At 42.7% G+C, this 126,171-nt stretch overlaps 4 protein-coding genes across 5 annotated transcripts in view; 1 reads left to right on the forward strand and 3 right to left on the reverse strand.

Annotated features, from left to right (window-relative positions):
- Positions 1-39,374: 39,374 nt before the first annotated feature.
- nacc1b (nucleus accumbens associated 1, BEN and BTB (POZ) domain containing b) lies at positions 39,375-57,756 on the reverse strand (the record flags this gene model as incomplete). The annotated part of the gene is made up of 8 exons (XM_080759785.1): positions 57,611-57,756; positions 54,748-54,990; positions 53,155-53,388; positions 50,157-50,586; positions 47,287-47,457; positions 46,044-46,224; positions 41,591-41,688; positions 39,375-39,715 (listed from the first exon to the last, which is right to left on the reverse strand). The coding sequence occupies exons 1-8, from the start codon at positions 57,734-57,736 to the stop codon at positions 39,375-39,377; spliced, it is 1,824 nt and encodes a 607-aa protein (XP_080615911.1). The 5' UTR covers positions 57,737-57,756.
- Positions 57,757-65,444: 7,688 nt separating this feature from the next.
- trmt1 (tRNA methyltransferase 1) lies at positions 65,445-80,762 on the forward strand. 2 transcript variants are annotated; one of them, XM_080759312.1, is made up of 16 exons: positions 65,445-65,577; positions 66,014-66,393; positions 67,624-67,828; positions 68,648-68,835; positions 69,751-69,866; positions 73,018-73,130; positions 73,432-73,580; positions 74,034-74,117; positions 74,590-74,659; positions 75,024-75,158; positions 75,821-75,906; positions 77,030-77,138; positions 77,397-77,473; positions 78,207-78,326; positions 78,993-79,107; positions 80,444-80,762. In XM_080759312.1, the coding sequence occupies exons 2-16, from the start codon at positions 66,026-66,028 to the stop codon at positions 80,522-80,524; spliced, it is 2,016 nt and encodes a 671-aa protein (XP_080615438.1). In that variant the 5' UTR covers positions 65,445-65,577; positions 66,014-66,025; the 3' UTR covers positions 80,525-80,762. The 2 variants fall into 2 exon arrangements, with proteins under 2 accessions (XP_080615438.1, XP_080615439.1); XM_080759313.1 differs by lacking the exons at positions 65,445-65,577; positions 66,014-66,393 and having other exon boundaries at positions 67,679-67,823.
- Positions 80,763-81,440: 678 nt separating this feature from the next.
- On the reverse strand, positions 81,441-105,452 carry man2b1 (mannosidase, alpha, class 2B, member 1). The gene is made up of 23 exons (XM_080759421.1): positions 105,338-105,452; positions 103,504-103,606; positions 102,116-102,289; positions 100,778-100,971; positions 100,202-100,334; positions 98,864-99,009; positions 97,953-98,152; positions 97,595-97,715; positions 96,329-96,407; positions 95,998-96,107; positions 94,768-94,875; positions 94,539-94,655; positions 93,193-93,384; positions 92,718-92,815; positions 92,477-92,597; positions 91,703-91,821; positions 89,531-89,632; positions 88,390-88,477; positions 87,326-87,406; positions 85,369-85,593; positions 84,526-84,675; positions 83,200-83,302; positions 81,441-82,317 (listed from the first exon to the last, which is right to left on the reverse strand). The coding sequence occupies exons 1-23, from the start codon at positions 105,446-105,448 to the stop codon at positions 82,214-82,216; spliced, it is 2,979 nt and encodes a 992-aa protein (XP_080615547.1). The 5' UTR covers positions 105,449-105,452; the 3' UTR covers positions 81,441-82,213.
- A 10,772-nt stretch (positions 105,453-116,224) lies between these two features.
- The window catches only part of LOC308311266 (E3 ubiquitin/ISG15 ligase TRIM25-like), a 14,032-nt gene continuing 4,085 nt past the window's right edge, over positions 116,225-126,171 (reverse strand). The window contains exons 3-8 of the mRNA XM_080757913.1: positions 125,195-125,275; positions 124,482-124,634; positions 122,894-123,056; positions 122,039-122,077; positions 120,669-120,749; positions 116,225-118,689 (exon numbers count right to left, since the gene is read on the reverse strand). Coding sequence (XP_080614039.1) covers positions 118,133-118,689; positions 120,669-120,749; positions 122,039-122,077; positions 122,894-123,056; positions 124,482-124,634; positions 125,195-125,275 — 1,074 coding nt within the window. The 3' untranslated portion in view covers positions 116,225-118,132. The remainder of the gene's footprint in view (positions 118,690-120,668; positions 120,750-122,038; positions 122,078-122,893; positions 123,057-124,481; positions 124,635-125,194; positions 125,276-126,171) is intronic.

Genomic DNA, 126,171 nt, shown 5'->3' on the forward strand with positions numbered 1-126,171 from the left:
GCGCTTGGCCCGATGCCTCTGCTACAGTCAGTTGGCCGGTTCAAGTCCCATGTCATGACATCAAGGTGCTGGAGGACCATCGGGAGTTCCTCCTACAGCTCAATGCTGCAGTAATTTGAACTTTTCAAGGCTAGAATAAAAAATAAAAACTCAAAAGCACCCGGAGACATCTGCTGAATGCCCAAAGGTGCCGTGGTGTAATGGTGTGGAGCGCTTGGCCCGTTGCCTCTGCTACAGTCAGTTGGCCGGTTCAAGTCCCATGTCATGACATCAAGGTGCTGGAGGACCATCGGGAGACGGTGCTCTCTCCCCCTGTTTCCTGAGATGTATCGGTTGGGGCTTATATCTGAAAGAACCCTGTCCAGCTAATCTTTTACCATGAAAATGTCCAATTTAACATACTCTTACCACCTCTCAGTGTGCCATTTTCCAACTGGCCTGGAAGCCAGACATAAAAGAGGGACTTTCCAACCAAGTTTTGGGCCACCTCAATTTCCCAAATTTGCAATTTCCGCAATTTGCAATTTCCAATTTCCGCAATTTGCAATTGCCTCAATTTCCGCAATTTCCAATTTCCCAAATTTGCAATTTCCGCAATTTCCGCAATTTTCAATTTCCGCAATTTGCAATTTGCAATTTCCTCAATTTCCGCAATTTCCCAAATTTGCAATTTCCGCAATTTGCTGTTTTTCATTGTGAAATTCATATAGTCACAGACTATTCTGTCAGATGATGGGCCAAAATGCATTGCTATTTCTTTTTAAAAGTTTGACCTAATTCTTATCTGTAAAACTTTAGGTGGACAGGGTTCTTTCAAACATAACCCCCAAATGCTACTTTTCAGGAAACAGGGGGAGAGAGCACCGTCTCCCAATGGTCCTCCAGCACCTTGATGTCATGACATGGGACTTGAACCGGCCAACTGACTGTAGCAGAGGCAACGGGCCAAGCACTCCACACCATTACGCCAGAGCACCTTTGGGCATTCAGCAGATGTCTCCGGGTGCTTTTGAGTTTTTATTTTTTATTCTAGCCTTGAAAAGTTCAAATTACTGCAGCATTGAGCTGTAGGAGGAACAGGCCTTGAACATGGAATGTCTGTACTGAAACCCTGATGATTAGACCACTGCACCATCAGTCAGACACTCTCAGGCAAAGTCTCCTGGTAATTTTGAAGTGATCTTTTGTTCGTTAGCCTTCAGTTAGTAAAGTTTAAATAACACAGCATCATATTAATCAGATCTTTCTTAGCGCTGTTGAGGTTTTTTTTTGTATGATAGTGTAACAGCCGGGAAGCGAACCCTGGTCTCCCACGTGGAAAGCCAACATCTTAACCACTACGACAATTTGAGTTATCCTCATTTCTCATCATTTTGGACCATGGGCTATAGCCCATATCGTACGGCATACTATAGCACGCCGCTTTTCATCGTTTTTGAGGATTTGAAAATAATGAAAATATGAAAAAAACGATGGGTTATAGCCCATGTCTCATTTAACCAGCCTTTTAGAATTTAGATGGACAGTGAAAATGTTCTTCAGGAGACTAGAACCCTGACTAGAACGATATGGGCTATAGCCCATGGTCCAAAATGATGAGAAACGAGGATAAGTTTTTTTTTTTCAAAATTTTAAAAAACATGGGCTATAACCCATCGTTTTTTTTCATTTTTTTCAAATCCTCCAAAATGATGAAAAACGGCGTGCTATAGTATGCCGTACGATATGGGCTATAGCCCATGGTCCAAAATGATGAGAAACGAGGCTAACTTTTTTTTTCAAAATTTCAAAAAACATGGGCTATAACCCATCGTTTTTTCATTTTTTTCAAATCCTCCAAAATGATGAAAAACGGCGTGCTATAGTATGCCGTACGATATGGGCTATAGCCCATGGTCCAAAATGATGAGAAACGAGGCTAACTCTTTTTTTTCAAAATTTCAAAAAACATGGGCTAGAACCCATCGTTTTTTTATTTTTTCATTTTTTTCAAATCCTCCAAAATTAAAAAAACGGCATGCTATAGTATGCCGTACGATATGGGCTATAGCCCATGGTCCAAAATGATGAGAAACGAGGCTAACTTTTTTTTTCAAAATTTCAAAAAACATGGGCTATAACCCATCGTTTTTTTATTTTTTCATTTTTTTCAAATCCTCCAAAATGATGAAAAACGGCGTGCTATAGTATGCCGTACGATATGGGCTATAGCCCATGGTCCAAAATGATGAGAAACGAGGCTAACTTTTTTTTTCAAAATTTCAAAAAACATGGGCTATAACCCATCGTTTTTTTTTATTTTTTCATTTTTTTCAAATCCTCCAAAATGATGAAAAACGGCGTGCTATAGTATGCCGTACGATATGGGCTATAGCCCATGGTCCAAAATGATGAGAAACGAGGCTAACTTTTTTTTCCAAAATTTCAAAGAACATGGGCTATAACCCATCGTTTTTTCATTTTTTTCAAATCCTCCAAAATGATGAAAAACGGCGTGCTATAGTATGCCGTACGATATGGGCTATAGCCCATTGTCCAAAATGATGAGAAACGAGGCTAACTTTTTTTTCCAAAATTTCAAAAAACATGGGCTATAACCCATCGTTTTTTTATTTTTTTATTTTTTCCAAATCCTCCAAAATGATGAAAAACGGCGTGCTATAGTATGCCGTACGATATGGGCTATAGCCCATGGTCCAAAATGATGAGAAACGAGGCTAACTTTTTTTTCCAAAATTTCAAAAAACATGGGCAATAACCCATCGTTTTTTTTTATTTTTTCATTTTTTTCAAATCCTCCAAAATGATGAAAAACGGCGTGCTATAGTATGCCGTACGATATGGGCTATAGCCCATGGTCCAAAATGATGAGAAACGAGGCTAACTTTTTTTTCCAAAATTTAAAAAAACATGGGCTATAACCCATCGTTTTTTTATTTTATCTTTCTTAGCGCTGTTGAGGTTTTTTTTTGTATGATAGTGTAACAGCCGGGAATCGAACCCTGGTCTCCCACGTGGAAAGCCAACATCTTAACCACTACGACAATTTGAGTTATCCTCATTTCTCATCATTTTGGACCATGGGCTATAGCCCATATCGTACGGCATACTATAGCACGCCGCTTTTCATCGTTTTTGAGGATTTGAAAATAATGAAAATATGAAAAAAACGATGGGTTATAGCCCATGTCTCATTTAACCAGCCTTTTAGAATTTAGATGGACAGTGAAAATGTTCTTCAGGAGACTAGAACCCTGACTAGAACGATATGGGCTATAGCCCATGGTCCAAAATGATGAGAAACGAGGATAAGTTTTTTTTTTTCAAAATTTTAAAAAACATGGGCTATAACCCATCGTTTTTTTTCTTTTTTTTCAAATCCTCCAAAATGATGAAAAACGGCGTGCTATAGTATGCCGTACGATATGGGCTATAGCCCATGGTCCAAAATGATGAGAAACGAGGCTAACTTTTTTTTTCAAAATTTCAAAAAACATGGGCTATAACCCATCGTTTTTTCATTTTTTTCAAATCCTCCAAAATGATGAAAAACGGCGTGCTATAGTATGCCGTACGATATGGGCTATAGCCCATGGTCCAAAATGATGAGAAACGAGGCTAACTCTTTTTTTCAAAATTTCAAAAAACATGGGCTAGAACCCATCGTTTTTTTATTTTTTCATTTTTTTCAAATCCTCCAAAATTAAAAAAACGGCATGCTATAGTATGCCGTACGATATGGGCTATAGCCCATGGTCCAAAATGATGAGAAACGAGGCTAACTTTTTTTTTCAAAATTTCAAAAAACATGGGCTATAACCCATCGTTTTTTTATTTTTTCATTTTTTTCAAATCCTCCAAAATGATGAAAAACGGCGTGCTATAGTATGCCGTACGATATGGGCTATAGCCCATGGTCCAAAATGATGAGAAACGAGGCTAACTTTTTTTTTCAAAATTTCAAAAAACATGGGCTATAACCCATCGTTTTTTTTTATTTTTTCATTTTTTTCAAATCCTCCAAAATGATGAAAAACGGCGTGCTATAGTATGCCGTACGATATGGGCTATAGCCCATGGTCCAAAATGATGAGAAACGAGGCTAACTTTTTTTTCCAAAATTTCAAAAAACATGGGCAATAACCCATCGTTTTTTTTTATTTTTTCATTTTTTTCAAATCCTCCAAAATGATGAAAAACGGCGTGCTATAGTATGCCGTACGATATGGGCTATAGCCCATGGTCCAAAATGATGAGAAACGAGGCTAACTTTTTTTTCCAAAATTTAAAAAAACATGGGCTATAACCCATCGTTTTTTTATTTTTTCATTTTTTTCAAATCCTCCAAAATGATGAAAAACGGCGTGCTATAGTATGCCGTACGATATGGGCTATAGCCCATGGTCCAAAATGATGAGAAACGAGGCTAACTTTTTTTTTCAAAATTTCAAAAAACATGGGCTATAACCCATCGTTTTTTTTTATTTTTTCATTTTTTTCAAATCCTCCAAAATGATGAAAAACTGCGTGCTATAGTATGCCGTACGATATGGGCTATAGCCCATGGTCCAAAATGATGAGAAACGAGGCTAACTTTTTTTTCCAAAATTTCAAAAAACATGGGCAATAACCCATCGTTTTTTTTTATTTTTTCATTTTTTTCAAATCCTCCAAAATGATGAAAAACGGCGTGCTATAGTATGCCGTACGATATGGGCTATAGCCCATGGTCCAAAATGATGAGAAACGAGGCTAACTTTTTTTTCCAAAATTTAAAAAAACATGGGCTATAACCCATCGTTTTTTTATTTTTTCATTTTTTTTAAATCCTCCAAAATGATGAAAAACGGCGTGCTATAGTATGCCGTACGATATGGGCTATAGCCCATGGTCCAAAATGATGAGAAACGAGGCTAACTTTTTTTTTCAAAATTTCAAAAAACATGGGCTATAACCCATCGTTTTTTAATTTTTTAATTTTTTTCAAATCCTCCAAATGATGAAAAACGGCGTGCTATAGTATGCCGTACGATATGGGCTAAAGCCCATGGTCCAAAATGATGAGAAACGAGGCTAACTTTCTTTTTCAAAATTTCAAAAAACATGGGCTATAACCCATCGTTTTTTTATTTTTTCATTTTTTTCAAATCCTCCAAAATGATGAAAAACGGCGTGCTATAGTATGCCGTACGATATGGGCTATAGCCCATGGTCCAAAATGATGAGAAACGAGGCTAACTTTTTTTTTCAAAATTTCAAAAAACATGGGCTATAACCCATCGTTTTTTAATTTTTAATTTTTTTTCAAATCCTCCAAAATTATGAAAAACGGCGTGCTATAGTATGCCGTACGATATGGGCTATAGCCCATGGTCCAAAATGATGAGAAACGAGGCTAACTTTTTTTTCCAAAATTTCAAAAAACATGGGCTATAACCCATCGGTTTTTTATTTTTTCATTTTTTTCAAATCCTCCAAAATGATGAAAAATGGCGTGCTATAGTATGCCGTACGATATGGGCTATAGCCCATGGTCCAAAATGATGAGAAACGAGGCTAACTTTTTTTTTCAAAATTTCAAAAAACATGGGCTATAACCCATCGTTTTTTTATTTTTTCATTTTGTTCAAATCCTCCAAAATGATGAAAAACGGCGTGCTATAGTATGCCGTACGATATGGGCTATAGCCCATGGTCCAAAATGATGAGAAACGAGGCTAACTTTTTTTTTCAAAATTTCAAAAAACATGGGCTATAACCCATCGTTTTTTTTTATTTTTTCATTTTTTTCAAATCCTCCAAAATGATGAAAAACGGCGTGCTATAGTATGCCGTACGATATGGGCTATAGCCCATGGTCCAAAATGATGAGAAACGAGGCTAACATTTTTTTCCAAAATTTCAAAAAACATGGGCAATAACCCATCGTTTTTTTTTATTTTTTCATTTTTTTCAAATCCTCCAAAATGATGAAAAACGGCGTGCTATAGTATGCCGTACGATATGGGCTATAGCCCATGGTCCAAAATGATGAGAAACGAGGCTAACTTTTTTTTCCAAAATTTAAAAAAACATGGGCTATAACCCATCGTTTTATTATTTTTTCATTTTTTTTAAATCCTCCAAAATGATGAAAAACGGCGTGCTATAGTATGCCGTACGATATGGGCTATAGCCCATGGTCCAAAATGATGAGAAACGAGGCTAACTTTTTTTTTCAAAATTTCAAAAAACATGGGCTATAACCCATCGTTTTTTTATTTTTTTATTTTTTTCAAATCCTCCAAATGATGAAAAACGGCGTGCTATAGTATGCCGTACGATATGGGCTAAAGCCCATGGTCCAAAATGATGAGAAACGAGGCTAACTTTTTTTTTCAAAATTTCAAAAAACATGGGCTATAACCCATCGTTTTTTTATTTTTTCATTTTTTTCAAATCCTCCAAAATGATGAAAAACGGCGTGCTATAGTATGCCGTACGATATGGGCTATAGCCCATGGTCCAAAATGATGAGAAACGAGGCTAACTTTTTTTTTCAAAATTTCAAAAAACATGGGCTATAACCCATCGTTTTTTAATTTTAAATTTTTTTTCAAATCCTCCAAAATTAGGAAAAACGGCGTGCTATAGTATGCCGTACGATATGGGCTATAGCCCATGGTCCAAAATGATGAGAAACGAGGCTAACTTTTTTTTCCAAAATTTCAAAAAACATGGGCTATAACCCATCGGTTTTTTATTTTTTCATTTTTTTCAAATCCTCCAAAATGATGAAAAATGGCGTGCTATAGTATGCCGTACGATATGGGCTATAGCCCATGGTCCAAAATGATGAGAAACGAGGCTAACTTTTTTTTTCAAAATTTCAAAAAACATGGGCTATAACCCATCGTTTTTTTATTTTTTCATTTTGTTCAAATCCTCCAAAATGATGAAAAACGGCGTGCTATAGTATGCCGTACGATATGGGCTATAGCCCATGGTCCAAAATGATGAGAAACGAGGCTAACGTTTTTTTTCAAAATTTCAAAAAACATGGGCTATAACCCATCGTTTTTTAATTTTTTAATTTTTTTCAAATCCTCCAAAATGATGAAAAACGGCGTGCTATAGTATGCCGTACGATATGGGCTATAGCCCATGGTCCAAAATGATGAGAAACGAGGCTAACTTTTTTTTTCAAATTTTCAAAAAACATGGGCTATAACCCATCGTTTTTTCATTTTTTTCAAATCCTCCAAAATGATGAAAAACGGCGTGCTATAGTATGCCGTACGATATGGGCTATAGCCCATTGTCCAAAATGATGAGAAACGAGGCTAACTTTTTTTTTCAAAATTTCAAAAAACATGGGCTATAACCCATCGTTTTATAATTTTTAAAAAAAATTCAAATCCTCCAAAATGATGAAAAACGGCGTGCTATAGTATGCCGTACGATATGGGCTATAGCCCATGGTCCAAAATGATGAGAAACGAGGCTAACTTTTTTTTTCAAATTTTCAAAAAACATGGGCTATAACCCATCGTTTTTTCATTTTTTTCAAATCCTCCAAAATGATGAAAAACGGCGTGCTATAGTATGCCGTACGATATGGGCTATAGCCCATTGTCCAAAATGATGAGAAACGAGGCTAACTTTTTTTTTCAAAATTTCAAAAAACATGGGCTATAACCCATCGTTTTTTTATTTTTTCATTTTTTTCAAATCCTCAAAAATGATGAAAAACGGCGTGCTATAGTATGCCGTACGATATGGGCTATAGCCCATGGTCCAAAATGATGAGAAACGAGGCTAACTTTTTTTTTCAAAATTTCAAAAAACATGGGCTATAACCCATCGTTTTTTAATTTTTTCATTTTTTTCAAATCCTCCAAATGATGAAAAACGGCGTGCTATAGTATGCCGTACGATATGGGCTATAGCCCATGGTCCAAAATGATGAGAAACGAGGCTAACTTTTTTTTCCAAAATTTCAAAAAACATGGGCTATAACCCATCGTTTTTTCATTTTTTTCAAATCCTCCAAAATGATGAAAAACGGCGTGCTATAGTATGCCGTACGATATGGGCTATAGCCCATTATCCAAAATGATGAGAAACGAGGCTAACTTTTTTTTCCAAAATTTCAAAAAACATGGGCTATAACCCATCGTTTTTTAATTTTTTAATTTTTTTCAAATCCTCCAAAATGATGAAAAACGGCGTGCTATAGTATGCCGTACGATATGGGCTATAGCCCATGGTCCAAAATGATGAGAAACGAGGCTAACTTTTTTTTTCAAAATTTCAAAAAACATGGGCTATAACCCATCGTTTTTTTATTTTTTCATTTTTTTCAAATCCTCCAAAATGATGAAAAACGGCGTGCTATAGTATGCCGTACGATATGGGCTATAGCCCATGGTCCAAAATGATGAGAAACGAGGCTAACTTTTTTTTTTCAAAATTTCAAAAAACATGGGCTATAACCCATCGTTTTTTTAATTTTTTAATTTTTTTCAAATCCTCCAAATGATGAAAAACGGCGTGCTATAGTATGCCGTACGATATGGGCTATAGCCCATGGTCCAAAATGATGAGAAACGAGGCTAACTTTTTTTTTCAAAATTTCAAAAAACATGGGCTATAACCCATCGTTTTTTTATTTTTTCATTTTTTTCAAATCCTCCAAAATGATGAAAAACGGCGTGCTATAGTATGCCGTACGATATGGGCTATAGCCCATGGTCCAAAATGATGAGAAACGAGGCTAACTTTTTTTTTCAAAATTTCAAAAAACATGGGCTATAACCCATCGTTTTTTAATTTTTTAATTTTTTTCAAATCCTCCAAATGATGAAAAACGGCGTGCTATAGTATGCCGTACGATATGGGCTATAGCCCATGGTCCAAAATGATGAGAAACGAGGCTAACTTTTTTTTTCAAAATTTCAAAAAACATGGGCTATAACCCATCGTTTTTTTATTTTTTCATTTTTTTCAAATCCTCCAAAATGATGAAAAACGGCGTGCTATAGTATGCCGTACGATATGGGCTATAGCCCATGGTCCAAAATGATGAGAAACGAGGCTAACTTTTTTTTCCAAAATTTCAAAAAACATGGGCTATAACCCATCGTTTTTTTATTTTTTCATTTTTTTCAAATCCTCCAAATGATGAAAAACGGCGTGCTATAGTATGCCGTACGATATGGGCTATAGCCCATGGTCCAAAATGATGAGAAACGAGGCTAACTTTTTTTTTCAAAATTTCAAAAAACATGGGCTATAACCCATCGTTTTTTTATTTTTTCATTTTTTTCAAATCCTCCAAAATGATGAAAAACGGCGTGCTATAGTATGCCGTACGATATGGGCTATAGCCCATGGTCCAAAATGATGAGAAACGAGGCTAACTTTTTTTTCCAAAATTTCAAAAAACATGGGCTATAACCCATCGTTTTTTTATTTTTTCATTTTTTTCAAATCCTCCAAAATGATGAAAAACGGCGTGCTATAGTATGCTGTACGATATGGGCTATAGCCCATGGTCCAAAATGATGAGAAACGAGGCTAACTTTTTTTTTCAAAATTTCAAAAAACATGGGCTATAACCCATCGTTTTTTTATTTTTTTATTTTTTTCAAATCCTCCAAAATGATGAAAAACGGCGTGCTATAGTATGCCGTACGATATGGGCTATAGCCCATGGTCCAAAATGATGAGAAACGAGGCTAACTTTTTTTTTCAAAATTTCAAAAAACATGGGCTATAACCCATCGTTTTTTTATTTTTTTATTTTTTTCAAATCCTCCAAAATGATGAAAAACGGCGTGCTATAGTATGCCGTACGATATGGGCTATAGCCCATGGTCCAAAATGATGAGAAACGAGGCTAACATTTTTTTCCAAAATTTCAAAAAACATGGGCTATAACCCATCGTTTTTTTATTTTTTCATTTTTTTCAAATCCTCCAAAATGATGAAAAACGGCGTGCTATAGTATGCCGTACGATATGGGCTATAGCCCATGGTCCAAAATGATGAGAAACGAGGCTAACTTTTTTTTTCAAAATTTCAAAAAACATGGGCTATAACCCATCGTTTTTTTATTTCTTTCAAATCCTCCAAAATGATGAAAAACGGCGTGCTTTAGTATGCCGTACGATATGGGCTATCGCCCATGGTCCAAAATGATGAGAAACGAGGCTAACTCTTTTTTTCAAAATTTCAAAAAACATGGGCTATAACCCATCGTTTTTTTCATATTTTCATTATTTTCAAATCCTCAAAAATGATGAAAAACGGCGTGCTATAGTATGCCGTACGATATGGGCTATAGCCCATGGTCCAAAATGATGAGAAACGAGGATAACTCTAATTGTAGTAGTGGTTAAGATGTTGGCTTTCCACGTGGGAGACCAGGGTTCGATTCCCGGCTGTTACACTATCATACAAAAGAAGACCTCAACAGCGCTAAGAAAGATCTGATTAATATGATGCTGTGTTATTTAAACTTTACTAACTGAAGGCTAACGAACAAAAGATCACTTCAAAATTACCAGGAGACTTTGCCTGAGAGTGTCTGACTGATGGTGCAGTGGTCTAATCATCAGGGTTTCAGTACAGACATTCCATGTTCAAGGCCTGTTCCTCCTACAGCTCAATCCTGCAGTAATTTGAACTTTTCAAGGCTAGAATAAAAAATAGAAACTCAAAAGCACCCGGAGACATCGGCTGAATGCCCAAAGGTGCCGTGGCGTAATGGTGTGGAGCGCTTGTCCCGATGCCTCTGCTACAGTCAGTTGGCCGGTTCAAGTCCCATGTCATGACATCAAGGTGCTGGAGGACCATCGGGAGTTCCTCCTACAGCTCAATGCTGCAGTAATTTGAACTTTTCAAGGCTAGAATAAAAAATAAAAACTCAAAAGCACCCGGAGACATCTGCTGAATGCCCAAAGGTGCCGTGGTGTAATGGTGTGGAGCGCTTGGCCCGTTGCCTCTGCTACAGTCAGTTGGCCGGTTCAAGTCCCATGTCATGACATCAAGGTGCTGGAGGACCATCGGGAGACGGTGCTCTCTCCCCCTGTTTCCTGAGATGTATCGGTTGGGGCTTATATCTGAAAGAACCCTGTCCAGCTAATCTTTTACCATGAAAATGTCCAATTTAACATACTCTTACCACCTCTCAGTGTGCCATTTTCCAACTGGCCTGGAAGCCAGACATAAAAGAGGGACTTTCCAACCAAGTTTTGGGCCACCTCAATTTCCCAAATTTGCAATTTCCGCAATTTGCAATTTCCAATTTCCGCAATTTGCAATTGCCTCAATTTCCGCAATTTCCAATTTCCCAAATTTGCAATTTCCGCAATTTCCGCAATTTTCAATTTCCGCAATTTGCAATTTGCAATTTCCTCAATTTCCGCAATTTCCCAAATTTGCAATTTCCCAATTTGCAGTTTTTCATTGTGAAATTCATATAGTCACAGACTATTCTGTCAGATGATGGGCCAAAATGCATTGCTATTTCTTTTTAAAAGTTTGACCTAATTCTTATCTGTAAAACTTTAGGTGGACAGGGTTCTTTCACACATAACCCCCGCGGCGGTGGCTCAGGGGTAGAGTGCCTGGATGGGAACCGCAAGGTTGCCAGTTCGAACCCGGGCTCCCCCAGAGTTACTGTCGAAGTGTCCTTGAGCAAGACACTGAACCCCTAATTGCTCCCGATGTGCTAGTTGGTGCCTTGCATGGTTTCCGCTGCCATCGGTGTGTGAATGGGTGAATGTAATGCACAATCTATGTAAAGCGCCTTGGATAAAGGCGCTATATAAATGCACCATTTACCATTTACCACTCCACACCATTACGCCACGGCACCTTTGGGCATTCAGCAGATGTCTCCGGGTGCTTTTGAGTTTTTATTTTTTATTCTAGCCTTGAAAAGTTCAAATTACTGCAGCATTGAGCTGTAGGAGGAACTCCCGATGGTCCTCCAGCACCTTAATGTCATGACATGGGACTTGAACCAGCCAACTGACTGTAGCAGAGGCATCGGGCCAAGCGCTCCACACCATTACGCCACGGCACCTTTGGGCATTCAGCAGATGTCTCCGGGTGCTTTTGAGTTTTTATTTTTTATTCTAGCCTTGAAAAGTTCAAATTACTGCAGCATTGAGCTGTAGGAGGAACAGGCCTTGAACATGGAATGTCTGTACTGAAACCCTGATGATTAGACCACTGCACCATCAGTCAGACACTCTCAGGCAAAGTCCCCTGGTAATTTTGAAGTGATCTTTTGTTCGTTAGCCTTCAGTTAGTAAAGTTTAAATAACACAGCATCATATTAATCAGATCTTTCTTAGCGCTGTTGAGGTTTTTTTTTGTATGATAGTGTAACAGCCGGGAATCGAACCCTGGTCTCCCACGTGGAAAGCCAACATCTTAACCACTACGACAATTTGAGTTATCCTCATTTCTCATCATTTTGGACCATGGGCTATAGCCCATATCGTACGACATACTATAGCACGCCGCTTTTCATCGTTTTTGATAGCCCATGGTCCAAAATGATGAGAAACGAGGCTAACTTTTTTTTTCAAAATTTCAAAAAACATGGGCTATAACCCATCGTTTTTTCAAATCCTCCAAAATGATGAAAAACGGCGTGCTATAGTATGCCGTACGATATGGGCTATAGCCCATGGTCCAAAATGATGAGAAACGAGGCTAACTTTTTTTTTCAAAATTTCAAAAAACATGGGCTATAACCCATCGTTTTTTTATTTTTTCATTTTTTTCAAATCCTCCAAATGATGAAAAACAGCGTGCTATAGTATGCCGTACGATATGGGCTATAGCCCATGGTCCAAAATGATGAGAAACGAGGCTAACTTTTTTTTTCAAAATTTCAAAAAACATGGGCTATAACCCATCGTTTTTTTATTTTTTCATTTTTTTCAAATCCTCCAAAATGATGAAAAACGGCGTGCTATAGTATGCCGTACGATATGGGCTATATATAGCCCATGGTCCAAAATGATGAGAAACGAGGCTAACTTTTTTTTTTCCAAAATTTCAAAAAACATGGGCTATAACCCATCGTTTTTTTATTTTTTCATTTTTTTCAAATCCTCCAAAATGATGAAAAACGGCGTGCTATAGTATGCCGTACGATATGGGCTATAGCCCATGGTCCAAAATGATGAGAAACGAGGCTAATTTTTTTTTTCAAAATTTCAAAAAACATGGGCTATAACCCATCGTTTTTTTTTTTTTTTTTTTTTTTCAAATCCTCCAAAATAATGAAAAACGGCGTGCTATAGTATGCCGTACGATATGGGCTATAGCCCATGGTCCAAAATGATGAGAAACGAGGCTAACTTTTTTTTTCAAAATTTCAAAAAACATGGGCTATAACCAGTGTTGGGACGTAACGTAACGTAAATAACGCGTTACAGTAACGCCGTTACGTTCGGCAGTAACGGTTGCTGTAACGCGTTATTTTTTTAAATTCAGTAACTTGTTACAGTTACTACATGGTGCGTTATTCCGTTACTCTTCCGTTATTTTTCATGTAGTCTCGATCGGGGGAGAATGAGAAGAACTGTCATGCTTGCCTTGCGGGAGAGAAGGGGGAGGAGGAGGAGTGTGTGTGCGTTTGTGTGTGTGTGTGTGTGTGTGTGTGTGTGTGTGTGTCTGTGTGTCTGTGTGTGTGTACTACACGTGGTGATGCGCAAGTTTGTTTACTCTGACTAGTGTCATGGCGGCGCCCATATCGCAAATGGCTATATTCCTCCTTATTTCCTTCAGCTGCTCCAATCCAGCACAAAGTACAGTCAAAGTAAGTTGTTGAGTCCAAGCAAATTATGATGATCCCATTCCCACCGGCTATACCACCGTGTGTTTGTTTATGTCGGTCGCGCGTGTGTGTGTGTGTGTGTGTGTGTCGTGTGCGCCGTGTAGGCTATGCACATCATGTGAGCGAGCGAGCGAGAGAAAAAGGGAGAGAGAGAGAGAGAGACAGACAGTCAGACACTGAAAGAGGCTGCGCGTGTGCGTTCGTGTGTGTGTGTGTGCGTGTGTGTGTGTGTGTGTGTGTGAGACAGTGTGCGTATAGCTACTTTTGAGCGAGAGAGAGACGGACAGATACTGAAAGAGACTTTGCGCGTGTGTGTTTGATTATCAAATATTAATTCTGGTTTTGGTCTTACTTTGTTTATATATCCAGAATCAAATTAGTATTGCCACCACCACCAATAAGAGCAGCTATGAGCTATCTCAGCCTATCTGCACAGTATAGCCTACAACATTCACTGGAGCAGTGGAACTGGAACCCTCATGTTGTTGGTTGTAGCCTACTTGTATTTAGTTGTTTTGAAGGCATGAATGAATGGCCTGGAAGTGGGAGCCCGTTTTTCTTTTTGAGTGGTGCAACCACTCTATTATAGACAACTATGTGTGTCCCTGGTTGGCTGGCTGTGTCCCCGTGTCCCTGGGTCTGAGCACGGAAATAGCATATTTTCTCCACCAAGTGTTTTGGATGCGGGGCGGCTCGCCGGAACCGGCACCGGCGAGCCGAGCCGAAAAGTAACGAAAAAGTTACTTTTCGAAGTAACGCTTTACTTTTTGGTTTAAGTAACAGTAAAGTAACTAAGTTACTTTTGAAATGATGTAACTAGTAACTGTAACTAGTTACTTTTTAAAAGTAACGGTCCCAACACTGGCTATAACCCATCGTTTTTTTATTTTTTCATTTTTTTCAAATCCTCCAAAATGATGAAAAACGGCGTGCTATAGTATGCCGTACGATATGGGCTATAGCCCATGGTCCAAAATGATGAGAAACGAGGCTAACTTTTTTTTTCAAAATTTCAAAAAACATGGGCTATAACCCATCGTTTTTTTATTTTTTCATTTTTTTCAAATCCTCCAAAATGATGAAAAACGGCGTGCTATAGTATGCCGTACGATATGGGCTATAGCCCATGGTCCAAAATGATGAGAAACGAGGCTAACTTCTTTTTTCAAAATTTCAAAAAACATGGGCTATAACCCATCGTTTTTAAATTTTTAAATTTTTTTCAAATCCTCCAAATGATGAAAAACAGCGTGCTATAGTATGCCGTACGATATGGGCTATAGCCCATGGTCCAAAATGATGAGAAACGAGGCTAACTTTTTTTTTCAAAATTTCAAAAAACATGGGCTATAACCCATCGTTTTTTTATTTTTTCATTTTTTTCAAATCCTCCAAAATGATGAAAAACGGCGTGCTATAGTATGCCGTACGATATGGGCTATATATAGCCCATGGTCCAAAATGATGAGAAACGAGGCTAACTTTTTTTTTCAAAATTTCAAAAAACATGGGCTATAACCCATCGTTTTTTTATTTTTTCATTTTTTTCAAATCCTCCAAAATGATTAAAACGGCGTGCTATAGTATGCAGTACGATATGGGCTATATATAGCCCATGGTCCAAAATGATGAGAAACGAGGCAAACTTTTTTTTTCCAAAATTTCAAAAAACATGGGCTATAACCCATCGTTTTTTATTTTTTCATTTTTTTCAAATCCTCCAAAATGATGAAAAACGGCGTGCTATAGTATGCCATACGATATGGGCTATAGCCCATGGTCCAAAATGATGAGAAAAGAGGATAACTCTAATTGTAGTAGTGGTTAAGATGTTGGCTTTCCACGTGGGAGACCAGGGTTCGATTCCTGGCTGTTACACTATCATACAAAAGAAGACCTCAACAGCGCTAAGAAAGATCTGATTAATATGATGCTGTGTTATTTAAACTTTACTAACTGAAGGCTAACGAACAAAAGATCACTTCAAAATTACCAGGAGACTTTGCCTGAGAGTGTCTGACTGATGGTGCAGTGGTCAAATCATCAGGGTTTCAGTACAGACATTCCATGTTCAAGGCCTGTTCCTCCTACAGCTCAATGCTGCAGTAATTTGAACTTTTCAAGGCTAGAATAAAAAATAGAAACTCAAAAGCACCCGGAGACATCTGCTGAATGCCCAAAGGTGCCGTGGCGTAATGGTGTGGAGCGCTTGGCCCGATGCCTCTGCTACAGTCAGTTGGCCGGTTCAAGTCCCATGTCATGACATCAAGGTGCTGGAGGACCATCGGGAGTTCCTCCTACAGCTCAATGCTGCAGTAATTTGAACTTTTCAAGGCTAGAATAAAAAATAAAAACTCAAAAGCACCCGGAGACATCTGCTGAATGCCCAAAGGTGCCGTGGTGTAATGGTGTGGAGCGCTTGGCCCGTTGCCTCTGCTACAGTCAGTTGGCCGGTTCAAGTCCCATGTCATGACATCAAGGTGCTGGAGGACCATCGGGAGACGGTGCTCTCTCCCCCTGTTTCCTGAGATGTATCGGTTGGGGCTTATATCTGAAAGAACCCTGTCCAGCTAATCTTTTACCATGAAAATGTCCAATTTAACATACTCTTACCACCTCTCAGTGTGCCATTTTCCAACTGGCCTGGAAGCCAGACATAAAAGAGGGACTTTCCAACCAAGTTTTGGGCCACCTCAATTTCCCAAATTTGCAATTTCCGCAATTTGCAATTTCCAATTTCCGCAATTTGCAATTGCCTCAATTTCCGCAATTTCCAATTTCCCAAATTTGCAATTTCCGCAATTTCCGCAATTTTCAATTTCCGCAATTTTCAATTTGCAATTTCCTCAATTTCCGCAATTTCCCAAATTTGCAATTTCCGCAATTTGCAGTTTTTCATTGTGAAATTCATATAGTCACAGACTATTCTGTCAGATGATGGGCCAAAATGCATTGCTATTTCTTTTTAAAAGTTTGACCTAATTCTTATCTGTAAAACTTTAGGTGGACAGGGTTCTTTCAAACATAACCCCCAAATGCTACTTTTCAGGAAACAGGGGGAGAGAGCACCGTCTCCCAATGGTCCTCCAGCACCTTGATGTCATGACATGGGACTTGAACCGGCCAACTGACTGTAGCAGAGGCAACGGGCCAAGCACTCCACACCATTACGCCACAGCACCTTTGGGCATTCAGCAGATGTCTCCGGGTGCTTTTGAGTTTTTATTTTTTATTCTAGCCTTGAAAAGTTCAAATGACTGCAGCATTGAGCTGTAGGAGGAACAGGCCTTGAACATGGAATGTCTGTACTGAAACCCTGATGATTAGACCACTGCACCATCAGTCAGACACTCTCAGGCAAAGTCTCCTGGTAATTTTGAAGTGATCTTTTGTTCGTTAGCCTTCAGTTAGTAAAGTTTAAATAACACAGCATCATATTAATCAGATCTTTCTTAGCGCTGTTGAGGTTTTTTTTTGTATGATAGTGTAACAGCCGGGAATCGAACCCTGGTCTCCCACGTGGAAAGCCAACATCTTAACCACTACGACAATTTGAGTTATCCTCATTTCTCATCATTTTGGACCATGGGCTATAGCCCATATCGTACGGCATACTATAGCACGCCGCTTTTCATCGTTTTTGAGGATTTGAAAATAATGAAAATATGAAAAAAACGATGGGTTATAGCCCATGTCTCATTTAACCAGCCTTTTAGAATTTAGATGGACAGTGAAAATGTTCTTCAGGAGACTAGAACCCTGACTAGAACGATATGGGCTATAGCCCATGGTCCAAAATGATGAGAAACGAGGCTAACTTTTTTTTTTTCAAAATTTTAAAAAACATGGGCTATAACCCATCGTTTTTTTTCATTTTTTTCAAATCCTCCAAAATGATGAAAAACGGCGTGCTATAGTATGCCGTACGATATGGGCTATAGCCCATGGTCCAAAATGATGAGAAACGAGGCTAACTTTTTTTTTCAAAATTTCAAAAAACATGGGCTATAACCCATCGTTTTTTCATTTTTTTCAAATCCTCCAAAATGATGAAAAACGGCGTGCTATAGTATGCCGTACGATATGGGCTATAGCCCATGGTCCAAAATGATGAGAAACGAGGCTAACTCTTTTTTTCAAAATTTCAAAAAACATGGGCTAGAACCCATCGTTTTTTTTTTTTTTCATTTTTTTCAAATCCTCCAAAATGATGAAAAACGGCATGCTATAGTATGCCGTACGATATGGGCTATAGCCCATGGTCCAAAATGATGAGAAACGAGGCTAACTTTTTTTTTCAAAATTTCAAAAAACATGGGCTATAACCCATCGTTTTTTGTTTTTTTTTCATTTCGTTCAAATCCTCCAAAATGATGAAAAACGGCGTGCTATAGTATGCCGTACGATATGGGCTATAGCCCATGGTCCAAAATGATGAGAAACGAGGCTAACTTTTTTTTTCAAAATTTCAAAAAACATGGGCTATAACCCATCGTTTTTTAATTTTTTAATTTTTTTCAAATCCTCCAAAATGATGAAAAACGGCGTGCTATAGTATGCCGTACGATATGGGCTATAGCCCATGGTCCAAAATGATGAGAAACGAGGCTAACTTTTTTTTTCAAAATTTCAAAAAACATGGGCTATAACCCATCGTTTTTTTATTTTTTCATTTTTTTCAAATCCTCCAAAATGATGAAAAACGGCGTGCTATAGTATGCCGTACGATATGGGCTATAGCCCATGGTCCAAAATGATGAGAAACGAGGCTAACTCTTTTTTTCAAAATTTCAAAAAACATGGGCTAGAACCCATCGTTTTTTTTTTTTTTCATTTTTTTCAAATCCTCCAAAATGATGAAAAACGGCATGCTATAGTATGCCGTACGATATGGGCTATAGCCCATGGTCCAAAATGATGAGAAACGAGGCTAACTTTTTTTTTCAAAATTTCAAAAAACATGGGCTATAACCCATCGTTTTTTGTTTTTTTTCATTTCGTTCAAATCCTCCAAAATGATGAAAAACGGCGTGCTATAGTATGCCGTACGATATGGGCTATAGCCCATGGTCCAAAATGATGAGAAACGAGGCTAACTTTTTTTTTCAAAATTTCAAAAAACATGGGCTATAACCCATCGTTTTTTAATTTTTTAATTTTTTTCAAATCCTCCAAAATGATGAAAAACGGCGTGCTATAGTATGCCGTACGATATGGGCTATAGCCCATGGTCCAAAATGATGAGAAACGAGGCTAACTTTTTTTTTCAAAATTTCAAAAAACATGGGCTATAACCCATCGTTTTTTTATTTTTTCATTTTTTTCAAATCCTCCAAAATGATGAAAAACGGCGTGCTATAGTATGCCGTACGATATGGGCTATAGCCCATGGTCCAAAATGATGAGAAACGAGGCTAACTTTTTTTTTCAAAATTTCAAAAAACATGGGCTATAACCCATCGTTTTTTTATTTTTTCATTTTTTTCAAATCCTCCAAAATTATGAAAAACGGCGTGCTATAGTATGCCGTACGATATGGGCTATAGCCCATGGTCCAAAATGATGAGAAACGAGGCTAACTCTTTTTTTCAAAATTTCAAAAAACATGGGCTAGAACCCATCGTTTTTTTATTTTTTTATTTTTTTCAAATCCTCCAAATGATGAAAAACGGCGTGCTATAGTATGCCGTACGATATGGGCTATAGCCCATGGTCCAAAATGATGAGAAACGAGGCTAACTTCTTTTTCCAAAATTTCAAAAAACATGGGCTATAACCCATCGTTTTTTTATTTTTTCATTTTTTTCAAATCCTCCAAAATGATGAAAAACGGCGTGCTATAGTATGCCGTACGATATGGGCTATAGCCCATGGTCCAAAATGATGAGAAACGAGGCTAACTCTTTTTTTCAAAATTTCAAAAAACATGGGCTATAACCCATCGTTTTTTAATTTTTTCATTTTTTTCAAATCCTCCAAAATGATGAAAAACGGCGTGCTATAGTATGCCGTACGATATGGGCTATAGCCCATGGTCCAAAATGATGAGAAACGAGGCTAACTCTAATTGTAGTAGTGGTTAAGATGTTGGCTTTCCACGTGAGAGACCAGGGTTCGATTCCCGGCTGTTACACTATCATACAAAAGAAGACCTCAACAGCGCTAAGAAAGATCTGATTAATATGATGCTGTGTTATTTAAACTTTACTAACTGAAGGCTAACGAACAAAAGATCACTTCAAAATTACCAGGAGACTTTGCCTGAGAGTGTCTGACTGATGGTGCAGTGGTCTAATCATCAGGGTTTCAGTACAGACATTCCATGTTCAAGGCCTGTTCCTCCTACAGCTCAATGCTGCAGTAATTTGAACTTTTCAAGGCTAGAATAAAAAATAGAAACTCAAAAGCACACGGAGACATCTGCTGAATGCCCAAAGGTGCCGTGGCGTAATGGTGTGGAGCGCTTGGCCCGATGCCTCTGCTACAGTCAGTTGGCCGGTTCAAGTCCCATGTCATGACATCAAGGTGCTGGAGGACCATCGGGAGTTCCTCCTACAGCTCAATGCTGCAGTAATTTGAACTTTTCAAGGCTAGAATAAAAAATAAAAACTCAAAAGCACCCGGAGACATCTGCTGAATGCCCAAAGGTGCCGTGGCGTAATGGTGTGGAGCGCTTGGCCCGATGCCTCTGCTACAGTCAGTTGGCCGGTTCAAGTCCCATGTCATGACATCAAGGTGCTGGAGGACCATCGGGAGTTCCTCCTACAGCTCAATGCTGCAGTAATTTGAACTTTTCAAGGCTAGAATAAAAAATAAAAACTCAAAAGCACCCGGAGACATCTGCTGAATGCCCAAAGGTGCCGTGGTGTAATGGTGTGGAGTGCTTGGCCTGTTGCCTCTGCTACAGTCAGTTGGCCGGTTCAAGTCCCATGTCATGACATCAAGGTGCTGGAGGACCATCGGGAGACGGTGCTCTCTCCCCCTGTTTCCTGAGATATATCGGTTGGGGCTTATATCTGAAAGAACCCTGTCCAGCTAATCTTTTACCATGAAAATGTCCAATTTAACATACTCTTACCACCTCTCAGTGTGCCATTTTCCAACTGGCCTGGAAGCCAGACATAAAAGAGGGACTTTCCAACCAAGTTTTGGGCCACCTCAATTTCCCAAATTTGCAATTTCCGCAATTTGCAATTTCCAATTTCCGCAATTTGCAATTTCCTCAATTTCCGCAATTTCAAATTTCCCAAATTTGCAATTTCCGCAATTTTCAATTTCCGCAATTTTCAATTTGCAATTTCCGCAATTTGCAATTTCCGCAATTTCCGCAATTTCCCAAATTTGCAATTTCCGCAATTTGCAGTTTTTCATTGTGAAATTCATATAGTCACAGACTATTCTGTCAGATGATGGGCCAAAATGCATTGCTATTTCTTTTTAAAAGTTTGACCTAATTCTTATCTGTAAAACTTTAGGTGGACAGGGTTCTTTCAAACATAATGCTACTTTTCAGGAAACAGGGGGAGAGAGCACCGTCTCCCGATGGTCCTCCAGCACCTTGATGTCATGGCATGGGACTTGAACCGGCCAACTGACTGTAGCAGAGGCAACGGGCCAAGCGCTCCACACCATTACGCCACGGCACCTTTGGGCATTCAGCAGATGTCTCCGGGTGCTTTTGAGTTTTTATTTTTTATTCTAGCCTTGAAAAGTTCAAATTACTGCAGCATTGAGATGTAGGAGGAACTCCCGATGGTCCTCCAGCACCTTGATGTCATGACATGGGACTTGAACCGGCCAGATGACTGTAGCAGAGGCAACGGGCCAAGCGCTCCACACCATTACGCCACGGCACCTTTGGGCATTCAGCAGATGTCTCCGGGTGATTTTGAGTTTTTATTTTTTATTCTAGCCTTGAAAAGTTCAAATTAATGCAGCATTGAGCTGTAGGAGGAACTCCCGATGGTCCTCCAGCACCTTGATGTCATGACATGGGACTTGAACCGGCCAACTGACTGTAGCAGAGGCAACGGGCCAAGCGCTCCACACCATTACGCCACGGCACCTTTGGGCATTCAGCAGATGTCTCCGGGTGCTTTTGAGTTTTTATTTTTTATTCTAGCCTTGAAAAGTTCAAATTACTGCAGCATTGAGCTGTAGGAGGAACTCCCGATGGTCCTCCAGCACCTTGATGTCATGACATGGGACTTGAACCGGCCAACTGACTGTAGCAGAGGCAACGGGCCAAGCGCTCCACACCATTACGCCACGGCACCTTTGGGCATTCAGCAGATGTCTCCGGGTGCTTTTGAGTTTTTATTTTTTATTCTAGCCTTGAAAAGTTCAAATTAATGAAGCATTGAGCTGTAGGAGGAACTCCCGATGGTCCTCCAGCACCTTGATGTCATGACATGGGACTTGAACCGGCCAACTGACTGTAGCAGAGGCATCGGGCCAAGCGCTCCACACCATTACGCCACGGCACCTTTGGGCGTTCAGCAGATGTCTCCGGGTGCTTTTGAGTTTTTATTTTTTATTCTAGCCTTGAAAAGTTCAAATTACTGCAGCATTGAGCTGTAGGAGGAACAGGCCTTGAACATGGAATGTCTGTACTGAAACCCTGATGATTAGACCACTGCACCATCAGTCAGACACTCTCAGGCAAAGTCTCCTGGTAATTTTGAAGTGATCTTTTGTTCGTTAGCCTTCAGTTAGTAAAGTTTAAATAACACAGCATCATATTAATCAGATCTTTCTTAGCGCTGTTGAGGTCTTCTTTTGTATGATAGTGTAACAGCCGGGAATCGAACCCTGGTCTCCCACGTGGAAAGCCAACATCTTAACCACTACGACAATTTGAGTTATCCTCATTTCTCATCATTTTGGACCATGGGCTATAGCCCATATCGTACGGCATACTATAGCACGCCGCTTTTCATTGTTTTTGAGGATTTGAAAATAATGAAAATATGAAAAAAACGATGGGTTATAGCCCATGTCTCATTTAACCAGCCTTTTAGGATTTAGATGGACAGTGAAAATGTTCTTCAGGAGACTAGAACCCTGACTAGAACGATATGGGCTATAGCCCATGGTCCAAAATGATGAGAAACGAGGATAAGTTTTTTTTTTCAAAATTTCAAAAAACATGGGCTATAACCCATCGTTTTTTTTTTCATTTTTTCATTTTTTTCAAATCCTCAAAAATGATGAAAAACGGCATGCCATACGATAAGGGCTATATCCCATGGTCCAAAATGATGAGAAACGAGGATAACTTTTTTTTTCAAAATTTCAAAAAACATGGGCTATAACGCATCGTTTTTTTCATTTTTTTTCAAATCCTCAAAAATGATGAAAAACGGCGTGCTATAGTATGCCGTACGATATGGGCTATAGCCCATGGTCCAAAATGATGAGAAACGAGGATAACTTTTTTTTTCAAAATTTCAAAAAACATGGGCTATAACCCATCGTTTTTTTCATTTTTTTCAAATCCTCCAAAATGATGAAAAATGGCGTGCTATAGTATGCCGTACGATATGGGCTATAGCCCATGGTCCAAAATGATGAGAAACGAGGCTAACTTTTTTTTTCAAAATTTCAAAAAACATGGGCTATAACCCATCGTTTTTTTATTTTTTCATTTTTTTCAAATCCTCCGAAATGATGAAAAACGGTGTGCTATAGTATGCCGTACGATATGGGCTATAGCCCATGGTCCAAAATGATGAGAAACGAGGCTAACTTTTCTTTTTCAAAATTTCAAAAAACATGGGCTATAACCCATCGTTTTTGTCATTTCGTCATTTTTTTCAAATCTTTAAAAATGATGAAAAACGGCGTGCTATAGTATGCCGTACGATATGGGCTATAGCCCATGGTCCAAAATGATGAGAAACGAGGCTAACTTTTTTTTTTTTTAATTCAAAAAACATGGGCTATAACCCATCGTTTTTGTCAAATTGCGGAATTGCGGAAATTGCAGAAATTGCAGAAATGGTAATTGCGGAAATTGCTGAAATGGAAATTGCGGAAATTGCGGATTTTTTTTCTTCATTTTTCCATTTTTTTTTAATCTTCAAAAATGATGAAAAACTGCGCGCTATAGTATGCCGTACGATATGGGCTATAGCCCACGGTCCAAAATGATGAGAAACGAGGCTAACTTTTTTTTTTCAAAATTTAAAAATACATGGGCTATAACCCATCGTTTTTGTCATTTCGTAATTTTTTTCAAATCTTCAAAAATGATGAAAAACGGCGCGCTATAGTATGCCGTACGATATGGGCTATAGCCCACGGTCCAAAATGATGAGAAACGAGGCTAACTTTTTTTTTCAAAATTTAAAAATACATGGGCTATAACCCATCGTTTTTGTCATTTCGTAATTTTTTTCAAATCTTCAAAAATGATGAAAAACGGCGCGCTATAGTATGCCGTACGATATGGGCTATAGCCCACGGTCCAAAATGATGAGAAACGAGGCTAACTTTTTTTTTCAAAAATTCAAAAAACATGGGCTATAACCCATCGTTTTTGTCATTTCGTCATTTTTTTCAAATCTTCAAAAATGATGAAAAACGGCGCGCTATAGTATGCCGTACGATATGGGCTATAGCCCATTGTCCAAAATGATGAGAAACGAGGCTAACTTTTTTTTCAAATTTTCAAAAAACATGGGCTATAACCCATCGTTTTTGTCAAATTGCGGAATTGCGGAAATTGCGGAAATTGCAGAAATGGTAATTGCAGAAATTGCAGAAATTGCGAATTTTTTTTCTTCATTTTTTCATTTTTTTTAAATCTTCAAAAATGATGAAAAACTGCGCGCTATAGTATGCCGTACGATATGGGCTATAGCCCACGGTCCAAAATGATGAGAAACGAGGCTAACTTTTTTTTTCAAAATTTCAAAAAACATGGGCTATAACCCATCGTTTTTGTCATTTTGTCATTTTTTTCAAATCTTCAAAAATGATGAAAAACGGCGCGCTATAGTATGCCGTACGATATTGGCTATAGCCCATGGTCACACATTGACTTGAAGAAACTACTACAGAAAACTGGAAACACTGCATCCTATCTGTAGGAATGAACAATCGACAGCAGGGGAAAACAGAAACAGGACGGAAGACAATGAGGCACAAGTGTGGCCTACATGGGTCACATATAATTCGCCCAGCTGGTACCCACTTAAGGCCCAATCAGATCCCAGTTCAAACCCATATAGGCAAACACAGGTGGCGCACACATGGTTCTGAAATAAAATGGCCCATTTGGATACCACCTAAGACCCACTTAGAAACCCGCATAAGCCCATATGGGCTAACACGGGTGGGCCCTTTGTGAAAACTGGGTGCACAGCCCACTCGGAACCCATGCCCATAGCCCATGTCAAAACCCAAGTGGGGCCCAGATGGACATCTTAGCTGGGCTGGTCACCAACATAGCCACATTTTGCTGTGGGATGCCATCCCATTCCTCAACCAGGATTTGTTGCAAGTCAGTCAACATGGTTCTGTTTGTCAATCTAGCACACGTGCAGCACTCCCAAGCTAAGCCCACAAGGGTTTAATTGGGTTGAGGTCTCTCAGGTCTGGACTCACGGCAGACCATTCCATCCTCTCCACTCCCAAATTCTGAAGGTACGTGATGATTCTGGCTCTGTGGGGGGCGAGTGTTGTCATCCTGGAGGATGGCGTTGGGTCCCAGATTCTGAAGATGTGGGATTGCCACTGGTCCCAGAATCTCATCCCGATACCTCACTTAACTGCATTGAGATTGCCTTCAAGTTCTGCCTTGCCTGTGTGACTGCCCCATACCAAGATGATGTGGCTTCGTATGGATCTTCCAGACGCTATACCGAGTTCCATAACACTGAGTAAAATGTGTAAAAATGCCAATATGTGTTGTTTCTTACCATATTACTGTGTGAGATTGCAATCATGTGGGGCGGTGGTGGCTCAGGGGTAGAGTGGTTCGAACCCAGGCTCCCCAGAGTCAATGTCCTTGAGCAAGACACTGAACCTAGCCCTGGCTCCAGCCCCTGAATCGCTAGCCACATTAAAATGTATGTTAAACGAAATGAAAATTCAGGCTGAGTGTCAGGCTACACTGAACCCCAAATTGCTCCCAATGTGCTGGTTGGTGCCTTGCATGGTTTCCCCTGTCGTGTGTGTGTGTGTGTGTGTGTGTGTGTGAATGGGTGAATGTGTCTGTAAAGCCTTGGATAAAGGCGCTAAGTAAGTGCACCACTTACCATTTACCAATCATCCAATCCACTAAGCAACTCAAAACAAGGGTGTATAGCCCATGGTCCAAAATGATGAGAAACGAGGATAACTTTTTTTCCCAAAATTAAAAAAAAACATGGGCTAGCCTATAACCCATCGTTTTTTTCATTTTTTCATTTTTTTCAAATCCTCAAAAATGATGAAAAACGGCGTGCTATAATATGCCGTACGATATGGGCTATAGCCCATGGTCCAAAATGATGAGAAACAGACTGCCTGCCTGTCCAATTCTCCATGAGTAGCTGTCTGTCTGCCTGTCTATGAGTAGCTGTCTGCCTGCCTGCCAGCCAGCAAGTTGGTAACAGAAAATAAATTGTTATGGCTGAGTAAAATAAAATAAATTAAACACAATTTGCCTGAAAATAGATTACCCAGCTATGACCTTTTTCATGAAAAAAAAATGAGTAGTGATATGGCTGACTGAGTAAAATAAAACAATCTACCTGAAAATAGATAGCTATAAGTGGAGAGCAATTTCCGCAATTACCATTTCCGCAATTTCCATTTCCGCAATTTCCTCAATTTCCATTTCCGCAATTTCCATTTCCACCATTTCCGCAATTTCCGCAATTACCATTTCCGCAATTTCCGCAATTTACATTTCGGCAATTTCGGCAATTTACATTTCACCATTTCCGCAATTACAATTTCCGCAATTTCCTCAATTTCCATTTCCGCAATTTCCATTTCCACCATTTCACCATTTCCGCAATTTCCGCAATTACCATTTCCGCAATTTCCATTTCCGCATTTCCGCAATTTCCGCAATTTCCATTTCCACCATTCCGCAATTTCCGCAATTACAATTTCCGCAATTTCGATTTCCATTTCCAACTATTAATGGCAGCTGGGTTCATCACCCCCCCCAAGCTTTTATTTTCGTTCGAGTAATAGTACAACTACAGGGCCGAGGTGGCAGCCCTCGTAGACTGGTGCACTTCGAATAACCTTATCCTAAACCTGGCTAAAACCAAAGAAATTATCTTTAATTTCCGGAAAAAGGAGATTATGCCCCCATCCCTGCATGGTTATCGACGACCAGCTGTCGAAAGGGTCGATAGTTTTAAATTCCTTGGCACCCACTATATGCTGCTCCCTGAAATGGGAAGTTAACACTTCTTGAGTAAAGCCCACCAGAGGCTTCATTTCCTACGCCTCTTAACCCATTGACGCCTGGTGCAACGTATACGTTGTTCTACCCTTGATGCCGGCCGCGCTCTCTGTGTCTCATCAGCTATTGCTATATATTTTTAAAAAAAATCATCAGAATTTGAAGGTTTTCAGAAACCTTAGCCTATTGATAATGTATGAGGAATTCAATGAATGCATCCTGTGATATGGAAAAAGCAACCTTTTTTCTTTCATTTCCTTTTTTGTCTCTTGCCGTTTGTTTTTTCCTTTTTGTATTGCCCTTTTCTTTCCTGTTTGTTGGCTTTGTCTTTTTTTCTCAATAAAAATTAAGTGGGGGAGAAAAAAAAGAACAGTCTCTGTGGAACATGGTTCACCAACACTTGCTGCTTTGCACCTGCGCGATGACAAATAAAGCACTCTCAATTTTACACTCAGGAAAGACAGAAACAGAATGAAACGGTCACAAAAACAGTTTTTGTTACAAACCCTTTTATTAAGATATTCAGATTTTTTTTTTCAGTCTGTTTTCTTTTGTTTTTCTTTACAGTAGTTAATGTGCAATTATCTTTATTACCGGGTCACAGTTAGGATTTCACAAAGTTATTGGCACTTTGGAACACATGGGGGAACACTGGCATGTACATGGGCAGGGATGTGTGGAGGGACCGGGAGGGAGGGGAGGGAGGGCTTGGGGGGGGGGGGGCGGTCAAGCACTTGAACCCTCTAGTCTCAGAGAAGCCGCCCTGAGTTTTACAACAACTGCACTCGGCCCCGCTTTTTTTCCGTCCACACACAATGTCTTCGGCAGAAAATAACCGATCTACAAGCTCAAACACATCTAGAGCTTCTGAGATCAGCTATTTTGGGCGAACGTTCCCCCCAGAATAGGCATGCTGGGGTTCAAGTGGTTGGTGGGGGGGGTCAAGGGGGAAACACAGCAGGGTTTGGGAGGGGTGGATAGTTTCTTTGACATCAGTAGACACTACTGCATTGGGGCGGTGGAGGGGGAGGGGGGTTCTTTCCAAAAGCTGTGTTTCTGTTATTTTTTTTTTTAATTCTTTCCGTTTTTCTGGGATATGAAGAATAATAATCATAAGAATAATACCTCATGCTGCGAGTGCACATCTAACAATCAAACTTCGATAGTGCTTCTATGTAATAATGTACAGTTTATATATTTATATATTTATAGTGTGGGGGGGGGGGGGGGGACAATTGTTCTGCAGAGTATCTTTTTACCCTACGACACCAGAGACAAGAGAGAGAGAAAAAAATAAAGTATAGTCATTCACGGTTGCTATATGGTAAATATGTAAGCCCCGCCCCTCCTTATGTGATTTCTGAGGTAAAAGTGTCTTTGACATTGACTCTCGTCTTCCGTCCTTTTTGCTAAATACCCTGCAGTATACATACACTGTTTGGAGCGAAACTCTGCTGAGCTCGTCCATTTTTTGTTCCTGAAGAAAAAATGGTACCTGCTTAAAAAAACATCAGCCACACCAGCCTAAAAGCCCTTCTTAAACCAAACTAGCCACCGACGACAGCAGGTATGCGTGGGGTTAGGGTCTGCTATGGCTGACAGCTCCCGAGGTAACTGGTAACGTTTCCTAAACTGCATCAGTGACACACACACCGGGGTGCAAGCGCCGGCCACAGGGGGGGGCGAGTGAGTGGGCGCCAGGTCAGCCCTAGTGTGCGTTTATCTCAGAGGTTTTGCGTGTGTTCATGTTAATGTGGTGTAAGTAAGTGTGTGTGTGTGTGTTTGTTTTTTTTTTTTTTTTTTGTCTCTGGTGCGTGGGGCCCTTTGAAAAGAGCTGAGGAGTACTAGAAGTAAATGTTTCTGGATAGAAAGACTACGTACAAGGCTTGCTTGCCTTTCAGTGGCATGCACAGAACGCACAGAATTCCGGAGCGCGGGGAAAAAAAAAAACAAAAACACGTGGAGTTAAAAGTTTAGGCCGCAGCGCAGAAGTCAACGATGACCCCGGCAAGGTGACGGAGGAGGGCAAGGTGGAGGAGGGGGGGGGGGGTTTGTCTGAGATAAGACTAGAGAGGAGAGGAAAGCTGAGCTGATGCAGAGTGATAGCTTATACGATAAGATAAGACACGCTTTCTCCAGGCGACTGTGAATATTACACACAGTCCTCTGAGGCCTTGCATCCTCTGTTCTCGAGTACACAGTAAAATCCTCAGTGTTCATTTAATACAAAGAGTGTAAAAAAACCCATTAAACACGACCCTTTTTTCTTTTTTACATTCTCAAGCGTTAAATCAACACTATGGACTACTTGAAAAATGAGGATGGCTATCAGCGATTAACATCCATGTATTTAAACAGGGTTCCCGTTAATTTTCAACCATTGAAATCGGTTTTGATCTCTCCAGACTTTTGACTAATCTGGACTTGACTTTGTTCAGCACACAGCCCAACGATATTCTCTTCAATACGCGAGTCAACCGAGCAACCACCGGTTCCCAACCTTTTCTGAATCAGCAGGGCCCCCATTTGGAAAATCTACAAAAGTGTTGTGTGCATTTTTCAGGGAATGTTCATTTAAATGACTAATCATTCAATTGTGTTCCGACTTGGTATCACTATGAAAACAAAAAGGTTTTAAAGAAACTCTTGTCTTTCATTATGTTATTAATAAAGCCTTATTGTTTTGCCAATTATTTGGAAGCCCACGCCTACAGGTTGAGAATTGCGGTTCTCTACGGTAACAGATGTCAAATCACGTGTGGAACTGAACATTGCTTTTTGTATCAAAAAGGGTTGCCTGTCTCGGGAACCCCGTTTGAATGGACTTATCCTTCCCTTTACCCCCCTCCCTCCGATATGCCCCTCCCCCACCTTAAGACCAACCTCCCATGCAGAAGTGTTTGTACAGTCTCCACTCCCAGTTCCTGCCTGGGGGAGGGGGGGGGGGGGGGGGGGTAGGGTGAGGGGGAGGGGGCCACGGGCACATCAACAGTTTACAATAAAATAACTTTTTTTTCCTTTTTTTTTCAAATGCCAAAGTGTGTGAGCAAATAAAAACACAAAATAAAAGAGGAATAGTACAAAAAAATATTAAAAACAAAAACAAACAGAAATAATTAAAACTACAAAAAAGAACCCTCACATTTTGAACTCCGTTCCCCAAGACCCCCCCACACACACACACACACCCCCCCCCCCAATCCCACTGTTGACACCGGGCGTCCAAAAAAAATTCCGCAGACAGGAAGTGACCCAGGGAGTGTGCTCAGAAAGGTGCAGAGGCTCTGGCTCGTGGCGTCTCAGCGTGGGACTGGCGCGAGCACTCACCCAAAGGTGCTTTTTGTTTCGTTTAGAAAGATTATTCCACCCTCCCTCGTTGTCACTTCCCTGCCTGTGGGAATGGCCGCCGAAACGGTGGTCGACAGCGAGACCGGCAGACAGACAGACGGATGGATGGAAGAGGCAAAGCACAGAGAACCACCGCAGTGCCCTCTCTTAGTTTAGGAAGTTTCGGTCAGTATTTTCAATCAACTGACAGGCTTTTATTTGGCGTTTAGATCAGACAGCCTTTGCTGCTGGCAATGTATGGATTATTTAGTCTTCAGATGGGTAAAATCAGGAGCAGTGCCCTCTTTCGGCCTGATCCTAAGGTGCTTGGGTGAATACAGTGATCAGGACTCAGAATTTACAATCTTTTAGACCGTCTGAGATCACTGCTTCTTCTTGGTCTTTTTGTGCCCTCTGTTGGCCATGTGCAGTTACTGCAGCTGCAGAGTGGGTGCGCCCGCCGCCCTCCCCTTGCACAAGCTGCAGTAGCTTAATTTCGCCACCAGATGGCGACCCACCAGTCACGTCAGTGACCCATGCAGTCAAACCCTCCGGTAGCTTATTCTGTATGGAAAAGCTGGCGTGGAAAAAGCCAGGTCAAGTAAACTTCTAACTCTTTGTGTTGATTTCCAATGGAAGATGATGAGTAAAAGCCTAGGTAAAAAAAAAAAAAAGAAAAAAAGAAAAGTCTTCACAAGACAGCGTACAGTCACACTTTGCCTGGTAAGAATGTTTTGGACAGACATTCAGGCATATAATAATAATATAGCCTTAAATGAAGTGAGCCTGACAGTGTTCTTCCTCTTGCCTGGACATTCCATGTCATCTGTCTGAGTCCCCGTCCCGTCCCCCCCCCCCCCCCACACACACACACACACACCTTAACAGTACAGTAATCCACACTCTGGTCCAGCAACAGAACTGCTCCCCCACCCCCCCCCCATCCCCCAGCACCTTCATCCATACACAATCACAATGCAAAAATATGTGGTTCTCTTTCTCTTTCTCTAAACTAGTTTACAGCTCCTGGTTTCTCCATTTTCTGGTTTCTTCTACGTTTGTTTTTCTCTCTTTTTTTTTTTTGGTCCTTTTTTCTTTTTTTATACATAACTTGGCAACTCTTAATGTTAAACATGTTGAATTATTAGTAGCATCTCTTTTAAAAAATAACTTTCAACAACTACAGTACATTAGTTCAATTGTAGAAAAAAATAATACAAAATAAAACAAAAGCCCACCAGCAACAGAAAAAAAGGACATGATTAAGTAACAAAAACAAAGTCTGTAGATATGAGTTTTCTGAAATGTCTACAAAGCTCTTACTAGAAGCATCGTCTAGCTCGTATCGTTTAAAAAAAATAAAAAATAAAAACTCCTTCTCTGACTCTCCCGATCCTCCCACAGCCTTAAGTCATAAAACTTGCATACTCAAATTGTTGCACATCCTCTCTCACAGTTCAGTAGCACTGTGCTTTTCTGGTCTTTACCGTCACTCACAATTTAAAAGAGAGGAAAAAAGATGGGGGAAGAGGTCTTAAACACTATCAACAATTTCAGAAACATTTCACAAGTTTTCCTAAAATAGTAAAAAATAATAATAACAGAACTAAGCTCACAATCTGCCGTGATGCCAAAAAAAATGTGAGTTTGTATTTTCGCAAATTTGTCATGCGATGACACCGTCTGTAGGGCTAACTAAAGTGGTTAAAGAATGGTTTGTTGTTTGGCAGAGTAGCCTCCAGCGTTCCAACACTTATCCAGCCAACGAATGCACCCGGGGGAGAACAGACCGGCCTAGAGCAGAAAAGCTAGACTGGGGGGGACGTATAACCTTTCAAGTCTGAAACAAGCGTATACCGTTTCTGGACTCTAATCTTTTTTTCGGCTATAATAAAGCGATAAACATGTCAGCCCGGCTTTTGTTATTTAAAGAAATCAACAGAGCGGTTTTGGGAAGCCACGCGAAGAAGAAGAAGAAGCATGTGAGGATTCTACAGCATGGCTACAAAACTCCCTCCAGTTCGATACCTCCTTCCTCGGCACGCTTACATAAACAAACAAGCCTCATATTTATCTGGATGGCAGAGGTCCAGGGAGAGGTCCCCGCCTGTCCTGTCATTTATTTTCTCCACCCCCCCCCCCCCCCCCCACGCTGCCTCCTCCTCTCTGCCTCTTTGTCTGGATTGCGGCTTCGCTCATGTGACAACAGTGCCGCAATGCCTCATCTGTCCTGGGAGATTCTTAACAAGCAGGTCTCTCCTCTTTGGAAAGGAGAGGAGAACAGCCCCCTCCCGTCTCCCTCCCGTCTCCTCTCCTTCCCTCCATCCATCCATCGTCAACCCCCACCGCCCCACCCACCTAGCATAGAATTACAATTCCATATATATATAAATAAAAAGAGAATATAATTAGATTTTTTTTTTTTAAAGTTGGTTTCAACACGACAGCCTCCATCCACATTCAAGTTGTGATTGGCGGACAGTTACGATTTCTCATCAATCAGCGGCAGCAGGCCCGGGTTGGGGGGGTGGTATGGAAATAGATAGATCGGAACGTTATCATAATCAATCATAATCATCTATCAGCATTATTATCCTCATCTATGATCGTCTGTATCTGATTATTTAAAAAAAAAAGGTGCAGAACACACTGGCAGAGCATCGTCTCCCCATGGGGTGTGGACTGCACGCAATCCATCGCTTTCCCCCTCTCTCTCTCTCACACACACACACACACACACACACACACACACACACACACACACACACACACACACACACACACACACACACACACACTTGCATTCTCATGAGGCACAATCACAGATGTGCGTTGTGATATGCATGCATGCATGGTTGCATATTGACATACTAACACACACAGACACACACACACCATCTGTTGTTTAGCACAGTAACCACACTGTCATAAACACACACCAAAATGTAGGCGCACAATAACACTCTCACCCACACACACACACACACAGCCAGGACTTCACTTTCACAAGGTCGGGGAATGGGGCAGACGCTCCGCAGAGATTTGGGACCTAAAGGAAAAACGGAGGAGTCAATACCCGCCGCAAAACAGCGAGGCTGCCTAACAATGAGATCGAATGGCATTTTGATGGGGTTTGTTTAGTGAAGGCGTGACTGCGTGATGATGACTGTCTGGACACTGTCTACCTCTCAGCCAGCAAGCTCTGTGTGTGTGTGTGATAGAGAGACCCCCACCCACCCACACACACACACACAGAAGTGAGAAAGATAAATAGTTTTATTTCATTTTCTTTAAAGTACTTTCACCCTGGTGTCCTTATTCTGGGCACGTCATTATAGGTGGAAGTATTCCAAAGTGTTCCTAAAATAGCCCGTCATCATCGCGACACGTGGCCGTCGAAATTGTGGACCGGCTTCCCCCCGAATATCCAATTTATAAAATAGGGCTTTAGAGTGGTTAAAGTGAGGAGAATGAAAAGGGGGGGTGGGGGGGTTAGACAGAGTGAAACAAGAGAGACATGCAGGGGGAAGAGATTTCCATTCTTCCCGTGTCCCATTCAAGGGGTCTTTGGAGCGTGATGGTTGCCACAGTATACACACACACACGCGTTGTGCTCGTCTTAAACATTTGTGGACGACATGCGAGGGGAAGAAGACATGATTGAAGCACTTTTTTATGCTCTGTAACTACTAACTGTGACTCGTAGTCACTCGATTCTGCGGTATAAATGTACAGGCACACGTGTACAGTGCGTGTATACAGTACGACGTGTACAGTACGTGCCGTGCATGTTTGCGTATATGCTACCAAAATGGTAGCACTCTCTATAGCCCCGCCGTGGTTTAACTATACGCAATATGGCTGTCGATTGAAAGCGCATATGCATGCAGTTTTGATATGCCACAGATGTACGGGGCTGCATACAATGGATATGTGACTCTGCAGATGACTGTGTGTGTGGTGTGGTACGTCTCTCTCTCACTCTCTCTCTCTCTCTCTCTCAGAGGCAGACAAAACAAACAAACATCCACCCACATACCACCCACTCATACGCACACTGATTGAAATACACACACACACACACATGCATGTCGCATGCACACACTCACACGTGAACACACACACACACACACAGCCTAGCTGTGCAGAGATGAACACTCAAACACCCACACACAGCGACAGGCATGCGCAGTTGGCTTGTTGAAGCCAGACACACACACGTATACAGCACATACATCCAGACGCAGAGTCAGCCTGGCATAGACATGCGCATTACACACACACACACACACACACACACAGTCTCTCTCTCCCTCTTGTGCTCCCATCAAAAGCTCTTCATGTGAGGAAGCAAACACTAACACGCATGACTCCATAAATGGCAATGGAGGGAACATCGGAGGGTGGTGGGGGGGGCATTATACATACCACACGCACACATGTGCACGTTTATATATGCCTGCACACACACACACACACACACGCACCAATGAAGCAGAGACACACCAGCACGCATGCATGCATGCATTCACACCGAATCATCCAAGCATCCCGTCCACACCCCTACCCCTCCTCCCTCCCTAGCTCTCTCTCTCTCTCTCGCTTGTTCTTCCCTCCTCCCCGAGGAGACTGTAACTGTCCCCTCTCTCTCTCTCTCTCTCTCTCTCTCGTTCAGGCACAGACTCTAAGTTCTTTTCTCTTTTAAGGCGGCAGTTTTTAAACAACGCGTAAAAAAACAAACATTCCAACAATATGTGCAAATTTCTCCTAGCTTGCTTCGCCTCTGCCTCTTCCACTCTCTCCCTCGCTCTACTGCGTCCTTCTCTTCCTCTCTCTCTCTCTCTCTCTCTCTATGTCCTCAGTGACGAACCGTCGTCGTACCACATATAGGCAGCTAAAGCCAGCCGGGTTCTCAAAGTGGGGCCCGGGGACAACCCCCAGGGGTCTTTGAGGGGGTTCCAGAGGGGGTGTCCCCCCCCCCCGGCTATGGTTGGTCGGTGGTCTCTAAATGAATACCAAACTGGAGGTTCGTGAAATTAAAAAGTGTGAGCTAAGCCGACGCAGGGTGTGTGTGAGGAAAGGGGGGTCAACTAAGGAGAGAAACACATTCTCTAGTCTACTGCTTAATCTATACTGCAGGTGCTTTCTGGATCAGCACTCTTTGACCCTTTTGATATAATTAATAAAAATCCCCCCCCCCCCCCCCCCAAAAAGCCTTGATATATAAATACACGTGTAAAGAAAAAGGAGAAAAAAAAGCATTTACGTAAACAATTTTGCCTTCTCTTGAAACCATGACCCCAATAAGGCAACAATTTGAATAACACTGGTGTTAAAAAAAAAGAAAAAATAGAGAAAAGAACAAGCTAGAAAAAAAGAAAAAAAAAACTCAGATAATCGTCTCTAGAAAACATCTTGATGGCTTTCTCTTTTGGTTAATTGCCGGGGAGAGTTACAAACAATAATTCCACATCTGTGCTATGCTCGCTCCTGTGTTTAGCTTAAGAGATCCAGAGAGGGGTTTATGACTGTCCCCCCCCCCCCAAATCACCTGTGTGTGTGTGTGTGTGTGCAAACACATGTGTGTGACATTCTGTCCTAAACACACAGGCATCTGGCAATCCAAGCATCAATAAACCTACAGTGACACTGAGCAGAGACACACACACACACACACACACACACACACACACACACACACACACACACACTATTGGGGCAGGGGTGAGCTGCTATACTCTGGCCTCTTTTGGTTCAGAGCATCATGGATCAGGAGTTAAGCTATAGATATGGAGTCAGGAAATGGCTGGTTTTCTTTGAGTTCATCCATTTTATTAAATTAGACTTTATTGGATTTACTTATTTTTTTAAATTCTATGCTTGTATATATATATTTTGTATCATTCTTGTGTCTGTGTAATAAAGGGCAGATTTCTACTCATCATTTAAAATATTTAGATCTTTCGGTAAATAATGTATTCATTTTTAAGACCATAATGTGTGTGCTTTTTCTTCGGCATTGCAAAGGCTATTTAATCTCGGCCACAAATGATCGCTGTGAGCCGATCTATCAGCTCACAGCGTGTCGCGGATGCGGCGGGTTGTGTGAGCTTGTAGATCTGGTTATGTCCAGCAATGCGACGCCATCATAGAACCAAGCATGAACCATGCTTCAACCTCTCGTCACAGCCCCTCGCACATGCTGGACGACGTAAACAAAAACTATTCTAGTACACATTTCCAGACTTGTCGTCAGAGTTCAAGTTTCTCAGCTGGACTTTGGCCATTTTTAAAAAAAACAACGTATGACCATCACAGCCGTTTGTAACAGTCATATATTAAGACGGCGGGTCTTTGTTTAGTCGCATTAATTAGGGGGGGGGGGGGGACAGAACCACAAAATGTCTCTCTCTAGATCCCTTGTGCATGGCTTCCCCATAGCATCCACCCCACACATAAGCACTTAAAGATCCACAAAAACAGACATCGAAGGCCCCCTCTGCAACGACTCGTTAGTTCACAGTGTTTTCAGCTGCATTGTGGGGGGGGAAGGCGGCGGTGTCACCGGGGGGGTGTTTGTTCACACTCTCCAGCCATTTAGGGTGTGAGACAAAATCACTCCACCGACTGCACTGAACTGATACAATATCCATTTCTAATATGTTCTGGTCCCCTTTTCTGAAAGGCATGCCTTAGTTCGATATAGACCGAGCACTTCGCTAAGGTTCGTCACGGCCTGGTTACTGTAGTGTGGCCCCATTTGCTGCACATTTAGTCTGCTTGCGTGTGTGTGTGTGTGTGTGTGTGTGTGTGTGTGTGTGTGTGTCTGACTGCGTGTATACGTTGACGGATGAATAATCTGGCCAAGCGTGTGTGTGTGTGTGTGACAATAATACACCGTCTGGCCTAGCTCTCCCCATTCTCTTTTTCTTGCCGCAGCACACGTGATGACTTGTACACGCAAAGCCATTAGACCGTCGTCCATCCACACACGGATACACACACACGCATGCACTGCTGTGATCCATGCCTTGCACCAACAGGTGAATTAAGCACCTTTTTTTTATCCATGCCAGGCAAGCACACATCCAACATACAGATCCTTTTTGACGGTGCTTCTGCTTCTCCTGGATATGGCAAAGAATATATATTCTCAGGGATATAAATGCACACATACATGTGCGCAGCAAAAAAAAACGTTAATGTTTTTTTGTTTTTTTTGTTAATGCCAAACCAACAGGCAGAAACAGATTTGGAATTTTGTAACTCCTTCAGGTTATATATATATAAAAAAAAAGGGTGATGGATATCAATTGGATTTCAGCACGGTCTTTTCTTTTCTCCCCTCATTTCCCAACAACCTATTTCGCCCCGCTCTTCTCTTCTTTCTGAAACGAAGCGTGATTCGATTGTACTCATGCCGCATGTAATGATAACAGTGCATTTATCAGCAGACGCCACACATCCCCTTGCTACCTCTGACAATCATTGGTAACAGTCCCTCTCACGCGGAAGCCGTGGCAAATCAAACACACAACAAAACAAACTCATGGGGGGGGGGGGGGGAGAAGCATACAAAGAACACATACTGTCCTTTTTGAAAGACTCAAATGTGTTTGGGGGGGGGGGGGGGGGGGGGGATATAAATGGGGGAAAAAAAGGCGCTCAGCAGGGCAGGGAACAATCTATTTTCAACATCTAAATCACAGTGGCTGATACATCCACTCCGATGGCCCGCTTTTACCATCAAAAAACAGTGGTGGGTCACCTAGTCGGTTGCCACCCTGATGGGGGGGGTACAAAAAATGGGGAGTGGCGATTTAGAAACCGTGCAAATATACATCATTTATTATACATCAATATTACATAATTCCAACCCTTTTCCTCGACCCCCCCCCCCCCCCTCTCTCTCTGCTACCCCTCACCACGACGACGACAACAGCCTTCGACAGGGGGGGGGCTGACTGAATGACTTCCAGCGTCTTGGTTAAAACCCACTCCATACAATCTGACGTCTGTCGACTCTCATACGCTTGCGGTCCAGACACTTCAGCACGCATACATTCAATATCAAAACGACAGTGTTATCGGACTTTTTTTTGGGGGGGGGGGGGAGGGGGGGCAAAAACCCGTTTTCCCCAAAATGTTAATTAAAACCCCCCCTCCCGAACTTACCCCCACCCCCATCCCATCCCATCCCATCCCATCCCCCCAAGGGAATGTGTGTGACTCCAAATAGAAGGAGAAAAAAAAAGGGCCTCAAGCGATGTAAACACAAATAAACTTTGACACGAGGAGTCTTAAAAAAAAAAAAAAAAAAAAAAAAAAAAAAAAGGTGAGAGGAGAGGAGAGCAGGGCCAGACGACATCATCATCATCATCATGACCGTCGACCCCCCCCCCCCCCTCTTTTCCCTCGTCCTCTCTGTCCAGCCGTCTCTCTCTCCCGTGTCTTTCAGGTAGAGAGAGAGAGAGAGAGAGAAACAGACGGACGAACAAAGGAATAAAAAATAGGCAAATGAAACTAAAGCAAAAGGAGGAAAATAAAAGTTTAAGTGAAACAAAGCGGGGGGGGGGGGGGGGGGGGGGAACGTTCCCCCACACACATGATTGTTACGGGGGAGGAGGAGTGACGACCCAACGATGTGGACACGAGGCCACTCAACGTTCTCTCTATGTCCCCCTCGCCCACCCACCCACCCATCCCACCATCCATCCCTCCCTCCCTCCCTCCCTCACCCACCTCTGTCTGTCCGTCCTTCCTTCCATCCACCTGTCCATCCATCGTCCAACTCACTCAAAACAAAGTGCTGCCGTCTCCTCCCGCCACCTGGAGGCCGTCCTGTGGCGTGGCACCTCCCGCCGTCCCCACCTCGCTGTTAGCAGCGGCCGCCGCCGCAGCCGCGGCCGCCTCCAGGGTGGCGGGGTCGAAGGCGTGCTCCGCCACCCCCAGGGCGTCGGCCTCCATCTTCACGCTGTCGGCGAGGAAGGCGGAGTAGGCGTCGCCCTCGGCCATCAGCAGCTTCAGCTTGGGGATCCAGCTCTTGCGGACGACGCGCCGCGCGTTCGTGCACATGTCCGCCGCGATGGCGTTCATCTCGCTCTCCTTGAAGCTGGGCGCAAAGTTCTGGCAGTAGACTGGAGAGAGAGAGACGACGACGAGGGAGAGAGGAGGGAGAGAGAGAGAGAGGGAGAGAGAGAGAGACGACGAGGGAGAGAGAGAGAGAGAGAGAGGGAGAGATGTTGAGCACTTTGTGTGCTTGCAGAGCACAAACTCTCAGTAATGCATGTTTTTTTAATTCTAAATTTTTATCCCACGATTTTGTAACCCAGTTTTTCTTTTCACCCAGTGCCAATTATCTAATGTAATCCTGGGCGCTACACTTCCTCTGCCAACCTGGGGGGGGCAGCGGACTGACCTCATGCCTCCTTCTATGCATGAGGAGTCCAAGCTGCTTCTTTTCACCTGACAGAGGGGGATTTCCCCAGCCGGACGTAGCGCGTGGAAGGGACACGTTATTCCGACCAGTTCCTTTCCCCTCCATCAGGCGCCCCGGCTGGCCAGGGGGAGGTAGTTTTAGAGACCAGGATTACGGCATGTTTTTGTGAGGGTACCTACCCTATAGGGGACACGGGGAGAACATGCAAACTCCACACAGAAAGGCCCTATTGCCAACCCCCGCCTCGGGTATGGGCACTGATGACGCGGAGGCGGGAACACGCCGCCAGTGCCCACAGTGTCCCCAGCGGGAATCGAATCGAAGTAATGCATGTTTAGTAATAATAATCAAAATCTACAAAGTAACTAGTAGCTGAAGTTTTCAAATAAATGTAGTGCAGTACATATTTGTACCAGAGATGTAGTGAAGTATAGTATAGATTACTTCTACTGGAGGAGTAGAAGTTGGAAATTCGATAGAGACTCAAGTAAAGTTCAAAATACCTCAAAATTGTACTACTTACTTTACTTACAAAAATAGCAGATATGCAAGTTCACAACTATTTTGTCACTATTTTAACACTTTTGAAAAATCTTGAAAGCGTCTGAAAGAATGGGGGGACCGACCGTGGCCAAATACAAATCATTTCAGGGGGGTCTTCCTTTTGAGAACCACTGATTTAGAAAGCAATCGTAAAATCGGCCTTAATGGGTTAAGCGTCGTTTGCACTACTTGGACATAGTTGAGACGAATTTGGAGACTATGGGCTGTATTTTGCGTGTCTTAAGTACCAGGTCTTATTCCCTAACTTGAGTAAACTAAAGACCTGGAGGCGTGATCAATGCTCTTTGGCCACTCAGAATAGCCAAATGGCATTGATCACGCCTCCAGGTCTTTAATTTACTCAAGTTAGGGAATAAGACCTGGTACTTTAAGACACACAAAATACAGCCCTATGGCTTTTAGTCAGAGAAAATTGTCAGAATAATGTCAAATCTGGGAATACATTTCTTACCAAGATATTTCTTCACCAAAAAAAAAAAGGTGTCTACTAACATATCCCACATTGGTTTCTATTCAGCCACCCTAGGGGATTTTTTTTTTTTTTTTACAGCTGCTGAAAGTTAGGGTACCATTAAAAACCAATATAACTGTTATGTATGTATGTAATGTATGCATATCTTTTATTTTCTTTCATTTTCTCTGGAGTTGTTAACCCATCTAGACGTTCAAGCACCAAACTGAACGTGTCCATATTTGTATATTATCTTTGTATTAATGTTTTTTGTTCAATGTAGGTAATGGGTATATGTGTATAACTGTGTCCTTTGTTGCACAACGTGTCTGAGCTGAGCTGTCTGTTTTAGTTTGTTTTGCTTTTTCCTGTCTTTGTCAGTCATAAAAAAAAAAAAAAAAAAAATCAATATAAGGCAACATTCTCTAAATGTCATTATGCTTTAAGTATGGTAGCATGCGATGCGTCAAACTAGGGTTTCTTCATCATGATTCTGAATCCATTCCAAGCATTCGTTTTACACTCCTTGGGCTAAAAAAGTGGCCACGTGGGACTCACACTTCACTGAATGCAGCACTCTGTTGTCCAAGGGTTTGCGACTGGGGTCGTTGGTGGAAGAGCGGATCCCTGTTCCGCAGCTGTTGGCCAGAGTGCTCCTGAGAGAGAGAGAGAGAGAGAGAGAGAGAGAGAGAGAGACATAACACATATTTACAGTGTTTAATATACAGGACAGTCTACAGCCGTTGTGGGATTATCAGAGACCCTAAGCACTCCAGTCATGGACTTCTGATGCCAACGTCTAGCAGACGGTTTTGCGTCCGCAAGGCCTAATGCCTGACGGGTTTAGTTCCTAAAAAGCTACTTGCCCCAGGCAAGGTGGTTTATAAATGATTGATAGTAATACTACGGGCCTGATGTCTGCCTGACTGTCTGTCTGTCTGTCTGACACACACACACACACACACACACACACACACACACACACACACACACACACACACACCTCTCTTAGGTGTGCTAGGGTGAATGTACTACTGCTATCCATACATTCACCCTACTCGTTTATTAAATTATTTCCTTTGTTATTATTGCTGCCGCCATTGATCTACAATGTTAAGGAACCAAAATTATTGCCTTGCCTCTTCCTATTTAAAGGACAACTTTAGTTTTTTTCAACCGAGGTTCATATTCTAGGTTGTCATTAGATCAAGTAAAAGTTGGGTGGTGTTTTTTCTTCATGTACTGCTTTCTTTAGTTTTAGCGATTTCCGCGATTTTTGGACAGGGGGGCGGGGGCATTCGAACAGGGGGCTAAATATGTATTAGTTTACTAAATTTCACGGCGATTTCTTTATTATTATTTACGATAACCCTCCTACACCCTATGAAACTATATATGACCAATATCACGGGGTCTTTTCTTGTGAAAGGGGAGGTGACAAACTGACGCGTTGAACTGCGACAAGACAACATGGCAGCCTCCAGCAGCATTGAATAACAAGACAGAGCTACACCACACGTAAACAGTTTTTGTATATAATATTACCATCGACATGGCATGCGCTCCTAAAAGACAATATCGATACTAGTTCGGATGACGAATACATTCACTTATGACGGTCGTCTGTATTTGTTCGAGTGTTCAAGTCTTCTTTATCGAAGTGAGCACCACAAACCCTCAAATCTTTAGCGCGCAGCTGTACTTCTGAACATTCTACGTCCATTTGTAGATTTACGAGCCATAGTTTGAGAATTGGCAGAGATTTCAATGGAAGTCTGTGGAAGCTGAGCGTGTCAAACGGGCTCATTATATTACCACAATTTGGATAAGCGCAACGACGAACCATGACTTTATCTGGTGAAAAACATGAAACGCCAAAAAGTAACTGAACGCAGTATTACTAAACATCAAACAGTTCAAACTAATAAACTACCAATTGTTTTCCGTGTCTGTGTAATCTGTGTAGCTGTAGCATAATACTGTCTGGTCTGAACGAACGTGCTGCTGGAGGCTGCCATGTTGTCTTGTCGCAGTTCAACGCGTCAGTTTGTCACCTCCCCTTTCACAAGAAAAGACCCCGTGATATTGGTCATATATAGTTTCATAGGGTGTAGGAGGGTTATCGTAAATAATAATAAAGAAATCGCCGTGAAATTTAGTAAACTAATACATATTTAGCCCCCTGTTCGAATGCCCCCGCCCCCCTGTCCAAAAATCGCGGAAATCGCTAAAACTAAAGAAAGCAGTACATGAAGAAAAAACACCACCCAACTTTTACTTGATCTAATGACAACCTAGAATATGAACCTCGGTTGAAAAAAACTAAAGTTGTCCTTTAAGCTTTTTCCCCCCATTAATTGTGTTAAATCGTTTATCTTAGGATCAAAGGCTGGAATTAATTTGTATATCTTTCCAGTCATGTGTGTGCGGCTGACTAGCATGTACTGGTCCACTTTTACATCTCCTTAAGAGGGACATTGTGTGGGGGTTAGGGAAGGGGCGTCTTGTGACTCGAGGGTGATGGTCTTATACGTATGGCCCAACAATATGAATATTGTACACTCGAGACGAGACAACACTTAATTCCGACCTGGCAATAATGTGTGACATAAATTGAGATAATTACAGCTTGTGGCTATCACATAAGGCTCCCCTATTTGTGTAAATATTGTCTGATCTCTCTTCCAACTCAAGGGAGAACTAACTACGTACGGGACCACTGCCCTCAGTGCCCTGAGCCTGATACAAGTATACTCATACAATAAGCTTCTAACACACATATTTTATTTTATGTTTCTCTTGGTGTACAGTAGTTTGGTCAGTCGTGGGCTGTTTTTATAAATACGATTACAATACGATTGTAACCATCTTTAGGCCAGTCGTTACGTGTGGGGAGGGAGTGGAGCAGGTTAGTGACTTTAACCCATTCTGACCGGGAACCCATTTTCGTGTTAGCATCATGTTATGCTTTAGCTATTGAAAAATAGCAGATCTACAAGCTCATAGCGCGCCACCGAGTGGCGCGCTACGAGCTTGTAGGTCTGCTATTTTTGAAAAATAGAAGAACGACTGACATTTTTTAGAATCTGATCTCAGGTCAGAATGGGTTAATCAGACCAGTGTGTGTCCGGTGGAAACCTCGTATGAATCTGATCTCAGGTCAGAATGGGTTAAATATCTGGGAGCAACTATAGACAACAAACGGACCTATGCAGAAGACATTTATCAAAACGCAAGGCAGCGTCTCCATCTTCCCAGGAAAGTTTAAATGCTAGTAAACGCACCCCCGACCATGGTCTATAGGTCACTCACTGAGAGTGTTCTCACTGGTATGGGAATCTCTCGGTCAGATATGGAAACGAGCTCACCCAGGTAGTCAACGGGCTATAGTAAGATCATCGGAGACAAACTTCTGGACATATACTGGACAACCGCTCCATAACCAAAAGGGCAATTCAGATATTACAATGACTAGCCACCCTCTTCAACACTTCATTTGATCACTTTCCATCAGGCAGAAGGCTAAATGCTGCAGTCACATGGATGCCGAGATTCAGTCTACCATTCATTTCCAATGGAACCCAGCGACAAAGATACAACCAAACGTGTGTAGCTGCTACAGAAAAGTTGAGCTGATTTCAACTTCAGCTACAAATACTCTGTGTAGCTTTTGCATCTTTGTATCGTTTGCATCTGCCAGTGTGAACGCAACATAAGAGTGCCATTAGCACAAAAGGGGTTTACAACAAGGTTCACAACAAGACTTGGTTTGTGCCAATTCCCATTTTATGTTAAATTGTAATGGACAATAAAGTATTCATTGTCTTTACTTTCAATCTGGCATTTGGGGCAATAAAATTACTTTTTCGGGGACCAGCATAGGACCCAATAACATCTGCCATCTGTCCAGTACGCATGGATTAAAGCAAAATTAAATATCACAACTGAAAAATGTGTGAGCGTGAGTGCCCTAATATGCAATTTGTGAAACAGCGTGAAATGAGTCGCCACACACGCGCCATGTGTCCTACACTCTCAACACAATATGTGAAATAATGACGTTTTGGCAGAACCTTACAGCTAATCAGTTGAATAAATTGGAGATTGAGGCATTAACGATTGCGGTTATGAAATATCTGAGATCATTAGGGTTTTCTGGAAGACTGAAACGGCTAATAACCGAAAATAGGCTATCTACGAGCTTACTGCAACGTGCTGTAATCTTGTAGATGGCCTATTTTGGGCGCAGGAGGAATCCAAATGACTGAAGTCAGCCGTGGTGACTGAGAACTTTAACCCATTTAGGCCCTGGAAAAAAAACGTTCGCTCCGAAAGAATACATATTCAAAGATTTGTGCCGCATTTTTACGATAAAAATAAATAAATAGCAGACCTAGATCTGCTAATTTTCAATAGCTAAAGTATAACATAATGCTTAGTTAAAACACCAAAAGGGGTTCCCCGTCTAGAATGGGTTAAGGCTCATACATATAGTCTGGGTTTTCGGTGGTTAGGTGACCACCGAACTACAACATGACATCACGAGCCGCGGTGAAGAGCAGCAAACCACCTCCACCGCCCCCAGCCCTTCTCTCTGTTTTTACTCACCATACATACGCTCAACGTTATTTCAGCTCCGGTGGTCAGCTCACCACCGGAGCGGTGGTCACCTCACCACCGAAAATCCAGACTATGAATAGGCCTTTAACCCATTCTGAACGGGAACCCCTTTTGGTGTTATAGCATCATGTTATGCTTTAGCTATTGAAAAACAGCAGATCTAAAAGCTCATAGCGTGCCACCGAGTGGCGCGCTACGAGCTTGTAGGTCTGCTATTTTTGAAAAAAATCGAAGAGCGACTGACATTTTTTTAATCTGATCTCAGGTCAGAATGGGTTCATCAGACCAGTGTGTTGTCCAGTGGAAACCTCGTATGAATCTGATCTCAGGTCAGAATGGGTTAATCCATGATCACCCTCCCCGGTCCTCCTCCTCTCTCTCGGGTACTCACCTGTCGAAGAAGGCGGCCAGCAGGCGTCTGAGCAGCACCTTGTGGCGCGTGCCGGCGCTCACGTGGCAGTTCATGAGCTGCGCGCGGCTGATGAACACGCAGGTGCCCGTCACCAGCTCCAGCTTCTCCGCGGGGTCGCCCTCCTCGTACAGCTTGGGGTGGCAGCCAGACCCGAATAGTTCTGATGATCCTCATGGGGGCTATCCGCAGCCCCGCCTCCCCCCCCCCCCCCCCCCCCTAGCTAGCGGAAAGGCATTTACGTGGATTTCATGTGTCCCGACCTAGACCTAGAAATGCCTGTGATCATTTAATTATACTTCGTACTAGTCTATATATATGATATATAAATGCCGAGTGCACTTGCATGCCTATGCATGCATTCTAGAGGCAAGTCCCATAAGGAAACTGCCCCTGCAAGCGACACCTTTTTATTTATTTATTAGGATATTTCTATAGCATGCGCGATTGCGCTGCTCACTTGACAGCCTTCTCTAGGCTACTCGCAGTGCAACGCGTTGTGAGCTTGTAGATCGGCTCCCGTGGACTCGCGGTGCATGTTAAAAAACAAACTCACAATTATAATAAGAACATAGGCCTACACTTATCTGCATTCTGCACTGTACGAATCCAACGTTGTTTAGTGTTGTTTAGTGAGTCAGTTCTCTGACTGTCGGTGTGTGTGTGTGTGTGTGGGGCGGACAGCAGCATGCGGCCGCTGAACCGAGTCCAATCTGGGTGAAATTTACATTGGAAAATTAATATAACGGCAAGGACAGAACACGGCGACGGCCCGATAAAAGTGCCGTTGGAATAGTAGCTTCTTCGGCAGGTTTAAGCGGCGACAGGCTGGCATCACTGGAGAACTGTAGCTTCCTCTGTCTGGACGAAGCGACCCTTCTTAGCTGGTGGTGGTTTCATTGTGAATGAAGTAAGCATCACACTGACACAGTGACACTGTACTGTAGGCATATTTATACATACCTGGCTAGGTGAAAACAAAAGAAACCTGATTAGCATTTGAGTACTTGGTGGCCGCACCCAACCCATTTTAACACCTCTGAACAGCCAGTGGAGAGGTTCACATTTTCGGAATGTAACATAGTATGCAGTCTGTGACAGAGTCAGAAAATCTGTAATGTAACTAATGTTAATATAAAATGTCCACGAAAATGTTCATGGGGGCTAAAAGGGGCTATTTAATTCTTCATGGGGGCTATAGCCCCATAGCCCCCACAGACTCTACGTGGCTGGTGGCAGCGGTTGCCTATCTGGCTGATGAGCTCGGCGGGCAGCGACGCCAGCTCCTGCCGCGAGCCGCCGCCGCGGCCGCCCCTCCCCCGGCCCCCCCCGCCGCCGCCGCCGCCGCCCGACTCCGCCGCCAGGTCCGGCAGGGACTCCACGCGTTCCCCCGCCACTGGAAGGTGAGAGAGAGAGAGAGAGAGAGAGAGAGAGGATTGGCATTAACACGGAAAGGAAAGGTACTATGTTTACCCAGGGTATAACTGGACTAAGCTCAAGAACTTGTTTACATAGCCAGGCCCTGCTCATATAGAACATTTCATGGTAGAGAGGTTCAATGCCTTGTCCATAAAGGGCACTTCAGCGGTGGTCATTTTAACGTGCCGGTTCCGGGGATACGAACTATAGCGACCTTCACGATATCCAGACCGCTCCGCAAACCTTTCGGCCACCGCTGCCACACACACACACACACAGTGGGATGCGTTCTGAGGGGATACAATACCCCCTTGGTATGCTATGTAGGGGCTGCTGCGGGTAAGCTTGTGGATTCAAGTTCAATGCTATGTGCAGGGTTTCTGCAGGTTTAGGTAAGTAATATATTTAAGACTTTTTAATTCCGCTCAGAATGCAATTAAACCACTTGTTATTCTGTGGGGGGGAGGGGGGGTTAAAATAGCTGATCTGCGAGGCGTTATTTAGTGTAGAAATAATAAATTCACAAAAATAACATAGCTGTTGATTGTGGCTTTGAGCCTTACTCCTAAGGCCTTATTTTTTTAAATAAATGAATTTATGACCTTTTAATTAGTTTTTAAGGATCTGCCGTAGTGCCCAAATACAGGGTTGCCTTTCTTTTTCTTTTTACCTTTATTTACTCAGAGGAGGTTGGCTGAGCGCGAGTGCTCTTTTTGAGCAACGCCCTGCTCCACATTCACACAAACACACACATTGAAACCTGGGAACTACTGCCCAGTACAACCACAGTCACACTGAGCAGCTCCCCTTGAGCAGTTTGAGGGTTCAGAGTCTTGCTCCAGGGCACTTCAGCGGTGTTGGGGGGATCAAACCAGGAACGCATTCCTCGAGTCTAAACCTTTAGCATGGAAAAAAAGCTAAATAAAATCTCAAGACTGAATTTTTGTTGTAGTCCCAATTATGCGACTTGTGTAAACGGTTAACGGAGACCACGCCACACGAGTGCCGTTTCCTAAACAGTCGACAGAATAATGTGTACAATTATGATATTTGACCTGCTGTTCTACACACTGCATGCCAACAAGGTGAAAAAATAGGATTTGAGCTTTCATTAAATATCCGAGACCATTGGGTTTTATGGAAGACAACATAATGTGCTGTAGTGTAGATAGGCCACTTTTGCTGCGCAACATGCTAACATTGAAGACTACGGCCAAACGTTTTAGAGCAAGACCCAAAAAAGCCCAAATTTGTATAAAATAGCACATCTAGAAGCTCACAACGTGTCGCATACGATATCCCTAAGCCTAACATAAAATAACTAAAACTTTTAAGAAAACGTTGAAACATGGCCAAAAGTATTTTGGGGTCTCCAGCCCAAAAGGTTGAAGATGTCCAAATGACTGAAATAAAGTTGTGGCGACTGAGAACTAGTGAAAATTGCAGATCTACAAGCTCATAACATGGTCGCTTCGCATCACGTTGTGGGCTTGTGTGTTCTAATTTATGGAATTTTAGATTTTTCTTTCATTTCTTCATGACATGGGGGGGAAAAAACAATGGATTTTGTTATTAACTCATTGCTTTTTTGGGAATGTTTTGATATAATAATTCAAAACCAAATGTAGGAAACAGAAACTATGGGGAGACATAACAATGCGTTATGGCCCACAAATGGGTCCCCGAGTCCGACCCACTGTTTGGGGAAACAGTGCTGTACACACAGTGCTTACCCTATACTGTACGTTGACCATGCTGACAATCAGGGGTAGGCAACTCTGACGATGGAGAGGGCCACTATATTTCCACGCTCACTCCAGGGGGCCACGTTGCATATTAGTGTAGCAAAAATAGCCGATCTGCAAGCTCAAAACGCGTCGCACTGAGCTTGTAGATCGGCAATTTTTTTTTGCTATATTCATCATTATTTTTCATTTATTTGTTTTATTGGTTTAAAATTTAAAAATTTGTATTTGACTTTTCTATTGAAGTTGTCGCAGTCCCACCCCCTTTCATGACGACGACGTTCATTTGTCCCATAGACGTTTCAAAAAGTATTTATTCAAAGTCCTTTCAAGCCTCGCACAAAGCCAACTCTTGTTGTGACAAATCATGACAACAAACACAACGTTTTGGGCCGATCAAATAATTAGAAAGAAGGAGGGGAAAAAAAGGACAGGGTACAACACTTTTTTTTTTAAATTCTTTAATTACTTGATCGGTCCCAAAACATTGTGTTTATTGTCATGATTTGTCACAAGAGTTGGCTTTGTCGTCCGAGGCTTAAATGTCTTTAAATAAATACTTTTGCAATACTATATGTCTATGGGGGAAATGAACGGGGAGATCATCGCCATCATGAAAGGGGGACGGGACTGCGACGCTCTTATAGTACACACGGTGCTTAACCCATTCTGAACGGGAACCCATTTCTGTGTTAGCATCATGTTATGCTTTAGCTATTGAAAAATAGCAGATCTACAAGCTCGTAGCGCGAGTGGCGCGCTACGAGCTTGTAGGTCTGCTATTTTTGAAAAATCGAAGAGCGACTGACATTTTTTAGAATCTGATCTCGGGTCAGAATGGGTTAATCAGACCAGTGTATAGTGTCCAGTGGAAAACCTCGTATGAATCTGATCTCAGGTCAGAATGGGTTACAGTACACACGGTGCTTACCCGCCGCCCCTACGTTGAGCATGCTGTACATGGTGTACATGTTGCAGATCTGCCGGTACTGCTCCTCGGCGCTGTCGTCCGTCAGGTCGTCCTCCTCCTCGTCGTCGTGGTAGCTGATGGGCGAGTCGCTGGTGTACATGCTCAGCGTGCCGGGGCTCGTGCCCTCGGGCGTCCCGCCGTTGTGGCTGCCGCCGCTGTGGTGGTGGTGGTTGTTGTTGTTGTTGTTGTGGTTGTGGTTGCTGTTGGAGACGACGGCGGCCGGCCCCCGCCCCGAGGCGTCCTGCTGAGTGGCGGCGGCGGCGGAGGAGGAGGAGGAGTAGCGAGCGGCCTTCCTCATCGCGCCCCCGCCGGACCCGCCGTCGCGGTTGCCTCCGTCCCATAGCCGCTTGGCCATGGGCGTGCACACCACGGAGTACGGTGAGGCCTCCGGCTGTGGAGGTCAAGGAGACGTTAACCACATGGGCAGTGGGTTTTTTTTTTATACGTGTATTGATGATATTGAGAGGTGGCAGTGGCTCACAGGGGTAGAGAGTGGTAGAGTTAAGCCCGATTTAGACTGCAGTCACGTGAAGTCAAATCCGATTGAAATCCGATTTTTTTTTTTCTTCTTCTCAAAGCCGCCCTGCGTCGACATATCTGCTTTGGTTACCGTGGTAACCAACCTCAATCTGACATTGCAAATAGGACCGCGTGTAGCCATTCCCTACCATTCCGCGAGGACTTTCGTTTGTACGGAGGCATCCCCCGAAGTGACGGGAGCGTCAAAGTCCAATAACTTTTTCATATCGCGTCAAATAAGAACTGTGTTCCAAAAATGAACAAATGATCCCGGCGGTTTGACTCATAAAGACTGAGAAAACGCTAATGTTACAGCCGCCAAAGTATTAACATTTTCGCTAGAAACAGACTGTATCAAATATGACTGACTGTTGTAACGATACAGAGACACCTCCCCGACAATATCGCAGAGACAGTTTGTTTATTTTTGTACCGCACATGAGACCATTTTAAACTGAAACTTCCGAGACCCAGCCCAGGGGATGAGCGAGTGACGTCAGGACTTTGGTACAGATTTCACCGTCTCTCTGGCGTCCGCTCTAGTTCTGACATAATGAAGTGACATTATTCCTATAAAACGAACGTGTGTTGCACTATTGTTTTCTCTCTTTTATGTCCTCTCGCTTGTTTTCTTTCTTTTGCGCTCGTTTGGTTGTTTCGCTCTCTCTCTCTCGTTTGTTTACTTAAATGAAAATACTCGCGCTCTGTAATGACGTCACGTCAGTAGCGCTCGGGTCACGCCGCAATGACATTTTGGATAGTTTGATAGGCGACTTGAGTACTCAAATCAGATTTGAAGCCACCTCTGAATGTGACTCAAGTCACATTTGGGAAAAAAAAATCTGATTCCATGTGACCTGTCTGCATTTAGACTTATTTAAGCAAATCGGATTTCCATCTTCAACCGATACAGATCTGATTCAGGCTACATTCAGGCTAGATTTGGCTGCCAGTGTAAATCAGGCCTCAGTGTCGAAGTGTCCTTGAGCAAGACACTGAACCCCTAATTACTCCCGATGTGCAGTGTTTATTCAATCGATAAAAAAGATGCACATTTCAACGGACTTCTACTGCTACACTGTTCATATAACATTACAACAGCAGCACAAATGTATGATTAATAGTATATAGGTCACTAAGAAAGGTATAAAGAACAGCAATGTGGTCTTTATTGAAAAGTAAACCTCTGCACGGTGAAACAGAAATAATCACCTCCTTAAGGACGTTTATTTATCAGTTAATACCGCCCTCATTGACCCGCTTATCACAAAGCTACTTGGTAAAGAAATGAACGAAAAAGAGTATTGATTTAAAAAAAGGATTTACTTACCTGCCACTAAAGAAAATAGTAATTTGCTATATCTTTCCTTTGGATTACTCTGATCCAGGTGCGGTTTAGAAACAATAGACCACAGAATGCTGTTATTGACCAATCACAATTGAGCCATGTAATAATAAAATGCAGTAACATCTACATTTTGTGTAGACACGCCTGAAAATGTATTTGTTATGGCTTAAAGGTTTACCGGTATAACAAATGTGCAATAATTACACTTACGGAAATATTGACGGAAGCACTCACCTCCCACCAAAATGGATGTAGTGTTTTGGAAACACTGTATAATATACGTCCAGACAGTCATTGGGCAAATAAACAAATGTGAAGACTGTACAAATCTAGCCATTAGGCATATTATGCATTTTGCATTGCTGGGTGCAGTGTTGATTTTGACAGAATTTTTTGGTTTAGTTTTATTTAGTCTTTTGATTAGAATTCCATTTAGTTTTGGTAATATTGTAGTCATCTGAAATGTTTTTAGTCGACTACATTTTGTCTACTTTTGTACATCAAGGAACTGATGGCGTCTTAATTCCTGATTCTAAACTTGGCTCCTTGTGAGCTTGTAGATCCGCTATACTCAGAGTGCAACACCCGAGCGCAACCAAACATAAAATGATTTCTACTGGCTCTCTTATCCACTGGTCCCTCCCTAACATTTTAGCCTAGTTTGTATTTGTTGACGAAACTGTCAATATATTTAGCCTTAGTTTTAGTAGTTAGTATAGCTTAGTTTTTATTTAGTTCTCGGCAGTGTAAAAAGGTAATCTCCAAACTTTTTTTGTCATAGTTTTAGTCGAAGAAATCAACGCCTTTTTCTGTCTCACAAAAGCAAGAACTGCTCGTTCACACATAGACATCCCATTGAAACTCGAAGCTAGTCTTTTGGAGTGCTGCTTTTCGGTCTGCATTAGGCCTGACGCAATCATTACATAATCGCAATTACTTGAGATAATGGCAATTATTTTGCATAGTCGTCGGAATATTTTCCAGGCATCTGCATGAACTAATCCGTTGGAAATATTTCACACATTTTCAAAAAAATAGCAGAAATGGTAGATCCATAAGCTCAAAATGCATCACAACGAGGGACTGTTGTACCTGCTGTGGCTGTGGGGGAGTCTGTGGGGTCTGTGGAGTGGTCGCCGTCGCTTCCGTCTTCACCTTGGACACAAGGGGGAGGGGCGTCTGGCAGGAGGCCGGTCTACCCGAGCCCCCCACCCCGACTCCGGCCCCTCCTCCTCCTCCCACTGTTTGAGTGACGGGGCTTTGGGGCTCGGAGGGAGGGGTCTCCTCGGTGTGGAGGCCCTGGGAATCACAGCTCGGAGACGAGACCTGGAGATACGGATGAATCATGTTGTGAGCTGTTGGGCGCGCATACAAAGAATGTATGTGTGTGTATGATATCCTTGTTTCCCAAATAGTGGGTCGGGACCCATTTTTGGGTCGCAGAACAATTTTTATGGGTCACGAGTACAGACCCAATTTGCTTTTCCTACATAAAAGAATATTTTTAATATATATATATATATATACACACACACACACACACACACACACAGTATATATAATTTCAAAAGATTTTCCCCTCGTTTTCAGGGGGGAAACGACATTTTCCACAAGACTTGGATGAATTTAAAAACAAAACAAGAATTGAAGACATTGCATACATTGTTTTGGGTCTCACGGTAAAAATGTTGGGAGCCACTGTCCCAGAGCGCTTCAAATAGTATGGAACGTCATCATACTTTGATACATCTCCTGTACTAAATCCTCAAATAGGTTAGTGTATGACTTTTGTCTCCATCCATCCTTCCACCCATGCATCATTTCACCAGTATCAACCCACTTATCAATGGGTATCAATAACAACAGCATTTTTAACCCACTTGTTAGTCGTTACATAGGATAGTGCTTATTAAACCTCTTGCATTGCCATTTTACAAGCCATAGTGACTATGAGCATTCAAAGAAACTATCCCTAAACTGGCCAAAGTGACTATACTAACTCGCCAACCAAAGACATTTAGATATTTTTGGCTGGTCGGAGTGACTGAGTGTCTTCCAAGTTCCTACCGTGATCCGAATCAAGCTTGAGCGTCCTATGGGCTCTATGCACACAGAATAACTTTTCTTACTTCCTTCACAGGTGTTACCATTTAGTGTGCCGTCAGTGCATGGTTCTTACCCCTATAACTCTGGGAGTGTACAACTAGAAACTACAAATACCATTATGGGTCCATATTATGGTTCCCTTTGTACACTCTCAAGAGTTACACACTAGGACATGTAACGATTCACTCAACTCACGATACGATTCGTATCACGATATTAAAGAAATATATTTTTTTGAAAGAAAAATTACAGTTTTTTTAATTTTATATAATTTATCTTCCCCCCTGAGATTTTTTATTTAACCACATTGCAAAAGAAGTAGCATTCATTTTGACAGTGCCAGAAACATAATTGCCTTCCTTGATGAGCATCAACGACCATCATCACCTGGGCACAGCTCACACACACACACACACTACAGTGCTCTACTACTGAAAGTGACTATCATTTCTCTCCAAAAGCATTTGAATATGATGGAATATGACTAAAGCTCACATTTCACAGCACACTAAGTTCTTTCCAAAGTGGCTTGTGTACATGGAGCCCAATCGACCACCACCACGCGCCGTGCACACTTGCCTTGAGGAAGAACTCTGTGCCTTTCTCCATGATCTGCTGGATCTGGAGGAAGCCTGCGGTGTACATGAGCAGGAACTGGTCGCCCACGTTCATGCTGAGGCGGCCCGTGTAGCAGAAGGCCAGGATCTGCTGGAAGCTTTGTGGCTGCACCGCCGGCGGCAGCTCCACCACCGAACTCTTCCCTCCGGCATTGAACAAGTCCCGGAAATATGAGCTGCTGGCCGCTAGTACTGCACGGTGGGCCTGGGGGGGGGGGGGGGGGAGAGTTAGAGGGCTTGATTGAATGGCCAAAGATTAAACAACTTCATCTTCGGACTGCACATCTAGTCTTACATGGCCTTCGGTTTCACTGGGTCATGATCACGGGGCCCGAATTACAGGCTTAATTGAGCAGAGGAGGAGCAGTGCTTACTCGTTTCGTGGATACTTTCATAAAGAAGTGTTCATTGCACTAAAATTGAATGACGACCAAATACATCTCAATACATAACAAAGTTGTGTATCGATGTTTCTCTATTCAAAGATAGGAAGGAGCACTCGTTAAGTTGTCTTACTGCTCCCCGAGTGTTGTACTAAACAGCGCTCACTGCTCCTACCTAGGATGCGTGGGTTAAAACAGTTTGAGGGCCCGGGACGGAGGTGTCCGCGTTATTATTTAATTACGTCGGATGCCCAGAACGGAGATTAATCAAAAGACGGAACATTAATCATTCCATAACCGAGCGCACCGCTCCACAGGCTGGGAGCGCCTGTTGGGCAACATTCTATGTGATTTCCGGTCGGAACGTCATCCAAAGTGGCCCCCCCTCCATTTTAATGGGTGAGATCGAAAATCTTAAAACTCTTCATCTAAAAAAAAAAAATTGCCCAACGTTAAACACGTGTTAAAAAGGCGTTAAAGACGTTGTTGGCAGTCTAGGACATCATAAAAAAGAAGTTAAATAAGTCCTTGGCGATGGATGGCTACATTTAGCTACTTCTAGCTACTTCCAAGATGGCGTGGAGCAACCTTGAAATGGGCTCTGAAGCTACAAATCGCTGGGCACGCCGATTTACTTAACCCAACTACATCCGGGCATTCAAGGTGTTTTAAATGCAGAGGACAAATTCCAGTATGTGCAAATATACAGTGACAAAACATACCAAATTATTATGTTAAAGAGTGACAAAACATACCAAATCAAGTAGTAGGTTCTTATAACATTCCAAATAAACACCGATTTTAATGGTTATTGGCTGGTACCATTTATCATGTATGCTTATGCTGTAGAAAAAACGTATTTTCTTTTGGGTTTTTTAAAAAGCAATAAAAAACTAAACAATCTTAACAGTGATTGAAGTGATTTTCTTTGGTTAAAATAAGTACAATCTGATAGTACTGTGTACTAGAGTTTGATCAGACACAGAAAATGCTTTTTCAGGTCAGATACCAATTTTATCCAATTGGAATGAAGAACTCAATCAGGATACAACTGCAATTGTAAGTGATGACACCAAGAAATAAAATGAGCAGGCAAAATTGGGACTTGAACACTACAAATGAAGATGATACATGGGTACTCTCTCCTGATTGGCTGATATTTTGTCATCTATGATCTACCTGGATATGTATTTTTCAGGAGACCCCTGTTAATACTGAATAAACACTCGCTCTCAAATTATTTGGGAGGGGTCGCCAGATTAGTTTCTATTTTTTTTACTCTGTTAAATAGGTAGAATAATTTACTTACTGCTTTAGTTTTGATTCTATAGACTATGTATGCGAGAAGAGCTAATTCACTGCTGTGTCAAAAGCAAATACAGAGCATGGTGTTGCCGTGTGTGTGTGTCCAATCAAACTTTGCGTAAACGTTTAAGAAAATGTATGTATCAGTATAAAACCGTCCCAAGAAACTCATAATTTCCAGCCGTTTTGGAGTTATATTTGGTTGCACTTATTTTGCAACTGCAATGGTGGGAAATTAAAGGAGAATTCCATGCTAGAAGGCTTTCTTACCTTTATTTGTAGTTGTTAGGGTCCCCACCAAAGAGGTCCAGGTGTTATTTTGTGCAAAAGCGCATTATTGGCTATTTTCCCTACCATAAGGCCTCAATGAATTGCATCGAATTGCATTGAATTGAACGGGGCTATGGGGTGTTGTGCTAATTTGCTTATTTCCATCGCTCAAAAGTCTCACTGCGTTCGCAATAAGAAGGGTCGGCTTCAGGGAGAAGGCAGAAGTCGAAGCATCCTGGTTTCAGTTCTAACCGGACACCACACTGTGGCGGGTTCACCTAAGTAATCAGCAATAGAGCTTTGAGCTATTTTATAGGGACATAACATAACTAGAAATAAAGGTAAGAAAGCCTTCTAGCATGGAATTCTCCTTTGGAATTCTCAGTTTGACTGGTTTAAACGCGTAACCCGCATTTTAATCAACCCCCCTTTTTTTCTTTATTATTAAGGGTATTGTAGCCGCCAATTTGTATGGGTAGTGTGGGGTGGGTAATTTGTGGGAGGGAGAGGGGGGGCTGGGTTTGTGAGACATGGTAAAGTATTTCTTTTGCTCTAAAAGAATGTTTACTATTACTATAATGCTTACTACCCATCAACTACCAAAGTGTTGTGTTGTTGTGTGTTATGCATTAATATTAGAGAACAGCACTGGAAACCAATATGTCACAAACTATTACTTTTCACGATTAAAATAAACATAGCAAAAGTAGCAGATCTACAAGCTCAAAACTCATCGTGTCATGTTTCGAGCTTGCGGATCTGCTACTTCTGATGCTTTTGTGTGACACTGTAGTACGCTCAAGTAGGGCGTAAATTTCTGCCCGACGTCAGCCAACGATATGCATGTAAAGTATACATTATGGAGACCTTGAAGGCGTGGCCCTTGACGACCACTGACACGTCACAGTAGAGGCCTTGAAGCCGCTGCTCGTTCAGACATTCCAGGACGTTGTTGCCAAAGTTGGGGATCGCCATCTGCAGGGTCTGAGCCATTACGCTCCACCCAGCACCAACCAATCTGCACACACCGGGAGGAGACAAGAGAGCATGGAGTTAGTCAATATTGGGGAGAGGAGAGGTGTGATGACGGACGGCTGGAGAAAGAAAGGGAAGGTAGAATGGAGGGTGACCAGACATTTAGAGCAGGGGTCTTCTTCAATGTTTTTCAGGCCACGGAGGACCCCTTAGCTGAGAGATAGAGATGAAACGGGGACCCCAACTATAGCTGTATAAAACTGTGTTGCACATTACACTTTAATAGATTTCATAGATGGCTTCGTATAGCCTACTTGTTTAGTTGTTTGGCAGCTCTATCATTGTGCGTAGCGTTCAAAACGTGCACTTGGTCTCCTCTTGTTTTCTACTATTTTCGGATTTTGTTCCCCTCAGAATACGGAAGCTAGTGTTCAAGCGGTTCGTGTAAAATATAAAATATCCTATTACATCTGGCGACCCCACTCCTGTAGTAAATCGGAGAACTCCCCGTTGAAGACCCCTGCATTAGAGGCAAAGGCTGGATGGAAGTGTGGATGCATTGAGAGGCAAGGGTGAAACGATTAAGGGAGTTGGGTGAAGGAGGAGAGATGGAAGACTACGGTAAGTCAGTAGTAGCAGGTGAAGGAGGAGGGCTGGGTGGATGAGGGCGGAACAGGCAGGTTTCAAGGTTGGCGGGGGGGAGATTGAGGAAGATGAAAGGCGAAAGGCGAAAAGGAGGGACGGGAGTTGGCGGGAGAAGAGGGGGAGAGATGGATAGAGATGACAAAGAGGAATGGACAGAAGGATGAAAGGAGTGAGGTATACTGCGACAAACAGAAAGAGGGATTTTAGAGGTTGGTGTGAAACGGGAAAGGGCGAGGGAGATAAGTGAAATTTGAGAGAGCGAGAGCCAAGGGCAAAAAGAGAGGGCAAGTGAGATGTGTGATTAATTAATTAAGTAGTTAACTAACAGCTTAAATTGAATGATCTACGGACCAAATCAAGGACGATTTTTGGGCTGGTTATATAAGCCTCCTTTCAAGTGTATACCTCATTTTCATTAGGTCTAATTCACTGTTAATAGGCACTTTTGTGTCTTTTGTCCTACTTTGCTGTCTTTTTTCTCTCCTATCTGATTTGGTTTTTAAATACTTATATAACGCTCCTATTTTGTGTCTTCATCACCATTCACCAAAAAGAAATTGATCAAAAGGGGAGAAGCTGTCAAACTTGCCAAAGGGAAAATAAAAGAGAAGCTTTACATTTTTTCCCTCTCCTCTGGAATCAACACATCACATCAGCATGTGGTCTTTTATGTTTGTTTGTAGTCAGTTGCAAATATATAAACTGCATTCTATTCTATGTGGTCCAACACGCACAAAGGGAAACTAGCTTTGTTCTCCAAACAGCTACAGAGGCTACTGGCTAGTACAATTTTTTTTATAACAGAATAACAGTACCAAGCAATGTTTGGTTATCTGCCAAAAAAGCTGATGACAGACGCATACAGCAGCCAACTGCATACAAAGATTTAGCAGAATTTGGCTGGTAACTAGTGGTAATTTCCTAGACTGGCTGGAGTCCAAGGGGGGACACAGATAGGAAACAATATGACAGTAATTAGACTGGTGTGCTGAGTGAGGACTCTGGAGGCTGAATGAATGAGAGAATACTCCTAAACTCAACTTTGTAACCGATAAGAGCCTAGGTTCAGTCCTTCCATATAAACAACTACATTATTGCAGTCTTCCAACAGTCAGAAACCATGGTTTGAATACTACAATCCCATTGAGCCATCTTCGTTCAAATCAATGAAGGTTGCTTCATTATGACAACTCACCAATTTAATTTAATTTTACTGATGGTTAATATGCAGATACATTTACACCACTGAGCTGGGTAAAGCCTATATACTAGAGTTTCATTCCAACACATTTTATTACCTATAAATGAATTTAATTTCATATAAAAAAAAACAACCGTAACATTCCGAGTTCTGTACAGTTGTATTGACCCGATATATATTTTATACATCAGATCGATGTGAAACATTAACTTTAAAGTCCCCAACTGGCTTGTATAATATACTAAAATACACTGCCTCGCTCAATACACTGCATATTTGTGGTGTTGTTAAACTTTGCATTGTCCATGTCTTGTGTTTATATCCAATGTTGTAAACTTGTCAGAGCATTTGAATGGAGTATATTTCCAACTGTGGGGCAATAAAAAAAAGGAACTTCAGATTTGATTAGGAAAACATATGAACAAGGTTCAAGGTTTGCAATGCATTGCCTTTTTCTGCTGGTTCAATCAAATATAAAATGTTTTGGTATATCCAAGTTGTTCATTTGCAGCCAGTGTGCCGTGACAATTAATTTTAGAGTAAATACATTTCAATAAATGTAATTACTTAATTCTGATTCTGCCAAAGTGGTAGGATGACACAATTTCATAAGGTTTCACCATGTTGAGTTTAGCCCAACATTAATCTGCATATATTAGCACTACATAACTGTAAATGTAAAAGAAAAAAAATAAGCAACAACAAAAGATTCCCTACCATGGATAATCATGCCTCGCCTTAATATATCATAGCCTCTCCAAAAAGGTTTAGAATTAATGCTGTGAGCTGGGAGTGGCACTAGCATATCAGTTGAAGTGGTAGCTTTAGTTTTAAGGTTGCTGGTGCAAATCTCCCAGAGAGAGAGAGAGGCATTCAAAGTGGATGAGTAATAATGTTCTCTGCTCTCTCAACAGCTACCCTTGTGGTGCCCTTAATCTGAAAAAAACAGCAATTGCTGCAGTGGCTTGCTCAGCGGTAAACAATGCAAGACTGTGACTGTAACGCTAACTCTCCCAGTTGTGAATGCATATACATTAACTAGCAGCAGTGCATGGGGACAGCAAATCAAGTAGCCTAAACCTTCCCTCAAATAAACAACACATGAACAAATGAAAACTGGCAACATGCAGGCAAGAGTTTCAAGTTGACACTCATGATGACTGTGTGAATACTGAATACCTCAAAAGTTAAATCCAAGTCTACTCCGATTTCCCACTGGGATGTCACAAAATACCACAAGTACTATAAACACAGAGTACCATTTCCTATAGGTCATCGGGTTCAAAACAACTTCCAGGCAACAGAAAGGCAGTTAATTTCCCCCCACTTGACCTTTACCCCTTTGTCCCCGTGTGCCCCATTATGTTCTGACATGAAACAACAATGCCAGCCTATGTGTCAGGATGGATAACATTTCAGTGACATCTTGTTCTTCTAGTAGTCTGCCTGGAAGCCTATTGGTATAGAGAAGTTTGTGAAATGTTATCTTATTTGAATCCACACACACTCAATTTTAACAAAAACAGGACAGGTGTGTGTGTGTGTATATATATATATATATATATATATATATAAGCATTATCAATAGTATATCAGTGTCTCATAGATAGATAGATAGATAGATAGATAGATAGATAGATAGATAGATAGATAGATAGATAGATAGATAGATAGATAGATAGATAAATGAATGACACTGTCTGATCACTGTCTGATATTCAATTTCCTGGTTTATAGAGGTTAACGGTAGCCTCTGTTAGCAAGTAGCAGGCTAAAGCTAAGGCTAAAAAGGGACATTCGTGTAATACTAGCCTCAACATTGTATCCCATAGTATGCATACAACAATGCACACCTCCAAAGGCAACCACAACTTTATAAAACATAGTACGTCAAGTATTTTCGCGACCTATACTGTAGCGACACATTGCCCAATAAATATGTAGCTATAATTTAGCCTCCCTTGAGCACGATTAAAATCAAAACTTCAAACGGAATAGATTAACTATGCATTCATTAATCTCACATGGAAGTCTATAACGGAGCCGAGCCGACGTCTCGCCGGTAGCCAGCCTCCAGAGAGGTACAAGACAACCGCCGCCAGCGGGGGAACTAGTCTCGTCAGAGCGGACAGAGAGAGCTCGTGCCCCGCTGTGTGCCAGCCTCAATGCCCGCTAGGATTTGGAGTCCTGGACTGGCACGGGCCGGGGGGTATGTTGGTGGTGGTGGGGGGAAGACAAACAGCGACGATGATAGGTACTGTATGCCACTGGATTTCCATCCATCCACTGCCTTTGCAGGGACACCCGGACACGAAATCTGCCACAAAAATAGTCGAGCAGATAAAATATTCAGCAGTTCCCACTACCCCCACCCCCCCTCCTTTTTCCTCTGTGCCAGTGCGATGTGATGTCGGGTAGCTTGGGTTACCTCCTCCTCCCCCGGCCTAGCAAACAGCCACCGACACCCACCCACGGGACAGACACACACTGTACCCTAACCCAGTGTCGGTGTGTGTCCCCGACACACACTGTACCCTACAGACACCGACACGGGACACTGCCAGTCTGCCTCTGTGGACAGACAACACTGTCTGTATACCTAAACAGCCACCGACACGGGACAGACAAGTCACACACTTGACTAGACCCTAAACAGCCACCCACCGACGCGGGACAGACACACTGTACCCAAACACAGCCATCGACAAAGGATAGACACACACTGTACCCTAGCAGCTACCAACGCGTCCACACGGGACAGACAAACAGACACACTGTACCCAAACATTTGGCTTCGCCCATCGCCTGATGTCTCGCTTCCATCGCAGCGATTTAAATGTATATAATACACCCCCCCCGTCCCAAAACATCTATGCCACGGATACTAATGCACAATTGCTCATTCATATTTCCTCACAGGTTATTATTGTGTTCTTTCACTGGGGAGAAGGGGGGATCTAGCTCTAGCGTTAGTGGGCTGTAATCCTTCCTCGCTCACACCGACATCAACAGGTCATCCCGGGACACAAATGCTCTGCAACTGTGGGCGAGCCAGACGGATGGATCCAGCATGGCGAGGGAGAGAGAGAGGCACATCTCAACCCGTTTAACGACAGCACGCAATCAGATCATATCCAATATGTACAGTACAGTATGCTATGCATCCATCAAACCCAATGGAATTAACCAATCCGCATTTACTGATGTGTCCACGTTAAAGGGCATTTCAAGTAGCCTATTTAACAATGCAAAAAAAATAACGTTCACCTTCATTTTTTTTTAAGTTCAGGAATGCAGAGGAGTTAAAGAGCGTAAAAACTCAACAGTCACTCACCGAGAGAAAAAGCCAGCCCGCGGCGATGACGGCGTGAAGAGTCAGTGAAGTGGTTAAAGTTTTGTTGGTGCTGTCCCTACGAGCCCATCCCCCACAGCACACCTTCCCAAAAAAAACAATAGCTCACCCCCCCCCACCGACTCACTCCAAAAATGCACCCCGAACCGATCCCGATTCAACCCGTAACACCGACCCACTCACACCGGGGGCCAGCCGCGCCGACGTAGACGAAGCCGTCTCCCCCGGAACGCTTGTCCTCCGTGACCCCGCTAGACTGAAGTGAACCCGGGCAACAACTCAGCTCACCCCTCGCTGTATATTCCGTAGGAGAGAGTGCGTTTCAATGGAGGAGCAGCAGAGCGGACGCGTTCTCTTCTCTCTCTCTCGCTCCCTCCGCCTCGCTACAGGCAGCCATTCATTGTGATGTGTGTGTGTGTGTGTGTGTGTGTGTGACTGACTACACACACGCGCGCGCACGCACACGCACAACAGAGCACACACAGGAGAGAGACGACGAGGCGAGACACACGGAGCACAGAGTGATCGAGGGAGCGCAAAGCGGTTTTCCCCAAAGGGCTGCAGACTGATCACAGAACCACCGATCGTGGAGACAGAGAGACAGATAGATGGACAGACAGACAGACAGACAGCGTCCCCAGCCGACCCGTCTGTCAACCCACCCAGCCACCCACCCCTCCTTACACTTCACTCACCCGGGTGTTGTCGGTGTTTTCTGCCCGCCTGCCCGGTATTACCCGCGTGGACAGTGCGTTGAAGGCAGTCAGAACCGGGTTGTGTTGAAAGTGGGCTATTAGTGTGCGTCTAGACTTGGGCAGGTGAACCCTCAGGGGTCTATAGATAGCAGCGCGCATAGAATACTAAATAGGATGTGACTGCATTCAAGCACGATAGCAGGAGGGGGGGGGGGGGCTCTCTGTCATGCCAAATGCTATTAACTCTATAATTCTCCAATGTCAAACGTATGGTGTGATGATGTTCCGTCGTTGGCATCTTTGTTATAGCGCCCCCTACAGATTATCGAATGTATATGCATCTATTCTAGACATTCCTAGTGATAGACAATTGTCTGATAAGAATCATAAGATTACAATCATATCTTTAATGGATGTCTTAGATCCATTAAAGATATGATTGTAATCTTATCAGTTGTAAACCATGCACATTGCAATTAACACATGCAATTAATTGCAACACATGCAATTAAAAAGGCCTTTGATCATTAGAATACTATTGTACATAGATGTGCCATATATGGCCCATGTCCATATTGTCCATAGGCCAGCCAGCCAGGCAATAATATCTAAAATGCATCATGATAATTACCGTATACATAAGGAGATCAGATGAAAATAGATTATGTATAAATGTTAACATTGTTTTGGTTCTGGCACTAAAAGCGGGCCAGTGTGTGTGTGTGTGTGTGTGTGTGTGTGTGTGTGTGTGTGTGTGTGTGTGTGTGTGTGTGTGTGTGTGTGTGTAGTGTTGAATGAATGACCCCCTCTGTCCTGCGTGTCCTTACATTACACCAGTTGCATTACCTTACGCTGCGTCGCCCAGAGGGGCGTTCTCTTCAGAAACGGTTCCATACCAGTGTTGCCATGTCCTCTTATTATAAGCGACTTTCGGCTTGCTTTTCTGTAAAGTTGCTTGTAAATATTGTTTTTGTTGTTATCCACCATAACAAAATCAGCCAATCGGCCAAAATCAGCCAATCCTCCACAATGGGCATATAGCTTAAAGATGGACTGCCATGATTTTTTTCCCACCTTAAAAACATGATCATCACTCATCAGGTCAGGAGGAAGAATTCAAACAAGTGTACAGTATTTGTTAAAATGTCGCGCGTGTGTGTGTATCGCTCACCCCAGAGTTGTGGGTGACCAATCAGGATTGTAATTCTGCCCGTGCTAACCACGATACAATCCTCGGCCCCCGATATCACGTGACCAGACTTCAGGTTCTACTGAGAGATCCTCGGTCACAGAGGTACGTCTCTAAATGTTTTGATGAATTGAACAAGGTGGACCAAGGACAAATTAGGGGCCCTTTGAGGAAATTGTACTAGGTTTGACGCCCTGAAAAGGGCTTCTGGAGCGCTTCTTTGGCCATTGATTTAGTTAAATTTAGGTAAAAAAGATGATAAAAACACAGAAAAACAACCAAATGTCACGCACACGCGCTATGGGGACCCTGCAAAAATGACCGGCCCAGGGGCCCTCGTAGGGGACAGGGGTAATCCGTCCCTGAGGTGGACCCTCTTGTAAACAAGTGTAATGCTTAATTGGGGTGTCCACTCACAGTTAACAGTCTTTGTATTGAGTTTGTGCTTGAAATGTACTGTAATTCTGCAAACTGTTAATAAATATTTCAATCAATCAATCAATCAATCAATCAATCAATCAATCAAACAAACAAACAGAGACTTTTTTCAATAGCAAGCAGACATGGCAACACTGTTCCATACTGTTTTTATTTTGGGACCTCGACGGCTGCCGTAGTTGTGGACGGTCCAATCCAACCGTCATGTCTGCCTCCATGTGCTAACGTGCGACGACTTGGATCATGCACAGCATAGTAAACGTTCAAACCTTAACACCTTTCGCTTTAAGATAAGAAAAGAATAAACATCAAATACGCGTCTTGGAGAAAGCACCGAAGGTATTTATCTTATCTGATGTATAGCTAGTTAGCTAACTTTGTCACGATAAAGCTGAAGTAATTTGCATCTTGACTGTAGAGTAGGCTACCTTGTGACTAAAACCTAAAGCAACCGTTTGCTAAAAGCTAGAGATAACCTAACGGACCTCTTTAGTGAAAGTACAATATTCTATTTAATGTGTCACCATGATGATGGTGCTTATTTTGGGTCACATTTTGCTCAAGATGTAGTAGACATGGTTCATGTTGATGTTGCAGGGCTACTCAAGATGAAGCAACAGTTAAGTTTCCCATACAGATGTTTGACGCATCTGCAAGTCATGATCTCCTGGCTGCAATCACACGTACCTAATCAACCTATATAAACCCTTGAATCACCAAATGATGTGACTTGATTTAGTGATAATGGTTGATGAATGTTTCTGTTTGTTGATAGGGTCTATCCTTGATGCTGGTGCGGCCAGCCCAACTATTGCCCCATTTCATTGGCCATAATTTGAGACAGCACTGCAGACGCGCTACTATCTTCCAGGGACATAGGAGGGGACTGAGATCTATGGAGCCCCTACGCTCCATTCAGGACCCTCGGGTTCCAAACACCATGGCTGGGGAGGACACAAAGCCCCGTCCCTCCCCTGTCATATTGCCACCACACGGGGAAGGGCAGAGTCTGACAGACAATGACGGGGGGGAAGGACCCCAAACTGAACTGTTACCTGGAGAGATGGTGGTCAGAGAGGGCAAGGCAGAGATCTGGTTTCCCAGTGCCAACGAGGTCTTTTATAACCCAGTGCAGGAGTTTAACAGAGACTTGACGTAAGTAAAACACTGATTCAGTACTTGGCACTTGCCCAAGTGGGTTCAACTTGTCAGCTCACTCAATAGCCATAACCCATATCTGTTAATTATACTGTATACCAAGAACGGATAAGATAAACCAAATTATACCACAACCAGCCTGTTTACAGAAATCTGTTCATTAAGAACATGGATCCTCCAAAGCATCAAAAGAAAAAAAAATCCCAAAGTCTCTCTTTGAAGTAATTTGTTGAGATGATTGATTGATTGTTTGAATACTTTCTTAGACAGAAATGTAAAGCTAAACTAAACAAAGAGTGTAGTCAACACTTGGTCTAAAAGTCCTCGCGGTCTTGTTTCCATTCGAGCCCTATGTATTCAATTCAGAAACACGACATGAAAGATAACAACACAATTATATCATCATCACAAAATAAAACAACGCTGTATGTACAGAGTGGAAGAAAAACAAAAAAGGGGGCGTGGTCACCTGTCTAATGTCTAATCTGGTTGTAGCATAAATTGCACGCCATAGATGATGCCATGGTAATCTACATTATAGGTCCTTATGGCATATTTATGTTCTGGCCTCAGGGATGCCCACACCTTTTTGACTTGAGAGCTATACTTTCAAAATGAGCAGCTCAACAAGTTCTACCCACCAAAGAAATGAACCCATTGCTGAAAATAACGGTGCTGGCATTTGCATATAAGACAAATGCACTTGGAATGGGAAATGGAGAAAATACATAATTTTGTAATTCTACTGAAGTTTTTGTGTAACAACAATATTGGAAACAAAGTATTGCATTGTGGATTTGAGCTGACGGTCTGTATGTAAATTTTATATATATATATATATATATATATATATATACCTACCTACCGGTGTGTGTGTGTGTGTGTGTGTGTGTGTGTGTGTATGTATGTGTGTATATATATATATATATATATATATTAGGGGCATGTTATGTGGTCTACCTGCATAATATTATATTACATATATTACCTTTATAATCTACTGGTAGATCGTGATCTACCTTTTGGGCACCCCTGTCAGACCAAACTGGAGGATAACCTTGTGGAAGCCTGTCCTTTATGGAGGAGAGTTGTTACACATTAGCATAAAGACTTTACTTTAGCACGTACATTAATCACATAAAACCTAGTGAACTGTATGTGTGTTCCGCGGTTGGAGGCTCTGCCAGTGGTAGGTTATATCTGTGTCTTCTTCTATGCCCTCTCCAGGTGTGCCGTGGTCACGGAGTTTGCGAGGGAACAGATGGCTCGGAGAGGAGTGAAAGTGGTGGTGCCGGGCGAGAAAGAGAGGGTGGTGGTTTCTCTATCAAAAGAAAACCAGGAGGAAACGGAAGACGGGGAGACGGACAAGCAAACGGAAGAGCAAAATGGAGGACAGCCAGTTGTGACTGCACATGTGGGGGAGAAATGTGAGGTACAGGACTAGATGCAGAGTGTAGAATCGGCCCTAAAACGGCGTATATTCATTCCTTACTTGTGTATTGTGTTAACTATAGAACGCTCAAAGTAGTTTCTAGGGAAGGAGTCACCTCTACACTGCATACGAATTTGTCAACAGGATGGCATTCACAGCAGTACTAAACATTATGTAAACCTGAGTGAGTATATACGTAGTAAGAAATGGCCAGGTCCGTTGGCATGGCAACCCAGTATAGGTTGGCGTGACTAACTGTCTGTAATCGCAAATGGCAATATATGAAGCTCTCATTGATGGAATGTTTACCGTTTTTAGTGCTGCTGCTGTAAACGTTATACCACACATCACATACATGTGAATCTCATCCAAAAGAAAAAAATATATTTATATATTTTCTGTTTAAAAGATTTGATAGTTTCATAGTGATACTACAGTATATGACAAGAGCTAATTGCCAGTCATCACAGTAATTATCAGGTGAGTACACACAGTTAGAATTGAAATGCATGAATGTCCAGGGCTAGATGCAGATTACGAGACATTAGCTGGTACCACTTTTTCCTTTGACAGTTGCAATAAACAAAACAAAATCGATCATTGGTGCACTGCTTAGTAGTCGACATTTGTCAACAAAACATAATGCGTAGCAAGCATTTGTCACTTTTATTTATTATGTTGAGTTTTATTCCTATTTTGACAATTTAATCCTTTTTTAAATGCAATTCTCTCTCATATCCATGTCCTATTTCAGTCAGTTTGTACTGCTTGTGAAAGTGAAATATATTTGCTTTGTTATTCCCTCCACACCAAACGCAGAATGGCCTGTGTGTGTTGGAGGGGCTGGCAGCATCAGGCCTCCGCTCCGTGCGTTTTGCCCTGGAGGTTCCCGGCCTGCGCTGCATCACCGCCAACGACTTCTCAGCCAAGGCGGCGGCCCTCATCTCCAGGAACGCCCAGCACAACGGTGTCACGCACCTGCTCCAGGCCAGCTGCAAGGATGCCAGGTGCACTTAACTTCAACCGTGCAGTCACATAGACTCTTAATTAATTCATTTTTTTTTACCTGTATTGTATTCCTTTTTTGTACTTTATGGGGGTTTTCTTTTTTAAACTCAAGTGTAACACACTGTAAACAATGCATCTACAAATTGTACAACTGTGCAATGAGCAGCGTAATTGTCATGTCCATATCGAATAAATAAACATAAACCTGGTTGAAGGCTGCAGCGTACTTGCGGGAAACAAAGCTAGGCGAAGTTCGACATAAGAATAAAGAAAACAAGCAAATGTATTGGCTTGCCAAAGTTAATTTCGGCAGGTCTTGCTGCACTCCCAAGATTTCCTAACTAGCAGAACACCATATATCTACTGTGTGATTGGCCACACATTTAAGCCAGATGGTCACGATTTATATTATTTCTGCAGTCGGATCCAGGTGGCAAAATCACAGTTCCAGCACTGTATACAGTGGGCAGGGTCTAACTAACATTCAGACAATCGATTATAAAACAATCATAGCCTCGTGACCATAGCCTCGGTCCCAGGCTTACTTATCTGCGAAAAGAAAAGCCTGGTCACAACGTAAAAGGCAGAGAAGCCATCGGCGGACGTATCCTCCGGAAGATCCGTCAGATGCATTTCCCCCGGATACGACATTTATCCCGACCAATCGCAACACTTGTTTCATTCGCGGAGAATGTAAACTGATTTGCAAAAAGCATCAACGTCATTTCCTTGGGCAATACTTCTGCTGATGGTCTTTTCGGCGTAGGTCTTGCCCAGGCTGGAGTGACCATGCTTTGCTGCCACATTTCCTCTCCTCCTCCCCTCACTATTTATTCATGTCTGTCACACTCTTTTATCTCATCGCTTTCACGACGTGGTACAACATTGTGCTCTCCAACCCTTCCCTCAACCAGCATGCTGATGTACGAGAAGCGAGGAAAGAAGGAGCGCTACGACGTCATCGACCTGGACCCTTACGGCAGCCCCGCCTCCTTCCTGGATGCTGCCGTGCAGGCCGTCGGCGAGGGAGGTGTGTGCTGTACTCCCTCCCTTCCTTATTGAGCTTCTGTGTAGTATAGGTAGATTCTACCACGGCATCAATATCTGGTAGTGTAGAAAATCCATCATCATTGTTCAATATAATTGTTTAGAATAAACGATACTATAAGCGCTCCTATCCAGCAGAATAACAAACGCTCCAAGCAGAATAACAAACGCTCCAAACTGATATCTCAAGGTTGTTTATGTCCCCAAGACAACGTGAAAAACTGCAACACAAATCATAACAATATTCTTTTAAACACAATGAAATATGAATGTCCTTGTCAGTCAATCATGATGTCCGTATTATATATAAACAAACACAATATGTACACAAACAAACGATCGACAGAATTACAACACTCTTTACAAACAAAGAAAACAACATGTAACATACCGTGTGCGCCTTCTGCAGATTATTTTAGGAGAGCTACGTTATCTTCTCTTATATTCTTTATTTAAGGACACTCTTTATAGACGTGGGAAGAGCTCCTTGCACCACGGAAACTCAGCTTGTTCTGACTGAGTTCAGCTCACACAGGTGCAATCAATGCTGCCTCACTCTAATCACAAGGCTCCGCACCTGCATGCCCTTCTAGGTCATAATGAACGGCAATAAAGGACCAGGCACCACCCACAGCATGCAAATACAATATGTACCCAAATAAACATACATATAATGTTCACATATTATACATTTTCAGAAAGGTAAGCGATAAAATAGAATATTAAAAAATACCCATTGCTGGGACAGCTACAAATACATTAGTCTGACAGGAAATGGAGAGAGAGAGATGGGGAGTGACATGCAGCACAGGTTGTTGGGATTCAAGATTTGAACCCACAACGTGCTGTCGTGGGTTGTCGTGCCCAGAATGCTACGCCAGCTGCCCGGGGCCTTAATCAATGCAACGTAATTATGTATTGTTTATTTGAACCTCGAGGACCTTGCCCCTTGGCTGACACCCCACAAGCTATAACTTGTGATGCTTTTGTTTCTGTTGCAGGAGATCTCCGTTTCTTACAGGCCTCATTAATAATAGTGGCTTGGAAGAGATCATGTTTGCATTTATTTGGCCTTAGCTTCAGAATCTGGCTCTTGATCACAGGTCCTCTTAAGATGTCTGTACGGGATGATGATGATGATGAAAGCTTTCTGCCTTAAAGGAGAACTGACACGCCCCTCGGGAGCTAATAACTGCTATCAAACAATGCTATCATGATTCTGACGTCAGAGTGGCGAAAGCTTTCCCCAACGACTTCTATGCGGGCTCGCCGGGCTTGGTGGCCGTGGTAGCATAGCAACTTATGCTACTATTTTGGTGTCACATTTAGCTTGAATACTGGGTGAAAGTCTCATTCAAAAAATTAATTTTTCGCAACATTGTTCAGGTGAACTGTGTGTTTATGCTTGTTCATTGTAATAATCAATATCGCTATGATTATTTTATTTATCGCCGCGTCGCTCCGCATGACAACATACAGTCTAGCCCGTCTCAGATGCAGGCTGCACACACACGGACGGACGGACGTATAGTCTCTGGTCAGGTCCCCGCATTGAACTGGGCATGTGTGTACGCACACACACACACGGCTATAGTGCATGACAGCGGGGAAGAGAGCTACAGACGCCCGAGGCAGATTCCGTGCCATTGCGTGTGTGTGTGTGTGTGTGTGTGTGTGCGTACACACATGCCCAGTTCAATGCGGGGACCTGACCAGAGACTATACGTCCGTCCGTCCGTCCGTCCGTGTGTGTGCAGCCTGCATCTGAGACGGGCTAGACTGTATGTTGTCATGCGGAGCGACGCGGCGATAAATAAAATAATCATAGCGATATTGATTATTACAATGAACAAGCATAAACACACAGTTCACCTGAACAATGTTGCGAAAAATTAATTTTTTGAATGAGACTTTCACCCAGTATTCAAGCTAAATGTGACACCAAAATAGTAGCATAAGTTGCTATGCTGTGTGTGTACACACATGCCCAGTCCCCCGTAGAGGCTCATGATCTCGTCCGCAAGACTATGCCTCGGCATAGCGATATTTATTATTACAATGAATACAAACATAAACACACTATAGTTCACTTGAACAATGTTGTGGTAACCAACTACGGTATTACAGAGTGAGAGCGAGGGTGAAAAGAACAGTAGTCGCGCTGCTCTCACAGCGGCCAGACAACAGCAGACCGTCCGTAGTCGCGACTGTCGCGCTGCGGGGCTGAGAGGTCTCAGAGCGGGCAGACAGGGGTGTTGGCGACCGGGGGAACATGGGACTCCAGTCCAAAATTTGCGCTTGTGCTGCAGTTCCCCTAAAAAACCCCACGCCAACCTCAATTGCATTCAAACTAAGCATTTCTGGCGAAAAAATAAATTTTTTCAATTACATTTATAGCCAATATGACGCTAAATGTACCGTCAAAAACGCTAGCCTGACCTATAGCCACTTGTTGCTAGCGCCGTAGCCCCGTTTCAAACTGTTTCAAACTGTTTTCAGTCAGACCACGTGATGTGCTGTACCACCCATATTAATTTCGGGGCATGTCAGCGGACCTTTAAGTAATTGAGTAACGGTTTGCTTGTGAAAAGCAGTAGTGTGGAGGTTTCCATCTGTCACTGTGTTTCATTATGGTATGGCCCAAAACAATCAATCCGGTTAAAGTCATTACTCGTGCTGTAAACTCTCACACAAAACAAACACACAAAGCAAAGCACACCACACTACAGGATGTAACCTCTCTCTCTCTGTTGGTCTTATATCATGTCTTTAGATCCAAACGGCACCTGTTCTTTGATACCCGCATCCATGAAGTAGATTCAGCCATTGCTATTGGCCATTGCTCTCTCTAGTTCGTTTTTTTTAGTTCGGTACATCTTTCCCAACGAGTATTACTAATGATTTCTCCAAATTGATTCTGCGGTCATAAATTGCATTGCAGAGATCCTGAAGATCATAAATATATGATTATGCTTGTTATGCCACATCCTTAGGCAACTTGATCAATAATATTCTAGACATTTCCTGGAATGAGATTCCATTGCATCTCTCGCTCGCCTCCTAAAGCTTATACCTCTCTTCTTGTCTTCTCCCTGCCTCTCTCTCTCTCTCTCTCTCTCTGTTGTGTCTGTCAGGACTGTTGTGTGTGACCTGTACGGACATGGCAGTGATGGCTGGCAACAGTGGAGAGACCTGCTACAGTAAATATGGCTCAATATCCATCAAGGCCAAATACTGTCATGAGATGGTGAGGGAAGGATTCATATAGTATGTTTATATTTAGTTAAAATGTTTATTATATATGAAGGAATAGTCCCTCGAGATGCAGCATCTCATTTTCATGGAAGGGGGGGGGGGGGGGGGGCCCATGAACAAGATACATAAAAACATACAGTACACGGATAATATACAGATACATATATATATATATACACAGACAGCTTGCACGTTTGTATATACAAAACATGGCAGCGTTGTAGATCTGCTATTTTAGCCGTGGCACATTGCCGTACAACTAAATGTGAATGAGGTATTTTATTACCCCCCAGGCTCTTCGTATCATCCTCCACAGTCTGGACCAGAGGGCCGGCGTGTACCAACGCTACATCAAACCGCTCCTCTCCGTCAGCGTGGACTTTTACATCCGCGTCTTTGTGCGCGTCCACACGGGACAGGCCATGGTCAAGAACTCAGCCAGGTAGTGGCCCACGCGCAGTCGCGCACTGTACACAAACACAAACATTATACAGTATGCTCAGACAGTAAACATCCACAGTGTTAAGCCAAAATGGAATGAAATGGACCCTTATCGGCATACCCGTACAGCTCATAGAAGTGACAAAGTGTACATGTGCGTGCATGCAGAAGCACATACCGCTAATGTTATGTACACGCATGCTCGCACACACACACGTACTGTACATTTACGTTATAATAGTTGTCCTCGTTGGGCTTTCATAATTCAATTACTGGCACAGACGTGGATTAGAGGGTTCATCTCCATCAAAGCATTTCAAATCACCGTAGAGTTAGCTCTTGGAAGAAAAAAGGGAATTCACACACAATCAAATTGCATAATGACAGTGCTCAAATTGTATGTCACGTTGTGCGTCCTCACAACATTGGCATTGTGTGCTTGTGTGTATTGCAGCAAACAGGCTCTGGTATACAACTGTGTTGGCTGCGGGGCTTTCTACTTGCAAAGGATGGGCAAGAAAACGGCCCAAGGAAAGAAGTAAGCAACTCCACCATGACTCCTAATGATGAATAAATAAACTACGGCTGTGGTTCCCGACCTGTGGGGACCCGGGGGACCGCTGGTGGGCTCTGAAAATGCTGGACATTATGGTCCTAGAGATGCATGTGAATGTATCTCATCATTCGAGGCACTAAAGAGTCACTCCAGTTGACTCTTCAGTGGCGCTCGCATTTGGATTATGACCAGATTGTATTACCAAGGGAACCAATGGAGGGGTATGCGCATGCATGAAGCGAATGGGGGTAATTGAGTGTCAAAGTGTGTTTTAACGTTGTTTAATGCAATCGGATGGGACCTTTCTGTTTTGGATGTATGGGCTGTCAAGTAGTTTTTTGCCACTCTGTAGGCGTTCCATGGCGTTCTCATGCAAAAAAGCCATTTGATTGAAACGTATTGTATGCCTTTAACGCCTTTCCTGCGGTAAAAGTTGTATTTGCTTTGATTCCAGTACGAAATACTCGCCCGCTACTGGTCCTCCTGTCGGACCCAAGTGCCAACACTGTGGACTCACGCATCAGGTATGAGAGACACAAACTACTGTAGAAGCATTATACATCGATTAGAAATATATGCAATGCATGCATAATTGAATATATACACACGCTATAGAAAACACAATCAAGTTTTCACACAAACACATCGCCTGTCAGTGGAAACTGTTTTCAGGATTCAAATTCAAGCGTGTAGATCGGCTGTTTTTGACCGTAGTATGATCGAGTTAAGGCAGGTCATGAATTTAAACCCCAAAAAAAAAGGATATGGAGATATTACGCTTCTGCGACTCGGCAACAATGCGCTAATGAATACATTTCTGTCTCACGTTTGTCTTTCTGCGTGGCTCTTTCATGGGTCTGTCCTGTCCTGTCCTGTGGCCCATAATAGCTGGGTGGTCCCGTCTGGGCAGAGCCCCTCCACGACACGGCGTTCGTCCAGAAGGTCCTATCGGCCGTGTCGGGGAACCCGTCCCGCTTTGGAACCGCCAGGCGCATCGAAGGGATGCTCAGCATGGTGACCGAGGTGAGAGGGGGAGCGCACGGGGTGGCCCAAAAAGCATTATGTTATGCTTTAGCTATTGAAAAAGGGATGATATTTAATTGGTATTAGAACTCGCCCTCTGGTATACTGCACGGACCACCATAATACTACAAGTCCCACAATGCACTGCGAGTGCATTGTCACGTATCGAGGGCCCGCAAGCGCAAGCATGCGGACTCTTCTCTTCACTATTGATCAGCAGTGAAAGTATATCACTTGTGGTCAACTTTCAGCTACCCCTCTCCCCAAAAATGGCCTGTGTCAGTGTTGAAACACAGTCCGGCCCTCGACTTGTACCAATTTCTTCATTTTGGCCCACTGTGTATTCGAGTTTGACATCCCTGCTCTATAGCCTATCTATAAGCTCACAATGCGTCTCACTGCGAGCTTGTAGATCAGCTATTTTCAAATGGCCAAAATGGTACAAATAACTCAAGTTTTCGAATGATTGTAGTATTGGAGTAAAAGTTCCATATTTGCCTCTGAGATGTAGTGGAGTAGAAGTGTTGGGTAATACTCCAGTAGAGTACAAATATCTGAAAATTGTACTTCAGTACAGTGCTTAAGTAAATGTACTTTAGTTAGTTTACACCACTGGGTCCACGTCAGCAGGTTCTAACAAGCAGCGTGACATTTTGTTCCAGGAACTGGAGGACGTACCCTTGTATTACACTGTGGATAATCTGAGCAGCACCATACACTGCAACACCCCGCCTCTGCTGCAGTTCAGGTTGGAACACACACACACACACACACACACACACTCATTCGCACAAACAGAGACATTATTCTGCTATGATTAAGTAGCCATGATTCATGATTTCGTCTTGGAGCATGTTAACCCATTTTGGGCGGGAACCCCTTTTGGCGTTTTAAACATGTTATAATTTAGCCATTGAAAAATAGCAGACCTACAAGCTTTAATTTTGAGGTCGGGCCTACATGGGTTAAAACGAACGCTACCAAATATGTGCGCACACTGGTCCCGCACCAAGGATCTCTGAAATCGCTCAATTTATTCTGGCATATAATAATTTTTGATCTTTTTTCCCCCAAATTGAGTCATTGCCAAAAACACTGGGGAGGGTGTTGTAGACCGATGACTTCATGCCTTTGCTGATGCACATGAATGAATGAATGAGGAGTTTCGCTGTGTCTCCCCAGGCTAGTTTCCTTCCCTGCTGAACAGCCCCCCTCCCCCTCCGAACCAACAAGTAGGAGTCACTAGCACTCAACGACAAGGATATAATCCCCTCCCAGGCAACCCACCCCATGAATACTACCATACCATATCTGTAGGAGATGGCGCCTGGCCCAAGACAAAAAGAGAAAGCCTCTCCCAAGTTCATTTGCCTTAAACCGCGTGAATTAGCCGGATCATCGTATGCCTTTTTTTTTAGGAGACCGGAAGCTGGAGTGAACGTGAACACAGCTTTTGAACCATTCTTTAGCTCCATGGTCATTGGATTAACTATTGGACCCGATCGTCACAAGCCACACACAATCTTCCCAAGATTGTCATATTAAAGTGGCTTTTTATCATGGAGACAAATCAGGAGAAAATTTACTTTGACAACACTCACACTCTTGCAGGATCTATAAACGTAAACCTCTATAAACATAGGATGTTCTTGGACCACTTGTAGGATTGCCTCTAGTGGCTCAAATTGGGATGGTCTATTTTTCATAAATGAACCATCTTTGGCCTGGCCAAGCCGGATGCAATGGTGATGGGGAAAGATTTTTCTGTCCGACCATTGTTTCCACATGTCGGTCCATTGGTGTGTCTAATCTGCGTGTGCATCCCCTTTCTTTTTTTTAATGGGATGTCTATCTCCTTCTCTTCCCCTCAGGTCAGCTCTCCTTCACGCAGGTTACAAGGTCTCCCTCTCTCACTGTTCCAAAAATGCCATCAAGACAGATGCCCCCCCTGCTGTCATCTGGGACGTCATGCGCTGCTGGGTAACCCTCACTTAAGTTTAAACACACTTGAGCCTGAATAATACTAAAATATCCACTATACTACAAGCTCACACCAGCGTATGACGGAGTATATAAATTGGGCATTAGAATACAATGCAGAACAGAACAGTCTTGTTGAGATAATTTATCACACTTTGCAAAATATATGAAGATGAAATGTCTGTATGCACTTTAAGCATTAAAAGCAATGCATTGTATAGTAATGTCTCTGCTGAACGTGTGCCATGTGTACTGTAGGAGAAGTCCAATCCTGTAAAGAGAGAGAAGCTGTCAGAAAGTAGTCCTGCCTTCAAGATCCTCTCAACAGAGCCCAGGTCAGTCCGCGCTCCAACACCTTGAACTCTTGACATTGGCAGTTTCTGAATAATTAAGATTTCAATGAAATAAACATTTTCTTCAGCCTCGCGCTACAGAAACGGGGATAGGCTCCTGCCCTATGGGCCTCATGGCAAGGCTACTTACTTACTTCCTTCTATGAGAGTTCAACAATTTATAAACCGTTACCACAGATGGTCACAGTTGTCCCCTGATGTTGGGACATGACATGGTTCGCGTGACTTCATATTATCGGTCGAGTGGAAACCTCATGTCCAAAACAGTTGCTTTTAACACTGGCATGACTGAGGTCATTTTGACCCATTTGAAATGTCGAAGTTGATTATCTTTGCCCATGAAGCTTTCAGAATGCTCCCCTTCCATGGCCATCATCTCAGAAATGTTTGACATCTGAAACATTTTCCAAATATGAATTTAAGCTCATGCTAGAGTTGGATTCAAATAAATAAAATAAAAACTGCAAAAGTAACAGATCGAGAAGATCAAAACATGTCGGGAGTCTTTGTGCCGTGTTTTGAGCTTGCAGATGACAGATCTACTTTTGATGCCATTTGTGTGACACTGACAATTACCGCCCTACCGTAGGGCGGTCATTTTTACGTGGAGAGAAACAACCGGTTAAATATGGACATAGGCGGTTTTCTGCGACACCGTGAAAGAATGTCCTCATGCTCACAATAACGGTTTGTTGTGGTGCTTGTGTATCCGCAGCCTCCAGGCATGTTTCACAGTGAGGGAGGACGCCAACCCCCAGTCCCGGAAACACCACCTGACCCGCTTCCAGGAGAACCCAACGGCCTACTGGGGGCCCAAGGCTCGCGCCAAGGCCGGGTAGATAACGCTTATCTCCTTCCACACTAGTAGACACGTTCCTATATTAGAGCATGGGGTTTGATATCTTCCCTTATATCATGGCCAGTTTGCAAATGAATACGTAGTGTGTTTGCTCATAATTATTCTAGGGGCAATATGCACTCGTGCGTCTGAATAGAACTCTTTGTTGGCACCATCTTCGTCGACCTTGGAATAAACGATATCTCACTCCGGCAAGTGAGAGAAGAGAAGCCATAGTCATGCCCTAGAAACCAACTACTAGAGTACCAATATTATTCCATGGAATAAGTTAGAAATGTGTGCATTCAGACTGAAAGTTCCTCTGTTGTACCTCAAGGTTTATTTACTTCACTCCTTTCCTTTAACCCATTCTGGGCGGGAACCCCTTTTGGTGTTAGCATCATATTATGCTTTAGCTATTGGAAAAATAGCAGATCTACAAGCTCGTGGCGCGCTACGAGCTTGTAGGTCTGCTATTTTTTAAAAATCGAAGAACGACCGACATCGAAACATGGCTTTTTCAGAAAACTGTCAGGCTGTAGAAGACATTTTTAGGTCAAAACGGGTTAACTTTTCTGACATCCTACCTATTTCTCTGCATGTCCTTCATGCCCCATCTTGCCTTCCTGCCTCAATCTACTCTTCATCATCCGCCTCATCCAGCGGAAACATCTCCACTGACCTCCAGGACAAGAGGAAGCTGCTTCAGAACAAGCGAAAGAACCAGGCCACGGACGGCTCCCAGTTCAAAAGCCACGCCTGCAAGAGATTCAAGAAGGTCGGTTCCTCTCTCCCGTCTCTCACACACACACACACAGGGACATTTCTCATGACGGGTTATCATTTGATGGCTACATCAAATCAGTTTATTTTGACAGCTAATTTAGTTTGTCAACTAAATAAGATTTTAGTCTAGTTTGACGAAATTGTCAATATATTTAGTCTTGTCATCATAGCTTTTTAAGTTAGTGGAAAAAAGGTAGAACATTTGTCAGTTTGTCAACGAAATAAACACTGTTTGATGGGTACATTAAACAGTAGTACGCCTCAGCCACTATTTACATTCCCAAACGGCACCACGTGGCCATTTTACTACTTAACCAAAGTTAACATGAGACGGGCAACTGCATTAAATAGACGAAAGCAACCGTTATCAGGACCTTGGAATACGGCCAATGTGGCCATACTGGCATACTCTCACCCTTGGCTGAACGTGTCATTTCCAACTCTATTGTCGGCGCATGGAAACTAGGGGCTACTAATGATATTCTCTGCCTATCGGGACGTAACTCGGACGGCGTCGAGTCGGGTCTGCCGGCCGTAGCGACACTCGGCACGACGCCGCCTTACGTGGCTCAAGGCCTGTCAGTGACACAAAAATACCATTATCACCACCGTCACAATAGGTGATAATGACATACTGAAACAGTGAGTATGTGGAAAATGTCCATACTGGGCCCATTGCAGGGTCCTGATGACGGTTGATTTAGCATAATTATTCCATGCGGGTGAATGGGGTGACTCCTGACTGCCTATGCACCACTTAAGCCCTGCTGGTTTAATTATCCATAAGTTACCAAAGTACAGAGCCCCCCCCCCCCCAGGGGTCAGGTGAGGATTCTTGTTCCCTCATAATTATGCATCCATTGCCTGAAACTAGTAACGTGCACTCCTTTGTTTTTAAAAGATTTGTGGCATTTTTATGCTCTTCCCTGTTCTCATTTGACCCGTCAGTGAATAAACAGTGAACTGTAAATTAATGCATTCTGGTGGATGGGAGATCACCTGAACTTCGTACAGTTTAAACATTGTGTATACTAGAAGCTGAAAGCATGCATGATTAAGCCGATTTATAGGTTATAGGAGTTGCACCATTGATACTGTAAAAAGGAATGGAGCATTATATTAAAGTAATTCAGTTGGCTAATGTAAGGGGACAAATATGTTTGGAACACTGAGGAAGGTCTGTGTGCCAAAACACGTTCGTTTCTCTAGTCTAGGTGGACTGCTGCTGCATGTTTATGAAATAAAAGAAACTCAAACTTTGAGTGCGGTTATTCCCCAGACCACTGTGGGCACTCCTTACAGAAACCAATGCTTTCTTTGTCCTGCAGGGAATATGCACATATACAGCAGAGAAATGCTGCTACTCGCATGACGTGGAGGAGCAAAAGGACGGGGAGAAGATGGAGTGAAACTTCATCCTTCCCCCCAAAGAACAAAGTCGTGTTGGGTCCAGTGATGTTCTGGACTAATGAATGATGGTTGTATTGAGATGGGGAACCAGCCAAAGGACAGTATTTGGAGTTCTGCCTGCCCAAGGCAGCATCAAGGGGAACTTTCTTTTTTTGCATCATCAAGGGGATTTTTTTTTTTTTGGTAGTCATTTCTACTGTTGCGACAGTCTAATTAAAGTTCCTATATCAACCCCAATGTTCTCTGGCTTCCTTGACTTAACCCTGGCTTCGAAAATGTTTCCATCAGTGGTGCTCAATATTTCACGTCAAGGACCCCAGAAACTATATGCAATTTAGCCACCGACCCCCATCTGAAAATACGTTGTACCAGAAGCAAAGAGTTAAAATTTCGCTCTGAAAGTGTATATTCAAAGATTTGCACTGCATTCACAAATTTTCAAAAATAGCAGATGAGCTTGTAGATCTGCCATTTTTCAATAGTTAAAGTGTAACAATGCTTAAAGGACCAACATCTCTTCATATTCATGATAAAACACCACCATTTTTTCCTACTCAGTCTGTGTCTCATAGAAGGGCTTTGGGCAGTTCGTCCACCAGTGACATCATTGGGCATATATATTTTTTTAGATTTTTATTATCGTGAGAACGATGGCTTCAACTTTTCAGGAAAAGAAAGCCTGCCGTTTCTTTTAGCTTGGATTCACCATCGATGTCACTGGTGGACGGGTTTCTGAACTGCCCACAGCCTTCCTATGAGACACATCAGTTGGGACCAATTATAGGAAGAGAAGTTGAAAAGTGGTCCTTTAAAAACACCAAAATGGGTGAACAGTTTGCAGTTTGTGTGAGGTAAGATACAGGTAACACAAGATATAAAATGACTGCACTTTTATTATGTCATCTTCAAATCAACATGATCAATTATTTACATAGGCACATCGGAGAAATAGTCCAGCTCCCACAACCCCATAAACTTGTTAGGCTTGAAAAATGTACGTGTGGAAATTAATGGTCTGACAATTCTCTTTTAAGAAAAGGTATAACCTGCTTGGCAGTGAATGATTCATTTATAATACTGTATAAACATTATACACACGCAATAGAAAAGGCAGCTTTTGTCACAATACGTACATGCACCTCCTGGCAGAACTTCAGATATGTTAACACTAAAGACGATTGTGCAAATGTCCATTTTGGTCCCCGAGCATGTGTGTGTAAAAAAAGGCCACAGTAAACATGATCCAGTGGTATTCTATTGTGGCCTTGAGTTGATCTTCATGGAGATACCGTGTCTAAAAAAAAAAAGGTATCATTGTTGCCATGTGAGATATTTCCACACAAACAGCTGGAATGTGAAATCATGTTTAGACTTAAAGATGAAGCTGGTTTTAGGATGCTTTCGGGAGATCCAGCCAGGATATTATGTGCCAGTTGTAAAACCAGCCAGCGGATATATGAATTGATTCGTTTGCCGTGGTGGGTAGCGTTTGCTATGTAAGCCTCCTACATTAGCAATGAAAAGATTCTTTATATCCCGTCAAAATCGTTGCGTCGCATGAGCTTATAGATCAGCTCTTTTTGGTTCTGTGACAAAGTAAAAAATTACGTTTTGACATTGAGGCCACAGGGAATGGCTGAATCAACATTGGTTTGGGTGGAGAGAAAAGGGGGAAAAAATGTGATTGGTTATCTGTGGCTGACTCGGAGCAGGAAGGTGCGAATCTCCATGGGTTTCAATGTCACCTCCCAGACAGAGGAGTCTTCTGGCCGCTTTGGCAGAGGCTGTTCACCTGAAAAACAAACATGCACATCAAAGCCATTTCTGAAACGGTGTCTTTTGACCTAAAAAATGTCTTCTACATCCCGACAGTTTTCTGAAAAACCTATGTTTCTATGTCGTTCTTCGATTTTTCAAAAATAGCAGACCTACAAGCTACAAGGAAAAGCTCTCGTAGCCTGTAGCTTTTATTGAGAAAAAAGGAAGGAACCTTCCTTTTCCCCTCAATAAAGTTGCCGCCTGTTGTAGCTGCCCGTCGACTACAAAACAATACTACAACGTGACGTAACGATATCGTCCACCCCGACAGGATCATATACCCTAAATGAAATGGTGCCCAGGCTAGTTCCCGCCCCAAAATGGGTTAAAAGCTAGCCTAGGGGAAGGAATGGCTCATGTTCTTTAAATCCTAGGTGTCCAGTACAGTTGAAGACAGTCTAGTACTGTATTGTTTTTCTGCACAGGTTTTCCTCTGGACACGCAATAAGTTTGTTCCACTAAACGTATTGATACCGTCAAAGTTTCCATGCTACTACTGAGGTTTGTGATCCAGTGTTAATATGGACCACCATTACTAGGCATTTCAGAGATAGTGTTTATTATACGCACAAAACCCACACTAACTTTGGCTTACAGTATAGTCTAATCACCCGGATTGGATAACGAGGGCATAAACAAGTGCCGGAACATTGCATGAAATAGTCCATAGTCTTACAACACAAGTTGCATTCAATCAATAACTACAAAAACGTAGCCCCACTCAAGGTTTCTGGACAACATGGCGAGCAAGTTGTCTGAGAACACCAAAGGCACTGCCGAGTAACTATGTTGAAAAGTGCTACCGTATACAAGCGTACTGGAATTTAATTTCAAACCATTCAGAAGTGTCTTGTACCTGTATGCGACTTCCAATCAAAACGTTTCATCTCGTCCTTCCACTGATTGGCTGACAGGTTCAGCTCAGACACGCCCAGCACCTCCAGGGTAGAGAACAGCTTCTGCAACATCAAGAGGAACAGCCAGGTGAAGGTTATTACAGTGAACCAATGAAATAACTAGAATACAAAATGAATTAAACTGTATTGTGTGTAAAAACTAAAGTCGTGTTCTCCATTATGCGTTAGTCTCTCAATATTTCATACCGTTAACAAATATGAGTGGATATGAATTATGTATTATTATTTGAGCTGCAATAAGCTCTGTAGCCAAAGATCTTCAAAGCTTGTGGATTGTCTTTTTAATAATCACCAACTACCCCATATTATAATAATGGAAAAAAAAACTCTAAAACTAAACTTCAAATAAGACAAAACTGCCAAACTCACATTTTTCTTTTTGACTTAGTTAAAGTTAAAGTTTTAATACATTTTCAAACCACTGAAAAATGCAAAACTATAATAACTTAATGGACATAAAATATACGCAACCTCGGACCTTGCGTGGCTTATTGCTCTTCTAAAAACGGTTACAAACATGGCAATATTAAAAATCATAAAACTATTCCTAATTCACTGGAGAAAGTAGTTACACTTTGCAGGCCACCAGATAGAGCCACTTCCGTGTTTACTCCGCTTGTCCATTCAGAATTTGTTGCACTTCAACTTTTGCCAAACGAACACATTGAGAAACAAAACTCGAGTGTTAGGTCAATCTAATGGTAACCAACATAACTAACAAAGCCCCCCCCGGGGCCACTCATTCAGTGTCCTATGAGCGCGGGCGGTGCTTCAAAGCCCGCACGGCCAGGGCTTGTAAGGAAATCAAGCGCTTCCCTAGTTCAGCTACAGATATGGATCACTGTAATGCACCCGAGATTGATACAAATCTAAATGATTTAAGTCGTAGATTATCGTGAGATTTAACTATGCGGTCTAATCATGAACCACCTAGCCTGAGCTAACGTGTTATGTTTCTGGTCTATAGGGGTGGGTCGCGGCTGAGATTTGCGCACGCCCTGATTGGATCTCACCGATCTGTCCGTCAGCCCTGGCCACTCCTCTCCCACCTAGTGAAGCGCTGCGTCACATAATTTGGAGCGACACCCACCCGGAAGCGTTGACTCCCACTTCTAGACCAAGGCAGCCAATGCGTTCCTCCAGGCTTTCATTTTTCGCGCAGACGAAATGAAAGCCTGGGTGTCGAGGCTATGAACCACCCAACAAGTATTGGGACTAACCGTTTTAGAAAATTGATACTTCTACTCGAGGAAAGCGTGACAGACCTGCAGATCGACAGCGACGGGTAGGGAGTGCTCCTTGCTCTCACTGGCCTGAAACTGGTGCTCCAGGCGCAGCAGTATGGACTCCGTGTCCCACTGGGACACTGTCAGCAGGTGGACAGCAGGGGGCAGCGCAGCCTGGAGGCCAGAGAACTACAGAGGGGAGAGATAAGAGGCAGAACAAGAGCACTACAGAGAGATGTGGGGAAAAGTTGAGGGAAACCTTGGACACAGAGGAACATAGCAGCCTGGTTTAATCAGACCAGTGTGTGTCCAGTGGAAACCCTCGTATGAATCTGATCTCAGGTCAGAATGGGTTAAACACCGCTTTGCCAAGCTTTTCTCTTTTGCGTTTTGACGACCATCTGCTCATAGATAACCTCTGTCTGTCCGTCCATCAACCCAGTCGTTCAGCCATGACATTGGTTTTCAACCAGTGGTCCGGGTACCACCAGTGGTCCTTGACGGGGTTTCTCCAGGTGGTCCCCAGCTAAATGATGAGCTAATAATCTAATGGACCCTTCTAGATCTTCAACTGTCGAGTGTAAAATTATTCATTTTACACTCTCAACGGTAAAAGTCTACACACAATGTAGAATAATTGTTATTTATCTCCTATGGTACCGTGTCAATACAGCATGGAATATAATAGTTTGGGTTCCGAGAGGCTAAATCTAATCAAATGTTGGTCCGTGGCTCAAATGCTGAATAATGTACCTTTGAAACCCCTTGATCCATGTCATATCCATAACATCTGCCGTTTATAGCGTCCTCATTGGGATCGTTTTGTCGCCGTCTTTTATCATACCCTCCACTCCTCTCTCTATCTCTCTCTCTCGCTCTCACCTCCAGTCTAGTGTTGGGGTGCAAGTCTCCATCGGTGAATGTCACCAGCGGCTGCAACACCGTCTCCTGGGCCAGGGGCCGGTGTGCGTCGGCAGCCCTCTGCGGGGGCTCCAGGGACAGGAGAAGGCTGCCGCGGACCACCAGGCCCTGGGGGTACTCGTCGGAGGTCTCGTTGAGGGGCTCGGCCACCCCGCGCACGTCGTCGTACAGCAGGCGCCGATGGAGCTGCGGAATGGAAGCGGAGGCCGCGTGTATTTATGTGTGCGTGCTTAGGAAGACACAACAGGCCTCATTCAACAAAAGGGTGCCTGCGATCAGATTCGAACGCGAGGGGCACAACATCGATGGAACCCCTCCTTTTGGTGTTTTAAACATTATGTTATAATTTAGCTATTGAAAAATAGCAGATCTACGAGCTTGTAGGTCTGCTATTTTAGACGTTGTAGTTTGTCGGACCAATGACTAGTCTGATCTAAGTACTGCACCCGTCTGTAAGCAAAATCGAAGAACGGAAGGGGCCAATCAGAGGCGCGTGCCTTCCAAGATTCCGCTTGACTTCCTCCTCCCGTTCAATAATAATTTGACATTATTATTGCTCATAGCAGCTTTAATATATTTGTTGTTCAAACATGGGACTACATTGCAAGTATACATGTGTGGGGTCCCGCAAAACCAAAAAGACTACAGTAGATAGGCCATGCTGTCTGAAGTCTCCTGGGTGAAAGAGACCCTGGCTCACTCTGTGACATCATAAAATCCACACTGTAGAACTCACAACAGGCAGAGGAACTGACGTCAGGGCAGCTTTAATATAGTCTTATCATTAGACATGCATAGTATTTATAATGATAAATGCATCAAATCTTTTATTTTATTTTATTAGGATTATATGGTCATATTGTTGGGTTTGTTTTGGCTTGTTTTTGGAGGTGGGTTGGCTTATTTCTGCGGCCACTGAGGCATCTATATTTTTTTATATTTATGATAGAGCTGGGACTCGATTAATTTTTTTTATCTAGATTAATCGCATTTTAATCGCATATCAATATTCAACCCGAGAACAGCGAGAAACCTTTTTTTTTTAATGTTTTTTGGTATCCCAGTGAATCAATGAATAGCGACTACAGGATACCACTCATTTTCAACATTTTACTGTCGTTAATATACCCGTTGTGGAAATAATAATAAAAAGTCACCCCATTCTGTGTTGAACTGGAGGTCTGACAGTAACAAGTACATCTCAGTGACATCACAAAGCTGTACTTACTTCATATTGTTACCGTTTTTTGTCAGACCTCCAGTTCTAGGCAACACAAAATGGGGTGACTTTTTATTATTTCCAGTTTTCAGTACTATAGAAAAGCGCCCAGTGAGAAACGTTCCGCGGTGGGAAAAAAAAGGTGCGATTAATTTATCTGTAGTTAATCGAGATTCATTTTTCTGTAGTTAATTAATCTAAATTAATCGCAATTAGTCCCGGCCCTAATTTATGATAATATAAAGTACAGAGGTCTCCTGATGCCACTCCCACTACCCCCTGCGTCAGTGTTATTTTGGAAATCCCACAGGCATGTCATGATATTGAGTTACATTTGATATAAAAAGAAAAATATACTTTCTTACTCATTGGATACACTTCTACTTTTTCCACCGTCAGTTGATGCTTCATATCCAGACGAGTAAAAAAACGCCAGGGTGGTTTGTTTATTTCTTAGAACACAGTTCTTATACGACGCAATCCAAGATTGGGATTTTTCGCCTGAACTGGCACTGTGGTCCAATGTCTACACATACCACATGCATGTGTCTAAGACTAATATAGGTTACCAGAGTAGACAGACGCTGCAGTGTATTTTGAAGTGAACCCCCAGACTCCCAGAAAAAATAGCAGCCCAGAGTTTGTTCAGAAGTGAGCCTACGAGCGAAGCGTAGCGTGCTAGTGTCGCGTTTATCTCACCATGATCTCCAGTGAGCCGTTGTAGATGCTGCTTCCACCCTGAGAGCGATCCGTCACCACCGTCAGCTGAGCGTCATTGTCCTGCGCACAAACACTCACCATTTATAGTAACCGCTTTTGATTATATATTTGTATATAGCTAGTTTCAGAAAACTCTTAGGATTTAGAACAGGGGTTCTCAAGCTTGCAGCTCGTCACTTTGTGCTGCCATGCATGCTTGTACATCCGCCATTTTTGAAATATCTTGAAATTATTGTTTTTCTTTAGCACAAATCATCTCTTCTGGGGGTCACATTTTCATATGGGCAAATATCTATATATATCTATTTGGGGGTCCTTGGCATGAAAAAGGGTGAGAACTATTGATTCCATTTAGAAGGCATTTGTAGAATCAGCCTCAGGTCTTAATGGGTTAAGAGGACAGGTAGTCTTTGTGACACATCTAGGGGCCGCAATCTGCATTCAAAGATGTTCCTAGAAGCTTTGTCATTGGTCGGAAAAGAACCCGGTCGCAATGACTAACCAATCAGGAAGCAGACGGGCAAATCGACCAATGACAAGGCTTCGAGGAAAATCTTTGAATGCAGATTGCGGCCCCCTAGATGTGTCACAGCAGAGACTAAATTTTTTGGGGAGCGTTCTACCCATTGCTGGCTGTATGGGGGAAAAAAAATCATAAAGAATTTGTCATTATTAGTGCTTATAGCAACTTTAATATAGTTTTTTTGTTGTTCAAACATGGGACGACATTGCAAGTATACATTTGTGGGGTCCCGCAAAACCAAAAAGACTACAGTAGACAGGCCATGCTGTCTGAAGTCTCCTGGGTGAAAGAGACCCTGGCTCACTCTGTGACATCATAAAATCCACACTGTAGAACTCACAACAGGCAGAGGAACTGACGTCAGGGCAGCTTTATTATAGTCATTTGTGATTAACCACAAACCCTTCTTTGCAGAATTGTTTTAAATAATTTTAAATGATCAAGATTGGCGTGGGTAATCACGGCAAGTAAAAACATCAAGTTAATCTACAACAGGTGCAGGATAGAGAGCCACACAAACCTTGATGTACGCACGTGAGTTGATGGGGTAGTAGTTGCCAGCGATGGGTTCAGATTGTTTTAGCTTCCACGTTGGACGGAAGTCTTTCCTTTGGGACGGGACAGCACAACACGCACACAATGATTCTGAATTACATTTATCAAATTTTTAAGTTTTACTCGATGATACAATTACTTTTATCGTCGAGTAAAAACCTCTTATCTCCACATTTATGTTTTTGGTAAATTAATGCCCTACTTCAGGGTTCCCCAATAGGCGGCCAGCGGGCCATTTGCGGCCCGCGGAGCGCCCCCTGGAAGATTTTTTTTCCCCTTTTGTGGTGGGTGCCAGATATAAATGGCATTAAATGGGGGTCAGTAGCCTATGCATGTCAAACTGGGCATCCTTTTCAAATGGGGTCTTGCCCTGAAAATTCATTTTCAGGGCAAGACCTCGACCTTGCGCGTGCGGACTCGGCCCCCAGCCTGGTACCGTAGTCAAAATATGGCCCTTGAGGAAAATGTATTGGGGAACCCTGCCCTACGTCATCATACAAGAGTGTAGTACAAAAGTAGTCAAAATAAGCCAATGCACACAAGCTAACACAAACGCGTTGTGAGCTTGTGTACAGTGGCCATTTACCATTTCAATTTGTTTACAAAAACAATAAAAATGGAACGGTTTTGGACATACAAGGCTTCCACCCGACAGCAACGTTATGCTCATCGAGTCTGTGGTTAAAGGGATAGTTCAGATTTATTTAACTAAAATATTAGTGCGACTTTCGTTCAACTTTGACCCCTCCATCACATGGAACATTTTTTGGGCGTAGGACACAAAAAACATAGTTCTGTGTGATAGAGGGGTAAAAAAAAAAGAACAAAAGTTGCACTAATATTTTAGAAAAAGGTCAACAATACAAATGAAGGAACTACTTGATATTCATTAAAACCAGAGCAGAACTCCCACCACGGGACTCTGGCAATCAATTAATACAGTTGCAACCACTATATTAATGGCAAGTATTTCATACAACTCAAGTTAAAGAAAATCTGAACTATCCCTTTAAGACTCCAATCAGAATTGCCGACTAGGGAGTGGACCATACCTCTTTATACCAGATAAATCCGGTAAAGAAAACGGTCTTCCTAATGCGGCTTACTTTCGCTGCAGCACTTCTCTGCCGTTGGAGTCGGTGTAGAAGACTCCTGCAGAGTCGATACTGGTGTCTAGACGCGTGATTACTTCTTTTCCCAGGTGGTCACTGAGAATGAAAAGGAGGAGTTATAGCGAGTTAGGAAGTATAATGTGGCCTAGGGAGAATAGGAATAAATGAATGCAGAGAGAATAGGAAAACATGAATGCAGATATTGTTCATGTTCCTCTTATATCTTAAAAAGGACCACTTCACCACTTTTCAACCCATCATTATTGGTCCTCACTAATAAATCATGACAAAACAGCACAATTCTTTCCTACTCAGTCTGTGTCTCGTAGGAGAGGCTATGGGCAATTCAGAAACGCGTCCATCATCGTTAGGCAGATTATTTTATAAACAATGTTTGTGAAAAAATATTTATATTTTCTATTATCGTGAGAACGGTGGCTTCCATTTTCGCATTGCATCTTTTCAGGAATAGAAAGCTTGGCGTTTATATTAGCATGGATTCCCCATCGATGAGGTCACTGGTGGACGGGTTTCTGAACTGCCCCACAGCCCTCCTATGAGACACAGACCGAGTAGGAAAAACAATTGTGCCGTTTTATCATGAACATTAGTGAGGACCAATTATATGAAGATGGGTTGAAAAGCAGTGAAGTGGTCCTTTAACAAATGCACCTACATCAGAACGTGTATTATACTTTGGTGCAATGGATGTCTCTATATGCTTCCTTTGTGAGTCATCCACCACCTCTAACTTTTTAAAGAGGTGAACCCCATTTGGTGTTGTAAACATTGTTATAATTTAGCCTTTGAAAAATAGCCATAGCGTGCCTACGAGCTTGTAGGTCTGCTATTTTTGAGAAATCGTGAAAATGTGGCGCAAATCATTGATTATATATATTTCAGAGCGAACATTTTTAACGAAGATATTTGCTTCTGGGGGGGTCCCTACATATTTTGAGATGGGGGGGTCCGTGGCCCAATAGAGATAATTCTGGGGGTCCTCGGACATGAAAAAGGTTGAACACCACTGACATAGAAGCATAGGTTTTTCAGAAATTTTAGGATTCAGAAGCCTTTATTTTTATTTTTAATCGACCTCAGTCCAAAATGGGTTGATCAAAACCTAAGTCCAACTCATTCAATCCAAAGGAAAGAATAAAAGGCTGAGTAATGACAGGGGGAAATAAAAAGAAGCGCTCGGTTCTCTAGTGCTGCACAAGAACTGTGAGTTATATACGTTTAGTGCAGCTAATGACTGCCCCCTTCTGTTTCCATTGCCACATATCTCGCATCACATCTAATAAAAATGGCAAATGGTGCATTTATATAGCGCCTTAATCTAAAGTGTTGTGCATTACATTCACCCATTTCAAAAACGCGCATCCGTAAACACGTATGATGGCCGGTTGTAAATGTCATTAGTATTGTAACGTTAGTACACATGTTCTTCTTATCATATGCCGTAACTATTTATTTATTTGGATCACAATGGAATTAAGTCCTCTGACTTTTTGTGCAATCCTGATCATTCTGTATACTGCTCTTCTATGAATTGTATCATGAATATATCAAATAAATCAAATCAAATCAAAAGGATGCTTTGACACTAACCCAGTTCCCCCGGTGCTCCCCACTTTAACTGCTTTTTAACCACTTGAAATTCTATTTCAAGTGGGGGGGGGGGGGGGGGGATCTGTGGCCAAATACATGAATCAAATATAAGCTAGAGTTGATAGCTCAAACGCTGACAAGGGCAACACGGTTGCTTCTGTGACTGCTGCTGTATTTTAAACACCTAAAAGACTTAGTATAGGTTATTTTTGGGGGACAAACCTACTATTTAGTGAATGCTTTTTCAGGCACACTAGTTTCATTTAGGACCCAGTTTTCCTTGTACTGTAGGCTTCCGTTTTTGGTACTCCTTGTTCTAAGAGGACACACACACACTAATATTTTAGAAACTAAATATAAACACTAAATATAATTCATTCATACGACCACAGTCCGTCTGTGCAACCATTTCCTTATATTTGAACCTCGTGCTCTCCGACTCTCGGAGCCCTGTGGAGGGTATAGCATCAACCCCCTAAGTATATACACTCCAAGACTCCATTAATAAAAAGGCCAACAAATTTCTTACGCAAACCCATCACGGTCTGCACTCACTCTATGGGTACGGGTCCAACGGTCCACTCCAACTCCAGAGACCTGCTGTGGGCGTAGAGGCGGACCACCTGAGACACCCAGGGACCAAACCACTGTCTGACCTCCTGGACCACCGAGGTCTGAGGCAGCCGAGCAGGAGATGAAGTACGCCATAGAAGAGAAAAAAAAGAAGGAAAAGATAAATGGGAAACATTTCATGGGATCAGGAATTTAAATTATAATTGTTCATTACTTTTTCACTAGAATCTAATATTTGTATGATTCACCACCAGGATCCTGGATGGCTTGATTCTAGTCTTCAAAAAAATGTATCGATGTAAGACATACCAAGCAATCAACCCAGATCTATTTATTTTGGTTGGTTTGGTTTTGCCAATGTGAGACGGGTATACAAAACGGACAGCACACATACTGGCGTGTCCCCTCACACAAGATATCAAGAGTGAAATATGGTATTGATTTGAGCTCACTCTTTGTGGGCACTAACAGAGAGACTTTGCGTAATATGCTACATGCCTGCCTGTCACGTGTGGAGCAATAGAAAGCTCCTGTTGTAAAGGGATCCTGTATTGTCTATTGTATATTTGAATGTATTGTATTGTACATTTTAAAGTTTTTTTTTGATTCATGGGTTTTTTTTTAATTATTGTTTGGACCCAATGTTTTATACATTTGTGTCAATAAAGTAACTAACTAACTATAAATATCTCTATGGGAAAAATGAAAGCATACGTCTGAAAATTGTACTTGAGTACTACTGTGTGTTCCGTCTACCTGTATACTCTGGGTTTTTGCCGTCTTGCTGATGATGAATGGGGTGGAAGAGTTGGGTCTGAAGATGTAAGCACCCGACATCTGGTTACTGGCCGAGTTGTTACCATCACTGGCATTGTACCTGGAATATATAACGGGTAACAAACAAAATGCAGTCATTAGACTGACAAACGTATGCAGGTGTGTGCGTGCGTGTGTGCGCGCGCGTGTGTGTGTGTGTGCGAGAAAGAAAGAGAGAGACCAGTAGAAGTTCTGCGTTAGTTTGATGGTCTGTCGAGTCTCCAGGTTACTGAGGCTGCTCAAAAGTCCCGTCTCTGGGTCAAAGGTCGCACGCAGGAACTGGTAACGCAATGCACACAGACGCACATTAAAAACCACCCATCCATCCATGCACTTTTCACACTGTATTGCTGGGCTGTTAAAACAGTTCAAATGCCAGGGACGACAAGACGAGTTGAATCCAATTATGCACTGATTGCCAGGGACGATAAGACTTAAGATTTTTTATCCATATTTAGAAAATTCCTCTAATCTGGTGTGCAGGTGATGACATGCACATGACATGCATAATAGAATTACATTTTCTCTCTTTTATTTATAATGGGCTAATTGGAAAACGAGAGACAAAACTGGTGACCACCAGGTGCGGCACTGAATGAAAGTGTCGACAACTTTCATGGGATTATGCCCTTCATAATCTATAACTGTAACCGTACCTTGTTCTCGATGGCAGCCACTCCCGCCAGGGGTCTGGGCTGTGCGGGGGCCGGTGGGGGTCTGCTCTGAAACAGGGACACAGAGTAGGTGCTGTAGCCCAGTGGAGGAGCCTGGACCTGGAAGACCAGCTCATTCACGGCATAGCCCCTTCCTCCCCTCAGCGCCTGGGTGGCTGCAGACACTGGGACAACCTGTGGACAGGACACAAGAATATGGAGTCGTATTGTAAAAACACACTCTTAGGCGCGATTCATACTCCCATTTTTTTAGAGCCGAATAAAAGTCGGTTCGGCACGTTAGAGCCTACAATGTGACGTCATTTGAGGTTCGGGGGTCTCTTCGGTGCTACTGACATTTTCTGACGAGCCAAAATCATTTCGGCACTACAGCGGTAAAAATAGGAGTATGAATGAGCCCTTATAAGTGTTCAATGTCAATGAGTGTACATGTTATCAAAGGGTCCATTTGCACGCTATCAGAGTACGATTATCACTCAGGAATGTACTGTGGTTAGGGTATGGCATTACCAAAAATGATAGCGTTGTTATTCTTTTGTCAGATATCGTGAAAGATTTAGAACAGAGACTACATACAAACATGGGACTACATTGCAAGTATACATTTGTGGGGTCCCGCGAAACCAAAAAGACTACAGTAGACAGGCCATGCCGTCTGAAGTCTCCTGGGTGAAAGAGACCCTGGCACACTCTGTGACATCATAAAATCCACACTGTAGAACTCACAACAGGCAGAGGAACTGACGTCAGGGCAGCTTTAATATAGTCATTTGTGATTGACCACAAACCCCTGTGGGGCTTCTTCTTTGCAGAATTGTAATGGTCAAGATTGGCGTGGGTAATTACGGTAAGTAAAAACATCAAGTTAATCTACAACATGCTGGCGTTGTTATTATTTTGTCAGATATCGTGAATAGTTATTAATCTTGTTGATTGCACCTTGATGACAGATGTAGAACAGCTGTAATGAGCCGCAGTACTCATCATAAATAAGATTCCGATTCCACAATTCTAAATTAACCCATTCTGACCGGGAACCCATTTTGGTGTTAGCATCATGTTATGCTTTAGCTATTGAAAAATAGCAGATCTACAAGCTCATAGCGCGCCACCGAGTGGCGCGCTACGAGCTTGTAGGTCTGCTATTTTTGAAAAATCGAAGAGCGACTGACATTTTTAGAATCTGATCTCAGGTCCGAATGGGTTCATCAGACCAGTGTGTGTCCAGTGGAAACCTCGTATGAATCTGATCTCAGGTCAGAATGGGTTAAAACTATATAGTACAGCACCACCCTCTTTATTTCTCCCTCTCACACACAGTCACTGACCTGGCAGTCCACAGGTACGCCATTAGCATCAGATATGGAATACAGCGTTCCGTTGACCGGCAGCCTGACTGCCCTCGTGACTGGACGAGCCAAGGGGTTGTACACGTTTACCGAGAACTGAAAGAGAGCGGTAGGAGTTTAACCATCATTTCTTTTCACGGACTCAATTTGTACACCTCAGTCCAGGGCTAGTGTACAGTCAACATATACAGTATGTGTGTAGCATTACCTTTTTGCTGGCCTCCGTGAGAGGACACACACTGATGTTGAGGTGCTCGCAGTACATCCTCGGAGCAGACGAACCAGTGAGGGCAGCGAGGCTGTTACTGACCAGAACCTGAGGAAGACGGGGAGAAGCCATGGTTCTTCTATAAGAGCACCATTATCAGAGCACCATGCTCCTTATGCAGTGTAGAGGAACATAGCTGAACACGTACTACAAACGGTAGTGAAAGCCCAAGCGCTCTAGTGTGGGACAAATAATGACTGAATTACATTACGGGAAAGGCAGGAGAGAGGGGAGGAGGAATATCATGTTATGTGCACTGTACATCGGGTTGGATTTGCACTGGGGTCAGCTGCGGTAATGCTAGAGACTCTTACTCTCCCACCGTTTAGAATTTCAGCATTTAGAAGACACTCTTACCAAGAACAACTGACAAAGTCTAAGTCTAATCTTCTGAATCGCTGCATCAGGGTGTTGAGTTCTGCAGTGTCACTAGCTCTGCAGTCACGCCAGTGCGAGTCTACAATACAGGTGACGCGCCCCGCACCCCTAAAAGCTGTGCATTGAGTTGACTCCAAGTGACCAACATACAGTGTCCATCTGCATCCTATAACTATTTTAGCAGATATTGACGAGACAAGAATACAGAATACACATACATAGGCGGACACATAGGCGAACACGGACATTGCTGTTCCTTGGAGTGGTTGCACCACTCAAAAAAAAAGATCTTATACATAATCACATTCCGTGCTCAGCCAATCAAATCACATTCCGTCACATTCCGTGGTACAAACACACAAAGCTGTGCATAGGTGCTCAAAAAACAAAGAAAAGAAAAGGAATAAAACATTAAATAATAGCAGTGTATAAGTCAGTAGAGTTGAGGACATAAACAACAAGGATGTTAGAATCAAGGTAGAACTGATGAAGTTAGTTTTTAGGCTGTGTTGGAAATTGGAAAGTGAGTCTGCAGGTTTAGGAGTCATTCAACATTTTGGGAGCCAGAAGAAACTGAGGGACAGACCTCTGGAACCCCTTTTGGTGTTAGCATTATGCTATTGAAAAATAGCAGATCTACAAGCTCATACGAGCTTATAGGTCTGCTATTTTTGAAGAACAACCGACATGGAAACATAGCTTTTTTTTAGAAAACTGTCAGGATGTAGAAGACATTTTTAGAATCTGATCTCAGGTCAAAATGGGTTAGAGTCATGCGACATATTGCCCTACCTGACAGTGTTGCCAGCCAATGGCCAGTCTCCTGGCGTAGTCATTAGCAACATGTTGCTTCTCCGTTCCCGACACGGCGTCGTGGTGCTGCGCCACGGCCATAGCCTTTCCTGGTGACCAGAGGACAGGCTGCCATCAACCATTACCACTTGTATAATAATATCCCGTCACAAAGCACTCTTTATACAGTAATGCATTACGATAATGTATTACGACTTGGGAGGATGTATGTCTTTACATTTAACATCCTTTGATATGTGCCGATACACCGATGACTTTATGTGACGGAATAGACTAGACTTCAGGCAGAATTAAACTTATTTAGGCTTACTCATGGTCTGGCTGTTTCCTTCTCCAAAGACACCATTCCTGGACACTTGTCCGCCCAGCACCTCCAGTTGGTTGCAGGTCTACAAAACAGCAAAAGTCACACAGTTCTAAGACAAAAGCCACAACCAACTACTCTTCCTCACTCTTAAGGCCTACTCATACTGCAGTTTGAGGTGATAAGTTATCACCCATTAGGTGCCAAAATGCTATACATCTAAAAAAGTGCCATCATACTCGGTTCAGATCTCTCGCGCCGCCATATCACTCACGCACGCATGCACGCACACACAATGCAGTTTAACAGAGAGGAGGTTCTTTCTCCTCTGCTTTCTCTCTCTAATCCTTTCCGTTTTCTATTCAGTCCTTTTCTCTCGCTTTATGTGGTCTCTTTCCGTCTCTCTGTGCCTGCAAAACCAAGGGGACCGCCCACCAAATTTCTAGACCAATCAGTGAACGAGGTGATAGCCCCAGAGTGAAAGCACTAGTCCGTAAAAAAAAAAGAAAAAAAAAAAAAGAGTGTACAACGCTTGAGATTTACCCAAGTTAGATATTCTTTCTTCTTCTCTTGCAACATAAAATAGCACACATTTGTTACTCCAAAAATATCTTTGAGCGCTGGCCAAACTGTGTCAGAGTAAAGGGAGTACATTTAACATGGGATATAGGCCCGGTTGGGATCCGGAACCAACATTTGGAACCATTTATCACACGGTCAGAGCTGGCAGAACTGTAAAATTACAATACCGGTGATTATCAAATAAGGACCATCTTGTACATTTTGTACAGTCAAGATTTGTACACTCACTATAAGTACCCACTATGGAGCGTCGCAGTCCCGCCCCTTTCATGACGACGCCAGGCCCAGGAAATGAATCCCAATGTATTTTTCCCATAGACATTTCAAAAAGTATTTATTTAAAGACCTTTTAAGCGTCGTACGAAGCCAACTCGAGTCGTGACAAATCATGACGACACACACAGTATTTTGGACTAAACAAATAAGTGTTGTAACCTGCCGTCTTCTTGGCCCAAAACATTGTGTTTATCGTCATGATTTGTCACGACAAGAGTTGGCTTTGTCCGTGGCGTAAACGTCTTTAAATAATTACTTTCTGAAAAGTCTGAGGAAAATGAACAGGGATTTATTTTCCGAGTCTCTCGAGGGGGCGGGACTGCGACGCTATAGGAATCATTAAATGGGAACTGTTAAGAGGGACTCGTTAAGGAACCGGAATAGTTTAAATCTTTAAACCCCATGTGGGACTACCTGCAGATAGCTGTTGCTGAGTCTCTCATAACGTTTCAGGGCTGGCCGACTGGTGAAGTAACCCGTCCAGAAATTATGTGCATCATCAGCGTACGGGAAGAAGTCATCCGTCTTCAGAGCCCTGGGAAGACAGACGGAGCACAATAAGGAATGAGCGAGTGACGTCAGGACTTCGGTTTTAACTCAATCATTCCCAGGATTCCTTCAAAAGAGGAGCTCTGGGGTGCCGGGAAAACATGGCCGCTTTTGCTCTGAACCCCCTATGCATCCATCGATTGAATTCCCTGTGACGTGTGGACGTATTTTAGCATGCTACTGTAATAAATAGAGCATAAGAGATGATGGTCCTCGGGCCCACCAGGTGAGGTTGGCCCCGTGTAGTTCTTGTAGGTAACAGGAGGGGGTGCTGTACAAGACGTTGATGCTGCTGCCGTTGGCCTGCTGAGCGTTGACGTAGCGGATCAACTTGTCCAGGTTCTTGTACCACAGGTTGGCGTTCTCGTACTGGAAGTCTGAGCCCATCGTCATGATGATGTGCTTGCTTTTATACACGGCGGCCTGTAGGAAGGACGCGAGTAGAAGGAGAATGAACGATCAAGATTTGTACAACACGATTATCTAATATTCACAGAATTATCTAATACTAGACTATTACAAAAGTACTATTCTACACTGTACATCAAATTTAAAATATTAGCTAGTATATCATTATTTTTCACATTTTGATAAAGAATCGTCTATATCTGGCCATATATATATATATATATATATATATATATATATATATATATATATATATGAGGATCATGACACTGACCCCATCCGACATTCCATATGTTGATCCTACCCCACCCGTCCTTCCTCTTCGAGGATGTCTCCCTTTTGACTGATACCCGTCCACATTCAAACTCTAGACGGGGCCCCGCCCCAAAGTTATTAGCGCAGCCGTGCCCCGGCAGCCGGCGAAAACTAGAGTTCTCAAGAGGCCCGAAAATTAAGGCCCCGGCCCTATACCTGGGTCCTAACTGGGCTGGCCCGAGAGCCCCCGCCTGGCCTTACCAATTAGCACACATTGGACGACCCTACCCGGCCAAAAAATAAATAAAGTCCATATATTGGCATTCCCAGAACTGTAGTTTCAGCACAACCGCGCCTTCGGGGCGTCTTACTGGTATTAGCTTATTGTATTCAAAGTCGAATGCGAAAGAAAATCTGTATTTGCGAATGCCCTAGTATGCATGTATGCATGATTGAGTTGCATGACCCGACCTGTTTGGTGGCGATGTTGCGGAAGCGCGTCACCACGTCGTCAACGTTATAATCTTCTAGGTCTGGGTCGTCTCGGATCGGTGGATCGTCACAGGACTGGTCCCAGCAGAAGCCCTCTGGGGGGTTGTATCCATTAGGCAGAATGCCTGGAGGAAAAGCCAATGGACGGCACACACACACGCACACACACACACACACACTTGAAAAGTTAATTTCCATTGTCCGTCCAAGTTTCTGACACTGACAGTGTGCGAGTCCTTTTCGTTGTTATTCAAAAGATAAACATTTTATTATATGCACTTTTGTCCTACGCACCCGTCATCAACCTTTTTCTAAAAAGGAAATTCTCAAACTGAGACAAATGTCTGACCAATCTTCACTCTTTGAAGCCCAAAAGGCCAAGCCAGAAATCTTAGAGCGTCGCAATCCCGCCCCCTTTCATCACGACGACGCCAGGCCCAGGAAATGAATCTCAATGCATTTTTCGAAGCCAACTCTTGTCATGACAAGACAACACACAATATGTTGGACCAAACAAATAATTACAAAGAAGAAAAACTAGAAATGTGTTAAAACCTGCCGTTTTTTTTCTACTTTCTAATTCTTTGTTTTAGCCCGAAAAATGTTGTTTGTCGTCATGATTTGTCACGACAAGAGTTGGCTTTGTCCGCGGCTTAAACGTCTTTAAATAAATACTTTCTGAAAAGTCTATGAGGAAAATGAACGGGGATTTTTTTATTTTCCGGGTCTCTCGAGGGGGCGGGACTGCGACACTCTATAGAGCGGTCCCTCCCCCTTTCAGAACGACGAGTGGCCCAGGAAATGAAATGCAATGCATTTCTCCCATAGGATTTTATTTAAGTATTTATTCAAAGACGGTTACGCCGCGGACAAAGCCAACTCGGATCGTGACAAATCATGACAATGAACACAATATTTTGGGCCGATCAAATCATTAGAAAAGAAGAAAATAAAGGCAGGAGACAACACTATTTGTTTTGTTTTTCTTCTTATGAATTATTTGATCGGCCCAAAACATTGTGTTCATTGTCACGATCCGAGTTGGCTTTGTCCGCGGCGTAACAGTCTTTAAATAAATACTTAAAAGAAAATCCTATGGGAGAAATGCATTGCATTTCATTTCCTGGGCCACTCGTCGTTCTGAAAGGGGGAGGGACTGCGACGCTCTATAGCCACATCAAGTCAACAACGTCAGCCTATCATCTCAATATAGCAACTATGTTAGGATTTTAGAATCGGCCTCAGGTCTTAATGGGTTAAACATCTAGGGTTAAATGGTAAAGGTTAGACGTTAGTTTAATGGTCAGAGTAGGGTACCAGTGAAGAGGTCAGCCATGGGGGGTGCGAGGCTGTCAGATGCTCTCCATAACAGCTCCTGATCCAAATTCATTATCCTGTTATTTCGATCCTGGTAGTCCAGACGGCCAAAGAAAAAGCCATCATACCCCATCTAGAAAAACAAAACAAAATAAAGAAATTTAAAAAAAAAACACAAACAAACCCCATTACCTTTAAATAGTGAGAGGAGGTTGTTCAAAGCCCTTGCTTGACCATACAGGGAAGCAATTCCCCTCTCTCCCCATTGATGCGCGCCAGTTATTTCTCAGTCTGCACTGATCACAAGACCGACCTCTCCATATATAGTCATAATATGACCGAATCCCTTTAATCCATGCTAATAATATAGCCAAATAAACCAGGTAGGATGAGATTATTCTTAGTTTGAAATGAGGAAGGAAAGACAGACACTATTAGACGGGAAGTAGTAGACTTAACGATGAAGAGATCATGATGATAAGACAAGACATTATGACAGACACCACCTGCACACACTGCAGTCTGAATTGGCAAACAGTCAGTCCCCTCTGACAACATAAAGATGTGCTCGGCTACCTGTGCGAACATGGAGGCATGCTCCCGGGCGTGCCCAAAGGGGTCGATGTGCCATGCCACGCGAGGGCGGCCGCATGGCCCAAACGTGTCATTGAGGAACCTCAGGCCCATGGTCATTTGGTCAATGACAGCACTGTAGTGAGTGGTTGCCTCGTCGCTCATGCACCAACCACCGTTCACAAACTCCAGACGACCTGAGGGCGTGGGGTGGGGTACAAGCAAAAGGGCAGACAGAAATATTTAAATATAGTAAAAGGATGTTGGGGTCAAGGTCAAGGTAACATTACTTTAACCAGGCCACCTGGAGGAGGGGACTTCACAGGAGTGTGATGTTTTATTTAGCACAGCCAGGGGTAGCTACAATCGTAAAGCAAGTCCAAATATAAGCCCAAGGTCACTGTTGTGAGTGCTGGTACGATAAGTCCATTGGCTGAAATGTGTGGTTGTATCCACTGACCATCTCCAACTACACCATACCAACCAAAAGCTCTTCAAACAAGTCTTGTAAATACAGCATGACAATCAAAGACAGGTAGGGAGCCATGGTCCAGTCAAAATGGTCCGGTCGCATTTCTGATGTAAAGAGAAGTTTGTGGCAGCGCGACCCATGTTGCAGCAGCCCGTGCACTCAGCACATCACATTTCACTGCATTTTAAAGATACTACTTTTTTAATATGTATGTGACAAATAAAGATTGATTGATTGATTGACTGCAATAAAAACACTGGAAATAAATCAAGACGGGTAGAGTTATACATGAATAATCTGTGTCCGTCTACGTGACCACATTTCTTCCTTCCGTTGTTCCCCTTTTCGGGAATGATTCCTTCCTAAGATCTCTTATTTTATACATCCGACCATTATTTATCCATCTAAACTACAGAGCTACAGTACAAGATAAGCGCCACAAGGAACCCTGAGGGTCCCGCTTGGACCCCACTTTGAATACCACTGATCTGAATTAAATAAATCATATGAATTCTATGTAGTACGTCAATATTGAATAGATCGTTCATTTTGTTTCAACTTAATCTACAGACTTCAATGTAGGCACGCAGGCAAGCGCTCGGGTGGCGCAGTGCTAACGTGCCTGCACACACACACACACACACACACACACACACCCAAAGAGGTTGTGGGTTCGAATTAGGGCATTCACTTCTAGTCATCTAGTTGTTCAACTACCCATTATGTGTAAAAAATATATTTGTACATTAGTACAAAAACTATGTACATTGGTGACTATAACTATAATCTACCTGATCTTGAGGCCTACAAAATCGGGAAGATAAAAATAAAAATGAATATGCTGCATGGTGGAGCTCTGAGTACTGTACCTTCATTGACCAGCTGTTTGACAGTCTGCTGCATGGCGGAGCTCTGAGTCTTCCACCAGCGGTAGAAGAAGGCCGTCTCCACGTAGATGAACCTCCTGTCCGGGTTCTTCAGAAGCTGGTCCACCACAGAGTCCAGGATGTACTGCACCCCCGCATGCTGGATGTCATTACGGTCTGCAATGACATGCATGCATGGATTACAATTCAGGCACCATTCTGTTCATCATTTGTAAGATTATTATTATGATTATTAGACACATGCACGCAGTGGAGCACACATACACATGGTGCAACATTGAAAATACCCTCTGGTGTTGACCCCATAGAGCACCCAGATAGTGAAGTAAATTCGCTTTTCTTTAATTTATTGACTCAAATAATGTATAAAGTTCACTCAAACCATGCATAACACCATCTAGACTCCAAACAAGCAGCAACCATTGCATTTCACAATGGCTTCCTGTTGTAACCAATGTTCAGACAACTTCAGAGGATCCTCTGATATTTGATAACCCGGCTTATCATGTGGACCGTGTTCTCCAAGTGCTCTTAAGGGTCAGTGGGCGGTATTTTGCGTGTCCTAAGTACCAGGTCTTATTCCCTAACTTGAGTAAACTAAAGACCTGGAGGCGTGATCAATGCCATTTGGCTATTCTGAGTGGCCAAAGAGCATTGATCACGCCTCCAGGTCTTTAGTTTACTCAAGTTAGGGAATAAGACCTGGTACTTAAGACACGCAAAATACAGCCCAGCGTATTTACGAAAGCACCCAAATACTGAATATGTTATAGGGGTTGAAAAACCCTGTGTCAAATAATGAATCAGTTAATCATCCAGCACAACTAAATTATGTACAGATATGTTAAATTAAATATATTGGAAGTATAAATATTATTGAATATGGCCTGTTCTTTCTATAGTGTATGTGCACATGTAAGAGACAATAAAGGAAATATGCAAACTATGCACACTCTAGACAAAATATACTACACAGTTAACTTTCTGCTTACACAACCATTGGCCAACGGTCAAGTTATACAATGATCATCTGCTAGACAACAAGACAATAGCCCATGCAATGGTCATTGTAAAACATTTGATACTTTTAACAGTTGTTAAAGTTTTAGTGGATGTTTTCCACTAAAAAGCATGTGACTGAACATAATGCGTTTGTATTATGGAATTTATGGACGACTGACTACTATGTCTGAGGAAGTGAACTTCTCATACAAGTTGCAAAATCAAGATTACAGATTACTCCTTTGTAGACATCTAGAGATAACTGAAGATAAATAGTTAAATTAGCAGAGCACTGATTCCATGTTTGAGCACATGCAACAACAGCCAACTGTAGATCACCGTTATGCATAAAATAGGAGGACACCGACCTCCATAGAAGTACTGGTCCACAGTCTTGAGCCAACCTACGTCATCGTGGGTGTGTGGCACCAGGTGGACATTCAACATGTTGGGCATGGTAGCATGGCATGACTAGACGACACACACACACACACACACACACACACACAAACAATTTTAACAAGTCTACAGTACCACACTGTAAGCCATTACAAAAGGTCAGTACTAGTGTTGACACTGTTCGGTATACGAAGTTATGCCGTATACCCACTTCTTTTTCAGTGTACATAGCATTATGCGCAAATGTAAAGCACGTTTAAATGTCACAAGACATGATAAGGGAGTCTGGACTTGCCATCACCAAGAGTATATAGTCTGTACAGTGTACACTAGCTCTGGTCCATAGCTCTAATGCCTTTGCATTAGAGCTATGCTACTCTTCTCATCCTGCGCTCGCATGAAATGCAGACCAGCCTCTCGTCTGTAGCGAAAATAAAAATAACGTTTTCACTACTCACCAATACAAAGGCGATTTGTGTTATTAGAAAGCCCACTTTCCTTAGTGGATGCACTCTGAGCCCCCCACCAACGCGTATAAAAACAAATTTGCCAGAAAAGGATTTTGTTTTCCACCGGAAGGAAAAAATCTGACGAGAGGCTGGTCTGCATTTCATGCGAGCGCAAGAAGAGAAGTATCATAGATCTAATGCACAAAGAGCTAATGCTCTAAGGACAAAGGTATTAATTAGAGATATGGACCAGAGCTAAGTGTACAGTCACTAACTGGCCACCAGGCACACCTTTATTCTGACATTTCTTAAGCCATGCATGTCACTACTCATTTGCTACGCTATAGATACCACAACACTGCATTTTAGTCATTCAGCAGTGACAGTGTGACACACAGGCTGCAAATGTATACCGTTGCCCCTTTTTGACCGATTGAAGTTTAGACAAAACATAGTTGTACATGTCAAAAGGATAAAACACAAAAAGGCTTGAGAGCTTATTTCCATTGTGGTACTATTGAGTGCAAATATGTGCAGTGGGTAGCAGTACTAGCAGACACCAGCCTAATAATACATTCAATAATATTCATATACATTTCAAGTTTTTCAACATACTAATGCAAAATACATAAATGTACAGTAATATCATGATGGTTATAATTAGGTCCAGCTGCTATTCAGCCAACTCTTTATGGAGGACTTGAAGTTAGTAGCATGTAACTCACAAGGCTGCTCTCAGCTCTAACGGTCATATGGTATCCTAGTTTGCCAATCAATATATCATCCAGAAGGGACTTTCCAAACACTATACTGACCATTTGATATTTTTACATTATATTCTGGGGGATATCATACCTCAATCAAATTTTTTTCTGTCATAAAATGCACTATATCACACAAGATTTGTTTTCTATAATTTGCAGGTATGAATTTTAAAAACATTCAATATTCAACTATGAGGGCATAAAATGTTCATGAAGTAAACGACTAATAGATAGGCCTGTCGCCTGTGTGTGATAGTGTGATTCATGACTGAAAGTAAACTGAATATTATGAATTTATCCCTGGAATGAGTCCCTACACTGTATTGTGAGCATGCCATAGGCAATTTATTTGTATTAGGCCTATCATCATTTGTTGAATGAATAGACGACTGACTGACCAGGTGAAACCCCTCAGTAATCAAATACCTAACAAACTGTAGATTAGAGAGAAAACTGAGGTATCATAATATGAAAGTGAAAGTACAGTAACTTGCAGCAGTTAAGATTCCAATACGTGTTAGAAAAGAAATGCAGCCAAACTCTATACACACTGAATAGTGAATACTGCTAATTAGTAATGTGTGGCTGACCTTGTATCCACAGGACGAGGTATCGTGAACATCTTGTCCGAGGGGAAAGCAAAATACACAACTTTGAAAGAGCAGGAGAGCAGAAACCAGCTGCAGCACCGTTGACGCCATGTTGGAAAATAACCAGTCATGTGACTTCTGTTTTTATTCCGTTTTTATACGTCACGTGACAACTGGCAGAAAGTTTCTGCCAGAAACCGTGTGTGTGACGTGTGTGTGTGTGTGTGCGTGCGTGCGTGCGTGTGTGTGTGTGTGCGCGCGCGCGTGTGTGTGTGTGTGTGTGTGTGTGTGTCACTGCAGTCACACCATAGCCTAAAGAAATCGTAGGTAGCAGACGTCTCCGCTCTACTCTGCGGAAAGTGGGCGGTCCCGAGAGGGGACGCACCCGGAAGCCTATTCAATGGCATGTAGTCTTCTATTTCTTGGTTGGCGAAGTGGGCGTGAGAGTGACAAGTGAGTGAGTGACAAGATGTTGACTCAAAGGCGCATTCTAGTGTAGGCTATATGCTGCTGCGTTGCAACATGGCTGTCAAGTTATGACTCTCTAGTCGAGTGGTTAATGTATGTGCCTTTGGAATTGGCAACCCGGGTTCGCCTCCCTGCCGAGGCTACAATAGTTTTGTTTTACGACGACTTGCGCGACGGCCAGTTTACATCAGATGCTCTCCTCCGCGTCAGATGTAAGCTGCCGACAAGCATAAAAATGAAGTGTGTCACCCGGCGGTGAGAAGGAGAAGGATATTTTTGATTTATTGATTTAAATATTTATTAACAGTTTGCAGAATTACAATACATTTCAAGCACAAACTCAATACAAATACTGTTAACTGTGAGTGAACGACCCAATTAAGCATTACACTTGTTTACAACAGGGTCCACATGGTTCAATTCATCAAAACATTTAGAGACATATAAATAGACACTTCTATATAGTTAAAGAACAGAACAGGAATTCATCATAAAACAGTGTTCCCTGACCGGGGATCGAACCCGGGCCGCCGCGGTGAGAGCGCAGAATCCTAACCACTACACCACGGAGAATGAGGTTATTGATGATGAGAAGGGCTGTCGAGGGTGAAGTGAACGCGCTATTTTATAAATATAAAGTTATTTTCAATGTCATCATGGATCAGGGTTACAGTAAATGACAATGTAATTCAGCCAGGGGTGCCATGGATGAAAAGATTACAGGGGTGATCTGAAGCAAACATGAGAACCACTGCTTTACATTTCTTCAGACGATTTTTAAATGTTTTGTTAACAATTTGGAGTGGACAGAATGTTACTTCGAGGTGCCCACTGCCCAGGGGGCGTTTGACTCCGTGAAAGAAGAAAACTACAAGTGAATACCCGCCCAGTGGATGGGCTGCGGCTGCATCTGTTCCATTGGCTAGTGCCTATCTCACTGCCGGGTGACACGCGCTTGTCGGCAGCTGTCTCTGCCGCAGAGGAGAGCGTCAGCTGTCGGCTGGCCGTTGCGCGCAAGTCGTCGGCGGACTGGAGCTTTTTCTCCATCCACCAGCTGTCTAAAAACCGCCGAGACGTCTGCGCCTACGATTTCTTTAGGCTCATGTCTGGCTGCAGCCTGTGTGAGACAGACAGGGAATGACACGCGACAAAGGTCGTCGGTATCAGGATTTGAACCTGTGACCCGCTCTCAGGCATTAAAGCCTATATTCAATCAAAATGCACCTCAGCACCTCGACCGCATTAAGGCCAGCGAGTTTTAAATGTTTGCTTTGAACTATAATAGGGCCGGCCTATATATTCAAAGATTTGCATACATTTTCATGTTTTTTGCCAAAGTATAAAATAATGGTTAAAGTGGTCCAAATCTAAATTGACACAGATGCTTTCCCAGTTGCAATGGGTTATGAGGAGTGAGGACCATCCCACAGTCTTAGGGACACATAAGTTCCACCACCACCCCTTTCTTTGTCATTAGGGGTGTCGTGTTGTGATACTGATGACCACAGCCTCGGAACCTGTTTGTTAGTCTACCTTTTGTGTGACAATTGTTGGTATTTGAGTAGATTTACATTACTTGTTACAAACTGGAATTGTATCTCCCCTCTTGTCCTCAAGGAGATACCAAATGATGGTTCAGTAAATACAGGCCTGGAGGAGACGCATTGAGTGTAAGTAGGTATAGATGCAGATTTTTAGCATGTTAAATGGACCAGACCAATACGGCCAACCATTGAGCTAAAAGGATGACTTCATTCATTTCAAAAGCTGCATATAACTTTTATATTATGTCATCAAGTGGAAGTGTAGATCGGCACAAAGTCAGTGAAAACATAGACCAGGTTTGCACACTTTGACCAACATTGCTGCCAACTCAAACCCACAATCTGGGGTCATCTTGACACTCACAGTCACTGGGCAGGTGCGGAGGATACTTCGCATTACGTATACAAATGTAGCCTACTGTGTTTCAATGTTTACATATGGCATTATTTCAGTGTTTGATTTAATAATTTATTATAGACATTCTGTATATGAATCCCCTGAAACACTATATAAACAAAGGTTATTATCATTAATAAGATATATATTATACAGACACATTTTAAGATTGATGATTTATCAAGCTATTTACAAGTTATACTATATCATTGATATTTTTTACAAGAAACAGGAAATTGAATCAACTATAGTACAAGTAAGAATAAAACTAAACAAGAAACATATTGTGTTTTCTCTCCATCCAGCAGCAGACAATGTCTTCCTAGTTTTCTTCCTAGAGGTGAAGCTCCCTGCATCTTCAACCCGCTGCTCATCATTCTGGACCTGGGGTGATGTTGGTGGCGGTGGAGGGCTGGTGATAAGATGAGACAAGATAAGACTTTATTGATCCTGCGAGGGAAACTCAGCCGCCAAAGGCAGCACGGCAGCTTAAGATACATGCAGTTACACATGGTACTGTAGATACAGCAGGGTAAAAGTCATCACACTCAAAGGAAACGGCATCAGCAAATGAACACAATATGTAACACTATACATCCGCAACAGTGCATGCATAATGCAGGACAAAGATAAATAATAAAAGTAGTTAAAGTATATCCTGCACCGGTCCAGTCTGAACTGAGAAACTGCTTTCTGCTATGATGCTCCAGTGTCATGGAACAATCTTCAGCTCGTGCTAAAAATGAATGCCCCAATATCCTATGGATGGACAATTTAATAACCTGCTCTTAAATCTCCCTCCCTCACTATGTAACCGTTTTTAACTTATTTTTATTTTTATTGTGTGTTTTATATCTGTATATTCTGTGTGTGTAATCTCGACAGCATTGCAATATGAGTTCAAACCTCAATGCTCTTTTCGAGAATACATTTTCAATCAACCATGCCAGATAGAGTACTACTTACTGTAATGAACTGTTGCTTGTGGTGGGTGGCTCAGTTGCATGAACTAATGCAACCAAGACATTGCCAACTTCTTCATCCTCCTGGACATGAGGTGACGTTGGTGGAGTTCTGGAGTCTGAATCGTCTGTCCTCCTCCTTCCAGGCATGATGTTGTCGTTTGTGGTGGTGGACAGCTCAGCTTCATAAGCTGATGTAATCATCTTGGACCATTGACACCTCAACAAATGAAGATAAGATGGTTAAAAAGACATCACACTCAGAAGAAACACCCATACAGAACGAAACATAACACAATAGAGGGTATGCGCATGCTTAAAGTCAATGGCACATCGAGTGGCAAAGCGAGTGGCAAAGCAACACGCAAAGTGAGTTTAACATTGTTTAACGTTGTTTAATGCAATCAGATAGGACTTTTCTGCTTGGATGTATCATGGGCTATCAAGGCCAGAAAGTAGTGCTTTCATAGAGCAAGACAAAATAACTAATAAGAGCACACACATTAGGAATGTCAGATGGTAATACTTACTGTAAATGATCTGCAATGCGCTCTATCCATGCAGCAGCAGCATCCACGCTCTTCCTCACACTTGTAAACTTGGAGAATTTCATCTTCTTCTTCTTCTTCCTCTTCTTGTTCTTCGGAGTTTGCTTCGAGCTGAAGAAGATCCCTGCATTGTTACATGATAAGTTGACGTTGATGATTAATTTACATACAAATAATTATGATTAACAGTTGAATTACATTTTTGGCATTGAACATGGAACATGTTTTGCTATTACAATTTACATTTAGCATTATACAGTTTTACGCTTTTATGCTTTGGAATCTACAATTGCAGAGGGCAGATATATGACAAATAACTTAATATGCATGTACTTGTACTATGTACCAAAACAGGCCATATTTTATAATGTTATACTTATAGCATGTCTACTGTATAGCAGATCATCTTGTACAAAAGTCTTAAAGCTCATATAGAGCTTGTAATTCTGCTATTTACACTATTTTAAAATATTTTTCAAAAAGTTTGGACATTTTTTCAACAGAATAATACATTATGGAAACTACCATGATCTTCAACCCGCTGTTTATGATCCTGGACTCGAGCTGATGTTGGTTTAGGGCTGCTGATGATAAAATACAAAAGAAAATACAATTATTTAGTAGTTACTTTGTAGATTTCGATTATTATTACAAAACATGCATTACCCACTTCAGCCCTATCATTTTGGCCTTTTGAAAATAGCCGATCTACAAGCTCACACTGCGTTGCGTTGCGACACATTGTGATCTTGTAGAACTTTAAGTACATTGATAACATGATACCAATACTTTTGTACATTCACTCAAGTACATTTTTAATTCCCGACTTGCAGTTTGATACTTTTAAGCAGATCTGTTCAAATAACATGCTATCTAAATGACATTTGTTAACACATGCAAGAAGAACAAACCTGAACTGGATGATGTTGGAATCATCTGTTGAACTCTTTGATTGGCCAAAGAAACTCTTCTTCAAGCTATAGATGGATATAGTCAGAATATTGCATTGGCATCATTTAAAAGCAAAAAGCAATGCAATCATTAAAATGGAAATTGAGCAAAACAACAATAGGCGATGAAGCAAAGGTGCAAACACGAGAGGGGGAAAACAACTATTATAATCAACACAATTACACACACAATGACTATTCAGCAGACACCAGTTCAACAATAGTGTGAACACAAGAAAAAAAACAATACAAACACAAAACACAACTAACCTCCTCAAGATTGTTTTCCCTGCCATCCTCTGCTTGTTGTCCTTGCACCAGTGCGACTCATCTCTTCACTTCGAAATGAAATGAAGAGTTTAAAATCCTGCCTGTATTCTGCACGCACATATAGGCGAGCTCTGATTGGTGGAGCGTCTGTTAACAAGGAAGGTCGGAGGTCCACCTACAGCACGTGGTCCACCAATCAGACCAACCAGGCCCCCCTCTACCTCTCTGAACTCATCAACCGCCATGTCCCCTCCCGCTCCCTCAGGTCAAGCACTGCCAACCAACTGGAACCCCACAAATCTAACAAACGGACATGGGGAGACCGGGCCTTTGCAGTGGCTGCCCCTTCTCTCTGGAACTCACTCCCAACCCACATCAGAGCTGCCCCCACCCTCGAAATGTTCAAAAGCACACTCAAAACCCACCTTTTCAAACTGGCTTTCCCTACATAACCCCCCCCCCCCACACACACACACACACACACACACACACACACACTGACACACCCCTTCTTGTTTGTCCCTCTTTTGATTTTGATTTCTAGTTTTTAACCTTTTAAACCTTTTTAAATAGTTTTCTAATAAATATGTCTGTACTCTTTCTGTAAAGCGACTTTGGGTACCTAGAAAAGCGCTATATAAATCGTATATATTATTGTATATATTATTATCATTGCTGTGTGACAAATAATAGACCAGTCATTCCTCCAATAGTGCGGGGACATTCAGACCCAAATGACCCCCTCTCCGGCACCTATATGGCTTCCAGCTCAATGCTAGTAAGACCAAGAAGGACTTGATGGTGGACTACCAAGCACACACCAAGAGGATACCTCACCGTCAATGGGGAGGTTGTGGAGATTGTAGACTAGGCTACAAGTTTCTAGGCGTGCATCTGAATAGGTCGTTGGACTGGTCTGACAACTCTCTATACACTGACTACAGCAAGGAGGAGGAGCAGGCTATTCTTACTGAGAAGATCAGATCTTTGGGTGTGTGCAACAAGATGTTGCAGATGTTCTACCAGTGTGTTATTATGGCCATTGGCCAGTGTTCTCTTCTTTGGAACATATCCGAGGTGGGGGTGAGGGTGGGATAATAGAAACAATAGATTCACCTATACCCCGGATGAGACTTAATTGGCATATCCTTTGTGCTGGTAGCTAATAAGGATTTACATCAAGACGCGTTGGTTGCTCTGCCAGCCAGGTCTTGGAGTATTGATTGATTGATTGATTGATTGATTGATTGATTTATTAACAGTTTGCAGAATTACAGTACATTTCAAGTACAACTCAATACAAAAAACTGTCAACTGTGAGTGGACGACACCATAAAGCATTACACTTACACTTATAATAGGGTCCACCATTTTCAATTCATCAAAACATTAAGAGACGTATACGAATATACACAACTATAATAGTCAAAACAGGATACCATCATAGAGGAGGTAAAAAGGGAAAAGAAACACATGACTGTTGGTAGGGCGTTCCACATTTTTGTGGCGGAATTAATTTAGTCCCTTGTTTGTGCAGAATCTGGGTTGCACATGGTTTGTTGAACTCCCTCTGGTGTTGTGGGTGTGGACTTCGTTGACATTAAGGAAGTATTTAAGACCGGTACATGGGTATCTTGGTGGTGTAGCGAATCTTGTGGACCAGACCCATTGCAACATGCTGTACTCAACCTTAAGCCATTCCAGCCTGTCAAAGTGGGCAGGGGTGAGGTGGGTTTGGGGAGTGAGGCCAAGTAGTAGCCCGACCAGTTTGTTTTGGGAAGTCTGGAGCCTTGTTTTAAGGGCCGTAGAGGTGCTGTGGTACCAGGATGTGCATGCATAGTCGAAGAAACCTTGTACGAGGGCTCCTGTTAGGGTCTTCAAGGTGATTTTGCTGACCAGTGAGGAGATCCTGTATAGGAATCTTGTTCTTTGGTTGACTTTTTTGATTACAGTGTTCCGTTCACCTCCACCATCTGTTCTCTCCCCTCCAGGTAGGATTGCATTCAGCTAAATGATGTGCCATAAAAACCAATTGCTTTTAGCTTGTTAACCAGTATGGAGTGGTTCACGGTGGAGTGGTTCAAAGATGTACTCTAATGGCACTAATCATTTGTTTTATTTTAAATCATGAAAAATGAGTTTTGAATTTGAATTGAATCGATTGTGTTTTGGTGTGGTCAGATGGGTGGGTAATCCAGAAAAGGTTGAGCACCAGTTTTTTATAGTATCTTATTTTAATTGTATTGTTTTGTATTGTATTGCTTGCTGTGCATATTACATATTACAATGGTTTGTTATAAAGCATCTTTATATATCAACACACACTTGCTCTATTAGCGTTATTGTTCTTTCACCCTTTGACCTGGCCAGGCTCCAAAGTGAACCGCTGAGTTGGTGCGCTACCTCTTCAGGGCAGTGAGAGGAGCCCTTCCTCCCTTTAGAAGCAGCCACAGACAGGACCAACTCAGTGGCCTTGTGGTTAGAGTGTCCGCCCTGAGACTGTAAAAATGGGACTCAGTGCCTCCCTGCTTGACACTCAGCATCAAGGGTTGGATTGGGGGTAAGTCCCTGCGACATACTAGTGTCATGTCCAGGGGGTGTACTAGCTGCCTGGCCCTCACGCTACAGAAACAGGACATAGGCTCCTGCCCTCATGGCTTGGCAAGGCTACTTACAGACAGGAGGCCTGGCCAGTCAGCAGGTCCATAAGGCTCTCAGTGGGTATACGTAGCTATAGATCACAAGACAAGAATCTCCATTTAACCACTTGAAACCTAGCATCCATATTCTGGGGTGAACATTTGTTGATCAGCTTTTCCCCACAATTACATTTGGTGTAGATGAGCACTATACTATAACACATCTGTTTTGACAGGTGGGCTGTGGTGCTATTGGCTGTGAGATGCTGAAAAACCTTGCACTGCTTGGCATGGGATTGGCCAAAAGCTCAATGAGTGTGCCCACCTCCTTATCCAGGCTTCCATTATCTCCAATTTCAACTACTCCCTCCTTGCTGGTCTGCCAGCTCTCAAACGGCTACAGCTGTTGGATAAAGCCACAACACTCCTGGTCTTCATCCTCAAAATCTTCCCATCTCCCCACATCTGCACTCACGCAACTGGCACTCGGTTGCTACTCGCATCCAAATCAAATACACTTGGTCACCTAGTACAAGGTGACCAAGGGCATGGCTACTTGGCAAGATCACAGCTGTTTCCTCACACTTCAATCGTCAAAAACGCCTTTCCCTACGGCACCCTGGCCAAGTGTTCTATATCTAGACTGAGTCTAGACTCTTCTCCAAGTTCTCCATCATGGTCCCAACTTGCTGAGGACTGGCATCTCCCCTCAGTCAGAAGAACTGCAGAATCACATCTGCCTGCCACAGACTGAAAACATATCTTTTCAGACTCCCACTTATTTCTCTGTATGAGTTTGTAATTTATGTTGATGCTGAAATAAATTAAATTGCATTCATTTATTTAGAATTATTATTAATTGTTGTCTTTCCAGCATCCAAAGTTCCCCAGATCCTATACATTATGTTACCCTGTTCAGTATTCTGTTAACACACATGAAGTCAACTTAGGTTTTATGTTGTCAGGAAAACTCAATTTCCCAAGGCCCTTTCCTAGAGTTTATGGGGTAGCTGATCATTCAGCGGAGTTGCCTGCATTGAACTCGCACGAGAGACGTCGCTGCTTCCTTCTCTGATAGCACTGATAAAGCCATAACCTTATTTCAGGGTCAGCCGGTCAGGGTGTGTGGTTAACAACAAAGCAATGCTTGGACTGGCCTGTCACACGTGTTGGTTCAATTTATTAGTAATGTACTTTAAATAATACACAGGTGCAACACACAGACACACAAAACTTTACAAAACAATTCAATTATATAACATGGAAGCGAAGGTTTAAGAAAATGCTACAATTTAACTAAATGCTATGACCCGGCATTTTTATAATGCAGTGCTGTCATGTGTGCAAATGCATTTTTATGGCAAAGAAGTGCATCTCTTTACATGTTAATGAGCAACAAGGAGAGGTTTTATTTTCAATGTCACTCACTTCCAAAGCCCATTTCAAATAATCTTCCCCATGCACCTATGAAGCACTAGGTAAACTTTGGTTTGAAAAAATGCTACATCCCGGTACCTGGATGGCACAGAGGTAAAGAACATGTGCACCACCGTGGCGTGGAGACAAACGCACCTGGCCGTGTTTGTGGATGAGAAGCCAGCTGGCGGAGGAGAGAGCATTCTCTGCCACCGCCTAGCCTCGGTCCCAGGCTTATACTCACTGCCTGACTGCAATAGGGACTCGTATACAGGTTGGGATAATAAGTGTGTTCCTCCACATGCGTTATGGAAAGGGGGCTTCTGTCAGCTGAATACTCCATGTGTATCGGAAGAGATGTGGTTGACTACACCCTCACCAAGAGCAAACAGTACGAGTTAGCAGTGACAGGGACTATAGTATACACACATAGTGTAGTCCCTGTAATTGGCCAAGGCTAGAGTGGGGAGAAATAAAAGAAAGACAAAATAAATGAAATGTGAAATCTTTAAGTGAAAGATTGTTTTCTGTACCATCTACACGATAGCATGCCATTTCACAGGGCTCAAAAACATCCCATCGTTTTGATGTTTAGAGCTTGATTGGAAGTTGTCTCATCAGGCTAAAAGGCCTTTTACAGTGCTTGGTAACAAATAAACAATCTTCTGAATTAATTAGCACCATCTCAAGAACATTATTTTGGTATAGAGCGGCGCAGTCCCTCCCCCTTTCAGAACAACGAATGGCCCAGGAAATGAAAACGCAATGCATTTCCCCGTAGGCAGTTTTTATTTAATTTATTTAAAGACCTTTTAAGCGTCGTATACGAAGCCAACTCTTGTCGTGACAAATCATGACAACACACACAATATTTCGGGCCAAACAAAGAATTAGAAAGTAGAAAAAAACGGCAGGTTACAACACTTTCTTTGTTGTTTTTCTTCTTCTTTCTTCTTTTCTTCTTGACACAACAAGAGTTGGCTTCGTATACGACGCTTAAAAGGTCTTTAAATAAATTAAATAAAAACTGCCTATGGGGAAATGCATTGCGTTTTCATTTCCTGGGCCGTTCGTTGTTCTGAAAGGGGGAGGGACTGCGCCGCTCTATAGAGCGCCTAAGTCCTGACGTCACTGTCAGAGGGCGCCAGTCCACAGGGTCGTGTACTTATTATTTACATTGAAATCCCCATCGGGGGATTTTTGATCTCTTCATATAAGAACTGTGTTTGAAAAAGCTGGTTTATTTTTCAGTCATATGGATATGAAGCATCGACTGAAGGTGGAAATGTACAAATATACCCAAAGAGTAACACAGTAAGCGCTAGAAACGAGTTAAACAACCCAGAGACTTTCCAGGTAGGCGGGGTGGCTGCAGCTGCCCGTCGCACAACAGAAACTGACATGTTAAATACGTTTTTTATTTTTTTGTATTGATATTTAATGTTTCGTGGTTACTACGAGTCGAGTCTCTGCCAGCTGAGCTTACGTCAACGATGAATCTCAGAAACGCAATGTGTTGACAGCGTGACCAGGGGTGGATTATCCGACGGGCCTGTTGGGCCAAAGCCCAGGGGGCCCTGAGCTAGGGGGGGGGGGGGGCCTTGAGCTTGAGTGTCCGCGTGACTGCGAAGAGGCTCAAGCTCAGGGCCCCCCCCCCAAAAAGGGGTAACGTGAATAACAGTGACAAACACGGTCCTTGTCACTGTTATCGACAATGGGCTTATTCATTTGTGGCAATGAAATAACCCCAAAAGTCCAAAAACCATCATGATACGGTACATTACTGTGTGTTTAAACCCTCGGTTTGCATTTATTTGGCTTAGTTTTTGGCTGTTTATTATTTTTTAAGCAATGCCTTGCTGTAAATCTGAATATCGCAGGCCTATATGTCATAAATGTTATGCGTATACACGTGTAGACAGTGTGCGCCACGTCGGGAAGAAAAAGAAAAGGTCCACGGGGGTGGGGGGCCTTTTGCATGACGGTGGCCCAGGGGCCCATCATTTCTAGATCCGCCTATGGGCGTGACGTATATTAGCAGCGACATTGCTTTCATATAACCTTGTAGTTTCAAGGCTTTTGCGGCTACATTAATTCCATTTCCTCCAGAAACTGGCTGTTATCATATATGAATGGACATCATTAACGACGCACAGCCACCCGCCCCCTGACAGAAATGATCGGTTTACTTTTCAAACGGTTCTTATATGAAGCGACCCAAAATCCCCCTATGGGGATTTCAATGCAAATAAAAAAAAGTACATGAACCTGTGTATACTGGCGCCCTCTACTGAAAGTCACGTCAGACTTCGGTGCTGCAGGCAATGGGGTATCAAATACAAAACAAAACACTGTAACCCTAAACCCGACATTTCATCTGAGGTCGCTACCAGGAAGGTTTACTTTCACTTTCACTGTAAAAAGTGAGGTTTCCCCAACTCGAATGGTAATGACTATTTTAACGCGATGACTAGCATAATTATGCAGCCGCTAGCTGTGTTCTTCGACACTAGCGATACGTATTTGTGACTTTTGCATATTCACAGACACTGCATACTCTATAACGGACTCTATAACAGAACTGTATTAAGGTAATCAAGGAATAGTATTAAGCAGTTTATAGCGGATCTGTGTCCTTCACAAATGTCCCCAGACAGGGTTCCTTCCTACAGAATAGATAGGTCATATAAGCTCTCTAGTCTCCTACTTCCATGTTCACAGCAAACCTGGCACACCCGATCATGCTTACAATTATGGATACCATAATCACTGCATCTTCATATCAAACAAAACATCATCATGGAGACTCCCATGGATTGGTTATTTCCTCTTCCATGTTTGACACAATGGAGATATGGAGAAATTGCGATAATTTCTATACGTATGTAATATTCCATTTCAAAATCCTGCAATTTCACCAAATTAGTTTCTTGATTGGATCTTGCATGTATACTGATCAGAGCTGGGAAATATGATTGACACTTGAGCCAACTAGGTTACATTTTGGGGGAGAAATCATTTTAGAACTGGAGCTCCTTTCCAGACTTCACTGACCTCCATAGGATCCATGGCCGCAGTGAAATGTTTGGAAATACAGCACTGTCAAGACACCAAAATGTGTTAGTTTGTCCTATGCTAAACAAGAAAGAGCATACCGATGAGGAGACGAATGACAGGGAGACGAAGAAAAATAATATATAGAAAGGACAGACACATTGGCCTCACCCTGGGTACACCATTACACAAATGTTTCATTTTCGGTGCTTCTTTCTGACCTGTAAAAAAAGAAAAAAAAAGGTACAAAAGCAGAGCGGACCATCCGCTTCCTCCGTCCTAGTGGAAACCAGAGAGGGTCTTGGAGGAGAGTTGCAGTTAACCCAATTTGGGGCGGGAACCCCTTTTGGTGTTAGCATTATGTTATGCTATAGCTATTGAAAAATAGCAGATCTACAAGCTCATAGCGCGCCACCGAGTGGCGCGCTACGAGCTTGTAGGTCTGCTATTTTTTGAAAAATCGAAGAACGACTGACATAGAAACATCGCTTTTTCAGAAAAACTGTCAAGACATTTTTAGAATCTGATCTCAGGTCAGAATGGCTTTTTAAGGCGGGTTTCCGTTCCCCGCCTCGGGGGGGCAGATGAGCAGCGTGGAGTCCAGGTCGAGGCGGAACGCCGGGTACAGAGGCTGGGAGAACGGGCAGCGGAACGTGTGCAGCAGCACCACGGCGTCCGACACGCCGTAGAAGGACAGCGCGCCCTTCTGCCGCTCCAGGAACACGCCGATGCGCGGACACAGCGGCGCCGCCACCGTGGTCTTGCGGTTGTCGTGCCAGGCCGCGTAGCCGGCGTGCGTGCAGCGCAGCCGCCAGGAGTTGTCGTTGCGCCCCAGCAGACAGGGCTTGCCGCCGCCCTTGCGCCCGATGGCGCGGTAGGTGACGCCGATGTCCACCCAGCCGCCGCCGCGCCACTCCACCTCCCAGTAGCTGGCTCCGCCGAACTGGCCCTCGCGGCACAGGACCTGGGCCACCGAGTCGAAGCGCTGCGGGTGGGACGGGTACGCCTGGGGCTCCTCGCCGCAGTGGACCCCCTGCTGGGGGCTCTCCAGCAGACCCAGGGTGGGGTGGGCCGTGTCCGGGTCGAGAGACAGGCGAGAGGAGACTGAAGATGGTGAAAGGATGGGGTCAGAGGGAGAATGATCATTGCAGATAAGCGCTGAGATACAGCTTGCTTACACACAGGCATTGCGAGATGTTATGTACAAACTGAACATAGGGGAGAGACAGAAGCGACAGAGAATTAGGGTCAGAATCGGAGAGCAGAAATGGGTTCAAAGAAATTGCCTAAAAGCCAAAGGGAGAGAAACGCAGAAATCCACCTCTGACTAACAATTTGTCATATTTACAACTGGTAATATACAGCTCTAAAACAGAGCAGCCTGCATCCTGTTGTTCTATGAATAATGCAGAATGAAGAGGAGTCAACACATTTAAGACAAGCCCTCCTCTCCACTCGCCTGCCATACACGTCCACCCACCAGCAGAACACTGGAGAAACCACATTCGTCAAATCACTTACCCTTTATCCAGCAGCCAGTGGCGTGCACAGACAGGGCAGGTGCTCAAGTGAAAAAAGGGCACCGTGTGTACAGCGCGTGGAACCGGCCGGTTGCCTTAATAGTGTGAGATGTATAGATTTTTGGGGCATAAATAATATATTAGAAGCTATTTTTTTTTTATCAAGAATTGATCATGGTCTATATATATATATATATATATTTTTTTTTCTTCCAAAAGGGCACATTGCTGTCCAGAGGGCAAGGGCAGATGGTGCTCTAGCACCCCCTAGTGTCTATCTGTGCACGCCACTGCCAGCAGCAGTAAGAATCTATTTGTGGACTTTCAAACCAAAATCAACCCAAAAATATGGTGGGAACTTAAAGGATAACTTTAGTTTTTTTCAACCAAGGTTCGTGTTTTAGGTTGTTATTAGAGAAAGTAAAAGATGAATGTTAATTTTCTTTCATTTGTTGCTTTCTTTCGTTTTAGGGATTTTAGCTCTTTTTGACAGGGGGGCGGGGGCATTCGAGCATGGGCCTAACTATGTATTTTTTTTACAACATTTTATGGTGATTTATTTTTGTATTATTTACTATAGTCCTAATATACCCCAGGAAATTACATCTGGCCACAGAAGATCACAGGATCTACTGAATGTGATCTACCTACTGGGGAAGGCTTATACTGTGTGTATAGGGCTCAATATGTCAGTTTGTCACATTCAATAGATCCTGTTATCTTTTGTGGTCAGATGTAATTTCTTTGGGGTTTATTAGGACTATGGTAAATAATAAAAAAATAAATCGCCATAATATTTTGTAAAGAAATACATACTTAGCCCCATGCTCGAATGCCCCCGCCCCCCTGTCAAAAACTGCTAAAATACCCAAAACAAAAGAAAGCAGCAAATGAAAGAAAATTAACACTCACCTTTTAGTTTCTCTAATAACAACCTAAAACATGAACCTTGGTTGAAAAAAACTAAAGTTGTCCTTTAAGTACTCAAAAGCATCACAGAGACACCGTTTCTTTTAGACATCAGTACCGGTAGATCACTATGTTTCCATATTTCCCCTCTGCTATTGCCGTCAACTATAGCGACACCTAGACAGGCCAAGCATTGTGGCTGACATTTGGCCTCTAGTGGAAATATGACACACGCTGCCTTAATCTGGCTGTGTGTGACCTGTTGAATTATTGACACGACATAACACGGTGCCCTATACTGTGCTCTCTGCTTGCATCCGTTGGGGAATGCCCCCCCCCCCCCCACCAACAATGGGATCGGATGTCATAAGTACAGTACGATGCCCTATCATCGATCATTGATGAGGCTCATACAAACAACAACAAAAAAAGCCAGCCGGCTTCTCAGGTGTCTCGTACACTAAAGAGCTATATGGAGAAGAGAAAGGAACGGAGAGAGGGGTATAGAAAGAGGGAGACAGAGGTGGAAAAACAGACAAGGAGACAACGAAAAAGACAGAAGGGGGGGAGGCCAAAGGATGAAAAGATTCCGAGAGATGTGAGGAATGGAAACAGCCAGGGTGTCGAGTGACTGACAGGTGTTACTGTACTTACACCTGAGGAACGTTGCTCTCATCCGCTGGTCAGTGGGCTGTAGAGACAGAGAGGAGAGAGGGAACGGAGACGCTGGCGTGGCTACAAATGAAGATGACAGAGAGAGAGAGAGAGAGAGAGAGAGACTGCAGTATTTTTTTTTCACTCTTGCAATTCATTCATAAATCACTACAACCACATTGTCCAGATTTAGTGTCATTTTATTATTTAATTTAATTAGTGTTCCTCCGCATGCGTCATCATGCCCCTCTGGTGAAACTCTTCACTGTCGGGCTGGCGACTTCACATGTTTCACCCTCTGGTGAAACTCTTCACTGTCGGGCTGGCGACTTCACATGTTTCACCCTCTGGTGAAACGCTTCACTGTCGGGCTGGCAACTGCACATGTTTCGGAGGAGACATTATGCTTGTCTACACACCTTTCTCAAGGCCAGGTTTGGGAGAAAATGGGGGAATTGGCTCAATGACAAAAGAATAGGTGGAAAATCATATGAAGTTTTATTTTGGAACAGGTTTCTGTTTTGTTTATTATGCCCCATCTTAAGATGACAAAAGTGGGTGAAATTCTTCATCATGCCACTGGAAATGATGGGATCAGGACACAAAATAATGCCAGCAACGACTACTATACCACAGCCAGCAACGGCTGTGCTAGAGCCTGGTGCACCAACAAGCGAGACTGAAGCACTAAGTATCTGTCTCTCCTGTCACTACTACAAGCTACTGTGACAGCTACTGTTACTAGTACTACTACTCCTGCTGTTACTATGGTTACTACTACTACTACGTACTAACTAATAATAATTATTGGATGGGTGCAAGGCAAGAATGACGTCAGATTAGACGATTCTTCTTTGTTCAGCTATTATGTGTCTGCTCCTGAGATGCACCGGACCAGCCCGATTTAGGCTTGAGGCGCGATGGAACCCATTTATAATGATAATTATTATTATAACAATGGGCGTGACAGCTTAGCTAACAACACTGTATAGCTCACGGCCCTGAGTGTAGGAGGGCATTGATTCAGGAGTCCCGAGTTGGTGTTGGCTGGACAGCGCTCTACCATCGCAATATAAATAATACATATTTTTATAGGTGAATGATGATGACATTAGAAGTTAACAGAGCTGAAATGAACTGGAGGTGTGCCATAGTGTGTTGTACAATGTACTGGACAATCTCATTGTCCTCTTCAAGCTGAATGAATAATTGATGTTACTGTCCCACTCGGTGTTAGATGCCATGTTAAAGCCTTCAGTCTGATAAACTGGGTCACCTGCTGCTGACAGTGTCAGGGTTGACAGGGTTGTGTCTACTGTACTGTGTGTGTGTGTGTGTGTGTGTGTGTGTGTCTTGTTTCATGTGCTTACCTTTTACACACTCTCCAACAGACACATCGCTCTCGTTAACTGGGAAGGAAACGTAGAGAAACATCCTCATAAATCGTGAAACATGGTGCCAGTGGAACCGTTGTATGTGCGTGGTGAAGTGTGCGAATGTGTAATTCTGCCGTTAAAGAGGCTGACTCAGTGTTAAAGGTCCTACAGCACGAAATGCAACTTTTCTTTATTTTATTTGTTTGTGTTTGTTTGGGCTCCCCTACGCGTCTTCTATCCCCACAAATACCCCATTTTGAACAATGAGTATGCTCGGCCACACACTAGATATACGCGAGGGGAGTGGCTGGAATGAGGGTGTATCGGAGAAAATTATTTGCATACACGTTACACAGCACCCCCAACACATCAGGACATTATGGTACTGCAGCTAAAACTGCTTTATGGACTGGTTATACATACAATATGATATTAAATATTACAAATAGTTTTAAAATGCATGTTGTAGTACCTTTCAATTTTAAATTAACTCCCTAAAGTGTGCAAATGGATAACATAACACTGAGGATTATATAAAAAAGGACTTTTTATAGCACATTGGTCCTCTTGAACATTTAATTCCATCATCAAATTAATTGATATGACAATGTATTCATATAATGCATACCCGTCATTTTGTTTTTCTTTTACAATATAAAAATAATCTGTAGTAAAAGGCCTGCATACAAAAGTATCGGCATGAAAATATGCTTGCTGTACCAAGCGGTATAACATACTGAAAAGTCTGTATTGTATATATACTGTTTCTGACAGACAGACACACACACACACACACACACACACACACACACACACACATTGGCTGAATTATAGTATGATATCCCCTACCGGCACGACAGATTTTGTCCACTTCTTCCCTGCACACCTCGTCCATGCGAGCGCGCAGGTGGCACAGGGCTTTCCTGGCCGCGCTGAAGGCCTCCGACGTCGGCAGGCTCTGGGCTCTGGAGCGCCGGCCGATGGTGAGAGGTACGCTCAGCAGGGGGGCCGCCTGGGAGATTAAACCCATTTTTAGACCCAGCTTAGATTCTACAAATGTCTTCTAAATCAGGAGAGTTTTCTGACAAAAACCCTTATGTTTCTATGTCAGTCGCTCTCAAACATTTTCATGCCCAGGACCCCCAGACATATATGCATTTGGCCGCCGACCCCCATCTGAAAATATGTTGTTCCAGGGACAACCCCCCCCCCCCCCCCCCTTTAATGTCTATCTGGGACACAAAAACATCAACATTAGGAATTAACCAGCCTTATTTCATGTGCAAATAGTCTACAAGCTCACAGTTCAATGCAGCTACACCAAAATATGGAGTGTGTTGTCTAACCAATGTGTTGTCATGGCATCAGGAACAAACAAATCAGTCATCTCCATATGTGGGCACAAAAGGGGGCATGCCCATATATAGGCATATACTGATGACATCAGGGATCTATATGAGAACAAATGGGGGCATGCCCATATATAGGCATATACTGATGACATTGGGATCTCCATATATGGGCATAAAAGGGACAAGGACTGACAGATACAGAGATCTCCATAAATGGGCATAAAAGGGTCAAAAGACAGACATATACAGAGATCTCCATATATGGGCATATCAGTCAGATCGGTGGCGGACAGGTGTGAGGGCCGCAATTTAAATGTTTTAATTTTTGTACGATGATAATAGCGCCCCTCACTTCACAGTTCACACGGGTGTGATTTTTCTTTTTTGGGTCCAGACCATTGTCTAGATCTAGAAGATCATACATGGGCCACATGCGGCCCCCACCTTCACTTAATGTGGCCCACAGATGAATTTCAGAATACTGACATGTTATTGATTTCAGCTGTTACAATTCCAAACATGCAAACATGACCCGCTTTAATTACTTACAGTCTAAATTAGTAGCTTGCTGAGTAGTATTACAAATAATGTTATTGTCTTTTTTATGTCCAATATATTTGTATTTAGTTAAAATTACTTTTCAGGATTCCAATTCAAAAATAGCAGATATACAAGTTCAAAACGCGTTTTGAACTTGTATATCGGCTATTTTTGCTACGACGTGCATGCAATCTGGAGGGAGCATGGAAATATAATGGCCCTCTCCATCGTCAAAGTTGACCACCCCTGGGCTAGATCCACACAACTCCTTCCCCTCCATTATCGCATCCTTAGAAAGCACTATGGCAGCCAGGCTCAGGGTTTTTTTTCCATTAGCCAATGCTGACTCACGCCTCAGGCTTTTAACCTTGTTTCATCCTTCTGCTCTCTCTCTGTCCCAGAGCTGGGCCATATGACTTCAAAGTAAGATCACCATTATTATTAACCCTCGATACGGTATTGGGCAACATAACCGAGATGATACTTTTAGCGATTTCCATGCAGCGTACTCTCTTAAAACGTCCGTGTCAAGTTCTGCTCCTCACCTGCAAGAAGTGGGTGTTGTCCTCCGTCTGTAGGAGCTGACTGATCTCCTGGTCTCTTCTCCTCAGCTCCTCCAGATCCTTCTCCATCATCTCGATGTCCCTCTCGGTGCGCCCGACTACGGCACGCTCCTTGGCCTCCAGCTTGCCTCGCACCTGTGTGGAAGGCACACGGTAATAAACGGAGTGCCGAGTAAACTTGGAGCCAGGAATACACTGAAATACTGATTTGTTCAATAATCCTCCACATGCCATATGAAAGAATACGAGACACAGACACGGTCAAGTCTCAGCAGTTGCTAAGACTTGTTGCTCTGGAGTCAAAATAAAATAAAATAAAATAAAATAAAATAAAATAAAATAAAATAAAATAAAATAAAATAAAATAAAATAAAATAAAATAAAATAAAATAAAATAAAATAAAATAAAATAAAATAAAATAAAATAAAATAAAATAAAATAAAATAAAATAAAATAAAATAAAATAAAATGTAGTAAAGAGCTGTAGAGACCCTGGTTGCTCAACAAACACTATAACAATGGTTACAGAATATTGCAATGATTACAGAATATTGAGCTATTATGATCAGTTTGACAAAAATGAAAAATCACTTACAATACCTATTGCATGTATATAATGTTATTATCATTCACGCTCCATCTAGGTATAATTATCAGTATCACTATGCTGCGTGTGTGCGTATGTGTGTCTGACCTCTGCCTTGGTCTTTTCCAGACGGAGGGACAATTCAGCAAACAAAGCCTCACTGTCCTCCAGCACAGTAGAGGCCTGGACCTAGAACATGAAGAGTTTGATTGATTGAACAGTTTATAGGCATACAGGCAACATTTAAAAGGCATACACTTCTATGCAAACATATAAAAGGAAATCATCATATACACTGTTAGAAATGAAGGGAAAACATGTACAGTATGGGGGGGGGGGGGGGGGGGGGTACTTAAACACTTTTACAGGGGCCAGTTTAGAATTGCAGTAAGTGCTCTTTGAGAGGTTTTGAAGGAGTCTAGGGATTCACATTTCTTAACGGCTGTTGGTAGGGCGTTCCACATTCAGTGGCATAGGAAGAGTGGTGTTCTATTGATTGACCCCAAAAGAGTTTAAGTACAGCATTAGACAGTATTAGATTATTGTCCAGTTGATTTAGCGTTCTGGCATTTCCCAATACAGTACAACTGAGCAGCGCCGGTGACATGACATCATGATGCCAAATGAGCTTAAATCACAGCTGAGTATTAGATTATTGTCCGGTTGATTTAGTGTCCTGGCATTTCCCAATAAATGCAGTACAACTGAGTAGCGGTGACATCATCCAACTATGAATGCACCAAGTAGTCCCTGTGTGTCTGTACGTCTGTAATCCACGGAACTCGAGAACCGTTCGTCCCACTTACTTCAAAATTCGACACGCGTGTTCCACACCCCCACAGGGAGTGCAGTGCCCGGTGTCGAGTCGGTCGGACCCACGGTTGTCCAGAACCGCCACAAAAGGCCTCTGACCGGGCCAGACTCCATATTGCCACAAAAGGCCTCTGCCTGGGCAAGACTCCATATTTGGGCATGCCTAAATACGGCTTCGTCCCACACCACCACAGGGAGTACAGTGCGCGGTGTCGAGTCGGTCGGACCCACGGTTGTCCAGAACCGCCCCAAAAAGGCCTCTGCCATGGTCT

The sequence above is a fragment of the Protomyctophum bolini genome (assembly GCF_963924005.1).
Source record: "Protomyctophum bolini genome assembly, chromosome: 3".
NCBI classification, from domain to species: Eukaryota; Metazoa; Chordata; class Actinopteri; order Myctophiformes; family Myctophidae; genus Protomyctophum; species Protomyctophum bolini.

Coding starts and splice junctions, on each gene's coding strand:
- trmt1 (XM_080759312.1), top strand. CDS start 66,026: ATGCTGGTGCGGCCAGCCCAACTATTGCCCCATTTCATTGGCCATAAT. Junction 66,394..67,623: donor GAGTTTAACAGAGACTTGAC/GTAAGTAAAACA, acceptor TGCCCTCTCCAG/GTGTGCCGTGGTCACGGAGT. Junction 75,159..75,820: donor TGCTCAGCATGGTGACCGAG/GTGAGAGGGGGA, acceptor ATTTTGTTCCAG/GAACTGGAGGACGTACCCTT.
- man2b1 (XM_080759421.1), bottom strand. CDS start 105,448: ATGGCGTCAACGGTGCTGCAGCTGGTTTCTGCTCTCCTGCTCTTTCAA. Junction 100,972..102,115: donor CAAACAGCTGGTCAATGAAG/GTACAGTACTCA, acceptor CCACGCCCTCAG/GTCGTCTGGAGTTTGTGAAC. Junction 94,656..94,767: donor TCACGGAGGCCAGCAAAAAG/GTAATGCTACAC, acceptor GCTCTCTTTCAG/TTCTCGGTAAACGTGTACAA.